This window comes from Pholis gunnellus, assembly GCF_910591455.1.
Source record: "Pholis gunnellus genome assembly, chromosome: 14".
NCBI lineage: Eukaryota > Metazoa > Chordata > Actinopteri > Perciformes > Pholidae > Pholis > Pholis gunnellus.
The window spans coordinates 15595595-15705668 of record NC_136541.1 but is presented as its reverse complement, the minus strand read 5'-3'; the positions used below and the strand labels follow the sequence as shown (position 1 = coordinate 15705668).

The 110074-nt window shown below is 43.7% G+C and overlaps 4 protein-coding genes across 6 annotated transcripts; 2 read left to right on the top strand and 2 right to left on the bottom strand.

Annotated features, from left to right (window-relative positions):
- Positions 1 to 1107: 1107 nt before the first annotated feature.
- fgf12a (fibroblast growth factor 12a) lies at positions 1108 to 26208 on the top strand (the record flags this gene model as incomplete). 3 transcript variants are annotated; one of them, XM_079172618.1, is made up of 6 exons in its annotated part: positions 6990 to 7185; positions 8482 to 8529; positions 11427 to 11537; positions 15630 to 15733; positions 24559 to 24757; positions 26093 to 26208. In XM_079172618.1, the coding sequence occupies 6 exons, from the start codon at positions 6990 to 6992 to the stop codon at positions 26206 to 26208; spliced, it is 774 nt and encodes a 257-aa protein (XP_079028744.1). The 3 variants fall into 3 exon arrangements, with proteins under 3 accessions (XP_079028746.1, XP_079028744.1, XP_079028745.1); XM_079172620.1 differs by lacking the exons at positions 6990 to 7185; positions 8482 to 8529 and adding an exon at positions 1108 to 1198; XM_079172619.1 differs by lacking the exon at positions 8482 to 8529.
- Positions 26209 to 38680: 12472 nt separating this feature from the next.
- On the bottom strand, positions 38681 to 57965 carry LOC306706091 (uncharacterized protein; the record flags this gene model as incomplete). The annotated part of the gene is made up of 46 exons (XM_079173000.1): positions 38681 to 38918; positions 39124 to 39296; positions 39379 to 39493; positions 39577 to 39754; positions 39865 to 40074; positions 40359 to 40454; positions 40655 to 40780; positions 41075 to 41149; positions 41427 to 41499; positions 41830 to 41960; positions 42265 to 42447; positions 42878 to 42925; positions 43097 to 43195; positions 43420 to 43500; positions 43605 to 43731; positions 43839 to 43978; positions 44188 to 44286; positions 44394 to 44492; positions 44681 to 44821; positions 45032 to 45118; positions 45341 to 45505; positions 45737 to 45850; positions 45997 to 46147; positions 47142 to 47236; positions 47397 to 47504; positions 47636 to 47725; positions 47813 to 47984; positions 48153 to 48341; positions 48661 to 48731; positions 48872 to 48955; positions 49209 to 49298; positions 49814 to 49990; positions 50134 to 50169; positions 50267 to 50336; positions 50536 to 50577; positions 50816 to 50857; positions 52716 to 52781; positions 54463 to 54525; positions 55597 to 55623; positions 55787 to 55840; positions 56028 to 56090; positions 56237 to 56281; positions 56559 to 56603; positions 56816 to 56905; positions 57802 to 57855; positions 57960 to 57965. 46 exons carry the CDS (start codon positions 57963 to 57965, stop codon positions 38804 to 38806), a joined length of 4605 nt encoding a protein of 1534 aa, XP_079029126.1. The 3' UTR covers positions 38681 to 38803.
- Positions 57966 to 59949: 1984 nt separating this feature from the next.
- On the top strand, positions 59950 to 79233 carry LOC306706090 (uncharacterized protein; the record flags this gene model as incomplete). The annotated part of the gene is made up of 44 exons (XM_079172999.1): positions 59950 to 59990; positions 60840 to 60882; positions 64613 to 64684; positions 65126 to 65260; positions 65456 to 65500; positions 65982 to 66098; positions 66609 to 66674; positions 67188 to 67223; positions 67372 to 67413; positions 67527 to 67610; positions 67730 to 67774; positions 67859 to 67930; positions 68006 to 68050; positions 68137 to 68190; positions 68550 to 68613; positions 69553 to 69657; positions 69818 to 69976; positions 70333 to 70422; positions 70617 to 70768; positions 70890 to 70962; positions 71260 to 71366; positions 71454 to 71637; positions 71717 to 71788; positions 72044 to 72151; positions 72345 to 72563; positions 72735 to 72899; positions 73025 to 73192; positions 73382 to 73525; positions 73857 to 73967; positions 74096 to 74274; positions 74612 to 74675; positions 74892 to 74966; positions 75162 to 75269; positions 75728 to 75835; positions 75985 to 76056; positions 76295 to 76423; positions 76715 to 76822; positions 76979 to 77134; positions 77223 to 77330; positions 77452 to 77597; positions 77746 to 77854; positions 78029 to 78217; positions 78320 to 78603; positions 78684 to 79233. The coding sequence occupies 44 exons, from the start codon at positions 59950 to 59952 to the stop codon at positions 78942 to 78944; spliced, it is 4914 nt and encodes a 1637-aa protein (XP_079029125.1). The 3' UTR covers positions 78945 to 79233.
- Positions 79234 to 81547: 2314 nt separating this feature from the next.
- Positions 81548 to 96446, bottom strand: nyap2b (neuronal tyrosine-phosphorylated phosphoinositide-3-kinase adaptor 2b; the record flags this gene model as incomplete). Its single annotated transcript, XM_079172997.1, has 7 exons — positions 81548 to 81835; positions 82165 to 82268; positions 82384 to 83466; positions 83701 to 83847; positions 86672 to 87748; positions 91298 to 91617; positions 96268 to 96446. 7 exons carry the CDS (start codon positions 96444 to 96446, stop codon positions 81548 to 81550), a joined length of 3198 nt encoding a protein of 1065 aa, XP_079029123.1.
- Positions 96447 to 110074: the final 13628 nt, after the last annotated feature.

Sequence of the window (110074 nt, the reverse complement as noted above, 5' to 3'; positions counted from 1 at the left end):
TTATACTTTAAGATAACATTTTCCCTTTTTACTTCTAGTATTTGTGTGTTACTGCTACTTTTACTAACTGTCAACAAGTGAAAACTATTTATTTGCCTTGTTCCACTGATCAACTTTATTTACTCAGATCACATGACTATACCTTTAAGTCAGTATACACGTGCACTGATGCACATTGATGCACTCAGGAGAAGCTGACATTCTAGATAAAGTTGATGTATACATTTTATTTTATTTTCCTGGTAATACCCTCATGGTGAACGCATAGCTGCCGCACTGGTCGGACACAGAGGTGACCACTGTTGGCACCGTGGGCTTTCATAACGCAGTGAGTGACTGAGCCGTACACTTTCTGGCACCGGAGTGTCATCGCATAGAGAAAACACACCTTTGTCTTTAAAGCGGCGGGCTGCAGCTGACGTAGGCTCTGCGTTGCCCGCGTGTTCCCAAAGGATCTGGGGTAAAAAAAAAAAAAAAGTAAAAAAAAACAACCTATTGGCTCCAGGGTTTCAACATCTGTGCAGCCAGCGTCGGATCGTCACCTGAACTGTCAGCTCCGCATTACCTCACTCGTGGCCGGCCTGCCACTTTACCCCTGCAGTTTAACTTTGGCGTGCATGCTCTCTCACTCTCTCTCTCTCTCTCTCTCGCTCTGCTGGTAAAGACACGAAGACAAGAGGAGGAGGAGGAGGGGTGATTGTACAATTAAGAGCACATTGTAACGTCCTTGCGTTGCCTTCCGTGGCGGAAGAGGAGTGTGCCGTGAACGCGAATGACCGCCGGTGGACGAGAAGAGAATAGACAGAGAAAGAGAGAGATAGTGCTAGAGAGAGAGAGAGAGAGAGAGAGCGAGAGAGAGAGAGAGAGAGAGAGAGAGAGAGAGAGAGAGAGAGAGAGAGAGAGAGAGAGAGCAAGGGGGGGGATCACTCAAGATGCCTCGTTTTAGCGTAATTTGTCCTGCAGACTGTGCCCTTCCGGCGTTTGGAGGGCTGCTGTGAGCCTATAGCGAGAGGCTGGCTGGCTACGCTATGCTGCCTGACCCTGCTGTGGTTGTCATAGCGTTGCCCGATTGTTTGGATTGAGGAGGGCTCCCATCAACCCAAATCAATGAGGATTCTGAGGCCATTCCTTCAGAAAGGAGCGCATATGCTGCAGTGTTTCTGTGGACAACGATCGAAGTCGACCACTATCCCCGACGGTGAGAGACAAACGTTTAGCACCATAGCTTTGCAAGCTACCGTCGCTTTGCATGCTTTCTCTCTTGAGTGATGAAAAATAGAAAAAGAGAGAGAGAGGGGGGGGGGGGGGGGGGGGGGGGGGGGGGTGAGTGGTTTCATTGGCCACTCCAGTCTTTCGAGTCTGCAGTGGAGAGAGCCTCTCCTTGTGGTCCTTGTTTGCATCTGTCCCACGCTGTGTGTGTGTGTGTGTGTGTGTGTGTGTGTGTGTGTGTGTGTGTGTGTGTATGCGGGTAGCTGCTGGCTTTCAGCATCCATGGCCAGCCGCACACACAGAGAGAGAGAGAGAGAGAGAGAGAGAGAGAGAGAGAGAGAGAGAGAGAGAGAGAGGGCTCCAGATACTTTACCAGACCGAGCTGTATTTGCAGACCAGCGTGTTCCAGTGCTGCATCTGAAGCAGTGGGGCCAAAAAATTGAACAATGCAGGGATCAAGTCATTAAACTTCAGGGGGCCTGGAGAGGCAGCTTTGTTTGAGGGCCCCCAAAACAAAGCTGCACAGTTCAGCACCACGGATAGCGCCGTGGCAGAAATACTCCAGGTGCAGGGGCTCCTAAACTTTTTATGTCGGGAGCAAAAAGATTTCTATATATCATCCAGGATACACCACGTTGATTACAGTTTGTCCCATTTAACAAGACAGAGTTAAATACGAAGTTAAAACTATAGCCAACCGTCTCTACTCTCAGGCTTCAACTACTTTAATGCATGCTGAAAACCGGGCATGGTGTAATATAGTTTCAGATGAGCTGCATTTAGCCTCACTCGGGAAATCAAACAGTACTTTTAAATGTGACTCACTTGTGCCACACATCCACTGTACAACAGAGAGTCTCAATAACACACACACACACACACACACACACACACACATGCATTTGCGGTCATACACAACCACCACTCAACAGTCTTTGGCAAAATGCCTATTATGTCTGCCACGTCCTCTATTCATGTCTCCGCAAATTCACTGCAATGCTGCTGTTGTTCACTCATAACACAACTACACCTCCGAAGTCATTAAAAAACAACAACATCCTACAGTATTTCCAGAGCAAGACAAGATGCTGTTTTACCGGGAGACAAATGCAACACCTTCTCCCGCCTCCTCCTGTCACATGCAGTTTGTAGACTCTCCAGTAGCTTCAGCTTGGAGCAGCTCTCATATTCAGGGCAGACAATTAGAAACTCCATTAAGCACAGTTGATTCCTCTGAGGAAGTTGGACCAAAAGCAGCGCGCACACTGGGATCTGTAGGGCTCAGTTATGAAGCACCATTAGTCCTTATCCGGCATATCTGCTCACTGTTAGATGAACCGCATGACCTCATTCAAAACTTTATGAGTCAGCTCACAGCTGGATGCAAATTTAAAGCTCGTTTGACATGAAGCTGTGTCGGGTGATGCTTCATTTGTAGTTTGTTGTTTTTCAACTCGCCAATTCATTAACGAGTTCAATCTTTTTTTTCTATTTGATTCTCTGTTTATTGACTTGTTGGGGTTCTTTTGCAAGAACTCCTAAAGAGGAGTTCCACTGCGTCTCTGCTGCACATCCAAAGCTCTAACGCGTTATTTCAAAATAGAGCTATGAGGACAGCATGCTTTGTGGATTTTTAAACAGTGCTCGTGGATGAATGGACTTGTCTGTGTCTATTATACGTCAGTAGAAGTGTCATCAGACAAAGAGGGATGACACACTGAGCTTAACCTCGGCTGGTAACCCGATTGCATCACTCACTAAAAAAAAAAAATCATGTAAAGCAGCAAGAGCAGAAAATGTTCCGCTCACCAGGCACTGTGCCAAAATCCCCTCCTAGGGATTTTAGGCGGAAGATGCTTCTGAGCAGGCTTAAGTGTTTGCACCTGCGCTTTCCTTTGTAGTGTCAAGTCTGCACCTGGCTTCTCTTGTGTTACAAGTTAAATACAGTAGTCGGGATTGCAGGAGACTTGTGTGGTGGGTGGGATGGAAAGAAAACCTTCTCCTCACGAGTGATACTTATTTCTTGTCTGTTTGTCAGTTTCAATGTGACTGTTCAGATCAATATAACATCAGGTTACATTCAAATAACGTTGGGAGCAAGCACGATTTGTGTTAATGACTAATTGAATTTGTCCTAATAGTCTTAATTAGCCGCTGGTTGTCCTCTCTCTGCTTGTGCTCATCTGGTTTTGTGGCTTTATGCTCACGAATAGGAACAACAGTGAGATTAGACTTAAATAGTTTTAATGTAGTATATATATATTTTTTTTATTTATCTATTCATTTATCTATTTATGTAGGATTTAACTGCACTCATTTTGGTTGTAAATAAGAATCACTTCGTTTTTGCATTTCCAGTACATACCTCTCACACTCACTATGATCAAGCAGCGAGCTGTGGTTTGTGTCGGTGGTGTAAGTGTGCTACTGAGCCACAGCATCACACTTGTTCTCTCACAGCTCTCCTCTTTGCCTCCTGGAGACTTGGCAAGACAGTTTAGCAGACATTACGAGACGAAAACTCACAGCTATTGTGAGTCAACAGATCTGTGAGGTGTCTCAAGGACAAGCTGGAGTGATGATCTTGAAGAGAATGGAACCTACTCTCGCTCTCTCTCTCTCGCTCTCTCTCGCTCTCTCTCGCTCGCTCTCTCTCTCTGGACACATGTGGTTCATCATTTCGTCCACAAGGGGGCAGCAGGTACAAAGAAATGACTGAACAACATGTTACTCCAGTGGTGGCACCTGAAGGAGGGCCACGAGGGATGCTGGGGCTTTTTTTGCTTTGTTTGTAGACATATTTAGCTCCTATGCTGCAGAGTACATTGTATGCAACATGGTTCATAATGATGAAAATCCAAGAACTAGCACCGGCTGATAAAGTGAAAACACACCAGCTGCACACTCAACATGTTTACCACAACATGTCTGCATCTTTTCCACTCATGTTCAGAATGTGGTTTCAATAAATGCTAATGACTTACTCGGTCGGTAGCACACTGAGATGTTGACATCACGCTGTTTGAATAACTAGCAAACCTTTATGGAGTCAAATCATTTTAATTGACAATTCAAATGATTGCAATGGCCCTGCAGGGCATTTCATAGCGACAGTGTTTTATTGCCCGAGGGTATTTCTCAGCTGGAATGAAGTGGACATGAATTGTCTCTGGTAGAGGGAGGAAGCCGAGCAGATCCTCATTAGGGAATACTTTATCTTTTCCTGACTAAGATATACGTCCCATGTCTCTACAGAGCTGCACATCCCCCCCCCCCCCCCCCCCCCCCCCCATTTGTGAGAAAGCTCTCTCACTCAAGATACAACAAACCACCCGCTGTGTTTTTTCTTCTACTAAGAAATGTATATCACGCTGCTGCATATCCGTTAGAATGATGAATGATATATTGATGTCGTTATTGATATTTATTTATGCTGCAATGGCATATTTATTTGTAGGCCTACTACGCCCTGGCAATAAGAATACAGAATGCAGGTTTTGATTTCGACTCATAAACTTTTCTTTTGCCACCTGTATTCCGTCTGTCTGTGAGAAAAGAATGGAGTGTATCTCTCTCTCTCTCTCTCTCTCTCTCTCTCTCTGACACACACACACACACAGGACCACAGGTACCAGTGCTTCACATTCAACACTTTCACCCATTATATCCAAATCTTACGCAAGACAGTGGTAGTCCAAAGGAAATTGTCTCTGTGAGGGCTCGGTTTGGAGAGAAAATGTCAAACCCAGTCCTAGAAAAAAGCCTTTAAATGTTTCATGCAGTTTCATCAAGGGGAGGAGAGAGGTTCGCTCTGCTGCTGAACATTCACGTGTTCTTCCTCCCACAGTGTGTGTGTGTATGTGTGTGTGCTCCCCATCTCATACAATAATAGACATGAAACCAGAAGCATGCTCACATGCACACAGGCATATTTGCAGGACATTTTCGGGGACTTTGCATTGATTTACATCTCATCCTTAACCATAATTTATAGTCATTCGCTGAATTCCAATGCAGAACAATTTAACAAATGCAGTGAAAACAATCGATTGGTTTGCATTAGTTGCCAGGAACTGATCTATGACAGAAACACAAGCAGAATACAGTATGCTCTCACACGTGCACATGTTCATGTCCCTCTTTCCTGACTCAGAGAGTGTTAAAGGGCTTTGATTGTTGCAGTATTGTCATGGTTTATGATACGGACTATTGTGCCGTTGTTTAAAATGTTATTTGTAATGTTTTTGGGGTCGCCCATGTCGTTTCCATAAATCATAAATCATGTGTTGTGTCGCTGTCTGGGTCTTCAATGTACCATTTCTGTTGGGGGTTCATACTCCTGCTGAGACCTGACGCTAATCCTTTTATCCACGTTTAATATGTTCTCTAAAGCATGTGTGGCCACAGAGTTTTAGAAAATAAAACGCGCGCTTATGTCCCCTAAGTATATAAACGTCACGTGACCTCGTTGCCCCATTCAAAAAACAAACAAAAAAAACTTCGGATTTAAACTGTAATTCAACGTAACAATTGTGAGACCACCCGCCCCCCTATTTAGATGTCCACATTATCCCAGATGACTAAAAACCCTGCGCTCGCGCGCACCCACTTACCCCTGCATAAACACCCATTCAGCATTTCGCCTTCCCTTTCCCCCGCCCGATATATTTTATATTCACGTCTTTTCTTCCTGGAGGTCATCGATCTTTCCCCGTACGAACCTCCGAGAATTCCTAATAGGAACCTCAATCACGTATGGTTGCGTTAAAAGAGTTGGAGAGGGGGGGGTGAGAGAGAGAATGGGAGAGGGAGGGAGAGAGAGAGCGAGAGAGAGAGAGAGAGAGAGAGAGAGTGAAGCGGACCGTGACCGTCCACTCTCGCTGTCGGCGATGTGACACACCGACAGCAATCGGGACGGGCTGGAAATCATCATTGCTCTGACTTCTTTATTATTTGCGCGCTACAACAACAAAAAAATCCCTCCGATGTGTGTTCGCCTCAACTAATTGTTGCTCTGCAGACGACAATCCCGCCATGCAAGCTTAAATTACACCTCTGCAGCATCCGTGCAGCGCAGCCTCTGCTGCTGATTCCCCCCCCCCCCCCCCCCCCTCCACCCCCCCGGGCTGCATTTCCGAGGTGCCGTCGACGGAACCGGGGGACTGGGGCTCACACATCTGGGTTCACCGTCCCCCTCCTGGACCGGCAGCGAACGGTCTCATTCATCGATGTGCGTGGAGAATTAAGGGGAGACAAAAAAAAAAAGTTCGGATAATTTCTCCTCCAGTCGCGCACGAGCGTCTCGTGCATGGATTTAGGTTAATGCGACTTATTTAAAAGGAAGCCCGAGGAGAGGCTGCTTGTGCAGATGAGGATTACGGAATCAGACGCGGCGCTCTTCACCTGGAATACCTGAAGCTCTCCGATGACGCGCAGCTGCATCAACTTAACAACTCTGTTGCATGTCGTTCACGGCTGACATGTCGGCCCCTGTGGCCTAGCCCCCTCGATCGATGTTTTATATTCGATCGGTCGTCGTTGAGTCGAAGTCCTGAGTGAATAAGACGCGGTACTGTCCCCCCTCACGAGGTCGCGTTGATGCCCGGGGACTCGGAGGATTTTCTGATCGGGATGACATTTGGTTGAAACGCTCGTGGACGCCAAAACACAGAAATCAACTCTCTCGGTTTCTGTTTTGTTTTTGCGCCAAGAAGCTGCACCAAAAACATCCGACCGCCGCCGAACTATAGACTCTCGGTTTTCAGACTCGGTTCGGGGAGATGGCCGCGATCGCCAGCTCCCTGATCCGGCAGAAACGCCAGGCGAGGGAGTCGAACAGCGACCGGGTCTCTACTTCGAAACGTCGCCCCAGTCCCAGCAAAGACCCCCGCTCTCTCTGCGAGAGGCATTTCTTGGGGGTCTTCAGCAAAGTCCGTTTCTGCAGCGGCAAGAAAAGACCCGTTCGGCGGCGACCAGGTCAGTGCTTTAGATTATTTTTAATTTTATTTACTGATATGTGGGCTCGTGAAAGCAGTTTTCCCCAAGCCCCCCACCCCATCCCGCCCCCCCTCCCTTTGTGGACAATTATGCTGCAGTCAAGGGCTCCAATCTGAACCGGAGGAGAAGGTATAGATTTTCTCCGCGGTGCGAAAATAAATCCACCTGTTCCATTAAGGTCTTCTTGTTGTCTGTCGACCCTACCGCGCACAACCCTCCCCTTGTAAACCGAGCAGCGTGAATGTATAGGAAATGATCTTGCATGCTGTGACGCGAGCCCCTTTATTTATTGGGGATACTGCTCAGAATAATCGATTACCCTGGACAACAAACTAACTAATGCTACTGTATCTTTGTCACAGCCTGAACAGGTTCTCTTTCAACAGCATATCTAATATATTAAAAAGCCTTCGATTTTGCACACTTAATTGTTTGCACCCCCTCCCCTTCAAAACACACATGTAACTTAAAATACACATGTAAATGCTGCTTTAAAGTCTAATTCAATATTACTGCAGATTGTGGCACAGAGGGGAGGTAAATTGCACCGCAGTGCACCAAGGCTCTTTTGAGATTAAATGTTTTAATGGTAAATGTTTATTGCCGAGAGGGAGCTTTACTGCAGTGAAGGGAGCTATAGCCTTAGTGATTAAGAGCTACTCTGGCTGTATTGATAGACATAGGCTCCGTGCCTACTACACTTCATAGTATAGCCCCCCCCCCCCCCCCTTTTTTTAATTCCCCTGGCTCTGTCCTGCTGCACAGACCACGAGCCAGCCCTCCCCGAATCCAGATAGTTCTGTCTGCGATGAACGACGGAATGAGGCAGGAGGACAGACAGAGAGACAGAGTTTCTTTAAAAGGCAGAAAGGGGGACAGACACCCAGCCAGCCAGCCAGACTCAATCAAAACCCTGTCGCCGCGCGGCTTTATCGGACAGACAAAACAATCCCAGTGCCAAAACTGTCACAAAATGCCAGAATAGAAAACATAAGCAGACAAGACAGACAACAAGCCAGTCAGGCCTCCAGACACTGTTGGGCAGGTAGGTGACTCCTTTCACATACATGGCCGAACAGAAAGCAGATGCTGTGTTTCCTCTAATTGATCATCCTTATCTTTCCACTGATGCCTTGCCATATATTTGCATATAAACAGCCGATACGCTGGAGAATTTATGAATTCTGCCTGTTTAAAAGACTGTTGTTTTTCCTTCTATTCCCCCCCCCCCCCCCCCCCCCCCTACCACCCCCCCCCTCCCCCCCACTTCGTAAGATGCACCCTCGAAACCTCCACAGGTGTCCCATAAGGGCTGCAGGCTAGGTCAGTAGCTCAGCCTCCATCCGTGTGTGCTGTGTTTCCTCTCGTCTCCACCCCATCTCGCGCCCATGTCGACTCCCCCTCGGCCAGGGAGGGGGGGGGGTAGGTGGGGAAGGGGTGGGTTGGGGAGGGACAGAGAGTGAGGGTGGGGCGGGGGGGGGGGGGACCCTCTCCCTTGCTGATCTCTTCTTTTTTTCTTTCATCCCTCCTTCTGTGTGGCTTTGTTGGATTTTGTTTTAAGCTTAATTTCGTACTTTTCTTTCCTTTCTCGTAGCTAAAGCTCTCCTATAGCCAGTCGTTTGTCGCTCCTCTGTCTCCTCTCTATCTTTGTCTTTGGCTCTGCCTCTCCTCATTTTGTCTCTGCCTCATTCTCTCCGTCAGTCAATGTCAGATCAGTCTTATCTATCCTCGCTACTTGTTCTGTGTCTGTAATGTGTCAAGTGCTGCTGTGTGTAAGTGTAGTAGAGGTTCAAATGGTGTATTTTGGTGTACATGGATATGTTGTGTTTCTCCCTGTCAAACACTATATCAGAACAGGTGATGATCATTCTGCATTTCATGGTCATGACGCCATTTGTCGACGTACATAAATGTTTTTGTCCTTCTGTATTGGTATGAAGTAAATCTATTGACGTTTTGATGGCCCATACACACAGAATGATTTGCTGTATGTTGCCACTGAAAGACTCCTCTTTTTGTAGCACAAACAGATGTTGTAAATTCTGAAGTTTGACATGAAGTCAGTTTGAACCTGCACACACACACACACACACACACACACACTTTCTGCTAAATGATTGGAACTGATGAGCCGTCAGCGATTGCTCGGGCCCACGTTGAGGTCTTAATTTATGGAAGTGTAGTTAGCACATGTGATTTACTGATGTGTACACTCCCATGTACTTGCGCGCACACACACACACACTCTCCTCACCCTGCCTGTGATGGATGATGAAGGGCCCGTCCCAGGAATTGATGGCCCCATCCCAGGGGTAGGTGAGTCGGGGACTGATGGTCAGGATGATGTACAGTTGAGGTGAACCCAGTCTAGTTGGGGGTCATCACTACTCCGCGTAGTCTTTCTATGGGCTCTCACTTGTCTTCCATAAACTATAAATGAGGGCATATGCACCAGTAATTACTGCAGTGATCAGCTTTCAAGTAAAGACTTAACATCTGCTGTTACTGTTGAAGACAGAAAAACTTTGGTTATGTTCTTCTCTCCTGATACCAAGTTAGAAATTGTTTTGCTCTTTTTTTTTGTGCCCAACTTGACTGCATGACCACCAAGTCTTGACCTTAGAGGACAGTCGGGCTCACTCATATCCCCTTCTTGCAATCACGTACATAATTTATCAGAACATGCTGTGAGCCCTGCAAAGCAAGCATTTTCAGTTGCTGAATGTGTAATAATTTAGCCAAATAAAACGAAACAGCAGCGATTCAACGGTGACAAAACGCATCATTTGTTTCTTCCGTCAGGCTGAGAATAAACGTAGCATCAGTAGCATCCAGCAACGGAGTTGATGTCTGATTTCAATGGAGTCCCAACTTACTCTCCATCTTTTCTTTTATCTGGCAAACTACCAGCTACCTCTCCAGTGTTTCCCTGTCAAAAGCCACGACCCAAGTCTTTTGTATGCTAATAGTGTCATTTGACTCTTGACTTCTGCATTTGCGTAAAATAAAAAGACCTGCCTGACATTAGATGGGCCGCGGAGACCGCACGTACATTTCCCCTCACATAAACTCTTTTTACACATCTACTTTTTTCCTGGCATTGAGGTCGGGAGCCTTTCTTTGCCCCGAGCTAATCCTCCTTTCCCCCGGCTCCCCTGAAGTGGTGAGCGCTTCGAGCTGCACCCTGACCTTGGAGGTCAGTTCAGGGTTATTGCAATGAGAAAAGAAAAAAAAAAACACACCTCTTGGGAACTTTAGGTCAGTTTCTTTTAGGTCAGGAAAAAGCGCTGGAATCCTTTTGGGTGAGCATGTTCCCTGTAAAAACTCTCTTTCATTGAATGCCGGTGATATCAACCCAAACATGCACAGTTGCTTCATACCAAATAAAGAAAACCATTGGCATGTTAGTGTACATTATGAAGTTAAACTTTAGTTTCCAAATGATGCAAAATGCCTTTTTGTTCTGTGCTAGATACGGTAAGACATTATGAGAAAGTGTCTCATTGATTTTCTGTCATGGTGTTGTCATTGTGAAGGCCTTCCCGTCAAACAGCCATTTTTGGGATTATGTAGTATAACAGATGACTCATTAGAAACTGTCCATCACAGTCTTATTGGTATTCAACAGATGGTAAGAGTTAAATGAAGGGCTGAAATGGAAAGTTCTTTTAGTTAGCAGGCAACTCATGAGGCTGGATTCTGCCACGAGAACAATACGATTTTATAAATGTTTAATTATAAGTATGTAATTATAGAGATTCACCTAATAAAGCAATTTACTTACATTTCTATTCTAATTATGCAATTCAAAACCAGTCATATAAAGGCTTTAAATAATCTGAGATGAAAACACAACAGTAAGTGTTTTTAAATGCTTTAAGAATCTAAAGAGTGAAGAGTCGGTTATTGTTCTGCTGGTACTCTCCATCTTTCACAGCCAGCTTGCCTTCTTTAATTAATCAAACGCTATATTTTGTTTTTTGTGAAACGTGTGTCGGTAAAACATTTCAGCATTTTAAAAACTGCTTGATGTGAAGAGCTGTGAGAGGGCAAATACACTTAGTTAAAAGCAAAGGTGTATCAACTCTCTTGAGTATTTCTGTCACAATGTTGAGAATGCTGTTCTGACATATTCTTGGTGGGGATGGGGCTGTGGCTTGGCCGACGGTTTGTGTGTATGCGTGTGTGTCTGTGTGTGTGTGTGTGTGTGCGTGTTTCAGAGCCGCAGCTGAAAGGCATCGTGACGCGACTGTTCAGCCAGCAGGGCTTCTACCTGCAGATGCAGCCGGATGGAACCATCGACGGCAGCAAGGACGAGAACACCGACCACAGTGAGTGGAGCTTTATGGAAGCTGCAGCTTCCAGCAGCAAACACTTAATGGCAATGAGTCACTTGGTTATATAATATATTACCACATTTAATAAGCTGTCCTTTATCCTTTTTAATTCTCACACAACTGATGCCAGGCCTAAAGCACTCCGAAATCAGTTAAAATTATTCTTATTATAAAATTCTAAAAACAATTTTAAACAGGAACCATTCACCAAATTCCACAAGGTAGAATGCCCTCTTTCCCGCTTCTTGTTATGCAATAGCATGGATAAGATGCAACTGTAGACATAAATGTGTCAAAACCTACTCCGATGGTTTATGAATCCAGTTCTCTCAAAAGCATACCTTTCACGGTAAGTAAAAGCATTATTTATGGGAGCATCTTGTATTGTAATTTCTATTCCCAAGTAAAAATGTAGTCCAATACCCCCGCCGCTGTCCCTCCAAAGTAAACCGCTTCTGCTGTGTACACTGCATGATTGTAAGTGGAACGTTGTTTTGATTGATTTGGCTCTGAAGCGCGTGTAATTAACACCGCAGAAATTCCTTCCTGGAAAAACCCATCGCCTGAAACAACTGCAGCCCCACAGCTTCACTTGTAGGGACGTAGATCCCTCCCTGAGCCGGTTCTTTGCGATATTTCACCACCCAATCGACTTTCCATAGTGGACCATCCGAGGATAAATAGTCTCCAGGGAACACACCCCTACAGATATCACACCCCCTTTTCCGCTCTCACAGAAACAGAAAAACAGGGAAAACATTTATTAAAACATACAGTATAGGCTTTTGTAACAAGTTTCCCATGGGAGGCGGCGGATCAAGGAAGAGATGTTTGTCAGCGGAGAATGGTCGTCAAAGCCGAATAATGACGGCACTCCCAGTCTGGAGTGAGGCCAGACAGGAAACCAATCATGACCTTTCTTTCTCTAAAACATCCTGCCAATCCCGAAGGCAAGCTGGAGCCAAAGCTGCTGGATCGTGGCAGTCGTGCGGTGGAGAGAAAGGTCTCTCCCTGTCACTCGTCGCTTTATATTTTATGAGATAGATAGATCTTCGTTACTTATGGTATAAAGAAAGATTACAGCCCCAAAAAAAAAGAAGAGTGAAAAAGTTCCACACAATGCATTTCCCACCGTGCACCTTTTAGCACATTGCTGTTTTTTTGGAGGCTCCATTGTGTTCTAAAGTTTTTGGCTGATGAGGTTTTTGTTGTATGTGAGGGTTTCCCCACCTCTAGGTAATCCTCTTGTTAAGCAGTCCCACTTGCCCAGGGATGGAGGAATGCGGTGAATAATTCAGCCGGAGGAAACTAAAAATACCACCTTCCCTGTTTGTACGCAATGAATAATTCTCTATATGAGATGCCTCCAGCTCAGAGACGGTCCGATGCAAGACACGGAAAGGGAGCAGGCGAGAGCCGGAGGTGCAGCGAGAGGAATGTGTTTTGAGCAGAAAGAGTAAAGAAAAAAAGTGATCCAGAGAGATGAGAACGGTGGAAGAAGATTTAGAATTCAGGTCTTGCACTGAGCTATTGATCGCCCGGCTGGATTATCAGAATGATAGATCACCCTCACCCTTGAACCACTTCCACTGTCTGACCTGCAGCATCTTCAGCAGCTGCAGATGGAACGCAGTAATGTATTTTCAGGTTGAGGTTCAGTGGAAGCGATTGGGATTGAGGAGCATGACGGTGCCTGCATACTAGGTGCGACCTGAGCCCGTTTCAATTCCACTTTTTAGTATTTGATATATTTCCGCACTGGGTGACAACAAGTGCCGAGACAAGGACACAACTCCACGGCAAATAGATTTAGCTGGAGAAATGCACAACACATGGAATTCTGCTTTCACAAAAATCCGAAGACTTGTTTGACCCAACATATTCAGTAGACTGCGAGGAGTAATGGAATAGATTTGTCACTGCGGTACGTTAAACTGCTTTAGTGGTAAGCATGACTGGCAGTGCTACGCTTAACGAACTGCGAGGGCTGTGGAACACCATTCAATTAATTAACACCCATGTTCCAATTTGAACAGTTATTCATTTTGACTGTCGTCAGTTGATCGCTTGCCTTAATTACCGGCACACGCTGCAGCTCCAGAAAGATATTGCTGGTTATGAGACACCTGCGGGCGTTGTCGGGCGTTCACACTCCATCTGACTCTGATGCTCCTGGTTGATGGATTAGATGAAACCAAGACTGTTTCTCTTAGTTGAAGACCCCGTCACTAATTTCACTGTATATAACAATATATATATAAGAACAAACACCTCACACAACTGTACTGTATAGACCAGCTCTCCCATCTTTTATTTGCATTTCTCTCTGGATTTGGAGACGTGCCCTTGGCATATGAAGTTTGGCTCAGTGTTTCTCTAAACCTGTCCTGCAGGGTTTATTTTCCCGCTGCGCCTGTATTCCTCACATCAAATGCACGTCCTTTAGCCTACCTGCAGTATTTGCTTGTAGCCGATTACCGCTCCACTGGAAGAATAGCCCGTTTCAAGGATTTCGGCTTTATCGGGTTGTTTGAACCCTTCCTTGTTTGATTCCTCAAAATCTGTCGACTCTGCACCATGCCAGTCGCTCTCTGTTCTCGCTGAGAGATACGATTGAGGTTATTAAGGAAGAGGAATAGCAATCAGGTACTCCCAACAGTAGTAATTATGAGATCCATCAACTGCAGGAGCTGCAAATAGAAGGTACATTTAGAAGGTAACTTAACAACAGCTCCTGTCTGTTGTGTTTGTCTTTGGCAGGCAAATGAGAGCAGGGACGGCAGATCATAATCATAGCAAAATGGTGGACTAGCGTGCCATATTATATGCCTCTTTTCCTCCCACTTTTCAAGCCAAGCTATTATGTGAGTCTTTCGAGGGGCCCTGTTGCAAGTATGTTTTGATCGGTGAAGGTGGTCCAGAGTGGAACACTTCTGGGCTTGAGTGATACGTGACAGAAATGTGGGCTCTGCGTCTGAGAGACACTGCCAGTCAACTGAGCGACAAAGGCAGCAGCCAGGAAAGGCAAATGGAAAGAGGAGCGGGGGAACAGACGGAGGGAAAGGAGAGAGTTATGACGGAAAAGAGAGATTGAAAAGCCTGAGAAAACAAAATTGAAGGTGCTAACGGACTCACATTCTGCCAGGGTAGGCCGATCTCAAAGATCTGGCCCCTCAAGGGTATTCAAAACTGCAAGAGTGGCCAGTGTGTATCACTTGTACCAGTGGCCTAAGGGCAGAGTTAAACCATTGGCAGGCGAAAGCAGCGCGTCGATATTTATCGAGTGAAATTGAATCTGTTCGGAGGACAGACCCGTGTTGTCACGTTTCATCTCGTCCCAGCCAGCTTTATCTGATAGTCCCCATCGCCACCTGCAGAACAATCATCCCAACAGTACAGGGAATAAAGAGTGTCCTCACACCTTCATCAAACGTACGCCCATGAAAGTCACCGTCCATTCAGTGGAACCTTTCGATAGAGAAGAGCTTTTTTCAATAGAACTTTTCCAGAGATAACAGGAAGTCGAATCAAATCAAGCTTGTTTACAGATTTAAATAAAGCCTCTTAGATGATTGACCAAAGATCTTTGAGACCACACTTGAAATGTAATGCGGGTCGTGTGCACAATGTTATTTAACATTAAAGTCCTGAAAACAAATGTTCTCAATCAGCTTATTACCGCGTTCGATGCCAACTACGCCTAATCAAACCAGAGCTTTTGGCTAGCACAGAATTTAGTCATGTGTCATTTCATCCCTTTAGTAAATATCGAATATATTTGTATTCAGCTCGGTTTATAGTATTCATCGTTGGATGCTCTGCCTTCTTTTTTTGTACGAGAAAGTTCTGGGTTTCTGCTTTAACGTTAATGCTTCACTGTCACAATGAGGTGCGTCAATGTTCCCACTGTTTATCCCCCGCACTTCACTGCTGACAGCCAAAAAAACAGAGATCAGAGAATGTCACGTCTACAAGAGTTGAGTGGAAACTCAATTGTCCTATTCTGTCCTTTCTGTCTGATGTCTCTCTGTCTCTTCGTATCTGTCCGGCTGTCCCTCCCTCGACCTCACTCTGTCTGTTCTGCAGCCCTGTTTAATCTTATTCCTGTGGGTCTGAGAGTGGTGGCCATCCAGGGATTGAAGAATGGCTTCTACATCGCCATGAATGGAGAGGGCATGCTCTACAGCTCGGTAAGATACAGCCACTTTGCTCCAGTCACGTAGGTTGTGCACGTGTGTCACCAGAATGTGTGTTTGTTCATTTACACGTGTTGTGTTTTTGTTCTGTTTGTTGCCTCTTATAATATCCCACTGCAGCAAAGACCCTTCTAAGCCCCTTTCATCTCTGCTCCATTCGAGAGCTCTTTGTGTTGCCGTGCAGCGCTTATTCCCCCCCCCCCCCCCTCTTTGTTGTTGAAGCAGCACCACGCATGTTTTACATTTAATTTGACATCAAGTTCAGTGCTCAAAAATGGCCTCTTCTTATTTTACCTGCAACTAACGGAGGTTCGTTATGCAGCAGCTGTAAACTGAATTTCCACTGAATTTCATTGTGCTTTTGATGCTGGTGTTGCTTCCTTTAAGTTTTTTTGATATACACACTGCACTTTTTAGATGAATCTGAGCTGGGAAACATTGCACTTGTTCAGTTCTTTGTTATATCAGCCAAATATACTGCATTGGAATCATCTCACCACATTGGCAGAAATACTCCTTTTGGGTTAAAACAAACCCAAAAAACTAATTTCAAGACTCAGTAGGGGAGTAAATATGAAGACGGATACTTCATCTGCAGTGTAGGATATGAGGAGCATATAGGCTGGTGTGGGTAGCAGATGCACAGGCGTTGGTGGACCCAGTCACAGATGCCAGTCGGAGAAAACATTAAGTCATGGCTAATGGCATTGAGGATGAGGGAGATGTTTCTGGAGCACGTTTGTGGAAATGAGCTGCAGTGGAAGAGAGTGTGTGTGTGTGTGTGTGTGTGTGTGTGTGTGTGTGTGTGTGTGTGTGTGTGTGTGTGTGAGAGAGAGAGAGAGTGTGCCAGAGAAGTGGGGGGGGGTGGGGGGGGGGGCATAGGCAGAGATGTAGAGACAGGAAGATATCCCTAGTTGGCATGGTTATATAACCGTCAGTCTCATGGTGCTACGAAGACAGAAGAAGATGGGAGGGCTGCGTTACCCACAAACCTCGGCTGAGGGACATTGTGGCGGACATCTGATCGCCAGACAGTTATGATGAATGTCTGTCAAGAGCTGGAATTCACAAACTGCCAATATATTTTTTTTTCTTTGTCAAAAGTACTTGTAAAAATCCGTGAAGGACACAGTGAAATCCAGTGTCTGTTATGTCTGCCGCTTTTACTGCGAGAGAGATGAGAACATTTTGAAGCGGACCACATAAACGGCGTGCATGCTGCAATTCTTTTTTTTTAAAAGCCGAATAAATTCAGCGCCACCATTTTCGGTGGAGCAAGCGTTCTCGCTCAGTATGACTTCAGCGCAACTCAGTGTCTCCACAGATCGCTCAAAAGTTCAAAGAAGGACGTACGATAAATGCGCAGGCTGTTATGACTCACCCTGATAGACGGATTCATTCATAACTAAAAGGCTCATAAACAAGTGCACAATTCACAGCCCTACTATGAGGCTTATAATAACCCTCCACCCACCTATCTACGTCAAAAGTCTTTCAATTCATTAAATAGCCCACAAGTTGGAGATGCTGTATGACCTCCCACACACACACACACACACACACCCTTGATGAAATCCTCATTTGGGTCATGATAATTATTCATTACAAGTGATTCAGGATGTCAGAGGCAGAGGCGGAGGAACATATTTTTGATGTTTCTATCCCGGGGAGAAGAGGGTGTTGGTCAGAAGGCAAAAACATGTTTGCAGTCAGAGCTGAAGGTCCATTTTAATCAAAACTATACAGCGAACGAACTCTCTGGCCATATGGAGGAGGTCCGGCTCCTCAGATGTGAAGCATGGGAAATTAGCATGCGTTTGTAGGCAGAAACGCGGGTGGCGGGCCGGATCACAGGAAGGCTCATAAGCCTTGAAGAGCCACAGAGTGCTCATAAAGAGGCTAAATTAACATGCAAAGCTCAAATAGCCTCCGTTTCTCTCTCGAACTCCCATTATTTACCAGCTTAATTTACCAACACAGATCATGTTTGTGATAAGACACTGTGCTGCAAGAGGACTGTAAAGGAGAACATTTCTGTTCTGTATTCACACTTTAGTGAGAGCCCTCATGATGCAATCGGCGCTATAAAAGAAGTCCTTCACTTTCATCATCTTATTACTTACACATTTACTTTTACTGTTATTTGTCCAGATCTTTATCTTTTCCTCCCCCTGCACCTCCCTCGCTTATTCGCTATCCTCCCTCGTCTTGAAAGATCTCCATTACACTCTTTTTTGCCTTATGAACCATAAGTATGGTCACTGCTTGTTTTGTTGTCTTATGTGGAGAAAATGCGACGAGCTTCGTCTTCTATGGGAGATGATACTGAGCGGTTGTTGTGTTGCAACTTTGGGAAGCCTTTCTGTCAGTGTGTCATCTAGGTGTCAGGTAACTGGCCCGTTACCGTTAATTAGGTGGTGAACTCACACGCTTGGTCGCTGGTTGGCTTTTCTTGCTGGGAGTGCAGAGCTCACGGTCGAGGCTGTTGCAGATGGGAAGCTGATGTAGCAACGGGTGAGCAGGGTGATAATGCTTGTGTGGAGTGTTTAGCGATGAAGTGCGTGGGGGCTGAGCATCTACAATGAAGAGCTCCCTTCCATTATTTATAGCACTTCTCAATATGACCTAGTTTACTGCACAGCAGTAACCACTGTTCTCTGCGCGAGCTATCTATCTATCTATCCATCTATCTCGAACAGGCACATCTGTCCATAGCTGCACACACAGCAGCCTCTGAACCGTTCAATCGGCTACTAATTTTACAGCTTCTTGTTTATGTCACAGAAAAAAAACTAATGTGTTGCAGTAAAACCTTCACTTAAGGCCCTGAGGGACGACTGAGAGGGAGGTGGAAGGTCAAGAAGAGATTTCAGATTTTGTTCGGGTGACAAATGATGATGGCATGTCTTGATCTTTTCTGTCTGGAACAAAAATGGTTCGGAGAAGTTAGGAGAGTCGAATTAAAACGTGAGTGAAGTCTGTGTGAGTTTTTGGGTGCATTAGGGCTGCAACTAATGATAGTTTTATTAACTTTATTGCTTAATTGTTTAGTCTAATAAATGTCATAAATGATTCGGCTGCCCCCCTCTTAGTCGATTAGTCGACTAATTGGCCTAAAGATTTCTTTAATAGATTAGTGTTTTTTTATGCTTTTTTTTCAAGCTGAATGACTTATTTCCCAAAAGACTCATGAGCACATCTCTGGTAAACACAAGATTTAAAGTGATGCTTTTGCGTGATTCTTCGTGGAGGAACTCAGTTTTACAGATCTGTCAATTAAATCAACTCGTCGATTAGTCGACAAAAGTGGAAGTCGAATAAGAATTTCTTTGGTCAAGCGCAACTAATTGTTTATCAACCTTTCGGGGGTTAATTTTCTGTCAGTTTACTGCTTTAGCTTTAGTGTACATGCACATTATTAAATTGCTTGTGTGAGATGATGGCGCTAAAGACGGTGCTCCCGAGGTGAAGAGACAAAAAAAGTAAAGTCAGTAAAGAGCATCAGGAAATTAGACATCATCAATATCCTCCCCGGAGGAAGTTAAGGGAAGGACAGAACCTTCAGTGAATGTGAATGACTTTCAGAGTACGACAAACAAAATGATAAACAGGGGGGGGGGGGGGGGGGGAGAGTTTTTCAGTTTTCAGTTTAAGTAATGTCTAGACAATCCCCGACCTGAATCTCTCTACCAGAATAATAATGAGCTTCCCGGGAGTTCCATGGCAGACTGGGATTCTCACTGAGGCTAAATCTCTCTGATACACCAGTGGCTCAGGCTCATATTTAAATGGAGCCCCCCCCCCCCCCTCTCCCATATCCCCCACTTATTCCAAAGTCAAATGGACGCCTGCCGGCAGCAGCAGCGCTCCTTAATGGAGAGCTGCGTCCCTCCTCGGATGGAGCCACTATGTGTTTGGGATTCAGGATGCGTTCAACACAGTTCTGTTGGCAACCCAGTAGCCTAGAGGCAATTCATCTCGATTTAGAGCAGAAAAGAGAGTGCGAGTGGCCACTTATCCTCACTATAAGTACATAGCCTATGCAACCTGATAAGTTAGGAGATAAACAGGTAAGGATGGTAGCTACTTTTATGCAATAAGGCATGCCTTATAGCTTTTTATCTTTAAAAGTACACATTTGCCATCAAATTGGAGAAGAAAACCTGTGTATCTAGGAATTCCACCTTTTGTTGTCGGATGTTATGCCCTAGATGTGTCTTTGAAACTGTGTAATTCAACTAACGAGTGGGCGCAGAAGCCAAAGATGTCGTCTAAATACCTTAAGTGGCGAGAGGGTAATTTGGCACACTTAGGGTTATGGTTAAATGGTGATCAACAATGTTTTGAATGATGGTAAAAGGTTTAATAGTCATCAAAATGCTTCAGTATGTTTTTCAGTGTCAAGAACATGCTGCATTTTGGTGATGAGAACCTTTTACTATTCAAAACCCCAACCAAGCTGATGGACTGGTGGGTTTTTAAGAGTCTTTAAGTCCTGCATTTAAAATGTTACTTTGTTAGCCAAAGATGTTGCTCGGGAGATTTCTTTTCTTCTTATCAGAGGCGACAGATTAATTTCAGAGTTTTATACCAACGACATAATATAGACATGTGGATTCCCGGCCTGGGCCATTTTCAGTAGTACACCTGCTGCAAGCATCTAAGCTTGCGTGTGGCGTTTTAGTCGACAAGTTTTTAATTTTTTTCGTCCATTCTCATTCGCAATGTGGGACAGGGGCGTAAATTAGGGGGGCCAACGGCTCCCTCCTTTCTCAATCAGTGCAGGAACAACTAAATGCCTTTGCTGCAACATATTTGTTTCATTTTATTATATCACCAGACGGTTAGATGACAGCTTTTCACTACTGATTTGTGTAATGTTTGTGAATAAAGTTTTCAGATTTCAGATTTGGAATTGTATTTGTTTAATTTTCAAATACGTTTTCAACATATTGAATCTAACCATAATTAGGAACATATTACATCAAACACAAGTTGAACACTACAATTTATATCTATACTTATAGTACCAAAAGAAAAGGGTACTCATAATGCAGAATGGCCAATTAGGGATCACTAAATCTGTTTAAATCTTATCTTTTATCCAGAATAATGCGTCATCTTTTATTTGTTGATTATATTTTGTTATTAATATAAATCTGCAAAGTAAATAAGTAACTAAAGGTATCAAACGTGGTGGAGTGAAAAGTAAATCAATTCTTCATCCTCTGAACTGAAGTGGAGTCGAAGTATAACGTACCATAAAATACAAATAAGTCTTTTGGTTTAAATTAATTTAAATTGTTGTGGGCTGAAACTGGTGAAGCATTTCTATTCTGTTCTCAGCTTTATGGTGTTTGTTCACTACACTCCTGTGTTTGTTTATCTTCAGCTCCCTCATGTTAGAGAGCGAGCAGTCTCACGTGCCCAGTTTCACTAACAAGTCCTTCGCCTCGCTCCTTCAGAGCACCACGGAATATAAATAAGCGCCCTTATGAATAGTTCATCATTGATGAGCACAGCACTGTTAGTGCTGAAACGTAGCACGTCTTTTGTCTTGCCGCGGTAACAACACGTTGATTACGTTTTCCTGGCAGAGGAAGCGACGGCGCGAACCCGTCGGGTGTTTTGCGTTGAGTACGTGTGCGCATGTAGCCGTTCGCCAGTGTGTATTTCTGTGCTCTTCCTTCCCTCTGTGGTTCTATGGTTCAGGCGTGTCCTTTAAGAAGATCCCATTAATCAGGAGAGAGACTCAGACCTCGTCTCTTCACCTCATATTTCCACTCTGTCATCCACAAGCAAGGTACTCTGTCAAAGACTTCAAAGTCACTTACATTCCACCCCTATCATTCCCGAGCCGCAGGGTGCTTTCTAAACTGCTCCTAGCCCTTTTCATGGACAGTAACAGAGTGTTGTCCTTGTGGATGAATTTGCGAAGTGACTGATTGTGAAGGGTAGGATTCTAGAGCGCACTTCTGTGTGGGTGTGTGTGTGTGTGTGTGTGTGTGTGTGTGTGTGTACTCGGCCTGATTTTGGCTCCAAACAGATGAAGATGGGACGACGCCTGCTGGTGTGTAATGTATCACTGTCTGCCCCCCCACCCACTCAAACACATATGTTCACACGCAAACACACAGGCAGCCAGACGGGGACGGCGTGACCCCCCAGTGCCCCCCCGACAGAGCCAGAGACGTCGGCTGTTTGACGGTGTGTCAGCGGGCCCAGATAAAGTCAGCCGCCAGCTCTCCACAGAGCTTGTCCTCCCTCCTGCCGACCAGCTAGACGTCTCCACGCACAGCCGACCATGTGACCTCACCTTCCCAGAGTCCTTTACACAGCCTGCTATTGCTGTGCTAATGCGAGTGTGCCATGCGATTGGGCGAAAGCGGCACAAATCGCACAAAGTCAAATTACTACATAATGTGAAAGGTTGATAGTGACAAACCCACGCATCACCGAACTCTGCAGATTCCCTCGTAGTCTGTCTCGCAATTTGTGACCTTATTGTTTTGATTCAAGGTTTTCATCGATGCCTTTCTAGTGATGCCCTTTCAGCAACACATCTCGGTGTGATCAGGGCTTAAGGTGGTAATATGTCAACGAGTGGCCAAAAAATCAATACGTTTAACAGGTCACACTTTAGAGTTGGTTTTCCTGCAAACAGCTTTTTAAGGGTAATTACACCTGAATAACAAAAACACATATTTCCTCACTTAACGCTAGTGGTGTCTAACTACTAACAACTATAGATCAGGTTTAATTTGCCCAGGTTTTGAGATAAACTGCTCTGAGATTTGTTCCTCCAACCCAATACAGTGGATGAATGGAATTTAGTTTGAGGTGCTGAGAGCAGAAAAATAGATATAGGAGGCCACGATTTGCTAATTCACACGCACAATATATAATCTATTAACTCAATTTAATTAGTTTGTTCCCACGTTTTGATTAATTTGTGCACAGAAGTTATAATTCATGGCTTCAATTTAATTATATTGTTCCCACATGTTGAATAATTCGTGGGCACGAATTAAATAGGCCTTCTTTTTTGCCTTGCACAAGGCCAAGTCTTTCATTCTAGCCGTCACCTGCACTTGTCCTTGGTCCCTAGACTTTTAAATGAAGCTTTACTTTAGCTTGGGGATGAGTTATCAAAACATGTTGACAACTTTCATGAACCAAACAACGGGTGTGGTTCGCACAAGCGATTCAAGACTGTCAACCGCGGCGGACGGTCCTCAGAGCATCGGGAGTACGCGGCGATGTCGGCAACCAACCCGACACGTCTTGAAACGCGGACCCCATCTCGTTCGCCACGCTTTGTGTGCATGCCCTTTTTTGCTGTGTCATCAACATTCATATCCATACAAACAATGTATTTGTGATTTAATTGTTGAATAGAGCACAACAGTGTTGAGCGCAAAGTTCTTCGGCGATCCAGCCTCTTAATTTTGACTTCATAGTTGGTTAATTGGAAGGTTCTGGAAAACGTTCTGGTTACTGGTGGATGTACGTATAGGCTTCTTGAGGCTAGTGTACTGCACTTCATGCTTCGGGCAGAAAGGATGGTCTGCTGTGTTTGCTTTATCATGTGCGCACAAATTAACCAACATGTGGGAACGATTTCATTAAATTGAGCACAAATTAAAACATTTTTACCTCGATATATTTATCTTTCTCTCGATGGCCGCTTGCGGGCTCCATACTTTTCAAAGTCAGTGTAGCTTTTACTTTGGATAATCAACAGACCTCAGTAGCTGAAAAACATTTCCGCAAAGACACTGTTTCACTGCTTTGAGCATCGAAGGCAAAATCCCTTCCACCTTCGTTGTATTGGAGTGTAAGCATGAACAAAAGTTAATAACTGCAGGGTTAGCAATAGGTACTTGTCTTATTTTTTCTAATTTGGGTGACCCACCCTTTAACCCAACTTTTCTAAGCTTCTTCCCCCTCTCTCTCTATCTCTCAAATTCAAATAGCTCTATTGGCATGATCATAATAAAATACAGTATTGCCAAAGCACTGCTTGTGATTCTCTCTCTCTCTCTCTCTCTCTCTCTCTCTCTCTCTCTCTCTCTCTCTCTCTCTCTCTCTCTCTCTCTCTCTCTCTCTCTCTCTCTCTCAAACAGTCACCTCCAGCAGGAAGCAAAATTGGGCTGTCAGTCAACTGGACAACCTTAAAAGGGCACAGAACTCCGCATGAGATATTAATGCATGAAATACATCACCGAAACCCAAACACACACACAGACAGTACGGTACAAAGTTTGCTTGAATTGAGACCACACAGAATCCACCGAGCCAGCTGTTCCACCATTATCTCCATCGCGTTCACAAATGAATGCATCTTAGATTTGTTAGGGGTAAGACAGTGGAGGGCAGGGTTTTGTCTGCTGAACTGTCTCGACCATAATCTGGCACCGCTCCTAGTCCCGACAGTGTATCAAATATCTGGCTCGTCCCCCTTTTTCGTGTCATTCCTCTCCACCTCCCGTGTGTCCCCTTGACTTTCTCCTTGACTTGCTGCTTTGATAATGAAGCAAAAAAGATAACAATCTTCCATTGTTGTTCACCATTATTCTAATAAGACTATTACTTAGATTCCAAGGATATCTGTGTGTGTGTGTGTGTGTGTGTGTGTGTGAATACAGTATGTTTACTGACCTTGGCAGTGTACACATGCTAGCGATGAGAGCCAATATTGGCAGAGTGAAACAGACACAGCTTCCTTTTTTCCCCCTGTTTTGTTGTGTCTGTATTCATGTGGATACCGTGTGCTATCTGTATCCTTCAGTCTCTCTTTTTTCTTTTTTCTTTTGCAGGAGATGTTCACACCTGAGTGCAAGTTCAAGGAGTCCGTTTTCGAGAACTACTATGTGATCTACTCGTCCACTGTGTACCGGCAGCAGGAGTCGGGCCGGGCCTGGTTCCTCGGCCTCACCAAGGAGGGACAAGTCATGAAGGGCAACCGGGTCAAGAAGACGAAGCCCTCGTCACACTTTGTGCCCAGGCCCATCGAAGGTACGAGAAAGACTTTCGTTTTGTGGTTATGCGTGTACTTCCAGATTACTATACATTGGGTGTACTATTTCAGATATTCAACCCAATTACATGACATGTGGGATGAAAACTATTACGGCCTTTATTCCAGCACAATTAACATTTTGCAGTGGTCGCAGTGGTTAAGGGTTAGGGTTAACCGAAGGCAAAACATATATGTGTATGTCTTCAATTAAAAATGTTTTGCTTTAGCAGACGACTATCTTGTTTCAGATAATATATTAGCAACAAGGAGTTTTTTTTAAATGATCTTGCTATGACATTACAGTGCATTTACTGTGATCGATTACCTTCCTAGTTTTAATTCTCTAAAAGTTCCATTATTTAAATTAGTGCTCTGAAGATAGGACAGATTTATAGTTCAGGGTTGGCAGTCATTTTAAGTGTACACATTTGAAGTTAATAGGCTTTGACATTTTGAAATAGGGTTAGAAAATTAGCTTATTCACTGTCTTGCTGAAAGTTGGATGAAATAATATCGACGCCACTCACGTCTGTCTGGTAAATATGATAAAACAACCACAGACTGTAAATAAGAAGTGGACGTAGTCACCATGACGTCAGCCATTGGTTTGTGGACTACGGTTTTTAAGTCTTGAATTGGCATTTTACTCTAAATGGGACCATGATTTACGAAATGAACACCATGCTGAAATGAAGACAACTTGAAAATATAGCGATTGAGACCATAAACTCATGTTTACAATGTGAGAAGTAGCATTATTTTCTCATAGACTTCTATTCAATCAGACTTCTTTTTGCAACCAGAGGAGTCGCCCCCTGCTGGCCATTAGAAATAATTCAAGTTGGTGGGTGGAATTCTTCACCTGTTAATGCCATGCAAGTTTCCCCCTGTCTCCAGTCTTAATGCTAAGCTAAGCATGTTGGCTGCTAGCTGCTGTAGAGAGTGGTATTGATCCTCTCATCTGACTCTCCGCAAAAAAAACTCTTTTTTTAAATCTATTGTTTTGACAGTCAGACTCAAGATTCAGTCAGTTTGTGCATTTCTTTAGCAGGTGTGGGTTTATTTTTAAATATCACCTCTAATGTTTTTCTAGTGAGAGCAGAGTTTGATGTCATTAAAACTTGTTAAGCAATCGGACAGAAAAAAAAGTGCTTACATGGCCCTAATTCCCTGCCTGGTAAAAGTGTCCCTCCAGCCTCACACTGACCTTGTCTCTATCTCCACATCCATCTCTTCAATCTGCTCTCCATTGTCTCCTTTTTGAGCTCCTCCTCTCTTTGTCCTGTCGTCTCCTTCTCCTCTCCTCTCCTCTCTTTACATCTCCACTACAGTTTGTATGTACAGGGAGCCGTCAATGCATGAGATAGAGGACAAGCACCGCTCCAGGAAGAGCTCAGGGACTCCCACCATGAATGGAGGAAAAGCTGTCAATCAGGACTCCACATAGCAGCGGGGGGAGGGGCTTCCAGCAGGGGGAGTGGCCTCATCCTGACTCGGGGGAGAAAACTCAACACCACCCCCCCAAAAAATAAATACGCACCACCATCCCCTCTGCAAAAAAACAGGGTGTTGCGACGACGAGGAGCTATTACCGTACACCCAAGACAACAAAAACAGAACTGAACTCTTGCCTGTGAAAACCTTTTAGATGAATTAATATCAAACCAGAGGATATATATATATTAAAAGAAAAAAAACATTTTCAATCAGGACTTGACCAACATTTTATGCAAAAAAAAAGAGAAAAAGCTGTGATAAACAAACAAAGGAATGGTGGTCTCTCTTCACACAAATACAAATATATATATCATTTCCAATTTATGCTGTGAAAAACAAGCTTTAATACATGTTCAATTTTCATAAATTGGTTTCTTTTCTAAATGCTATTGCACTCTCATATGCTTTATTGTGTTATTGTTGTCAGTAATAACTATAACATCCTCATCATTACTAATCTGTTGTATCTTATTCTAATTACTATCATCATTATTCTGGATTTATTTTCATTTTGAAACTAGAGAAAGTGTTGTTGTATTTTTTTCAATTGCTGTTATTTTCTCTCTCTCATAGTTTGATCTTGAATGCACTGTCGCACTAACTGCTCTTGTGTGAGGGTAAGACTGAATGTATTTGATAGTTCTCTGTGTTGGACTCCAATGGAAACAGAGTGCTTTGGGTGGGATGTAATTTACTCAGGTGTGTACTGTAAGTGTGACTAATAGGACGGATAGGGTTGTTTCACGTACTCTAACATGAACTCCCCTATACTGTTCGCCAATGACGGGACGAGACCGATTCAAGCAATATAATAGAGAGCAGTCGAGCGTGTCTCTAAATAATAGTAAAAGACAGGCTGACGGCACATCCTTGTGAATAGGTGTGTGCGTCAGTAGAGAAGACCGACAAAGAAAGTTGGAGAAGTAGGTAAAAGTCTAAGTCAAGGAAAACGGTTTTGATATCACTTCAATATACTCTTTAACATTTGCCAGGATTATTAGGTTTTAAGTAAAGAGACGTCCAAACTTGTCAAAAGGTGGTAAGGAAAGGTATTCTCACCAAAGGCCAAGAGGACGATAACGACCAGCATCAGCAATATGAGCCATGGCCAAATAAAAAAAAACGGTCACATCACAATTACACCTCAAGAAACACAGACCCCTCTCTCTGCTAAAAATATAACCATATAACAGTATTCATGCCTTTGAACTATATGGATAAAAGACTATGCTGCTCTTTCTTTCCAAGCAAGAGAAAGTTGTTTTGGCAGGCGCAGCGGTGAGGAATATGTGTTGAACTATAGTTTTTAAGACTATTTCTGTTAAGTTTTATTGTGAAAGTATTCAAGATTTCTCAAAAGTGGTGGACAGGGTGCCTGACTGTTTAATAACCCTCTGACCTGACTCGTTGATGTCTTCAATAGAAGGTCGCAATCATTAGGACCATCACAATGGAAGCAGAATGTCTCATTGAGGAACCAGTTTGTCTGGACTTAGCCAGGTTTAGGGGAGGACGTTCTACCAATGCCGGTGAGACTATCTCCCCGTTTGTTTTCTCTCACATGGCGACCCATAAAGTCTCCCCCCCCCCCCCTGGTTTTGTGACCCATGAAATGAGGCATTTGCTGCATTGTGGAGGGAAGCTTCTCTTTCATAAATCAACATGCTGACAGGGCTGTATAATCAAGGCGATTTGAATGGTACATACGCCGCGTATGCTACATAGCTCATTCCTAATCCCCAATTAGTTTGTCTAACTCAGGAAGTCCTACAATTGTTCCACGAAGGGGGCCAGACATAAAGACTGGCCGCTCGTTGTCCAACACCCGTTGCACAAATGGCCACCGGTGTGGTGTTCAAGGAGGTCAGGACGGGGTCGATGGTGTTTTTATCATTAAAAAGTAGTGTACGGGAAGTCAGGAAAAGGGGATTTCAGGAGCCGAGATGAGCATGAACATTGCATGACTGCAAGGGGTTGAAGTAAGCTTGGTTTCGATTTCGAAAGGCGAGAGCTAATAGAAGATTGTTCCAAATTCGGGGAGTATTAAGTCCAAAACATTTTTATGCAACGTTTTGATGCAAGAGAGTTTCCAATCTCTGCTATTGTCTGGCTGGAAATTGTATGCTAATTTGGTGGTATGTACAGTAAATAGCACACATTCAGTTGCACAGAGCAAAACTGCAGAGATATCATAGATCTGGTGTTCTACCATGTGCCTGGGTCCATAGCTGGTGCAAGTAACGGTAGACTAGTTCAACTTCCACAGCACCTACCTAACAGTGATGCATACAGTTTATTAGACGAGAGACTGAAAGTCAACAGGCAAGACCAGCATACGAAAGTATCTTTTTATAGAGGTTTATATTGGTGCAAATGACATACATGTGGGACTTAAAGCAATGCATGAAATTGGATGTACCCGATGTCAACTGTTGACAGCAGAATGAGAGGATTTGAGAAAGGGACGAATAAAGCAAAGAAAAAATAGCTGATGTAAGCGAAGAGAGCACTTTTCAGGAGGTTTATTGATTTATGAAAGGGCGACCAAAGGCTTTGGTTGTTTGTAATATTAAGTAGAATTTATTATTTTTATGTTTGCAGATGATTTCACTGCATTGGAACACGCCCATATATGCATTATGAATTGTGAGATGAAATTTAAAAAAAAAATATGCATTGATAATAAAAATCAGAATGAAGTTAGTGATTGTTTAAGAATAAAGACTATGTTATCAAAAACGTTCACCGACAAGCAGTGATTGATTCAATGTGTTGTTGATCGTGACTGACGGCTGTTATGTGTGTGTGTGTGTGTTTTTATTTTTCATTGTAAGAATGTCACTCTTTGCACCAACAAGAGAAGCAGCAGCATAAGCAGACTGAACCCATCATGGGGCTGTTCTGCGGTTCAAATTCAAAATCCAATCCGCTCCTTCCATCAATTCACCGGCCCTGATCTATCTTCCCACTAGCCCCTAAATCCGAAGTGTCATTTTGGGATGGCGCTCCTTCGCCCATAATTCTGCGGTTGTCATGGAAACAGACCTTTCCGTGCTGTCTGCAAGGAGAATGAGGAGGAGGATGATGAAGGCTCCCCTGACTTTCAGGACGTGGCTTGTCTTCTCTCCTGCGTGATGGCTGCAGTGAAGGGGGGGGGGGGGGGGGGGGGGGGGGCAGGACATGTTTTCTCACACGCACACTTCTTGCCATTCCCATCTTTACGACACAGTATAGTCTACTCCTCACTTCAAATAAAGCTCCCAACGCATAATTGAATACAAGTCCAAACCCATGCAAGCGGGTCTGTGAGACTTGGGCACAGCAGGGTGCTTTGAGCTAACCGCTAACACTAGCATCATGGCATCCTGCTCACAGTGACAACGTCAACATGCTGATGTTAGCACATATAATATTTAACAGGTTCACCGCCAGCGTGTAAGCATGCTAAGCAGTAGACACTAAGTACAGCTGAGACAAGGTTTTACAAGTGTTATTTTTGTACTACTAGATGACTAAAAGGAAAGAAATTCCACAGCATTTTATTGCTATGCAAGTGTGAGTAACCACCCCCCCCCCCCCCCCCCCCCCCCCCAACACTGAGTAAAAATAAGATCACGTCTTATCGCAATCAATATGCCGTCTTGTTCACTGCCTCCACTGAGGGCAGAAAAAAGTCACGGTCAGCTGTTCAGACGCCCATGGGAGTTGGCAGTCTCAACAGGGTCATCTGTTCAGACACACATACGGAGGTCAAGGGATGCAAACAGCTTGAAGGCCGCTCCGCACTCTCGTCTCAGAGCTTCAGCTCTGGCTGTTGGCTCCGTTACTTCCCTCTTTTCTCCAGTGTAAAAAAAGGGAAACCTTGGTTGTATTAAAATCTACTCAAATGTCCCTTAACCATATTATCATTGTTTTGAAGTATGGCTATATCCTTACTCACATGTATTATTTAAATGATTAACAATTGAATCAGCATAATAAAATAGTGAATCTGTTTTTCTGTTTCCTCATGGCCCATAGCAACCTTCAAATAATCTCTGTGAGGCTGAGCTTGACAATACACATTTAACATACGTTGAATACATAACTTTGATTTCAAAGACAGACATCATTTTAGCCAACAAACTGTCCAAGACCCAAAGCTTCCCACAGCGAACAGGATATACGGGATAACCCAAGAAACTAAACGTTGAGGGAACAGTTTGCTTGGAAAATGTCTTTACACAACACACACACGATTAGATATGAAATATGTTAACATCTTATAAAGCTTAAGACAATAGTTGGTGGGACTTTGATGTATTGGAACATAATCAATATTGTATTTGATAGCCCTATTTAGTGCAAATTATTCAAAGTGGCAATTTTGTATTTTGTGTGATAGTGTTCGATGTCCTCTCTTAGTAATTTAGCCGATCCGACATTGATATATTGGCCAATGTTTTTTTTAAAACATTTGCACAGTTTTTATGCTGTCACACAGTTGATATACAGGTTATAAATAAAATGTCTGCAGGGTGGTCATGTCCGTCAATTTTTCTGTCCAACACACCTTTAGGTCCAAATGGTCCCCAACATTTTGATCCATGATGTGTTATCTCAATCACTATACAAGAAGAGTCTGTAGCTGCTGCACTTAATGTTACCGACACATCTCAGCATAACAGCATGCTATAGGATTTGATAATTGGCTGCAAATGTATTACAGTGCTGAGAAAAGTAAAAAGTAGGATTGCTTAAAATGCACCATAAATAGAACTTTTAACACAAAATGTCAAACACTACAAAATAAGGTCCATTATGATGTCAAGGCACAAGGAAGAACACCACCCACACCCCAGTGTGTGCAAATCAACAACACGTTATGTTTTCTATTGATGTAGACATTTGCAGCCAAAACAACGTATTTTCAATTAGACAACCACTAAGAGGATAAACAATGACACAGAAATGTCCAAAAACAACAGCACCTACACCACTGACGTTGAAAAAAATTACTGCAGAATAAAGCATCGCCAAGTCATTCAACACAGAAACGTAGAGAGATTATAAACTCTCAACAGCAGCTGCAGCCCTCAAAGAAAAAAGAGAACGTGCACAGTTCTTCCCTTCTCTGCAAACCATGTGTGTCGTTGTGCTCACCTGTCTGAACGTCATTCTGTGACGTGCGCCCTCTCGTTCTGCTCCAGGTTGAACTTCTCTGCTCGGGCGTTCGCTCCTCAAACTCTCAGAGTTTTCAGCTGAATGCAGCTCGGCAGTAGGCAGTCAGTCACAAAAGAGATTATTGTCACAAACTGCAGAAATGCCTCACACACACACACACACACACACCTGACTGAACGTAGAAGCTCCGAGTAGCAAAATGCCACAGACGCCGCCGAAGTATCCACCGCCACTATATTAGTAGTTTAGCGCGCGCGACCCAGGAGCCAGCATGCACCTGACCAGCGTGTGTTTGATTTGGGTCACTGGGAGCGCCCGGTGGTGCATTAAATCAGTGATTAAAGTAGTTTTAATTTAATATCCAAACCATGAGACTTGTCACAACGTAACACTTAACCAGTGAACGTACACATTCAACATTAATCTTTTACACAATAACAGCTGAGTGCAGTGGGTCACCTCTCTGGACGCGGAGCTCTGCCCAGTCTCATTCATTTTGCCAGTATTTTGGCCATAAACCAAAGTATTGGGGAAATTAAAGTTTGGACGTGATGGTGATGGATCACTATTACAAGTACTCCTGAGGGCGTCATGACATTCTCAACCAGATTTCATGGCACTCCATTCATTAGTGGATCGATATATATAATGGGACTGCAGCAAAGTGGCGGACCAACTGACAGACGTAAAATGAATGTACTTAGCATCTTCAATCATTCCAGACCCCATAGGATGAATTAGACCTATTTCAACTGCTTCTTCCACCCTCGGGTCTGAATATCAGGTTTGTATTTATCCCAGCACGGTGAACACTTTGGACACCCTGTGCACCTGAAATAAATCGGTTTGATGCTTTTATCTATCTAAATTGTGCATTTAACAGACAAAAGAGTTGGTTGATTCAAACTGCAGCAAACTATTTTTTCACTTGTTAAATACCAACCGGTGTATTTTCCATATTCTCCTCCCATGGCACCCCATAATTTAATTCTCTCCTCTTTTCTCTCAAACCATCTGTGTTAACGTGCGTCAACTTCTCTGCCGGGTCTTTTATTTATGGCCTGTGCAGTTATTCATACAGACCTGTACATGACTTTGTTTGTCTTTTGCAGACTCATGGGCACACAGAGTAAAAATATTCTTGATCTTGTATCCCAGGCATCTTTCCTCGCTCCCTGTCTTACCTCTTTTCATCCTGTTGTTTTGACATGGGCCTGTGCCACTGGGACTCTGCTTGTTTCTCTTTTCTCATCCTCTCAGTGAGCGAATGAAGGAACTCCTCCTCAGAAGTGGGGCGTTCGCTTCTTCTCATTAAAAATAATTGGTCTCTGTTCAATTAAGGCTCCGTGATGCTCCTTTGATCTAGCTGGTTCTGTGTTTTTTTATTTTTTTATATCTGTCTTTCACATCCAAATCAACTGCTCGGAGTTGGCAAAAGTATTGGATAATTGGTTCTAAAGCGTTAACTTCCGGAAGATGCCTCCCATTACTCTGTGATTCATTTGCTGCCGTCGGCGTCTCCTGTTTGCAGATGAATACTGTGAGGAATACCGCAGGTGAACATGCTCACTGACACTTAAGAGACTCAAGACACATAGAAGTATACGTGCACACGGAAGCCCACACACACACACACACACACTGTAAAACTCACTGGCCCAGCCACTCACCCACACACCCCACTCACACACTTGGTATTTTGTACTCTCACACACTGCAGTATGAGCATGTTAATGTGCTGGCAGAGGTTCCTGTTACGGGAGGGGGGGGGGGTGTTCCGTTGAATCCCAGCCCAGGGACAGAAAGGATACTAAGCCAAGCTTTGACTGCAGTTATGCTCCAACACTGCTACTTTCATAATATTCTCTCTCATCCCCTCGCTCATCCTCTTTGCACCTCTCTTTCCTTCCCTTCCTCTGCTTTCTCACAGTCCTAATCTCTATTCCCTCTCCACCTCTCTATGTCCAATTTGATACATTTCTTTTTTTTTTTTTTTACTGCACACCATGTAATCCTCACCAAATTCACCTCACATTTCGACATGCGTAATACACACATGGTGGAGATCGATGCATTTTGAACAGATAGGCTTTTACGATATGCGGTGCTGCATAGCTACTTAAATGCATGCTCATCAGTGCGTTGATGTGGGATGTTTTATTAGACATATTTTATGCACACACGGGAGTGTATCAGGAGATATGCAAATACAATATATGAGTTGCACATTGACGCAGATGCATGCACAAATGCCACACACACAGCATATTTTGTCTCCGTCACATTGCATGCCAAAGGTACAGCACACTTACATAGGGGAACGGGTTTCTTCGATCATTGGCATAACAATTGAAGGAACATCAAAGACATAGAGGATGAATGGATGTCTGTAAAGCTAGGGGTTTATTGCTCTGCTGGCCTACCGTGAAGATCACTGGGAACATCAAACACACATGCAGACATTTATGACATTTTAAGTCTCTGGATTTCACAAAGAGAAGAACAGCTTCCTCTGCTGGAGTGAAAATAATGTGGCAGAGACACCTGCCAGCAAAGAGGGGGCCCATGTAAGCAGACATATACTTTGATGTGTGATGAATGAATGCATGTGAGGGATCCTGATTGATTTGAAATGTAACAGATGCCCTGTCAAATGTCAAATACGACACCCATTTCTACAGGTGAGTGGAGCACAGTTGGTCATCAAGAAAGTATAGAATAGTTGTTCAGCTCTCTGCAGGTTTTAAAAAAAAACTTTAGTTGGGTTCTGCAGGAGCTTTCCCCCAGTAACTGTTCATTTACCAAACATTAAATATTCAGTGGCCACTTCAGGACTGTCAGCTGTACTGCAAATAATACAGGCATGCAGGAGCAAGAGGGTCAAGGATTGTTCAACTAACTACAAAAAGGAGAAGTCGCTGAAGTGCTTTTAAACAGATTGAATGTTGCTGAGGCAGAAACAGACAATATGTGGAGCTACAGCACATTCAATTGTGTAAAATTGACTGAGAACGGGTGAATTAAATCATGACTGACAGAATTTTATTTCAAGTGAGCTGGCAGAATGCTGGAAAGACAGGCCAAGATTTGTGTGGAGAAGCTGTCTTTCTAATTGTTTTGGTGAAGTGGCACCAATAATGCTGGCTTTAGTGGCTGCTGTAGGTTCATTAAATGAAGTGAAAGCTGTGTATGCAGTGAACAGATACAGTCACACAATAGTGTTCCCCCGTGCTTTATAGTCACAGGCAGTTTGATTTGAGGCGGAAGCTAATTAAAGCTGCCATAATGTTATGTATTTGATAAGCTATCATCATAGAACATTCACGTGAGCGTGAAGCATATGAAGCTCGACGTAATGCAGTGGAATGGTTGTATGGGACTATCTCATTTATTCTCTAAACGTTATTAGTTATGTAATCAATGTAAGCTGGGGAAAAATATATATAATTATTTCAGAAAAGTTACAGTTAATTTGCATATTGGGTCAAATGAACACAGGCAGAGCACTTAAGGTAATCTATGTCTTCATCATGATGCAAGATGAGGGTTAATAAAGCAGCAATAAATCAAGTAGGCCTATGTCAGGAGAAAACAACATGTTAAAAAGTGTGAGTGAAGAGAAATATCCATCGGATTGTTTTGATGGAAGTTAGCAGGCAGTCCAGGATTTCCAGAAGAAGACTCTGCAACCAACTCTGCGAGACATCGTGCCCAGTCCACGCCGATTCTTCTCCTGTTGCTCCGTGTCTGTGGGTCCTTTGAGGATATTTCCATTTTCATATTTGGAGAGTTTATAAAGCCATTCCATCAAGTTCAGTTTCTTTGTCGATTCCTAGGGAGGAAAATATTAACTGAAATGATTCTGAACACTCACAGGCTTTTACATTTTTTTTCTTCACCATGTTTGTACTTCAGGGAAATGGGAATTTCTACCAAAATGTATATCGGCTTATTGAACACTACAGAACTTTTTCATTTATTGCTCACAGCCAGAAAGGGAAATGCAAACGTGTGTTAGTAATCTAATCTCTAATCTGCAATTTCATGGCGCTGCAGCTCTGAGGATAATCAAATGACAGTAATCGGACAGGTAGCTCTGGCAGCATCCACAATGACTCACATGGGGATAAAATGATCCTTTTAAAAGATCAAAATAAATCAAATGTGTGTGCACAAGTACAGACAAGTGGTATACATATAACAAATAGTAGACAGGACATCCTGATGCCTGCAGTGTGATCGTAGCTGGGACTTGCGGCCTGGTTTCAACCGTTGAGAGGAAGGATGGTGTTGTGTAGGTCTAAGCGTGAGGCACATTATGGAGAAAAATATAAACGTCTTACTTGTTTGTCTTGTAATTTGTCGAGCCACGGCAATGAGTCTGGCTGAAGTTGGAGGTCTTTAAATCCCAGCTCAGTCTCTGTATCCTCCGCAACACACAATGCAAAACACAAAAGTGCAAAGATGCACAAGATGTGGGCCATCCTTCTTTGGGATATCTTGCTTGTGTGCTTCTTGTTGAGATAATTCTTCTTGGCAAGACAACACCACATCCACCGCTGGTCTCACTGGCACAGAGAGACGTCTCCTTTTAAAGTGGTACCTAGGCCCAATAAAGGAGGAGGAGTGAGCAGGTTGTTTGCATGCGGATCAGCCTCAATTTTGTGTTTTCAGCCCCCCATCAATGCACTGAAGCGTGTACCATGTAATTTACAGTCGTCATTAGGAGTGAGACAAGAGGTCTAAATAAATGCTGCCATTGGCGTAACTTGCAAATGTGAAAGATTCCCTCTGCCTTCTAATTTAAAAGCAAATCCCTGTAAGCGAAGTGAAATGTGCACTCGCGTAAAATAAAACATTAATGACGCTGACATGGGGCAAAACAATGATTTCATTAACCCTGCTGCGTCGTAAAAGTTGAATCAACGGCCAGCGCAGAGACACTGGGATATATAGAGGCCATAAAGGTCAATTCATCATTCCTTACACCCTTGTGAGTTGGTTCTGTTCATCCCTTAATGAGATTTCTGCTCTGTTTCACTTAACAGTTCTACTGCATCTAAATTAGGGAACATTTCTCACAGGCTATGATTTTGCAATGGCACATACTGTAAATAAGCAACTGCATTTCATGGTCTGAAGATTTTACAACCCTTGCCTTTAAAGTCACCGTGTTTTTAATGTGCATCAAGTCAGTTTTCTTTTTTAAAAGATAAATGTAAACGCAAAGTAGGTCATAAGACTTTCTAAAGTTGTAAATTCCGTTTGAAACTAAATGTGATAACAAACATAGATACACACTAAAGTGGATGGACACAATCCAATCGCATCCTACCTCATGACAGCTGCAAGTGACTGGAAATGATGCGTTTTAACGGTTGTTCCTGTGTGAGGATGTTACCTAAATAAACACCTAGTAACCAGTGTGAGTGTAATGTCTCTGTAACAGACGTTCTCTGGTCCATGTGAGGCACATGTGGAGAGAAAAAAGGACGCGTGTCCTTCTCAGGAGACAACCTTGAAGCGCATCAACCTTTCAACATATCGCCATTCTAACCCAATTATAGAAGTGTAGAAGCCTAATATAGCTGCCTAAACAATTAGTAAGTGCACTGTCGTGTGCAGAATAATCCTGTTAAGAAGGCTACCGAGAGCACTTTACAGCAACCGTGTTTCTGTCCATGCTGACAGCTGTCTGCACCAGGCCATGTAACACTGATTTAATTTAAGGCGGCTTTCAAGGAGTTGCTGCTTGTTATCATTTTTTCTTTTTTGTTTTGTCAGATGTGCCGGGACTCTACTTTTAATGAGTCGTGATTCTGCTCTAAAAATGTCAAAAATAAATGTGATAGTCAGTGTGATACTTCATCACAGGTTTTTTAATTCCCTTAAGAGGGTTCAGCTCCTCTTCAGCAGCGACTTGTGTTAGCTGCCTCCCTTACATAAGCGCACAAGGCTGCTTGTTATTTCCGACTCTGAGCAATCGATGCCTTGGAATATGCGTGCCAAAAAGCAACGGCATTTTGAACACTGTTGTTTGAGGACACTGTTGTACCTTTTTTGCATTTAGCTGCATGTGGAGTTTGCATCTATTGATCCCAGTGACATATATGCATGAGTGAGCTTGAGTGACTGCTCCTTCGGGAGGTATAGCTCTGCTGATACTTGTCTGAGTGGATAATGCAGAGAAATAAGATGTTGAAGAGGAATGAAGCTATTCTGGATTGCAAATTAGCGTCTTTGTTTTTGATCACAGCTTCTTTCAAACCACTGGTCACATGTGGAATCAACAGGCAGATTAACGTACCATTAAAACAGTCATTATTTCTCTTCATTCATATTTTATTTGAATGTCTTTTCCTGCAATTGACAAAGCAAAATGAGAAAGATGGGATGTAAACAACAAAAAAAAAACATTCCACAATATATCTCTCAAGATGTGCATTTTTTTGTCTCAAAGCTACAGAGGGAGCCTTCCGACACTTCATTTAGAAATGGACTGGAGAAAGTTGCAGGCTGTATGAGTCATAAGCTTTAATCCTTTCCATGCACCATTTAACATGCCGGAACTGAAAATAAATGCTTTTAGACTGAGGGCACAAATGACTCAATATTTGCGTGTGAAAACACAACAACCCAACAATTCCAAAGCGAGAGCGTCACATTTACAACATGCCGCCTCTCCAGGTATCATAGGAACATGTGTGTCATCTGTGACCTCATTTATTTTTACAGCGCCGCATGGATAATTATTTCTCAGTGGCCATGGCTGTCGTCTGCATAAAATCATAACATTTGGTGCATGTTTGTATCCAAGGCACCTTTAGTCACATGGACATGGCAACATAGGAGAATGGCGTTGTGCTTTCATCAATGACGGCACACATGGTCAGAATTTAGGTTCGACCATGGTCAGATGGCCTGCGTTCAACGTGTCACTGACAATTAAAGTAAAACTGAATGAAAACAACACATTTCAAAGAAAAGACTAACTGAATTGGGCACAGTGGTGCTATTGCTACTAGTACAACAACTAGCAGCACCTTTATCACTGCTATTAGCTGGTATTGAGGCCCACGTGTGTCACAGGAATAATTTCACACAGGTGGCCCACCACAGCCTCGATAAGATATGACTCACTAAATGTGTCATTACTTTTAATATGCACTGTTATCAGAGCTTATATAACACCTGCAATCACAGTGATTGGCAATTTGCTTGAAATGTATTTTATTCACAGCTAAGACTCATGAACACAGATTTGTAACTCGCACCAGTGTAACAAACAGATAAACACACGCTACAAACTGCTGAGACTATTTCATCTCACATTTCTCATATTTTCAGATCTCAAATGACATCGAAAAAGAAAATAAGGAATTCTAAAAATTGTCCCCACGTCTGTCATCTGTTGGTTGCCATGGTTTCCTGCAGACCCGACAACGGCTGATGACACTTTGTAGAGAAGGTCCCTTCACTGTGTGAGGAACAGGATTACTATAGGAGAGAACAAAACACACACACACACACAAGCCCAATGTTAGAAATGTCATTAGAAATCATACGTGGGGTTTTTGGTTTTGCAGCTGTTTGTGTCATCACGAAACACCCAACCGTGTGAATAATACAATTTAAACTGCGAAAGAGAGTCATGCCCCATAGCATGCATCCACGACTGTTAACAGAGATGGGAAGAGTTTACCTGAACATGCTGTTGGGGTCCAGGGAGGCCAGCCAGTAGCTATAGGAATCAGGATAGTAGTTACAAGTTCCCCTGCCATGACACTCGATGAACGGCACTTGGCGGAAACTTTCCAGACATGAGCCGGGAGAAACCAGGGGCTGGGAGGAGCCCTCTGCTCCAGCACCCGTTTGCTAGAACGGATGAAGGTCAAGTTACATGAATAATAGCATATGAGAAGAACCAGGTTGAAAAAACAAACAGAGACTTCTTTACCATGACAAATGAGTATCCAGTCCATAGTGACTCCCAGTCTCGGGGACATTCGGGTGTCAGAGTTGTCTGGCTGTGGACGGCTATGACGTTGGAGGTGGTTTCACACACTGAGCACCTAAACCACACATGCATACAGAAATCCACATTAAAACTGCCCCAAGTAATTGATATGTCTATGTGTGCATGCTCCTGCCCCACCTGCTGATGTAGGAGGCCAGAGTATCCCCTGTGATGGAGGCCATGTTGGTAGGCATTGGAGTGTCAGTGGACAACCAGTAGGAGTAGTCGTTACGAGACGCATAGCGGCAGTTACTCTCCGTGTCACAGAACAGGAAGGGCATGGTGGAGAAACGGGGGAGACAGCTTCCCATGGTGCCTGAGAGACGGGGTCACGAAATGACCCAAGCAAACAGCAAAGACACGGGGTTTTTAAGATGCAGACTCTGCACAGTGTTTCTGTTGAGGAAGGAAGGTTTCCGTGCTTACCAAGGTCCTGACCATGAGCTCTCTCGTTTCCATTGATGAAGAGGAAGGAGTAACCAGAGAAGATGAGGCTGGTGCCACGAGGGCAGTCAGGGACACTTGTGCTCTGACTGTGTCTGGCTATCAGGAAACTGTCAACATAACCTGGACCACCTCTGCCTGGCAACCCTGGATGACCCTTGTTGCCTGAGTCTCCAGGTCTGCCTTCTGAACCTGCAGAGGATTAAAAACATTTTTGGGGGGGGTAGGGAGATGTACTTCAGTCTTAGTCACTGCTAACGCTCACTGTTGGACTGAGAAGTGTATTTTTAATATGGAACGTCACCAGGATGGTGTGACACAAGGTTCAGGTCTTCCGCTAAATCCCTCACATGCCCAGTGCAGTGGTCACATGTACTTTAGACGGGCATCACAGCAAATTCCTATAGTTATTATCACGACATAAAATCTGGTCTGCACACACAAACACACCTTTTAACCCACACACATGCACACACCTGGCAGTCCTGCTTGTCCTTTGTCTCCTTTGAGTCCAGTAAATCCAGGATGGCCATCTGGGCTGGAACCACGCTGGCCTTTGACGCCTGGCTGACCTGGGACAGAAATCAATGCCCATCAAGGGACTGGTGTTGGAAATGAGCTTCAGCCATGCACACATATATAAAACATTGCACACTGCTTCAGCAATTGTCAAGGTGTCTCTGTTCTTGTCCCTTACAAATAGAGAGAGAGAAAAAAAAATAGCTCATCTTAAAAATCAATGCATAGATTAAGCTGAAATATTATTTTGGACCTGGTTGTCCTGGTGGTCCTGATGGTCCAGTGTTCCCCGGGGCTCCTCGATTGCCAAAGGGACCAGGTGAGCCAGGAGGTCCTGGTTCATATATCACCCTGGCATATGTTGGATCACCTTTTAATCCTGTAGTGACACAGCAGGAGCATTTGCAAAGCTATTTCCCACAATACATAATGCCTGTGTGCCATGGCTGATCTAGAATGAGTTAATGCCAGTATTGCAGATGGGACAACAGTTAACGTAATCAAGTGCTAGACAGGTAATCTGACGGTGATGGGGCAGAGTATTGCATCTTTGCTGCGAGTCCTAACTGATGTCTGTTAAGATGTGGAAGTGTATTACGTCTGAAAGATAATCACAAGGCTCAGTTTTATTCCTGGTTATTTTGAACAGTAGTAAGACAAACGTTTGCCGCACCAGGTCGTCCATGAAAGCCTTTCATCCCAGGTGGACCAGGAGGGCCAGGGGTGTATCCAGGGTCTCCCTCGACACCTAAAACACACAAGTCATGAATAGATTTTAAGGGAATTGACTTGCCCATCACACCCTATTGCATAAATCCCATTTTATTGGATATCACGGAAGAAAAGTGAAATCTTCTCCGTCCGCTTTGTTTTCTGTACAATTTGTATTTCATCTCAGTTGCGTGAACATAAATGAATTGTTTTTGATGACTGTTACTCTTCTGTGGTGACAGATCTGCTGTTGTCTGGGGAAGAATTCAAAGCGAATACCTGATCTCTAGGCTATAATTGAAATGATAGATTACCAGGGAGCCCATGGACTCCAGGAGGACCAGAATCACCTACTGGTCCCGGGCCTCCAGGTCTGCCTCTTGGACCCTCAGGAGGCAAATGAAACAATGAAAGGTCAAAGATTAGACTTTTGGAAGAGCAGCAAGATTTGGAAGACTGAGCTTCAGTTGTGATACAACTGCAGATGGTGCTTAAAAGTAATCTGATCTTGGTTATTCTGTTGAAAGAAAAGGCACACCTTTTAAACAGATTCTCTAATGTTTTGTTTGTGTATTCTTGTTTGTTTCAATGTTTGTTTGAAAAGAAAATCACACCTCATTTGTTAAATATAAATATGAATGTATAAAATTGGGCTTGACTCTTAATTCTCCTTTGAAAGACTCTTTTTTTCAAAAGATAAATGTAAGGCTCACTTACCGATGGCCCTTGAGGGCCTGGATCTCCTCGTGGTCCACTATAGCCTGGGGCTCCTGTAAGACCTGGGTTCCCTCTGTCTCCTTTTAACCCCGGCACTGTGGGACCTGGAAGGCCAGGTAAGCCACGATAACCTACATATACAGCAGGGAGGAGAGATGATTTAATGATCATGAAAGTACAGATGTGACAACTGAGAACCAAGCAAAGAATATAAGGAACTAATATGTTTAAATATATTTTGGTAGTTTCTTTTGACATTTTTAACAGCATTATGAAGAAAATGGCTACCCCAGAATATCAGGTTACATCCAATATATTAAGAAGAGTTCTATCATGTATAATAACCTCTTGAGTCCTGATATTGTGCTATGATTTAGTGTCACTTCCAGAAAAAGGTATGTGAGACCCTTAAGTCCACCAGCAGTGCATCCTCACCTGGGCCACCAGGATTGCCAGGATGACCGTGGTCTCCTTTTGACCCAGGAACACAAGCCCCTTCCCTTCCTGGTTGTCCTTTCCGACCAGAGACCCCAGTTGAACCTGGAAATCCTCTGTCTCCTATTGGTCCAGGACTCCCTGAGAGAGACAAGCCAGGGGGACCAGGGTTCCCGGGGTGACCTACAGTGTAGAAACATACAGATGTGCACGAATGTCAACAACAGTACTAATCAGCAGTGAAGAATGCTGTTTTTTTTGTTGGTCTCTATCTATATAGACAACATTTTTGTAAAGATTTAAGGTATTAGATCATAATTGTATCATTGTATATTTGATCTAAACCACAATGATGCAAATAGTGATGAGCATGTGTTATATATGGGTATTTGGCATTTAACCTTAGAACATTTTAAGGTTTTTATGAAGGTGTTCGTGAGAAACATGTACACAACAGTCATCATATGGGCACTATCATTACACGTGGAGTGTAAAACCCAGGCCATAAATCTGAGGTTTTTCTCGACCAGTGTCACGCTAAGTATAAAAATATACGACTGACACAATTTTGTAAAATTCTTGAAAAGGATGACGTCATTTACCTGAGACTCACCTTGTTGACCTGTGTCACCACGTCTACCAGGTGTCCCTCCTATAATGTCTACGGAGGAGAGATGGAAGGACAGGTGAGTTTTGTCAGTAGCCATGAAAGACATCTTTTTCTGCAGGCCATACAAAAAATACAGACTATGATGTTTGTAGGTGTGTAATATACAGGATGTGCATGAGCTCATAGAGCCTTGCAAGACTTTTCATACAGGATTCCTCTTACTAGTGTCTCCTTTCTGCCCTGGTGGTCCAGGGATCCCATCCCGGCCCTGATCGCCTTTAGCACCTGGATAACTACCGACACCCGGCAGGCCTGGGTCACCTGAGGCACGAAAAAAAGGAAGGCTGAGGTCAAGCTTCAAAGAAAATACAAATGAAATAGAACAGTGAACAATACCGATACAAGTTCCTTGCCTTTTAAACATGATGAGAGTAAAGATTAGACTGTAGGCAGCACAGGCATGTGTTGTTCATTGATTCAGTAAAATATAAGGGTTCCTTCTTTAATATAATATTTAAAATCAAGTACTTCTAAAGAGGCTTTACCTGCCGGTCCATTGGGTCCTGTCCGTCCTTTGTTTCCTGGAGGTCCATCTGAACCTTTAAGCCCTTGATAGCCTGATGGACCTGGAAGAGCAGGGTGAGGGTCAGGAGAGAGGTGAGAGGTTAACCGATTATGAGCAAAACATTCAAAAATCATAAATTGCCTTATTTTCATGACCAGTAGTAACCATTTAGTCCATCTGGCCCTGGGTTTCCTTTGGCTCCACGGTTTCCTGGTAAACCTAGAGGTCCAAAAGAACCAGGTTCCCCTTTCTGACCCTTCATCACATAAGGATTGGTTGATCCTGGTTCACCCTGAGGACAAGAAGAGCGACAAAGAGGAGAAGAGAGAGAAATCATCATTATTTTCTTATTTTACGACATTGTACTCTACAAAGACTTTCTACACCAGTGATTTGTACCTTTTGTCCTATTGGTCCAGGCCATCCATACCCATTGTAATTTGGCTCTCCATTAATGCCTTTGTTACCAGTTGGACCTGGTGCACCATCTGGACCTGGCCCCCCAAAGATTCCTTGATCTCCTTTTATTCCCCTTGGGCCTGTGAAGGTTAAAACAAAAAAGATATTTTTGGTAAGATACATTGAAAGAGACCTTGATATCTACAGCTGCAGTTGTGTACTACTAGATTGTTAAAAATATACATTTTACACCTATGTTGTGACCCTTTAATGGTAATCTAAATCTGCAAATGTAGAGCTATTTAGTAGTATTACTATACTTTCATTTGTGAGCCCGTTTAGGGCTTACCTGGAGGCCCTTTGACTCCTGGGTCTCCTGGAGCTCCAGCAGGTCCTCGACTTCCTCCTGAGAGAACTAGTCCATCAACACCTGGATCACCTGGAGGACCTGGACAGAGAAAGGCACACAGCACAAATTAAGTCTCAAAACTTGATGATTTAGTGAACCAAAATACTCACAATTATATAGTTACAAATGTGAAACTAAATTCAAACCTCTTTGTCCAGGACCCCCTGGTGCTCCAGCTGTCCCTCTCCGCCCTTTTGGTCCAATACTTCCAGTATCTCCATTGGCACCAGATAGACCCGGGTAACCTGACAAAGTACAGATAGAGTTATAGGCTACACTAAACAATATCACAGTACGACTCACAAAGACTGCATTTATGACTTCACATGTCCTGAGGTACCAAAATCTGAGTTAAAAAAAGATCTCAAAAAACATTTGAGTTATAATGGTTTGTGGAATGATATTTTAATGGGAAAAGTTTACTAAAGCTTACCTGGATTGCCAGGGTCCCCTGGGGGCCCAACAGCGTCTATTGGTTGTGGTGATGCAAGGCCTGGAGGACCTCTGGGACCTGGTTCACCATTCATACCTGGAGGGCCCCAGGAACCCCTGGCTCCATCTGGGCCGGGGCCACCTGGAAACAATCATGGGGGCGTTGACTCCATCATACTGTAACTGTACACCTCACATAAAATTACAGCGAATCAACCATTGTTTCAGTTCTGACGCAAGACTTTTTAACTTTCTTAATCTATCTATCTATGTTAAAACATGTGTAGTTGATATATGGTACAGTGATCCATTTGTATGTGAAGGTGTGTGTGTGTTTGCATTTGTGCTTTACCTATTTGGCCTGGTGGTCCTATAGTTCCAGGCAACCCATCTGGTCCATATCCTGGTAACCCATCTGGTCCAGGGTCTCCTCTCAGTCCTGAGGAAATGCAAATGAAAACAAGCTGTAAGTCTACAAATACATACAATATTCTACAATATAATGGATATAATGTTTGCTGATATATCATAATATGGTTAAGGCAGGGAATACCAACAAATAATTCAAAAGTTGACCACCTTCACTTCATATCTGTCATGTATTAAAGAATCAAACATACTCAAACGCCTTTTAGCCTGTCAGAGAAACAATGCCGTATACCTGGTTGACCGGGCAGGCCGTTTTGTCCCTCGATCCCTTTCTGTCCAGTGAGCCCACGTGAACCTGGCACTGATGGCCCAAGAACACCAGGTTCACCGGGGACGCCAGGACGACCAAACCCTGGCAAACCTGGGTTCCCCTTCTCACCGGGGGAGCCATTGGGTCCTGGAAGAGGAGAGACAGGGGGACAGAACAAAATAGAGGTGGGGAGCAGAGGACAATAGGGAGGTAAGGGGATGATGAAAAAGTCTTTATTCTGTCTAAATTTGTTGGACAGCGTTGAATTATGGGGAAGACATTTCCACAATTTGTCCTTTTTTATCTTTCACCTTCTGCATTCTTTGTCCCTCTGGAGCTGTCAGATAAGTACATCACATGACTTCAATATGCACTGACCTGGATGTCCTGGATACCCATCTGGTCCTTGTGGTCCCCTTGGCCCAGGTACACCACCTTTACATGAATCTTTGTTACCAGGTAGTCCTGGGGGGCCTACAGAACCTTTACTTCCTGTACGTAACATAGAATCAAGCACTTAATAGATGTCTTTGTATGAATATGTATGATTGAATGCACATGTGTCTGTGTTTGAACCATACAAGTATTGCTGTCTCTCTGCAGGCTGCAGATTTATATATGATTCATGAGTACTGTACCCTTTTCTCCTGGAAAACCTAGATTTCCATGTACTCCTGGGTTACCAGGTTGGCCAAGGATCCCAGGATCTCCTACGGGCCCCTGAGCTCCGTCTTCTCCTGGAGGCCCAGGGCGTCCTGGGGGGCCACGGTGTCCAGGCCCACCGTCACCCTGAGTATTTATTTATTCATATTGACACATGTGCTTGCAGTATGCCATTGTTCTAGTGCTGTGCAATTTGTCTATCATGACTTTTCACTTTACTGTCAAACACAGAGAAACTATTATCTGCATAGAAGTCAGAGGGAGCTGTCTGTGGTACTGAAACAGCTGTCTGTTCCTGTTGAAGAGTCCTTAACAGGGGTGAACTTTTATTATACTCTATACATCATTTATGGCAGCAAAAGGTGCTACAGAGACACAAAATCAATTTTAAAAAAAACAAATGAAATACTACCGAACGTCTTGGATGTCCTGCAAATCTGTTACTTCCTTACAAAAGGTGGGTCTTTAGCGATGATTTTAATCTGCCCTAGTAAATATAACGTACAACCAATAAAGTCATGACACTTTTTTAAAAAAATCTCACTTTTCTGCTTGTTCTCTTAATTAAACCAAACTGATATTCTCTCCATAACAGACGTAACACTTAACACACAACATCTCCATAACACTTACCATTCTAATGTCCGTATAACATAAATTGAACCACAGCCACGAGCCGGTTAGCTTAGCACAAACACTACCGGTAAAATAATACGCATAATACTGGTAGTCAGATTTTGTTGCCTTTGGACAGAGCCAGGCTAGTTGTTTACTGATTTCAAGTCTCTAAACTATACGACTACAGACTTTAGCTTCCTATTCACTGTTTCGAGATCTTCTCATCAAGCTCTCTGTCTAATCTCCCACAACAGAAATGACATCATATTCAGACAGATATCATTACAAGGGACCTTTGAGATAACATATCTTCTGTTTTACATCTGCATATGCATTACAGTGTAAACCCTGGAGTCAGGTGTTAAAACAGTAAACCTTTAGTTTTACTTTTTACTTTGCTTTCACATAAATGGCCAATACGGTACTATATATATATTTAATGCAGATGTATACTACTACATAGTAGACAAAATACATGGCAGATTTTGTTTGTGTCTCTGACCTTCAGTCCTGCAGCGCCAGGAAGGCCTTGTGACCCTGGCCGACCGGGCAAGCCCCTCCCTGGAAAGCCTAGGAGACCTGGTTGCCCCTTGTCGCCTGACCAACACACACACACACACACACACACACACACACACACACACACACACACACACACACACACACAAATACATTGTATAGAATAGAAGAACTGAGAATCTTGAATTTGTTATCTGCTTGTCTTTTTTTGGCTTGAGCTCCAAAGCACATGGATTACCTTTCTGTCCAGGGATCCCCGGCCTTCCAGGAAATGACACCTCACCACGTTCTCCTTTCTGTCCTCGAAAACCTGGTACTCCTGGGGTACCTGGTGCTCCGTGACGACCTGGATGTTTGTTGGTAAGTATGAGACACGCTCTATTGATATATTGTATGGTAACTTAAAGACCATCCACCCATTCATCCTTACATTTATATATCCACCCGTTAATCAATCAGTCATACAGCTATGCTTACCTGGGCTTCCAAGTGAACCAGGCAGACCTTTAAATCCAGGCGGTCCAGGAAGTCCTATGGTGTGGCTGTGGCTAGGTTCGCCTTTCTGGCCTACCAATAAAGGAGTGAGAGAAGAAAGGATTCTATCTTGTGTGTTTATGTATAAGTGTCTGTACATTGGTCAATGTGTTTCTTTACCGGGAATCCCAGGTTGTCCTAGCAGGCCAGGTACCCCAACATCTCCTGTACTTCCCGGCAGTCCAGCAGGTCCATATCCCACTGGCCCGGGGTAGCCGACTGGGCCTGGTCTGCCTAAAGGCCCAGGTGGTCCTGGGAAACCACGGTCTCCCTCTGCACCATGGAAAGGATACTAGAGACAAAATGGAGAACTTATTCCAACAGCCACTAAAAGTACATAATCTGTTGGATTGGATTGTGCACATGTCTGAGAATTTAAGACATTTTAAACATAAACATGTGACACAAAATGGCAAAAATATATGGCACATCAAGCCGAAGTCTGTCAAAACCTTCTCACCGAATCCCCTGGAGGTCCTTGATCGCCCTTCCGACCAGGTAGTCCAGGAAACCCAGGGAGGGCATCTGCACCAGGTCTGCCAGGCTGTCCCGGGTCTCCTTCCTCTCCCTTTATCCCAGGACTATTGTAGGAATATGAGTCACCCTTTTGTCCTGGTGGGCCTTGAAATCCCATTTGACCAATAGGACCCTTCAGAAAAGAACTATTGTTTACAAGTGTTTGTAAAAAAAAAACAAAGCAAAACAACAACAAACTACAGTGGAAACCGCTTATGAGGAACATGGTTACAGTGACCAACCGTTTATATGGATTAAAAAGCTCGGGACAGAATCATTCCTATAAATGCTCTTTAAATAATGTGCTTATAGTAATCAAGTAGTCCACTTACAGAGTTAATTTAGGGTCTTTTCATACATTTCTTTAAACTTTACTCCCATGATACTTTGCCTCGCAGTAACCCGTCAGCGTCCGATTTACACTATACATTTTGTAGGACATGCTTTCTTACTGGTCTTCCAGGTAAGCCACTAGGTCCTGGGAAGCCTGGATCACCTTTAGCACCTGGTCCTTGATTATATCCTGAGCGACAGAAAGATATAGAATGTCTGCTCCAGTTTCAAACATTTCATACTCTCCAGTATTTCCAGTAAAACTTAAAAAGAGGAAGAAGAAGGACGGATTTGGTAGAATCGGTGTTTTCTTGAAGTGAACGTATTTACCAGGGATGCCAGGTGGGCCTCGTGGACCCGGTGGTCCTGGGAATCCTGATCCGATACACTCATAACAGGGCTCCCCCTTCACTCCTGAACAAAGAATAACCATAGGAACATTTTTAGTGAGTCCCATTCATGTTACACAATATTATGTTTGCGGAACGTTTTCTTTTTTTTACTCTCTCTAGTCCATCAAAGGGCTGCATGAACTGCTGTGTAGCAACAACTGCACATTGTAGCCTCCAAGCATAGCTTATTACCAAGACGGAATTAGCAGGTCAGAAGACATCTAACAAATTAAATGGTAGCAATTCATTTCGGAATGATGCTTATAGTTTCCCACCTTTCATTCCAAAAGTCCCATCATATCCCATGGGTCCAGGCATACCTCGTGTTCCCTTCATTCCTGGGAGACCTTTGGTAATCCTGTTAGCTACAAGCAAACATCAACAACACTCATCAGTCTACTAGTTAGGATGTCCCAGAGTTGCCACATTTATTCCAAAAAGTGCTTTTCTTTTTAACATGTAGTGTCAGATACATGTTGGCTTATTTGTTCAACACAAAGCCTGACACTTTTTTCCATGAAATAAAGGTAAAATGTTTTTGTGGATTACTGTAAAAAGAACTGCGGATGTTTTATCTTTTACATAAAAGAAAAAAAAGATGTCAAATGATCCCATGTAGACATATTTGTCTGGTAACTGTCCTCAGTCACAGCGTAGAAGCCTATAGAATAGAAGATTTAAAAAATGAAAGCTTTACTAAACAGAAAACATACAGTACTATCACACATGCAAGAAGTGTGTTGAGTTAATCAAGATATTTGAAATAACTACCGGTATTACTGAAAGTGGGAGAAATACCAGAAGTAGTATTATCAGTGGTAGTAGAAGTAATAGTAGTTTAGATTAAATCACTTTTTAGAAGGAAGACATTTACACATACTTCTGTCTTCAGGAGGTCCAGGTGGGCCCTGATCCCCGGGAGGCCCTTGATCCCCATCATCCCCATCTGTACCTAGGAGTCCCGGATAAATATCCCCTGGCTCCCCAGGGTCCCCTTTGGGGCCTGGAAACCCATTGGGACCACTAGGGCCTGGCACATAAATCCCAGATGAATGGCCTGTGTATTGTAAATTCAGAGACTGTCAGCAACATATTTAGGGAAACCAAAAGTCATAGCTGGTTATACTGCACCTTTTAAATACAGTACAGAGTGATAGGGAGATAGAGAGATAGGATGAGAATAGCCTCTTCGCTACACACCTGGAGGTCCATCAGGTCCAGGGAATCCTTCAACACCTGAGAAAAGCATGGTAACTCGTGTTATTTCTGTATTAGAGTCACTGTACTGATCATTTTAATGGGCTAATTATTACACAGCATTATGTTCATCTACCTTGACGACCAGGGAGCCCAGGTGAGCCCGGGAAACCCGGATCTCCGCGGTACCCTTTGAGTGGCTCAGTCAAAGGGCCAAATATCTATCAACAAAAACCACAGGGGGCACATAGTGAAATCCTGAATCATCAAGAACAGTGGGATTTAATTGTGATGTAGAACACACTTTTACTGAATATTAATTCTTAAAACACAGCATTGGAAACGGGCTTAAAAATACCATAAAGTTCAGGAGTACTCAGTAGAAAATCATCAAAATGAACTCACATCTCCAGGTGGACCATGGGGACCCCTATCTCCCTTTTCACCCTAAATATTGGAGTAAACAATCAAAGGATGATGACACAAAGCACACCAACCCATTAAAAGCTTGTTTCTGGCACTAACAGATCACTGACCGTCCCTCCTGGTGTCCCCGGATATCCTGGTTCACCTGTGGGGCCAGGCCATCCCTAAAGAAAATGATGTTGTATTCAAAAGCCACACACATAATAACATAATGACTCTGCATACATATACACATTCATATGATTGTAGAACAGTGTACCCTAGATGATCGTCCGGGATCGCCATCCTTCCCTGGCTTTCCCTGCAAGGACAATTGAGGACAGCAGTGAGGAACAGACAGGTTCTGCTTTCTGTAAAGAAATAGTTTACGAAGGTCCTCGGGCATCCTTTAATTCATTTCACTATCAAAAGTGTTGTTTTGGTTGGCATCACATGGCAGCAGTCATGAAAGCAGTAGTCATGGATTGGGGGGGGGCGGCCCCTCTTTCATTACATATGGAGCGATGTGATTAGCAGGGGCCCCTCTCTTAAAAGCAGTGCTTCAGTTCAGGTGCATGCCACGAGCTTTCAAAATAAAGAAATAAAATAATTTCTAAAAAAATGACAGTTTTGAATCTGCAGCTGAGACGTCCTTGCTGTCTTCATGTTAAATGAAAAAGAGAAAAATGTGGCGATACCATGTTGGCCCCTTTAGGAACGCTGTCAATGTATTTGCAGGGCTTGGCAAAGCTGTACCCTTCTCTCTTCTGTCCCAATAGTTCAACCCTCTCCCTTCTTTCAGAGCAGCCTTCACTGTAGCTGGGTGGGCCTAGGGTGTAGTGGTGAAACTGTGCACTGTAACTTGGACTGAAGCTGTATTTTTAACAAAATAAATGTAGAAATGGTTTAAGGCCATTAACTTGATATAAAGTTTGCAGGTGATACTACCATCATTGGCCCGGATTACGAACAATGGAATCAATAACCTTGCATAGTGTTGCTCAGACAACAACCTACTGCTAAAGGTCAGTAAAACCAAGAAGCTGATTGTTGAATTTAGAGAAAAGAAGGCAAGGACTCACAAACAACCTGACATGGTCACCACACATCTCCATCCTGGTGAAGAAAGCTCATAAACGTCTGTATTTCTTAAGGAAACTTAAAGAGGGCCAAATTCCCGTGCCAAGTTCTTGTTAACTTTCACGGAGGAAGCATCCTGACTGGGATGTGCATGGCCCAGAACAGGAGTGCTCTACAGCGGGTGATTAAACCGGCTCAGTACATAATTGGCGCCTATATCTACTGAGCATCAGTGATATTGGTGACCTGAAACACCTCGGAGGTGTCCACGCTTCTCGAGCGATCTCGTGACATTGTGCGAATCCAGCTGCCGTGCGAGGTGCAAGGTAACCCGTGAAGAGCCCAAAGGATATTTAAAGTCAATACCCACCTCAGCAACAGCCTGTCCGCCCTGCTGCCATCTGGCAAGCGTTACAAAAGCATCAGCAGCAGCTCATTTCCTCAGGCTATGAGACTAATAAATTCATCCTCCAACCTCCACTGATAACATAAAGTGTTACAGTGTTTTTCTTACGTAGCAAAATGGGTCGTTGCATAACCCTATTGTACAATAACAGTCAAATAACCTTGTATTCTTGATCACACCTGCGCACACTAAAATTAGCTTTAAATTATTCACGAAGCCATTCACTTGGCGACATAAATCACAAGTAAACACGCGTATCACTTTACATGCTATCAAGCAAACCCCCGGTTGGCTGAGTGCCTCCCAACACTACTGTCTATCCTCCAGGTGTTGCTCATTACTACATTTAACTGACAGAGGAACAATGAATAAGGGTCTGGTTTCTTATTTGTTGTTATCCCCTTTCTTGTGTTGCAAAGGGGCAAATCACGTTGAGTTTAATGCTGCATTACTGCCCTCTGCTGGCTGGTCATCCTTTTTCTCAGGCTGTTCCCAAAGTGTTAACTGGTGGCCCTTCAATGCAAAGAGATGCGGTGAATCATCTCATCTTTGTGGGGAGAAAGATATGGTGCAACAGTCGAATAGCAAAGCAAATGATTGTTTTTGGACACCACTACATTTCATACGTAGGCACAATCAGACAGGGAGGCTTAAATGCGAGGTGGAATGGAATAAATAGTATGTAGTATCTTACTTCTGGACCCTCCAGTCCTTTGTCTCCCTTTGCTCCTTTGTTGTAATGGCCATAACCTGGGTCTCCCTGAGAACAGATTGAAAGGAGAACAGGGATCCGAGAGATAAATACACAGCACCAACAAGGCAGAACAAACATCTGAAAGGAGATCTAAAAAAATCAAAGATCCCAAAATGGCATTCATTGAGTATAAACTTACTGATTCACCCTTGCATCCTTTTATTCCTATGTCTCCTTTGCCTCCTTTTGCACCCTGAATAAGACATAAACCTCAGGTTATGGTTCAGTAGTTGCAAAGACGTCAGTCGCCTTCCAGTCCGTCCAACATTTTGATCCCGAATAGACATTAGATATTTTAATAACTATAATTAAAACATGACAATGAAATTTACTGAGCACATTGATGCTGCTGCGAGAATGAGTCTTTCCATTTTGGACACACTGGAGCTTTTTCTCTTACACCACAATCAGGTCACCACATCAGCAGACTCCTTATCAGATCTTTTTTCCCTTTTCTTCCTTTTATTTCTTCCATTTTCATGAAAGAGAAATTAGCCCGTCTGGCCAGTATTGTGAACCTTGACTAAATACGAGTTTAACAGCCTGCTGTTCTCACAGCCCCTGCAAAATGTGGAAACTGCTCCAGCTTGTGAAGTGTGACACCATTAGGCTTAGTGGCTATGTCTCAAATGGACTTTATAGGCACATTCAGGACAGTGCAAGGTTGCTGCAATACTATATTGGAAAACCACACCCTGGAATATATAATATATAAATGCTGCTGCTGATTTCACCTCAGTCTTGTACTCTACCTTTAACAAGAGACTCTCAGTGAAAAACTCCTTGATCCGACCCCGCGGCCCCGGTGGGCCTTGTGGTCCTGGTCTCCCCTATATTAAGCAAATTGAGATCATCCGTAAACATAAATAAGATATAATGCGCACGTTATGATGAAAATGTTATCATTGTGTTATTGAAATGGTGAGAGATAAATAAATACGATGCTACATCCTCTCCTCTTTAAGTGAATGAACCCTTGATACTGTAACAGTGTTTCTAAAAGATAAATTACCTGTGGTCCACGAGGTCCTGGGGTAGCACCTATGCCTTCTTGACCCTGTAGGATGGGAAAGCCGTTGTAACTTGTTTATATAACTAACCTGTTCTCTCAGTCTTTCTCAGAAACTCACATTTTTCTCTCAGTTTGGTTTTGGTCGGGCTCCCACGTTTACCGTCTTTGTTGATACAGAATCGCACGGATGGGTTTAGACTGCCCCTCATCTAATACACTACGTCTTATCACCACCGTTTTCACTGTGTGAAAAGAGTCGTATCACATGTAGATGTTCACACTACATTCCAAAATACTGCCCTGCCAAGTAACAAGCACTGTGTTCCAAACAGCAGTAATCACTAAAACAACAGAAATGTGTTCCACTGTCCCGGGTAGTGTGAACACTGCTTACTATGATAATTGAAGACAAAACAAAGAAGCCCAGCTGCGGTTTTTACTGTGACCCCCAGTAAATACTTAGACTCATTATCACAAGTATAAGCTGTCAAACACGTACATACATATCTAAAGTATTCATCCATATATCTTTAAGCATTACCTTTGATCCTGGATACCCAGAACGACCAGGAAACCCCTGTTCATAAAGAATGCAGTTATGCCAAACATCACACAATAAATATTCCAGGGTGCCATATGTACTCTGTGCAAGACAACCCAAAAAACGTTACTCACGTCAGAGCCCCGTGGTCCAGAGTCCCCTGGTAGTCCATCCTCTCCAAGGAAACCTGGATTTCCCTAAAATACACATAAATATAGAAAGAAAATCAAATCTAATACTACTTTTTATATCTCTACTTTTTGGGAAATGTCTTTAACTGTGATGGAAAATATTATAGAAACAGAACGCCATTAGTATTAATGTAATTTCAAATAGTTACCCGCCCTCCGTCCCTCCCTGGTGGCCCAGGTGGCCCAGGTGGCCCTGGTATTGCATTCACTGATACCCGTGATTCACCCTGTGAAGTAAAGGAAGTCAGTTTATTTAATATGTTGTTGTAAAAAGTCCTGAATGTAGTGTTACAATACTTGATGATTACAGGTATGTAGTAGTACTGCATGGAATATGTAATAATTCTTCATAGTTGTAGTTCACAGTTGGGCTCTGCAGGATTGATCTTTATGTATCTGGGCACTTGACATGAACGCATGGGTTCAGAATTAGAACGAGGGGCTGCCTCTGTCGGAGATGACTCTGTCTCATCATGCATACTGTCATTGAGGTGTCTGTGAACACTTTCTTCCCAGAAGTGTTTATTTTGCCATGGACTTGTCCAACAGTAGTTACGGTATAGTACTGTTTGTGATGCCATAGGTGAAATGAAAGCACTTTTGATCCAGTTCATAGTGCAAAATCAAATTTAACACACACGGTAAAATTACAGCCTATTTATGGATCACAATGCTCTCAAGCAAAACGTACTTTCTGATGTAGTACGCCTATAATGTACACTCTAGTAACACTACATGAAAAGTATTTGTCCTGGAAATTAGATTTGAGAATGAACACATTTATTGCTGTAAATAAAAGTGGAAGGATGGACTTGATAGAAGTAACAAAACAAAGAAAAATCTTTAAACAAGTTATTGGTCTCACGTGAACTACGGACTAAATGAGCTCTGGGAGCTTGGGGAGGCCGAGAGGGCGCCTGCTAGTGCAGCATCATGTTTTTCTTGGTGCATCAGGATCCTGCTAATAAACTCCTTGAAAGGCAGTAATTGCTGAGCCATTCTGCAGTTCCGCTCTTCTCCAAATACAAAAAAGTACTAAACAGCTGACCGTGGGTGGCGCAGCATACATTTTATTACCTTAGGTCCAGGCAGGCCAGGTGGACCCTGTAAAGTAAAGATAAAGCTGAGGGAACAAACAGTTCTCATATTCCTTGATGGTTCATTTTAAGTACAGCACTAAGCAAAACACTAAAGTTGTTAAGAGCAGTAACAAATCACAACACTGTATCTGATTACGAAATAATTAAACATAACATAAAGAACTTACTGCACTTCCATCGCTGCCATAGACGCCGGGAATACCAGGAGGTCCCTCTTCTCCCTAAAAGTATAATGTGTTCAAAGTATGCAAAAACTGGTTCAAACTGGGGCAAAAACTGGTTCATGGTTGTGTAAGAAGAAAGTGTAATTGAAAAGCCCTCGACTCAAAGCTCCGCAGTGCGAGCGTCTGACAAATGAGCTGAAACTATCACATGAAAGACATACTGAAATATGAAATATTTTCTCACATCAGTTCCATTGCAGCCGTGGACCCCTGCGGGTCCTGGAGGCCCTTGTAGACCTGGGATACCCTGTAAGAGCATAATCAGCGGAAGTTAAAAAAAAAAAAAGTAACAAGCATCTTTAAACATATTATACGGGGACATGCACTTACACAATACAGAAATCAGATGATGAACAGAGTGAAACTGATGGATGAGAGAGTAAGATAGCTCACCGGTAAACCATGAGACCCAGCAAACCCTTCTTTGCCCTCGGGTCCCTGTAATGACAGTAACAAAACCAGTACACATTGTAAAAGGCACTCAGGAGCTATGCTTGCACTTTGTCTGTACACATACCAGGGTTCCCACACATTTTTATGGACATAATTTCAAACGTTTCTCACAACTTTTCCAGGTTTTCAAAGAAGGCGGGAACCCTGTTATACATGTTATACACAAGCCATGTTAAACATGAATTTAGTTATGTCTACACACTGAGACCAGATCATATATACACAGAAAAAGACACAAGCTTGGATAGCACAGTTATGTTACCGGATCGCCTTTTGGCCCCTCCCGTCCATCAGGCCCAGTGTTGCCCTGTCAAAGACAGAAACCTGTAATTAATCTTTGTGATCTGGAAAGATGTAGTACAAGCACAACTAAAAGTGATGTGTGGTAAACAAGGATAAAGTGTAATTCAGCACAGTCGATACGCAATTTGAGTCAAGGTTGCCCTCTGACAACAGCGTTGGATTGGATGATATACATATTATACAGACGGAGCTACAAGAGCCCGGCTGAAATTCTACCTTTGGTCCCGAAGGCCCAGGATGACCATCTGATCCACGACGGCCCTCTGTCCCCAAGGGACCTGGAACTCCTGGAAAACCTTTGTCTCCCTGTGAGTATATGTGAAAGAAAGAGAGAGAGAGAGAGAGAGAGAGAGAGAGAGAATCACAGGTTTCTGTGTTTTTTAGCTGATCATGGTTGAAAATATAAGCTTTTTTACTACTAAGATATTGCTACTGGAAACAAACATATAACAGCTAACAGTAATAGTTGAAATTGTTCGTATTGAAAGACCTGTTAAACACTTTGTGGGTGATGCTTTTGACAGTGATTTTCAACAAAGTGATAATGAAAACAATCCCCATTGAAGGTCAATAAACACATTTTGTAAATATTACAAATACGTAGTCTTGAGTTGTTTAGCTGGACACATGGAAATAGACGCATTGTATGTTTATTTTCTCTTTGCCATGAATTTCAAATATACAGATTTTACAGTCAAATTAATTTTTGCAGTCCATTACTGAGGGAGAGCTGCATTAGACTAAAGAGGTTTCATGTGTTCTGCTCTCTCTGCTTTCAGCTAACTGCAGGTTGATTAAAAATGAAACAGCTGGTCTCTCTTGAAAAGGCTAAAATACTTATAAAGATTGTTGACACACTAAAAAAAAGCTGTGAATGCAACTAAGATCTATCAAGATCTGACTAGTGTAGCACCGGGCAGCTGCACCTGAGGCGTTTTGATTGTGATAAATTGCTGTACAGCGTGGTGTTTTTAGGTTTGACAGTCGCGCTGTAAATCTGTCAGATCTGCTTCACCGATGATAAATGAATCATAGTATCTAAGTGGTAGTAGCAACAAATACAAGTGGCCTTTTCCCACAAAAGACATTTTGCCATGTCAGTAGGAAATGCAAAGTAAAAAGTCACATCAAATATGAATAGTAAACCCCAGTGTTGATGAATTCTACGTGTGTGTTACACAGACAACAGATGATCCACTCACCCTGCTGCCTTTCACTCCATCACAGCGGCACCTTGATGTCCCATTGCACACACACTAAAAAAAGAAAAAATTGTAACAGTGTTCAATATGTATTGTGTAAGTGCCCAATTAATTCAAATTTGTATCCATTTAGAAAGCAGTGGTTCCCAAATGTTTACGGTCATGCCCCCTTTCTTGGAAGAAAACCATGCTTCCCCATACCGCTGTAAACCAGTTTCATTTATATCAACCATATTGTGGAAACTGGAAACAAAAGGAGTCACGTTTAATGGCTCTATATCCCAGAGGAGGGTCCACCCCACAGGTGTGTTGCACAATCAACCGCAACTTTTACAAACACTGTGTCGATCGAGAATGTGTTATTTGTTATTTTGCGCAGTGAAGGGAGTTTACTTTGGGAGGATTTGTGGAGGATTCATGGAAGCAATTTTCCAAAGCATTCATAAATTCTCCTCTGTTAAACCTCCTTACAGTGGAATTTAAAGGCTGTAAACATTTCTGCTTATCAGCAGAGGAAAAGGCTCAGAGAGGCTAATGGACAAAAAATCTAGAGCTACAGTAATAGTTAAATGAATGTCTCTGCTAACTTTTCTGACGCTGTGAGGCCTGTTTTGCTTATTTTCCCACTACCATATCCTGTCCCCTTTTTCCATGACCTTCCATAAAAAGGCCCACCAACATAGCACAGTGGAGTGAATACTGTACACAATGAAGTTAATGCACAAACAAGACTGCAAAAAAAAAAAACCTGCTTCTCTTCAGGACAAGAGATGTTTGAAGTTAAGCACAGACATTTCAGTTACAAACAGATCACAGCCTTGTATACGTGAGTTGAGGCTGTGTATATGGCGCTCGCATTGTACACAACAGGAAACATACTGTTACAGAATGATGCTGCTCTCCTATAAACAGTGATTCTGTGGATTTTTGTGTGGGACCTTGGGGAGCTTCAGAAAGAGAAAGGTAAAGTTATCTTAAACAGCATTAAATATACAAGAAGAAAATTCATTTGTGCGATGCATTGCTTAAAAGGGCAAGTTGAAACAGTTATGATAAAAGCTGAGTGGTGAACACACTGCTAGGTTTTTCTTGAACAAAGCTCACAGATAAACCATTGTAGCTCAGCAGCTAATCAAATCTCTGCAGTCTAATATGGAAATGGATTACAGGAAGGTGTCTCCAGTGTGTACAGCGTGAAATAGAAGCACTACTGCAAAAAAAGACAGTACAATTCAGTGTTTGCATTGCAATATCCAGATAGGAGTCTGTGATGTTCGCTAAATCAAATCAGCTCTCTTGACAATTTTGTGTCAGTAAGAAAAAAGGTAAATCTCTTACATTTTTGGCCCCAGTGCCCATCAGCATCACAGCAAGCAGGATGAGAGGAACTCCCAACATTGGCCTCCCCATCGCTCTGTTCTTGCTCCAGTTACCGCAGACACCGCGGCGGTGTTGAAATGTCTTTTTTCAGCGTCTTCCTCAGCAACCACCCTTCACATTACACTCATCCCCGGCTGTACTGTGGGTGATGTTAGGTCATGGCTTCAGTTAAATTGAAGTTCTCCGTCTGGGGTTGAAGCGCCCTGATGGACGGGACAGCCCAGAAGAACTTGTTTAGCTTGGTCCTGAGGAGGGGGGTGGTCTAAGCTCACTGATGCGGTCAATCCCATCATCCTTCTCCTCGTCTCATCCCCAGAACTTACAAACAGTGGCAGTTGCTCTGTTTGCTTTTCACTGATACGGAGGCAGGAGATTAGCCTGAATCTTGTCGGAGCTTATCCTGCCTAGGATGCACTGAAGTGTTCATGAAGATTCATTTGAGCTCCTGAATTTGGGTGAGTAATGAATGTTGCTTTATGTGCACGATGGACTGCTAGCTGTAGACTACATGGGGTGTTAACTTTGATGCCTAAAGGATATAACCTGGGTGGGAGGACCTACTACTTTCTTTATCAGTAGAATATTTAGATTTTAGAATAATTGCATGGACTACATTTGACCTCAAAGGAAGTTAGACTTAACCATCACATAATATCAACTCTCCCAACGCTCACAGGTGTCTTTGGTGTTTCATGCTTCCTTTTATCCACCACAGGGGGCAGCACTGAGGCCAATACTCGCCTGTTTAGCAGACCAATGAGATGAGAGATGGGATCCTCAGCTACTGTTGTAACTCTGTGCCCGCTCAGGTGAGTCTCACCGTAACAATATTAATAAGAATTATTAGCAATAAGAGCAATGTTACATGCATATTATCTTTTTGTTATCCGTAACAGCACCCATATCCATACAAATGTAGAAGACCTGATGTCGAAAGACACACTGCTAATATCACAACGAATACATTTAAATCTTTAAACAATACCTTCATCTGCAGTGAATATATATATATATATATATATATATATATATATATATATATATATATATATATGTCATGAACCCTAGTAGTGTAAACACAAGGAGATATATCTCATTAGGTTTGATGGCATTCACATCCCCTACTTTGTAAACCTTTTCACCTGAAGACAAACACTCTTATTGCTTGTTTACTCAGATATTCAACACATCTGCATACTTGCATTCCAGTTTGTAGACGCTGTGTAGAAACTGACCTCCACTACACTGAGACACACACACACACACACGCACACACACGCACACACACACACAAACAGGCACACACTTGCACTCTGTGGTGTCACCTGCAGTGTGATGAGTTTGCATAGAAAACATTATTTTCACTTTCTGTCTCTACGGGTGGAGTTTTAGTCGTCCTGCACACAAGAGCAGCACATTGTAAGCTAATGTGCAACAATTCAGCAAGTGGACTTTTTTCTTAAATTTTTTGAATAAAATTGTGAATTCTGTGAGGTTTGTAATGTGTTGGCAGCAGGCCAGCCAGCATTACCGCTTTCACCGTGCAAACAATCCTGTCTCGTTTTGTCACACTGTTTATGAAGCAGTTATTCAAGGGAATTCATTAGCTGCGGCTAAATGAGACCACAGCTAATCTATTACCACTGTTACATTCACAGGTGGATCCTTGTCCTGGTCGTCTTTGTGCAGCAGCTCAATGCAGTAAGACTTTCCTTTATAAGTCTTCATTACAACACACACATTTAGATACATAATATCACTAATATGACAACATTCAAATCTATCATGCTGAGAACAACCATTATGCATTATGTGCATTCCTCTCAAACTCAGACATCCGACACATTGTAAGACACAGCGGACATTTGCTGTAATTCAAAATGCAGCAACATATGCGTTTGATCAAGAACAAGACCAATGAAGAGGAGGAGCACCTTTTCCCTCGAAGAGATTTCAAGACTGTGTTTAAATTATCAAGGGAACGAGCGCCTCAATAGATAAAACAAAAAAAAAAAAAAAGTACACTGGCTGAAACACGTGCACGTGCTAAGCTGTGAAATAGCCCTGACATAAACATAATTTAAAAAAAGATTAGTTTTTGTTGTGATGACTTTGTGAGGAAGTTGTACTGGACGGAAGCGCATTGAAATACATCATTTTTGTAAACACTGCTGCTACTGCGGTAGCCTGGAATGTAGTTTAGGCCTGTCAAAAATAACAAACCACCAACGCAATGCAAACATTTTCCTGAACCTGATGATATATATATATATATGTATATATATACATATATATATATGTATATATATATATGTATATATATACATATATATATATACATATATATATGTATATATATATATGTATATATATACATATATATATATATGTGTATACACTGCCTGGCCAAAAAAAAAGTCACCACCATAAAAAAAAGGTCACACACTAATATTTCGTTGGACCGCCTTTAGCTTTGATTACGGCACGCATTCGCTGTGGCATTGTTTCGATAAGCTTCTGCAATGTCACAAGATTTATTTCCATCCAGTGTTGCATTAATTTCTCACCAAGATCTTGTATTGATGATGGTAAAGTCTGCCCGCTGCGCAAAGCCTTCTCGAGCACATCCCAAAGATTCTCAATGGGGTTAAGGTCTGGACTCTGAGTGGAAGGCTCAGGGTAGCACTGAAGAGGTGAGTTTTCATCCTGATGAAAGATGGGCAGCGACTCTGCTGTCCTGACGTCAGTGGGGAGTTCATTCCACCATTGTGGGGCCAGGACAGAAATTCCTGATTAGTTTACTCCAGATGTTGAGGCAGTGTGGTTCACATTCTTCTTTATTAAACATCTCAAATTATCCAATAGGAGGCTCGTACCTATTTGCTTAGTTAAATCCAGGTGGCGACTTTTTTTTTGGCCAGGCAGTGTATATACACTTTTTTTTATTTTTCCTCCCAAACCCAATGCGAATGCCACAAGCAGAGAAAGCAGAGTTAGTGCTGGTTAATGGTTTTCCAGAAAGAAGATCCTTGATGTACTTGATGCACCTGGAAACTGTTGCGTGTTGCTTCCTATCTGTTTATAGTATTTGTCCCCAAGTAACTTCCATTTCCCTGCGTTGAGCAGGACTGCTTCTGGTTCTTTTTGTAAACAAAGACTATACAGTACAGCTAGACCGATGAACTGGCACGGCAGATATATTGGCCAAGTTGGCTTATTGCATATACCTGTATTGTTTTATATGTCAGCTTGTAAGTAACAAAAAAAAACACAGTATAGAAATGTCCAAAATGATGTATGTTTAAGATAATCTAGAGACAGTCTCATTATTTCATAGTTTGTCCACTAGAGAGCAAGGACACATTTTTTGAAAGAAAAATGTCCCATTCAGTGAATATCAGGGTAAAATTCTTTAAAACAAACACAAATTTAAGGGAATAATAATCTGAAATGTTTTTTTAATGTTAGGCACAACAATTAATATAATATTAAAATTGATATTGGCATTGGATTTTAGAAATATTATCTAGATGCAGATACATGCATTAGCTGGAGACACATGTCCCCAGATAGCAAGCCAGAATTGTGTTGGAGCACCATTGATTTTACTACAAATCGCATTTACAACCAGTGGTGACGGGTCATGTGGGAAAAGTGATGCAAAGTCACACCTGCTGGCAACAGGTGTGCTTTTATCATACTGAGTAACTTTGGCATTAATATAATCATGCATTAATGCTCAACATCGGTTGACTCCGTCTGCAATATTCTACAGTGTTAAGGTCAGTGTCTACATAATAGCTTTAAAATTGTGTTTTAAATGGATTGGCTGAGACGCCACTATCAAGTGCTCCAAGCGTGGGAAAACAATACGCATGCCCACATTCTTTGGCTTTGGCAATGGTGGAAACATACAGCAACATTAGATAGCTACACACGGTGAATTGAGCAGCATAACGACAAACTGAGGAGACTGCATGTAACGTTAACGTTATGTGCCCCGGTCAGGTTATCACCTGTTGAAAACTGTAGGAAATGTGAAATAGCCGTTACTGTTATTTAAAATGGTTTAATTTTCAGGTTTCACATCTGTCCAAAGTAACGTTAGTTGTTGCTCCACCATTTATTTCCACCCAAAACGCAACTGTAACGTTACACAACAAAACAACTCCTACCTCTGCGCCACTTGGGGAAGACTTAAACATAACATTTGCTAAGAAACCAACATTCACTAATATTAATAGCGATGTTAACCAGAGAAGCATCAAGGTAGATCAAGGCTGCAGAAGTAACCTAGTTTTGCAAAATGAGCAAGAACGACAATGCCAACCCAATTTGTTCCTCTCAATGGACATTCAGGGCCTAGCTTGACGCTACCACGCTAACGTTACTAGCTAACATGACAGCAATAGCATTGCTTCCTACAGTCTATGGTTGCTTTCCCAGGCCAGGCATTTAAATTGTTTATGGTAGCGTTATTTTATGTTTTAACATTGTGTCACTAGATATACCTGTTTAGAAAATACTTTCACTTTTAAACATTAAACATGTGCTTAATTTTTTTAACTTCACATTCTCAGAAAAGAGCTCTGTCGCTTACTGTTGTGTCACGTGTTTTAATATGCTAATGATAACAAGGTGACATTTACATGCACTTGGTATTTCATTTATTAGCTAGTTGGAAGCTGGTCTGGACGTAGCTTAACACTAATTGTTGTTTAGCTGCTATGTCATGTGGCAGTGGAGACATCCCAGTGTTTTTTACTTCTCACTATGTGTTCCAAATTTGGCTCATGCTCCGAATCTCAATGGCCTGTCCAAGACTCAGCCAACGGTTGTATGTTTTTTGGGACTGATGCAGGAGATACCCATGAATGTTTGGACTGAAAGCGAAAGTGGGACAGCAGATGTGCGACTGAACTAAATCGCACCAGCATAACTTATCCAAATATTTAGTAAGCTTTGAGAAAACACTACTAAATGTTTGTGAGACAGACACTGTAAAACTCCCCACACACAGCGGTGGGAATACTTGGCATCTGGAGGTGTGGGCTAGTTTTTCAGCAAGATGTTAGTGCATTATGAGAGCCGTGAAGCGCTGTGTGGGCTTTCTTTCTCATCAAGGTCAGAGTGCTCATTATTTACCCAAGTCTACGTGAGACCATTGATTTGTTTAAAGCTTTCTAATCAGGACTGTCCAGTCTCTGCAGGGAAATGTGTTAATTCTCAAGGCTTATTCTCAAAGGTGTGAAATATTTTGGAATGTCAGAAATGCCCATAACATAACCTTATCTGATGTCTGCTCTGACCCCTTACTGTCTTCTGCTCTGCTTAGACACACATGCAGCCTCAGCCAGTCTCAGTCTCTTTCTCTTAAATGTAGTAATGATCAAACTCTTATAGGCCTATGGTTTGTGTCTGTTTGTTTCAGGGGGAAATTGAAGGCCCATGTCAAGGCAGAAACTGCTCTGTATGTCAGTGTCTTCCTGCCAAAGGTGCACGGGTATGAATTAACTTTTTCTTCTCATGCATTGGCACGTGATCCTTAATTACTCTCACAGTAAGGTTAATATTTTGAATTGTAGTTTATTTTCCTAATTAGAAAGATATGAAACTACTGGAAATAGTCACATTCATTTCTCCAAAATTACCTTGAATGTTCAATGTCTCTATTATAAATTAATTGACGAGCAGAAAAAAAAATTTAGTAATTTAGTAACCAGAAATGATTAGTTTCCATGATTTGACAAATATTGGTCCGCAGACTTAAGTCAAAGTTGTAAATGACAACCCTAAATCCGTGGTTGCAGGTAGAGATGTAAATACAAACCACAGATAACTCATTGATCCTTAAGTGGGCAAAAAAAATCTTAATCCTAAAAATGACACTCACAACAACAGAAGTTAGAAGTAAAAGTTTTATACACATGACTTTTCTCTTTAGGGAGCTCCAGGGAAGCCAGGCCAACAAGGCAACCGGGGACCAATGGGACCACGGGCACGTGAGGGGTCACCTGGAGAGAAGGGCAGAAGGGGAGCAGAGGGATCACATGGCCCAGAGGGGCGCAAAGGAGACCGCGTTAGTGTGCATGTTCATGTTGTGTGTGTGTGCGTGTGTGTATAATAAGTCTACATTATTAGACATATACAAAATGTGTGTACATGTAAATATGTATGTGATAAAAAAGAAAGGTGGAGTTGGGAGTGAATAAGGCAATATAGCCCTGTAATATATGAATGGAGCCCATATTCTTTCTTTTTTTTTACATTTTAGGGCAAGACTGGTGTTCCTGGTTTTCCTGGTAATGATGGTTCACCAGTAAGTAAACCAATGTTGAAGAAAATGTCATCTATGAATCAGAAATAGACACATGCAGCTCAAAAATGACTATAATAATCCCGTAGAGGTGTGCAAACCTCTGGAGGGTTGCACCAACTACCCAAAACCTGCACAGCTCAAATGTACCACTGTAAATGGTGCAGTGATATGAAGCGTGTGTCTGGTGTGCCCTCTAGTGGCCACATCATGGCTCACTGTAGATTAGCCTGGTTTTACTTTGTGCCTAATGCAGCTGCCTCTTCACTACTCAAGTGTTTGCGTTTCATAAAAACTCAAGTTCTTCACCGTATCCAGTATATAATTATGAAATATTAAAGATAAACTAAAGGCCTGAAGCCATGAATGCTGTAGTAGGGCATGCTTTCTTTATCATTCTCAACTAGAGTCAGAGAGGTCGTAATTGTAGCCTCTAATATATTGCAATTACACGTCGCCACAATAACTGTACTAAACTCTTCAGGGCCACCCTGGAGCAGGCGGTGAGCCTGGTTTCCCAGGGTTGGACGGCTGTAATGGGACAAGGGGTCGACCAGGAGTCTCTGGTATTCCTGGTTTGGATGGCCTCCATGGGCCGCCGGTGAGTAGAGCTCCTGCTCTGATGTTTCTGTTCGCCGTTATTCAGTCAGAAGTGACACCTGCAAATGTCCCTCTCTAGCCTTTCGACAAAACTTATGTAGCAATGTAAAGCACATGAGATTTATCATTTTTTGATTAGTTCTGCAGTACAAGATTCACGTCCAATGCCAGCATTCAGATCTAGTGGCAAATCGGTAAAGTAGTGTGACATTCAAATAGTACAAAGATAATTAAGTTTGTGGAGGTCTGGGTTGGACATGTAGACCTGAGGCATGAGTTTTTGGCCGGTCTCCAAACAGCAGTTAGCTTTTTAAAATGTGTAAATAAAATCGTGGCGATCTTCCCCTAAATAGCTCTAGTTGCATAATTCATCAGATGCAACAAGCAGATATCGTAGGACTAACCGACTGAATAATAAACATCGGTACTAGATGTTCAACATTCTTATTGAACATTATTCAAAGTTCAAAGTTAATGTCTCATGTAAAGATGTATTGTGTCTTCTCATCAGGGATCACAAGGACCTAAAGGTATTAAAGGAGAACCTTTGTATGGTGCTTCCCTTCCAGGGCTTACGGTAAGAGATAAAGATGGACTGGGCTTCACCAATGTCAAACCCCATGTCTGTTTGAGCAGTTTCATGCTTATTTGCAATTTAAAGTGTTCTCATCTTTGATTCATTTCATCTGACAGGGGGATCGTGGTAGAGATGGAGAGCGTGGTCTACCTGTACGTTCTCTTTTCTTATTCTGACAGTAAAGCAGTATTCCTCAGCAATATTAAGCTAAAAGATGAAGCAAGGATTAAATATTTTAAATCATACGCCGTGCTATTAGTTAAGTCGACTCAATTTAAGTTTCTTTTTCTTCTTTTTTTTACTCAGGGAAGACAAGGAGGCACTGGGACAAAAGGCCACACTGGCCCTTCTGGCCCTCTTGGACTTCAGGTGAAAAGTCCTAATTTTTCTATTATATAACTGTACGTGCCCAGTTTTACAGCAATATATTGGACCACAATTATTCATGATCTACATTACAAGACGAAATGCTGCATTTGCATATGTTGAACATGGATGTATGTTCCCATTTAGGGCTTGGAAGGACCTAAAGGTGTGAGAGGACTACCAGTGAGTCAGCTGTTTCACAATCTTTGCCAGTGCTGAAATAAAATCCTTGCGTGCACACACACACACACACACACACACACACACACACACACACACACACACATCCACTCAAACATAAAACCTTACTACTCTTTTGGTTGTTGTGCAGGGCGACCCCGGAGGATCACTGGCAGGAGCTAAAGGTGACGATGTAAGAAACCACTTTGGCCTTTGACAGCCATGCACTGAGGTTTTTGTGTGTGTGTGTGTCTGTGTGAACGTTACAACCGATCCAGCAAACACCCATTTAATTCCATATTGCAGGGTGAGCAAGGCCCACCTGGCCTACAAGGACCAGAAGAAGTTAAAGAATTTCCTCCAGACTTCCTTCCACCCAAAGGCTACAAGGTGAAGGCAAAGCTCTCATGTTATTTGTACAAGACTGCTTATTTTTTTATCTACTGCATTGAACTGTATAAAGTAAAATATATGTCTTATTTTTCTTGATTGTCTTTCTTGCTTCTCAGGGAGACCAAGGTCTTACTGGACCATGTGGACCAAAGGGCATAAGCGTGAGTTTAATCCTGTATGTAAGCATACGGGGTGCGTCTGAGAGAAAGAGAAAGGTATTTTATTTGCATTTTCTTCCTTATCAGGGTGGTAGAGGAGACACATATATCCAACAAATAAAAGGAGAGCAAGGAATCCTTGGTTTCCCTGGAGTTAGGGTAGGTAAATTAACTCAAACTGCAACATGCTTTCAGACAGACATACGGTATTCACTCCATTGTTTCCATCTCTAGGGTCTTCCAGGATTTCCTGGTAGAGATGGATCTCCAGGCTACGAGGTACACGTGTGACATGAGGCGTTAGCCCCCTGTATGTTACTATACATCAGCAATTTTTAAGGCTCAATGCATTGATATATTTTCAGGGTTTGCGTGGAGAGAAAGGATATCCAGGTCTCATTGGAATAAATGGACCAAAGGTGAGCTTTACACAAACATCCAATGAATGTGCATCACAGTTTGAACAGAGCTTGTATCAGTTGCAAACAGAAGCCACTTGTCTGTAAAAAATGACCATTGTATGTGCAAAGCGCTGCTGGGAGGGAAACTAAAAGGACTTAGTGATTGATGACTTGGATCTATACTCTCCTGCAGGACAGATGGTTGCCAGCATCTTTGTGATATGTTGTCTGCTGCCCTCTGGTGGTTGCTCAATGGGATAATTACAGTTACTGGACGAGACCTGCCATTTCTGATCGCTCTTCTCATCTTTAGAAAGCATCAACTGTCATTTTCTATTCATGACCAAAGTTTCTGTCTCTGTGTTTGCATCCAACAGGGTTACCCAGGAGAACCAGGTCTTCCCGGACCCCTGAACCTTCACAATGGAAGTGATGCCAGAGGTGAGACCACAGCAGTAGCTGCACCGGCTTATTTCTTGATTTACAGTTTACAACCTTAGACTGAAGGTTTTGGCCAATGTTACTACAGAACATGTAGAATGTTACGATGAGAACAAAGCAATGTCGTCAACACAGTAGAGACTTTAGACATGCGCTCCATTGGAAATAGCTTTACAGTCCAGTGGGGTGTTTAAAGGGGACATATCATTCAAAACTTCAGGGCTTCTGCACACACATTTGGGTATCTGGAGTGCAAACCAACCCACAAACTGTGAAATAAGACAACCCAGTCAGTTTTTTGTGGGCTGCCCAGATCTGAAAACTTTATTCAACAAGCCATTCAGATTTGACTCCCCTTCCTATGTCACATGCAGCTCATTAGAACATACCGCCTCTCATCAGAGTATCTCCACCCATGGCTTGAGAACTGCCTTCGCAATGGTGCACAGTATTTATCTTGCAAGCTAATCAGAGCAAACTGGGGTTTTTTTGAGTGGGGCTGAAAGAAACTGGAGCTGAAAGGGATCGTTTGCAGACAGACAGTATGACAGAATAATATTTTTTTTTAACATTATCACATGTAAACATGTTTGAGTAGAAACCTAACACACAAATATGGACCTGAAAATGAGCATATGTCCCTTTTAAAGTATACTCCATGCAGAAACTATGTTTTGAGAATCAAACACTCACTGGAGCGTTGAAATGTTTAAAGCTGTGGTCAACTTGAACTGTTAGTCACAAAAAGTATCAACTATAGAACCTTCTCATTCATTTTTTTCATTTTTTTCACCATTTTTTTCACCAAAATATTGCTAAATAACCAACTCATTGTAGAATATCACTTGGAATTAAATTGATAGCTAAAATCCTAAATTACTGTATGAAAATAATCAAGCATTACTGACTTTTTCATGCTCCTGTGTCTGTGTGGGTCAGGTGTTAAAGGTGACAGAGGGTATCCTGGAACGTCTGGACCCCGTGGTGACCCTGGGTTCATGGGCATGCATGGACCTCCTGGCCCCCCAGGGTTAACAATACCAGGTCAGAGTTTGTCATCTTCAACTTTCAGGTTATGCCTGGCTTTATGTATTACATATCTCTGAGTATATCACTCACTCTGTTCAGGATTTCACCCTAGAAACCCAGTCAGTCTTGATCCTACCTGGCTTGAATTTTCATTTCGTCTCTCACACCTTCCTAGAAGAGTCGGGTCTGCCTGGTCCACGAGGTTTCCTTGGTCTGAAGGGCTACAAGGGAGAGCCAGGGAGGTATAACAACTTTGAAAATCCGTTTCCGGGACTAAAGGGAACCAGAGGACTCCTTGGACCTAAAGGTGTCACAGGCCCCCCAGGTCCTCCAGGTAGATTATTACATCCTTCATATTAGACGCAAAGGAGTTTCCTATATGTGTTAGTTAATCTCACAAATGTGATTTCATTGTTTGTAAGCTTGTCATGTTTTTGTGCATGTTCATTTTAATGTTTACCTACCTTCTTGTGTGTGTGTGTGTGTGTGTGTGTGTGTGTGTGTGTGTGTGTGTGTGTGTGTGTGTGTGTGTGTGTGTATGTGTCTTTATATGTGGCGTTCTTGGTCAGGATGTGGAGGTGAGTTCTCAAATACTTCTGATGAAGCGAGTCCACTAATTCATGCATTACAACTACAAGCCGAGTTTTTTTAACTTATGTCGCTCAATATTTGTTGCTGGTTGATCCACAGATTACTACTGTGAGCCTGGTTACCCGGGAGACCATGGTGACATAGGATCCAAGGGATATCCTGGAAACCAAGGGCTTAAGGGACTTAAAGGTGATCTGTGATGGTTCATATGCATTAGTTAATCCCACAAGCAGATATTGTGTTCCTCTCTGTAGCATCCTCTAGAAACCTCCTGTAGGAATTCACTGGAACAGATTTAGTTGATATACAGTGTGTATAGTTGTACAGTATACGAATATGCTGCTTCATAGCCATACATTGTTATCATCTTGTGTGTCCTACAGGTTGTCCAGGCGAATGCGACTGTAGGTCTGCTGGGGGAACGGAAGGCCCCCCTGGTCCAGTTGGTTATCCAGGACCTCCAGGGTTACCTGGAACTCAAGGATTTAAAGGAGACCCAGGACTGAATGGATACGAGGGTCCAAGAGGACCACATGTAAAGACCGCAGGACTCTAACTAACTAATAGTTAACCGCAATTTTCTTAAACATGTATCAAAATTAGCAGCAGTGACTTTTTTTAAATTTATTTTTATCTGACTTTGTGTTTTCTTTCAGGGCTTTCTTGGAATTATTGGTATAAAAGGACAAAAGGGTCAAAAAGGTCACTCCTTTGTGGTAGATGTTGACGGTGAGCACCTGTTAACATCAAACCTGTACCATACACAGTATTATTATACAAGCAAAGAGAATAGATGTTTTAAATGCTTGGATAATGGTAGAATGGTAGAACACTACAGTAAGGCAATCACAGTGCACTGTATTCAGCACAGTCTGCAGTAGCTTGAAACAAAAAGTAAGTTTATCTGTTGGTAACTTTGTGCTTTTTGTCAAATTTGAAAACAAAGATCCGTTTTATACATGCCTATACTAAGGGTTATTAAACATTGATAGCCTAATATCTTCAGTTTACTTTTGTTTTTGAAAGGTGCCAAGGGTAACCAAGGAGTCCCCGGACATTCTGGTCCTCCTGGAGCAGAAGGTCAGCCAGGACTGGATGGCCCCCCTGGGCATTCAGGGGACCATGGAACACCGGTGAGAGTTTACATTTTAAGTACTGTAAATGTCATTTATGGAACTTTTTTGGTTTTGCAGTTATTGTATCAGGTAATGTTTTTGCAGGGTGCTGGATATGCAGGATTACCTGGTCACAAAGGTTACCCTGGTGTTGCTGGACCAAAAGGGTTTCCAGGCCTTATAGGCCCCCCAGGTCCTGGTGTTCCAGGCCCTAAGGGGCAATCTGGACCTAAAGGTTATCAGGGACTTCCTGGCCCCTCAGGAATTCCTGGACGACTCGGCCCTCCAGGTCAGAGACTGGCTTAAATTGAGATTCACACAACAAGCCAGTGTCATGGGCTAAAAGTATGTTGTATTTGTCCCTCCAGGTGAAACTGAGGAATGCTGTCATGAAAATGAGATTGGATCACCTGGTCTGAAGGGAGAGCCAGGCTCACCGGGTACGTTTTACAGCTGTTACACACACAGTAATATCTTTAGAAAACATCATCACTGCATCCAGGCACTGTGAAAAAAAAGGTTTGATCACCAGTCCAAGTGTCGTGTCCATTAATCTGACTTTTCTAAAGTTCTGAGAAAAGTTGCTCAGAAGTTGATGACATAATTGTTTGGACTTACCGTACTAAGCCACATGTCATGAAATAAACCTGATTTCGATCCATGTTGCAAGTCAAGTTTTCTTTGGCCGCTTGTAGGGATTCCAGGTGAGCCAGGAAGAGACGGTGCTCAGGGAACTGTGGGATTCCCAGGCCCGAAAGGCATGAAAGGAGATGACAGTGAAACTAGAGGGATTGGACCGCTAGGTAACAACTCTCTGAAATATTGTCAAATAAAAATTATAAACATATTTTTAGATATCATCTTTTTTCACTGGTGGTCAAGATTCAAGGATCATCAAGCATCCACACCGCAAGGAATTTGTCCGTTAATCATCAATTATACAGTCAGGAGTGCTGTTTGAACACCTAAACTATAAATCTCTCTTATTTGTAAAAGGTCCTCAAGGTTTAAATGGTGATCCAGGTGACCCTGGTCCCAGTGGAATTGGCCTGGATGGCCCTTCAGGCCTTCCTGGGTTACCAGGACTTCCAGGCAGGAAGGGTGACCCAGGAGATGTCCTCTCTGCCAGGCCAGGTGATGCTGGCCCACCCGGCCGCCCTGGGGCTCGGGGCGCAAGCGGACTCCGCGGAATTCCTGGAAACCTAGGACCTCAAGGTAAGTTTCATTCATATTTAAGTGAACACAAACAAACCACTCAGCAACTTAGGCGTTAGCGAATGTGGCCTATAACACTGACAAAATCCCAGATTTACTCAAGTTGCAGTGTGCCTCCCGTTCCTTCCTGTACGTTGGAATTGGTTGACCATCGCTGCCTTGTAATAACAGGCGTACAAGGCCAACCTGGACGACCTGGTTGGAAAGGAGAGCCAGGAGACAATGGTGACCCTGGATTCACTGGTCCCCCAGGCCCACCCTGCACTGTGTGTGACGTGAGTGGACATCCAGGCCCTTCAGGCCCTCCAGGAACCCCAGGACAGAGGGGAGTACCAGGTAAACCCACAGCAGCAGCAAGCAAAACTACGTCTCTTAAACACATCAAGATTCATTTCAGATTACATTCATGAATTTGTAACCATTAACATATTTCTCTCATTGAACTATATAATGTTGAATAGGCTACTCTGGTCAGAAGGGTTTTAAGGGAGACACAGGTCCACCTGGTCATGGACACAGGGGTCCACAAGGTTTCCCCGGCCCTCCCGGTTTGCCAGGCTCAGCAGCACCAAGAGGTCCCGCTGGTCCCTCAGGAGATCTTGGGACCGATGGCTGGCCAGGACAGAAAGGTGAACCACTGGTCTGTCATGTGAAATCATGTGAAATGATAGTTTAAAACTACGCAGTAGCATCACACTCCCAAGAAAAATCTTCCTAAAAAAAGTCTTCACTGAAACCTGGTCTACATTTTATCAACAATATATCTGTAAAGTAGTCCGACCTGATTGAAATTAGGCTTTTCCTTTCAATTCATGTAGGTGAACGTGGGTACCTAGGCAGGGCTGGGGCCAGAGGTTTACCAGGTCGTCCTGGACCTGCGGGACCCAGAGGTAAACAAGGAGAGAGAGGCTTTAATGGTCGCCCAGGTGACACTGGACCCTCAGGACAGCCCGGTAATAAAGGTAAGTCTCTGTATGCATACCAAGACTACGACAGCTATACTCAGTCTTGCCAGGCGCCATGGCATAATGTTTTTTTGGATAATTGTAAATATTTACCAAGCAGGAAATTACCAAAATATAAAAAATGTGTCTGTGCCTTTGGATGTGTTGTAATACACAGAAACATATATTTAGAATATTTGAATGCCTAAAGATATAGCATGAATAAGATACTTGATCTTGACAAGGCCTCTATACAGCTACAGTAGTGGATTTAATAGATAAAGATGAATGAGGATGATGTTTAATTTAGGCTAATGAGCATTTCATCTCAACTCTCTGGTCCATCCAGGTGTACGCGGTCCACCAGGATTAAGAGGACCATCAGGGATCGTGAATGTAACAAAAGGCCCATCAGGACTTCCAGGAAGGAAGGGGCAATCAGGACAACAAGGACCTGCAGGCAATGAAGCTGTCCCTTAACTTACATATCTTATATAATATCTTTAATACCAAGGGACTTAACTACACATACTTAGTATAGATGTGATGTATAGTACAGGAATATCTTATTTGTTTTGCCACCTACAGGCTTAAAGGGCCCAAGGGGAGTGTCAGGTGATTCGGGGCCTGATGGATGGCCTGGTTCGCCAGGGTTTAAAGGCAGCACTGGTGCTCCAGGCAGGGCAGGAATACCTGGACCTTCTGGGTACCCAGGGATCAAAGGCTTCCCTGGTCCAAGGGGATACCCTGGACATGATGGAGATCTGGTACACAATTGATCTAATTTATTGTCTTCATAACTTTAGAGACAGCTTGTCTGTCTCTGTCCAGTAGACACCCAAATATACTGAAAAATGGCCGCCATTTGTGTGTGCATGTTGTACCACCAGCAAATCATTTCTGATAATCCCAACTGCAATGCACAGCCATTATGCGCCATTATGCGCCATTATTGTCATCTTCTGTGAGGACAACGGCATGGATTAGGTTTAAGGCTCGTCATAGACTGCTTATGTAATATATGTGAGACAAGAAACATGATCAATTGTATGTCAGTTTCAAAAGTGATGTTAGATAGTTTGAATGTGTTGATGTCTGTTAAAGGGAGATCAAGGGCCAAGGGGACAATCCGGTATCCCAGGGTCACCAGGATTTCCAGGAGCCAAGGGTGAGAGAGAGATAATGATTACATGGTTGAAGACAAAGAGAAAACGTTGATACAACAGGATGTGAATCCACAGCAGATTGGATCATTTATAATTGTGTTGGGTTCATCAAACACAGTATGCTATATTGTTCTAATAAATGAAGCTGAAGTAAAATCTCTCAGGATGTTATACCCATGTCATTCAGTTGGACTGAAAGCTGTCCAAATCTGTTCCAGGTGAGCCAGGACAGTCTTATGGAACACCTGGTCCACCTGGACCCAAAGGACTGTCAGGGGAGGATGGACCCAGTGGTGAGTTAAGAAAATGCCACACTTGAACAGTAGACCTTAGGAGTTAGAAATGACTTCAACTGATGAGGAGGGACTCCAGTTCATTTTTAGTTCAACTTGTCTTGAGGACGTCTGTCAGTTTCCAAGACTACATGCAATACTGTAAGTGGATGTAAAACTGGAAATTAATTTCCATCCACAAATATTTCCCTCGAGCACCCAGAGGGAGTCCAGGAGATCCGGGGGACCCAGGACTCCAGGGAAGGTCAGGACAGCCTGGACAACGAGGGATTGTCGGTGACCCAGGACGACAAGGAGGACCAGGTGATTTCCAGCGAAGACTTAGAAAGACAACCTATGTACTGCAGCAATAATTAGAAAATGAAGGAATGCTTCAGTTGTTTACCTTTGAACTTAGGAATTATAGCTTTCAGTCAGATTCAGGAGAAGAAGAAGAACTTGCACCCCGTTGTGAGATGTCACACAGTTGTATATCATCAGAGAGAGAAAAATGAATAAATAGAGTAAAAGAACATTGTGAGAGTAACCAAGATTATTTGTTCTCACTTAATATAAAGCTAACTTACATTTAGATATAAAAGAACATTCAATGGCAGTAAATGACAGCTCCAGTTTCTAGCAATTCTCATTTTGTCCTTCAGCCATTAAAACAATATGAGCCAGATCTTAAATGTTACATCAATGTTTATCAAGCACTTTGAATCTTGTGCCTATCGGCACGTTGTTGGTTTGAGCTCTTTTTTGTGTGCATCTCTATACAGGCTTCCTTGGACCTCGTGGCCCATCGGGTCGTCCAGGTGTTCCAGGTTTTCCGGGCGATTTTGGAGGTCTGGGACCCCCGGGCCCACCGGGTCCATATGGGCCCACAGGTACTAACATAATGTCAGGGTACAGGCATTGTAGGTCTCTATTAGTTTATTTGTATTGGCTTGATTTATGTGTCAAAAGGGGCCCTAAGAAGTGACTGATCATAACCTAACAAGATTATCCTTATGTTGTACTACGGATTTATGTTTAGGCCTCCCTGGACCACCGGGCCTGGATGGACTGGATGGGCTTAGAGGTCCAAAAGGGATAAAAGGAACAAGTGGTAAGAAGAGTGTTTTATCATAATTTTTCATATCTTAGTTAAGCAATCATTTATTTGCATATCTTTTATGGTTTGTCTGATGGTGTACATTTCTTGTTCATGTATATATTTATATGGTCAGCTGCACTCTAATCTGACAAAAAAGTGTAAGAATTTCACTTAGTCAATACTCATAAAAGCATAATATATTATGATATTTTACTATTGACACTTAAATGTACTCATTTATTACTTCAAGGCACAGGTATACCTGGCCCTCCAGGACCAGATGGTTATCCTGGAGTCAAAGGTCTCAAGGGTCAGCACGGGCCTCCAGGAGCCAATTTTCCAGGGCCCAAGGGCCAGAGGGGCCCACTTGGTGCCACAGGTATCATATTTATTATCACCAATAGTGCATCTACTGCATCTGTCTATAATGACGGGGGAGAAAGGAACTGTTGAAGACAACACTTTTAAGTAACTCCAATTGGAATAATACAGTGATGATTACTTAACATGCATTATTCTGTTATGGTCACTCAAATTGTGTTATGTTTTGTTATCTTTTTATTCAATCTATTTGTTTTTCACTCCCTTTGAATGTGGTTACTGTTTTATTCCTCTATGCAGTATATTTTCTGACATAAGGTGTTTAACTCTCCCGTATTTCTTGCCCCAGGTCTTCCAGGCTTTCCAGGTGAAGCTGGTAACCCCGGAAAAGAATGCTACAAGCCTTCGCCAGGACCCAACGGAGACCAAGGATATGAAGGCCCTCCAGGACCCCCAGGTGCGTGTGTATGTGTGTGTGTATATGTGGCTATTTACGTTCATTAGTTTGTCTATGTTCGTCTCAGTATTTGTGGTGGTCCCATTTAGGAATGAACATTGTGGGGATTTTTTAAATCTATTTGTCCACAACTGGAATTTTGCTTTGGGTTTTAAGGTCCTCCTGGGGAGCCAGGCCCTCCAGGCAGCAGCATTTTAAACAAAGGAGACCCAGGCCCAAATGGCCTCCCAGGGTTACCAGGTCGTAAGGGAGATGGGGGCCTCCCAGGGCCTCCTGGGTCTCAGAGCTACCCAGGCTTCACAGGACCAACAGGTACATTACAGTGCCAGACTGCTACCAGCAGTATTTACAGTGTTGCCATCCACTTGCATGCACTCTAAATGTTGCTGCACTTTGACAGGTGAGAGAGGTCCTGCTGGTTCCAGAGGTTTCCAGGGACCCAAAGGTCATATCGGGGTCCCTGGGCCTTGGGGCCGAAAGGGAGTAACGGGCCCAGCTGGAGACACAGGTGAGTGAGATAGAAAATGTCTTAAGATTCTTTGCATTGATTCTCAATTATTCAACACTACTGAGTGTTGTGTAATGTTATGACGGTACATCTGGTAATCAAAGTATTGTTTTTTTTCCAGGTGCAAAAGGTGCTCCTGGTGAATATTTCCATGGAACGACAGAGATGGCTCCCCCTGGACTCCCAGGACCACGTGGTCAGCCAGGATCTGTGGGATTCCCTGGTGATAGGGGTCCTCCTGGAACTCCAGGACGTAAAGGCAAGAGAGTTTTACATATTCTCTGCATATGTATATGTATTCCCATGTCTGTGTCTGAATATATCTGCGTTGTGTGTTTTCATCCTCAGTTGTCTGTATGTGTATGTGTGTGTGTTTGTCCTCGTTTGTTTGTGTGTGTGTGTTCCAGGACAGAAGGGCCCCATAGGGTTTGTGGGCCTCCCTGGCAAACCTGGTCCTGCTGGTCGTAATGGTCCTGTTGGAGACCCAGGATATGCTGGTCAGCTTGGATTTGCTGGACCTCAAGGTAAACAATCAGACGCAGTCATGTAACAAGCCCAAACTCACAGGACTGATAACTGCCAGTCTCCTGAAAAAAGACACGGTTTTTTTGTAGAAAGCTCTTGATAAAATGCTTTGCTCTTTAGGCAATAGATCCTAGACCCATGTCACCCACTTGTTCAACCCCTCCATCCTCCAGGTATCCCAGGTCCACCCGGGGATCCAGGTAACCCAGGCCGAAGGGAGGCGTTAAGGTCAGGCTTCCTTTTGGTAATCCACAGCCAGTCAGTTCAGGTTCCGCTGTGCCCTGAAGGCAGCAGTCGGCTCTGGGTGGGCTACAGTCTGGTCTACTTGGAGGGACAAGAGAAGGCTCACACTCAAGATCTGGGTAAGGGTTGTTGGATTTGAGTTCATACATAAGTCCATAAGTTTATAGGGTGTCTTCCTCTTTTACTCTCTCTCTCTCTTCTTTTACCTCCTCTACCTGTAGGCCAGGCTGGCTCCTGCCTCCCTGTTTTCTCCACCATGCCGTTCTCCTACTGCAACAAAGGCGCCTGTCACTACTCTAGTCGCAACGACAAGTCCTATTGGCTCTCCACCACTGCTCCCATACCCATGATGCCCCTCTTTGGCCTGGAGATTAGCGCCCACATCAGCCGCTGTGCGGTGTGCGAGACGGCTTCGCCTGCAGTGGCATTTCACAGCCAGGATCCCACACTCCCCGCATGCCCGCCTCGCTGGAAGAGTCTGTGGACGGGGTACTCTTTCCTCCTGGTGGGTGTGATAGAAAGCGTTAGTGTGCGTATTAAATAAGCATGCTGTCTCATTAATGAATGTGCACTTCTTCTCTTCAGCACACAGGGGCAGGCGATGAGGGTGGTGGCCAGTCTCTGGCTTCTTCTGGAAGCTGCCTCAAGGATTTCCGAGCTCACCCGTTCATAGAGTGCCAGGGTGCGCGCGGCTCTTGTCACTACTTTGCCAACCTCTACAGTTTTTGGCTGACCACCGTCAGTCAGACAGAGCAGTTTGTCACCCAGAGTCCCGGCACCCTCAAGGCAGCCGACCAACAGCGACGCAAGGCCAGTCAGTGTCATGTCTGCCTCAGAGAACAATAAAGCACCTCATGTCACTTTTAGTTCATGATTTTTTTTAGGTCATTCTGATTTCAGAATCTAAATCTGATGACCTCTTTGAGTTATAGATAGATTATATTTGATATACGACCAAAAATATGTCTTTGCATTCACATGTTGTTACCTTTATCTGATACGATGTTATCCCTTCTCTGTCATTATTTACAATGAGGTGCTATTTCTAAAGAAAATGTTTCATGGTTGATCCTCTTGCTGCTGTACCTGAAGATTTAGTAATAATCCATTTTCAGACTAGTCATTTAGGATAAATATTTTGAAGACCTTTCATTCTTTCATCTAAGCTGTGCTCCTCAAAATAAAATGTTTGAAAAAGTTTCAACACTACGAGTCATTCAGAGTTCAATAGCTTCCCCGGTTTGGAAAAACAACAGCCGACATGCCAAAATCCCAAGATGGGAGTGAACGAATAATTTCAACAGGATACAGTTTTCCATAGCGGGTTTCAAGTTCATATTTATTTATTTCTCTCAACAGAACCCAAGTGACAATCAGAATACAGTACTTTTTTTCCTCAAACATTGTTTTTTCCTTTTCTTTTTTTATTACGCAAAACAAGAGGACACTCAGTGCAATAAGACAGAGGACTCTGACGGTGCGGTGCTCTCTCTACCTTTTCACAGTGCACGTTTTATACACACAAGAAGATTGTACATCATCATTATTACATTTCCAACCTCCACCCACCAACATCATGGATAGGGCAAAGTGAATGTCTTAAAACAATCATTTTTAAAGATTCAACTTGCATACAGTGTATCTTGGCACACAGACACAAACACACACACACACACACACCATCACACACACACACACACAGCTCTCTCCCTCACACACACATACAGGTACAACACAGAGGGACCTCTGTAGCACTGATTCTCACCAGTGAGGGGGTACTGCACTCGCACTCTGAGGGCTAGCTCATTTTGTCAAACCCACACTATTTTGGCAATGTCGACATTGCATTTTAATGTGCTGAAGAGAACACATTTAGATGATGTAAGAAGGAGGTTGAGGTAGAGGGAGAGAGTGGGGGGGGGAGAGGGACATGTATGTAATCAGTCTGATTCAATGTGATGGAATATGATGGGTAGTGCAGATTCTTTCCTTTTTTTTTTTTTACAAAGCCTCAAAGACTTGCAGGCCGTTGTGCAACCCCTGTCTGCTTGACTGGGTAGAGCTGTTGCCATGTTATAGGTCCTTAAACGTTTTGATCTCGAAAATGGTTGCCAGCCAATTGAATTGGGAATATTGTGTGAGACAACCAATTCGCGGATGACTGCGTGTCGCACACAGCCAGCCTCCTGAGGCTTTACCTCCCCGCCAATAAATTAAAAACTTGCATGGCACAGCTGTCCTTTTTTTTTTTTTTTTTTAAACATTTTCAAAAATATATATATAAGCATAATCTTGAAAGTTTATTTCTTAAGCAAGTGCATATGGCTATTATAATCTGCGGTAAAATCAAGAAATGTTCTAAAAGCTCAGGTGTTGATTGTACGGGCCGGTCGTTGGCGTCAAGTATTTACACTGTGTCGTGGTGCTCGCAGTGTGCCTGGCAAAGTAAGGGCGCTAGCACTCGCCAGCTATTGCCACCAACCCTGTTTCAAATAACCAACCGTCCAAAGTGCAACCACTCCCTTATCTCGCTTTAACAGGCTTCGGCTGGTTTTGGAAATTATACTGTTAATAATGTATGATCTAATTTACTACCTCACCCAACCCACCCTCATAGTGTATCCTAGAAAACAGCGTTACACACTTTCTCTTGTCTGCAACGTGCCGGCCAGCAGGTTTTCCTATAAAACAATTTGACCGCTTCAAAAAGGCTTCGACGTAGTGACTGCACCGCTTCTTACTGTAATATACAAACTGAAGCACACAAATGTTTCCTGTTTTCTGTTCTAGGACCAACTGTTGTACATTCTAGAACATACTGTACTGGACCAGGCATGGAGGGCGCTGGGATCTAAAGCATGTAGACGTTAAACCCCTCAACTCACATTACAACAGTGAAAATGTAAAGTATATATAGACAGAATTGAATAGTCCGTTCAGTTTCGTGCTTTTGCGCACAAAAAAACAAAACAGTTGGGCATAAGAAAATTATGCTACTACAGTACAAGTATTGATAGATTATGCTTTCAAATGTAAAATAACCGAAAACAAAACCGAAATAAAAAAACAACATTAGATTGCATCTACATCTACTATACATAATTTAAGCTGCTTTTTAATCCCCATCTCATTTAGAAAATATCTATTCATGAAATATCTATACTACTAATTATATTACAAGAATCCAGTCACAGGAAATAGAAAAATATCAAATATCACCAGTGATGATAAGAAAACATGACAACCTGAACGAGCAGAAATATTGCTATGGTAACCACCATTGTCCTTTGACATCAGCGAGTATCATCCCCCTGGTGCTCTTATTGGCTGTCCTGATGCCCCTGGTGTCGCTGGGAAGAATCAGCACAGCTCAGAGGAAAGAGGGAGTGGATAACTGGGGATGGGGGGGAGAGGTTGCGTGGCAGGGAGGTGCAAGTGTGTGGTTACTCTCAGATGGCCGTGTCCCAGAATACGGTCTTCTGTGTCGGGTAAGGGGGAGGACGGATCTTTTTGGCCCCGCTGCTTTTCCCCCAGCCCGGGAGGACAGGTGCACCTTCTTGCTTGCACTGACTCCGCTCCTGGTGCCTCTCCTCGTTCCTGTCCGGAGGAGGAGGCCTCTCCAGGGATCTCTGCAGGTGCGGATGTTGCCTGGAGCGGATCTCCATGCAGAGGGTGCGTTTCCTCTCGATCTGGTCCAGCATGGTGGTGTCTCCACAGATCCACGGCATCTGGGGCATCTGAGGGGCAGAGTCCAAGTTAGCTGTGCACGTTAAAGCCCCTAAAACATGTATTTCTCTCTAACATGAAATATTTATTCATGACTAAATAAGCAAAGTGAAAAAAAAAAACATAGATATTATTTATTGAGAGTTTAACACTTCAAAACGGCTTCATCGAGGCTCTGTGGGTGTAGTTTGATCAGATCTGATTGACAGTAAATGTCTGGTGGAATTGAGAACTGTTCTACACGGTACCTCGGAGTACGAAACTGACTGAGGAAGTATGTTTTCAGGGGCCGTAACGGGTTAAACATACAAGTGAAGAAAAACAATCAAAATCTGCATACCTGACTGTGATGCGTCTCTGCTGCTTTCCTTTGTGGAGTTCCAATAGGGGAGGGGTTAGCGGGCATAGAAGGTGAGCGGCCATACTTAGGTGCTACTTTCAGATCTGCAAAGGGGAGGAGAAACCACACATCTGACACACAATACGTTTTGCCCCACATATAAAGAACATAATGATCAATTCTAGATTCTTCCTATGAATGTGATGTTTTAACCCTCACCATTTCCCGGTCCCGTGGTCATTGGCGGGCTACCTGATGATCTCCCGTGGTGAGTGGGCGTCGTGGTGGATGAATGCTGCCCGGACACTGTGCTGCCGTTCCTCTCTTGTGCTTTTGATTGGTCCGTGCTGTGATTTGCTCTGTTATCTCGTCTGGGCGTGCCATCTGATCTGTGTCCTCGTTCTTTACTGTCACACCTGTACTCCATCGCAGAGGGGCTCTTGGTGGCTTTGGCATCATAATGATGCTGCTCCGAGCCATTCAGACTTCGGTCTTTGCTGTCCCGTCTCACCTCGAGTCCAGTTCTCCTCAGGTCTTTGCTGTCCTGTCTGGGCAGAGGAGGAGGAGGGAGATCTCCACCGTTGTGGCAGCTCCGATCTCTCCCTTCATGCTTGGACTCAGAGCCGTAGCCAACCCTGTCCTTGCTGTTGCTGTTTCTGGATGTTTCTTGTCGGGGAATGATCTCAGGTGGCTGGTCTATTCTACCTTCGTGTCTATGCTCGGCGTCATTTCTTGCTCTCTCTTTGACATCCTGTTGGGGTAACAGATCAGGACGATGGTCTTTGCTGTCGTGCCTAAATTCTGCTCCGGTTCTAGCTCTGTCTTTGCCCTCTGATCGGGGGAGAAGCTCAGGTGGCCTGTCTCTGCTTTCGTGCTTTGAGTCCACGCCGTTCCGGGCTCTCTCTTTGCTATCCTGTCGCGGTAGGAGCTCAGGTGGCGGATCCAGCAGTCTCTCTCTGCTTTCGTGTCGACCGTCTACACCGTTTCTTGCCCTTTCCTTGCTGTCTTGTCTTTGTAACAGCTCAGGTGGCTGATCTAGCAGTCTGTCTTTGCTGTCCAGTCTCACCAACGGTTCCATTCCTTGTCCCCCGCCGCGATCTTTGCTATCTCTCCTTAGCATCAGATCACCATTGCTAATCCCTCTGTCCTTGGAGTCTCTTCTTATCAATGGGATGGGCTCTACACTGCTGCAGCCCTGGTCCCTGCTATCCCTGCAAACAGGTGGCACATCTGCACCGCTATAAGTACGGTCTTTACTGTTGCGTCTGTTGGGAAGGGGCTCTACATTGCTGCTCCCTCTTTCTTTATCTTTGTCTCTGTCTTTGTCTCTGTCTTTTACTCTGTCTTTGTCTCTGTCTTTGTCTCTGTCTTTTACTCTGTCTTTTACTCTATCTTTGTCTCTGTCTTTTACTCTGTCTTTGTCTTTGCCTTTGTCTTTGTCTTTGTCTTTGCCTTTGTCTTTGTCTTTGTCTTTGCCTTTGTCTTTGTCTTTGTCTTTGCCTTTGTCTTTGTCTTTGTCTTTGCCTTTGTCTTTGTCTTTGTCTTTGTCTTTGTCTCTCCGGTGGGAAGACTCTTTGCTGTGGCGCTCCTTGGAGTCTCGCTTGGACTCCTTGCTGTGACCGTGGCTGTGGCGCTCCTTGCCCTCACGCTTGGACTCGCTGTGAGACTTGCTTTTGGACTCGGCTGTAAAGAAAACACAAAACAAAACATGATATATATATATATATATATATATACACATGATTGTACCATCCAAGCTTATTCTGCTGCAATTGATAACGCACTGGAAATACATTTTTTAAATGCATGTGTCAATTACATATTTTGGGGGAAATTTCAAGTTTCTGCACTACCATCATATATCCTCTAGGTGTCGCTCACTACTCACTGCTCTGAGGCAGTTGCAGAAATGATGGCGTTAGATGAGTCAATATGTGGGCTGACAGGCATTAGAGTTGCATTCGTCTTGGTATATTTTAATGAACACTATTATTATCTATTCTATATTTTCTTTCAGTTCAATCGATTAAAATTAATTTTTTTAATACATTTTTTTATTTTATTTAATTGATTGTATTTTTTCATTGTATTTTTCTCTCACCCACAAAATCTACAAAATAATAACAGTACCATAAATTAACCATGGTTACCAATATGAAACATATTTTAAAGCATTAACCACCACCATTGGATGTCTCTGTGTTTAACTTTGTTGCACAAACCAGATTGTTTGCGCTGACTCTTCTTTAGCATACACATAATATTTCAGTATGTGTGGATTAAAAATGCTAATGTGTGTCACCGATTCAAGCCTCAATAAAGGCATTATAGATCATCACTGCACAAATAAAAACATATGTGCATGATTGATTTCCATGTGGGCTGTGCCTCTATATGCTTTCTATATGGGCTTTAACAGGGGCTTTAACATACAGTACCATGCACAATTCTCCCTTATCACGCCCATCCCTTGTCATGTTATGCGCGTCATACACGGCTTTTTAGTGTGTGTATGAGAGGGAGTGTGGCGATTAACCAGTTGGGAAGTGGGTCAGACTGTTGCTGCGTCTTTTGCCTCAGTAAGGAAGAGAAAAAAAAAATAAATCAGCCTCCATTCATTGTTCTAGGTTTGTATGCTCATTACACCGTGTGAGCTCGCAGCCAGTCACAGAGCAACACAAACAACCTGTCAGTCCTGTAGCCCCATGTGTTGGTTGAACACAGGTGTCGGGATTAAGAAGTGTAAAATGTAAAAGACCTGCGAGCACGGCCCACCCTTGATGTATAGAAAGCATATGCAAACTGTTTACCAACCACATGGGGCTCGAGAACCAAATACTGTCAAAGTGCTCATTGGTTGGACATTACTGGGACTCGAATGCACTCATTTACAATCTAGCCATCACTTCGACAGATACAGTATAATCAAGGCATTGCACGGGAAGCACAGGATTAAACATCAAATCCGCACTAATTGGCACATGCACACCAACTGGAAGAAGTCAGAATAGCAAGGCATCATAAATTGCCTCAGCTTCCACCGTCCCCATCTGCACAGCTGCCACAGCTCCCTGATTGGCTCAATCGTGACTAGAGTGTGTGCTGATTGGACAGAAAAGAGAATGTGAAATCCTCTGATCAGGTGCAGATTTGAGTTCAGAGCCGTAGCGATCCCATTGCTTATTGCTCGGTTGTGGACCGGCGTGGCCTGAGCTGCGATTGGCTGCATTACCCATGAGGAGGGAATCTGCAAATAAGAAACGGGGATTTCTCCTCCTTCCACTGTTGCTATGTTGTAGTTGCTAAGAGCGTTGAGTGAAGATGGATGTGTGGACTCTTTGTAGTTCTTTTATGATTTATGTTCAAAATGCGCTTTAATACATACACAATACAGCATTTGATTTTTAAAATTCTTTCACATTGTATAGCTCAGCTCTGAAGAGTTATATGTCAACTATAGGGTTACATTTCATGTTAAACCTCACTCTAAAGCGTTACATGCTCTATATAAATGTATTTATTATCAAATATACTATATGTGAACTGCACTATACTTCATGCATTATGGAAACACCCTCTTGCTTATTTTGTTTTGTTTAATGCCTAAAGTCATATACCTTTTTTTAATATACATTCATTTTCAAAATATTTAACATGGTTATATTAACAAAAAAATAAATAACAGTTGCATTATGAATGAGAACGTTAATTTGCGACTGATCATGTGATAAAGTTAGCTTGAGTGGGTTTCTACATCTTTTTGTCAACTTTTAGCAACTTGTGCATTTATGTCATAACGAGCAAATAATGTTCGCCTCGCATTCATTTTGGCGTAGTTTTGAGTGTGCCATGGCTATCTGTATTTAAACATGTTGTTTACCTATTTAAAAGTAATGCTGCCTGATGGCCTAATGCCATGAGTAGGTTTGAGGGACCTGCTGTCCGCTTTAGTCCCTAATCCCCTTAGATTAAATCATACGATCTGTATCAGACTTGGCTAGCTGGGCCTAGATTAATGGAGGGCTGCACAGAGTGGCATGGACGTCATGCGTGGTATACTGTATGAGTGGTGCATTCTCTGCACAGCCTCCTAATTTGGCAGGGTTAAACATGTGAATGCAAAAACAGGGATGTATTACACTGATTAGGGAACTGAAGACTACTTATTTTTTGCTCGCTCCAGAGTTTACTGCAGCCAAAGCATTTAGACACTGACACCTTCCATGTCGTCCATAAACATTTTACTCCTGCTCTCCCGATTGCTATTCGGAGACTTTGCAGCTCCTCTCTAATGTTGCTGGGGTTGTTTTCTCATCAACTCTCTTAACTAGGACCTCTTACGAAACATACAGGCCAGGGTAAGATTCGTAAAAAGGAGATGCGGTTATAAGCTGTCAACACGCTTCCAGGTTCAAAGAGACACAAATAAACATGGGCACATGTTTTTGTGCCCTTTGTCTGAGCTACGTTCCAAAAAATGAGGAGACAAATGTGTGAAATGACTCACTCTCTCCAGGCTCTTTAGACTTCCTGCCGCTGGCATTTTTCTTCAGCATGTTCCTGCCTGTCGTGAACAGGTTGGTGAGTTCGTCCAGCGGACTGGTGGGTGTCCGTGATCGCCCCGTCGACACGTTCTGCATGGAGCCGTGGAGTCGGCCCACGCCGTCTTGAGGTGGCGAGCCTTTGCCGTGAGGGGTGGCGGAGGCACTCCGCGGCAGACCGCCGGGGAATGGCATGGGAGCGTCGAAGGGAGGCGTGCGCATGAGGCTGAGAGGGGTGAGACAGCGGCCCATGCTGACTGGCGACGGGCAAGCGGAATGGCTGCGCTGATAGGAGGATGAGGAGGAGGATTTGTAGAGGGTACAGGGCAGAGGTGGCGCAGAGGAGCGGCCGGAGATGGTGAGGGTCGGGGTGGCAGTCAGCTCCCTGCGGATGTGTGCAGAGGAAGGTAGCTCACTGGAGGATGTTGGAGATTTGCTGTAGGACTGGTTCTCCAGCATGGGCAGTTTGGTTACATCGAGAGGGGTAAGGGGAGACTCGTCGGAGTTCGGCGAGCACTGGGCCGGCGACGGTGGGAACACCAGCAGCGGAGGCCGATGGGTGAGTAAATTGGGGAAGGGTGCAGGAATGTCACAGAGCGGAATGTTTCGTGGGGTGGAGCAGCGGCTGAGCGGTTCAGGGTCGTAGGGTGCCGGGGTGGGGCACGCGGAGCGACACCCCACGGGGTCGGTGCGGTACTCCATATCGTCCAGAGCTGGGTACTTCATCTCCTCGTACACGGACTCTCCCGGCTCCTCGTCCTCACTCTTCGAGGGTTCCCGCGGGCCGACGTCGATCCCGCCCATCTCGATGTAGACGGGTTCGTCCTCACAGTCGTCCGTCGGGCTCTCGTCACTCTGCGGAGGCGAGGCGTTGCTCTCGCAGGGGGAGGTGACGTGGTGGAGGGGTCTGGAGGGGCAAACCCCGTTGCCCGCGTGGGTCTTGATGTAGGACTCATCGAAGGAGACGCTCAGCTGTGTGTTGGGGTTCCTCTTAGGTTTGGGTGGCGGCACCCTCCTGCAGTCCTCACTGCATCCTTGAGCTCCTGAAGGACAGAGAGAGAAGCTCAAAACACAAATCCATTGGAAAGACTCACATTCACAAGCACTACTTGACAACAGAGAAGTACACTGTGCGGGCGACTGTGGCTAAGTGGAGAGCAGGGTCGTACCTTCAATCAGAGGATCGGTGGTTCGATCCCCGACTCTGCTAGTCGCTGGTCGATGTGTTCTTGAGCACTTAATATCAAAATTGCATCCCGTAGCTGTGCCTACGGTGTATGAATGTGATAGAATCTGATAGGCAGGTGTCACTTAGACCCCACCATCAGTGGGTGAATGATGACAAGTAGTGTGAAAGCGCTTTGAGTGGTCAGAAAGACTAGAAAAGCGCTCTACAAGTACAGTGCAGTAAGATTTTTTTGGGGGCTTTCTCTAGTATAGAACAGCCGAAGGTAGCCGGGAGGGAGCTGCAGTAAGGCTTTATAGTACAAGGGGAGCCCGGTCCACCAGGTGAGGTGCTGTGGCACCTTATCATCATTCTGACTAATATTCCGTTCAGCAATGAGACATGACAACATAATGTTGCCACATTACTCTTCCGTTGCTAACTTTCTGCACAGCTATCGCACACGAGTGAATCCTTATCATTAACATAAAGCCTGCTGCAGATTTGTGGGTCGGATGTGGGTCAACGTGTATAGCTGAGAGCAATATCTTGAGTCAGATATGTGGGAATAGTTGAGGCATATGCACGTTTCTAGGTCACATATACGGCAGTGGAGCAGTATGCGAGCATAGTATTTGGGTCACACACACACTGTGGAACTTCTCTCTGATAGTGGTGACGTAACATTGCGGAGTGAATCTCTTTAGATGTGGTGCAGTGAGGCCCGACGGTACAGTGTTCACGTCGACGTGATAGTACAGTGCGGTCCTAATGCTAGTTTACTCACAGCAGGCAGCGCGCTTTACAACCGAGTTGCTAACGGTGTATTTCTAGGTCAGACGCCGTGATGTTTGGATAGGAGCGTCCCTTTCTCCGATAGGCAGGGAGAGATAAGTGTGGTTAACAGCCGGACCATGTCGGAAAATCTTAAAACTGCAGATTTTACACTTTCAATAATTCAGATGCCAGATGGCCCAGGCACACGCATACTTCCTGTAAGTGTATGACTCACCACCATCCCTACATGAACGCACGCACGCGCCGCACATGCCTACACATTCAGAGCGGGAAATTAGGACAGGCATGTACACATTTCAACGCACTAACTAAAGTCAATCCTTCCAGAAAATGTGAGTCTAACTGTAGGTGTCTGTTTTCTGTTGCGTGTGAATGTATAGCTTTGCAGGACATGCTGCAGGGAATTAGATGGAGAGAAATAAAAAGGTAGATTAGAGTCTGTTATTTAAATTGAGAATAGAACTAAAGAGAAAACAATGGAAGATGTCAAGAAAATCCAGAAGGTGAAACAAAAACTTTGTAACGTATCCAGGTTGATGTTGATGATGCCAAATTTGAACTGAGGATGACAAACGGGCCTTCTGGTTTGCGTTGCGCCCTCATTACCATTAATACGGTGTTAATAGAACATTTTGGTTTGGTTAAATTTGACTGACATCCTCACATTCTTGTGTACTCTCTCCCTTTCTCTCTGTGTGCATGTGCATCAATCGGTGTGCGCGCACAGCAGTGTTCACACAGCAGTGAAGCATTGACACTTTTGATTCACCAAATGCATTATTACACTAACAGGCTGGATCTCGAGATCTGTTTCAGCACCGACGATGAATCCAAACATCTCCTACTCCCTGTCCCTTCTCCTCTCCATCTCTCTATTGCTCCCTCTTCTCTTCTCCCCCTCCCCCCCTGCAGCGGATGTGTTTACCCGCAAACCCCCCTCCCCCTCCCTCTCCTCCTGGGGAAAAAAAAAACGAATCTAGGTCAATCGCTCCTCCTGAATGAATTCTACTCTGACAAGCTCCTCCCCTTCCCGCTACAGCGCCAGCTACCGAGCACGCAACCCTCCCCTCAGCCAGGGACACCCCCACACTCTCACTCTGATTGGCTCGGCAGCCTCACACTTCAGCATCTCCGGAGCCCCATTGGCTCGAGCTGCTCAGCGATTGTGTGATTGGCTGAGCTGCAGGGGGTCTTGTTTCTGTGGGATGGTTGCCGTGGTGCCCAGGAAGATCTGTGTGCACATAGAGAGATCCCCACCAATCTGAGCCAGGCTGGGCGGACTCCCTGAGCATCACATTGGCAGCGAAGCATCCAAAATGAAATGGAGTCAAAGGTTCCTGCAACTTCTGAATCAGAGTCACCTGCCTCCAAGACTATTATTATATTCTAAATGTCAGTTTGATTTTGCAATGCTTGTGAGTTTTTCTCAGTGCTCAGCACATGTCCTGTCTTCAATAAAACGGTTGAGCTGTGTGCGTTTGCTGCAGCAGTGATTGCATCTGTGGCTCGTTGAGGGAAACATTACTTTTGCTCAATTAATTCCGGTCCTATTCATTAAAGCTTTTACACTGAGCTGACGTACTATAATTATGCCCTCTGTGTCATCCATGGCCAAACGGGCGTGTTGTGTTTGTTTATTTTGCTTCACAAAACTGACTTCAGAAATGGCTGCAAGCTGATTCTTCTGGATATTTGATCAAGGCATCTCTAAATGTTGGCCTCGGCAGTTTGAACCGGAGGGGAAATTCTTTGGCCTTTATTGGTAATAATTCGCCTTGAAGATATACATAAGTAAGTAAGTCCGTTTTAAATGAGGTCAAAGAACTGTCAAGACACTTCTGCCTTCTTTATGTGCAATGAGAACAGCTTGGACAACTGACCGTGTGACCAGCACCAACTTCTTGAATGAAGTTACTAAGAGCTTTGACTTAATACGCAGAAGGTGTTACTACATTAATGATAATCAGGACATTCCTCTCAGAGAAGAGAAACTGACAGTATTAAAAAAGCCTGGGAAACCTACTGAGTGAAAGATATATAGCACCTGATGATTACATACTATCTGATTTATCTGTGGGACGAAGGAAAATATGTCTTGTTTGTGTCTTTGTTTATCTGACAGTAACAGGAAGTAAAAGAGCACTATGAAAAGTCCAATAAAGTTACAAATTAACCGTGATCTTCCAACATTTCTTTATGGAATCGCATCCACAATTGCTCTAGCTTGTGTATTTAATTATTCTGGAATATGTGTAGATTGGCCCACTGTCATTCAAAAACACTAAGGCAGGATTTGTCCTTGCACAATAGGCAAACCGTGTCCAGACAAGTCAGAGTGGTGCAGCACAAATCTTGTCAGACTCTTTCAATATAGCTCATTGCACCGCAGGTTATCACATTTTTCTTATTGTTGTGTAGTGCGCACACAAAAGTGTCGACTTTGGTTTAACTCCATTGTACTCGAGAGCTCCTTTTTAACATCGATTTGCCTACAGTGGTACTCAGAGTGAAGTATGCAGTGAATAGCTAGATGTCATGTCACTGTAGGAGGAGCAGTGTTGAGGAGGGCACTGCAGAGAGCAGCTATATATAGCGCAGCAGTTTGGTGTGAAGTGCCACCGCCGCTCACCGTCACATCTCTCCCCGCGGCAGGTGGACGTGGGACTGTGGTCCACCGCCTCAGACGACATGCTCAGCTTGGTGGCCGGGTCCCTCCTGGGCTTGGGTGGGGGCTGCTTCCTAGAGGTCGGGCTTCCTACCTCCTCCTCTCCTCCGCCGCCCCCACTGCTCCCACCGCCGACAGAGTGGAGGGACTGGGAGCGCACGGAGAAGCCCTGCCCACAGGCGAGGGCATGCGGGTGGGGCATGGGCATGCGTTCCTGGGGGTCCGGCATCGTAATGGAGCCCATGCGTAAGTGCTTGCCTTCGGTCGCAATGTCCTCACCTGTCCTAAAAACACGAAGCAAGGAAGCGACAGAGAGAGAGAGAGAGAGAGAGGACAGAGACAGGGTCAAGGGAACAGAAATATATTTGTAAATATGAATAATAAACACAAAAAAGTTGCAAACAATGAAACAATCTAAATTTGACTAAATATGACGTTTTTTGAGGCTAAAATAAAAGAGACAACAATCTTGAAACATCATCCCCTGGAAGCTGTTCTTGTCAGAAGACAGCAAAAACAACACATGCCATACACCCTGACACACAGACTTATCATGGCACGTCTCCATTTGTGTGTGTATGTGCATTTCATTCCGTGCTCGTGGCTCAAACGATGTGAGCGCTGACTTAACAACATCCTGGCATGTCAGTGCCACTGAAAAACAGGGTCTCTTTCAGGGCAAAGCATTGATTTGAGTTTAACCCTGGATGTGACCGACGCTGCTCACACAACAATACACATCATGACACCATGGAAGCCCCCCCCCCCGGCCAGTACACGATCAATCCCTATAAATGGATGATTGGCCCGAATGGAGCGTTAATGATGTCTGAGTGTCGTGTGGTAATGGGGGGAAAGGAGGGCAGTGTGTGTATGAGTGTATGAGTGTGTTTGTGTGTCACAGAGTAAATGAGCTCAAGATCTGACTTTGTTTGTGTGCGATCTACACCCACTTCATATCTGCAGTTGATGTGTTTCGTTATTGTAACATCAGAGCCCCAACTGAGCTCAATGTCAAAGGGATTTAAATGTTTAAACAAATGGCATGAATTTGCATGTGTGGCTTCACAAATCCCTGTCCTGTGTGAGTGTGTGCACGCACGTGGGAGTGTATGCATGCGTGTCTTTGTGACCCCCTCAGTGTGTGACTTTGCTGACTCTGACTCCCTCCCGGCCAGCTGCTGAACAGAAGGTGCTTGGTGGGGTGGGTTCATTGGTCAGGGGCTTAACTTTGCCTAGCAACAGTTGTACCCATAGAAACCAGACACAAAACCAACTACCGGCACACATAAATAATAATAAAGCCAAGCTGCGCATCATGTGCACATCTTCCCACATCACAATTTGTTTGAATACACACGAGAAAGGTGGCTGCTGCAACACGTAGAGCTCTGTTTGCCAGTGTTATTGGGAAGAAAGCAGGTGGGGAAAAATTCAAGATAAAATCCCATGTTTAGTGTATTCATTGATACCATGTATAAAACTATTAGTTTTACTATATATTTGGGCTCATTTAGAGGTGGTATGAGTACTGCTGCATAGCTGAGACCTGTTTATTGAAGGTACAATATCCAATTCAAAATGTGATTGGAGATAAACGAGTATACAAGCAACTAAAAATGAATATGAATTCAATGACAGCACACTCGTTAGGTTTGTGGTTTAAATGTTATGACAGATACAAATATATCAAAATGGGTAGCTAACAATAGTATATCAAACCAGATCAATATGACCATGATATGATTTAAGCAATGGGCAGCAAAAGGAATAGCAGTTTGGTGTGTTTTGGAAAAAGAAGGAGAACTTCAGTTTCAAAATCTGATCTAAACCTAAAATGAAAAATAAGCAGTTGCACAGACATTACCAATGTTTCGGTAAATTGTATGAAAAGTGCTTCAACAAATACTGGGCTATAAGATCCTTATTTAGTGCTTTATCTCTGTAATAGAGTAATAAGTAATAGATATCTGGTTAAAATATTGCTACTCGTAAGCAAAAAAGCTATTACCAGGAATTGGGGAAAGGTGGCATCACGGACAAAGACATTTTCCCCACATTCAATTTGTGGGAAAATCTGACACATCTTGGGACTGTGAGAAGCAGATTGGAACAACAATGGGGAAAATGGACAATATAGAAGACACAAAATGTCAAAAAAGATTGTTTGTCATGTTTTAATGTTATTAATGTCATTTTTTACCGCAGCAAATGTTTTTGTCCAATTAAGATCTAAGTAAAAAAAAAAAGTAGAAAATCTTCCAGGGCATTCAGCCACAGGTGTCAACAATCGCTTCCTCTCATGCGTTTTTTGGTGTGTGCATCTGCTGTGACAGCGTGCATGCACATCCCCAATCCATGGATTGTGTGTGTTGGTGGGTGGGTGTGATTGGATTATTTATAGGATATTTGCCCAGTGATTGGCTAGAGGACAGACCACAGGTGCACTTGGACCAGTCGGAGTTGAGGTGTCGTCGGGCAGCTCTTTCTCTCTCTCTCTCTCACGGTGACACCATGCGACAGGACGGAGAAACAAACAAACACTAAAGGAGATCTCGAGGGTGGAGAAAAAAAGCTAAAAAAAAAAAGAAGAGATGTCTATCTGTGAATACGCCCATGTGTGGACAAAGAGAAAGCAGTCGTTTAGAATTTGCAAGCATATGTAAATATAAGTAAATTTAGGTGTGTGGTTCGTGTCTGTGTGTGCATATGTTCAGGAATACGCTTGCACGTTTAAGCAAATTTGTGGACGTTTGTGTGTGTGTGTGTGTGTGTGTGTGTGTGTGTGTGTGCATGACTGTGTGAGTAACTTCTGCTGATGAAATACAATAACAGAAAACCCAGAGTGAGAAAGCAGCAGGCAGGAAGGCCCGCCTCACTCAAACCTAACGTGCAGATCTGATTGGCCTATGGCTGTTCCAGCTGTCACCAGGCAGAACACATCTCCTGTAACTGAGCTCACATTTAATCTCTCTCTAACAGGTTTTTTTTTCTAAACCCCCCCCCCCCCCCCCCCCCCCCCCCCCCCCGCCCCCCTCACACTCTTAAACACATTTGCTCTAACAAGCTCTTTCACCCTCACACAATCACAGAGGCCATTTCTTCTACCCCCTCTCACAAACTAATACATGATATTTTCACGTGTCCGTGCACGCACATGCACACATGAATCCTCGCACACTCTCTCACTCCCAGTCAGTTACTGTAAAAATGGGTCGTCTCATTGACCTACTTATAGGCCTCATGAAAAATCCAGTTATTTTTTTTAGACTTTTTCCTCCAGTGACTGTGTATTAATATTTTAGCTTTTGGCAACAGCTGAGAGACAGTGGAAGCAGGACAGTAGATGCCACTTTCCTCAGGCGTCTCCCTGTCCAGTTTACCAATTGCAGGCCTGCATTAGACTGCTAATAACAACGGGAGCGGGGACATTTTGCTGGCAAGTGATAAAAGAAAGTCCAGGATCGATTTTGGAGTGTTTTTTTTACTCTAACTCAGCTGTCTATCTCATTCCTGAGGGATACAGTTGACTTCTAACTCAGCTTTGAGTGATATACAGTACGTATGCTCCACAATGCCTACGGACGGAAACTCAGGGTGGCAGCAGAGAAACCGCTCTTTTTTTTAATCATGAAACCCCATTGACAGAAATGTGACAGGGTTCAAAGTGTTCCTGAATAAACCAGTGAGGAAGAACCACAATGCACAGCCCTCAAAACCACATCAGTGTAATCAGCTGCTGAAACACTTTGTACCGCGTCTGACAGAACGGAGATGATGTTTTAGATTCCATGACAACACTGGACAGCATTTCCCATAAGCCTTTCCACTGCACGCTGATCAGCATTAGATTCATTATTCGTTCACAAAGCGGTGAACAAGTGTTTCTATACTACTTCATGGGCGTTCGCTCAGATAAAATATGCATCCACTGGATTAATGTCTTCTGTAAATTCCTAAAAATTCTACCTGTTCATATGTCATCGGTCCTAAAGTGTAATTAAAAGGGCTATTATTCCATGTTAGAGCAGATTAAGAACTCACGTTCATTGCTCTGGAAGCAAAGCTCAACTCACTGTTATCTGAACATTTTTAAAACAAAACAATATTTAAAAAGAATTAGCCATTAGAGTGATTTGTGGTGTGATTTCATACTGCTCACAAGTTTTTGGCGAGCAAAGCAACACGGATGTCCACGTCCTTCCCACAAGCACACTCCAAGCCCCTTCTGCGATGTCCCGCTAGCCTCCCAGTGACTCTGTGACTCAGTGCTCGTTACTCTACCCCACAACACAAGCACACCGAGTCCACATGCTAGTCACGTTGCGAGTGTGTGCCATTTATTTGCACAAGTTTCGGCATGCCACACACACACACACACACACGCACAGCGGTGTTGCTGCGCACAGCTGTGACTGCTTGCTCATCACAACATGTGAAACAGGGTGCATCGGGCACACGCGTCTAATTTCCTCAAACTGTATGAGGTGTTACAGCAACAACAACGACGATAGAACTTAAACCACACGGTCGGAAAAGACGTTCTTCCTAAAACAGGATAGTTAGGTTTACTTAAATCGCAGCAGCATAACCAGAAGTAACGTCACATGTCGTGGTCCCATCCTAACACACTTTTATATCCCAGCCCATCCCAGCCCTTTCTCAAAAATGGAGCAGCGACAACCTCCATCCAAGGACAAGTCTAAAAGTGAAAAATTAATTATCCTCTAAAGATCATGGGGTGCGCCGGTCCACACTGGCAACCCCTTAAAATATAGCAACCTGCCATTGCCACAGGGACCCTCTGGCCACTTGTCCCAATTCCTCCTGAAGTGAACCCAGTGACGTTACTGCGTTTACAGACCGTGATCCCACTGGTATATCTGACACAACCTTTGTCAAGGAGCACTTTTATCAGTTTGTTTTCTTCCTACCTGCGTATGGCTTCCTCCTGTTTTCTCTTCTTGTCGTTTTTCTCCTGCAGGAATGTCCTATTTCTCTCATTCCTGGCGTGGTCCAAGTTCTGAGCTACCAGGCCGTTGTAGGCTCTCAGCCCATTCTCCTCAACATACTGGAAAAAACGGAGCGTTTCCTCCTCTTTGGAGCTCATCATTCTTCAAGTGTTGCCACAGCATTCTAATAAAGACATTCATTGAAAATGTTAGCGATAGTTGTTTGCCTTAAAGTAGATATACACAGAAAATATTACTTGGAATATGGACTGCTATAGGGCATCATACATGAGTATGGTCTGAATGTAAAAACAGGCATGCTGTTATGTCAGCAATCACTCTCTTAACCTTCCTTTCTCAAAGTCAGCCTTCGCGAGATGAAAACCGACAGAGCAGGATTGCATCAGCACTACGCTAACGTCACACAAGTGAGTTTGTGTGATGTTGCTGTTGTTTTTAATGCCCCCTGACTGTTGCCGTGGAGTTCATCGCCTATGAAAGATTCATTCTTGTGTCCGCGAGAGAGAAAAAAATGTTTTCCCGGGAGGGTTTTTGCAACAGCTTTCTCGATTGTTTATTGTGCACATACATATGCATACTTTCACACACAAAATGTAAATATGCAAGCAGTCAAAAGGACTCACTATCCGGCTACAGCTACTCATAACCTTCAGATCCAGCCTTCTTATTGGCCGTGGATCGGTAGCGGCTGTTCATTTTCTCAGTTGTCTTTGCACGTTTTTCTGGCTGAAATCACTGGCTTCAACCAAGTGAGCGTCTGAATGAAACTGAAAAAGGGGGCTTTCATCCTCTGCTGTTGCAGCTGTGTGCTGGGCTCAGATGTGAAAATCTAGCACTCCTGGGACCAACCGCACAGATTAAACAAACCACTCTCACTAGACTGTGATGAGTATGCGGACATCATCGTCAGTCCTATGTTTTAAGATCTAAAATTAGTCCCTGCTGCCTTTTGATTCCGTAAAAAGACTGTTACTGACGGCATCATTGTCATAAGGGAGGGTGTGGATGTTTCTGTGAGGAAAAAGCCTCTCCAATCACACACTGGTGCGATCATGAGCCACTCTTTCGTAAATGTGAAGAATGTGTCTGCAGCCAAGTTAAGATCCGAACAGAGCGTGGAGCATGCCAAACATGCATGTACATTAATACGCATTTTGCCGGAAAACCTGCGCAGCTGCTTGCAACGCGGCATGTGCAGTGTGTGCAACAGTCGGATGTGAATTTTGGAGAGGCCAGCGGTGCGAGGGAAGAAGACGCTGCATGCTTTCATGTAGGTCAATGTTTTTCAGATCAGCCTAAGACTCATGCTTGTTTACGTGTGAGAGGAGCACTGAGCGTGCGTGGGGAGGGGGAGGGGGAGGGGGCTTGCAAAAACTGGATATATGTTTGTGTGTAGAGAGGCAAGGGCAACGAAGGGGGTGTGTGTGGGGGGGGGGGGGGCTTGCCAGATGGAGATTGCAGGGCCAACAGAGTGACTGGCCATTGTCTGGCCATCTAACTTGTGTCTGTCTGTCAATGAGTCCAGCATGGCGCCTAGGTCACCGGGTTTATCTTCCACTCCCTGCAGCGCGTTCTCGACACTTTGTATACAGGCACGAGTTAGAGGACTCATAAGAGCCGGCAGGACAGATGGAATCAACCATCTTGGAGCAGAGTTCAAACGAGGGCACGGTTTCCTGGTGTCGAGAATGATCTTTTATTTTTTTTCTTATCTCTGATGCACAGGCCCAGCTGGAGATCTGAAGCTGCACAAAGGAAATAAATCTTTGGTTTTTCCGAAGAGAAAACAGGTGCAACCGGTTAGATGTGTTCAGGGTGCAGCAATAGGAAAGCACAGTTCAAACAGTGTTTGAGCTGAATTAAGCCTGCCCGCCTAATCCCTGTAAGCCTGCAGCAGCACTCTGCACTAGAATCAGCTTGTTTATCACACTGTTTTTACCAACCGAGCCTTTCACATTGGATTGTCCTCCAATAACTCATCGATGTAAAATGCCGTTCATTCGCTAATCTCTCTGAAGCCTGTCAACCGAGCAACCCATTTTTCTCAACAAAGCTTTTTATTTGGTTTCCCTCTCCATTCTCACTTTCCCCCTTCACTTCATGCACTTGTAGGCATCTCACCTCTTCTCTCTCCCTTTGCCCCCCCCACCAAGCTGACATAGGCGGCTGCAACCGCTGTAACATCGAGGTGCACTTTGCTATAAGTGAATGTGGCACACCGTTTCTGTTTCCAGGCAACCGTGTCATAGGAGAAGGGCAGCATGGATATCCTAGAGACACAATGTCAAAAAAATTGCAAGGCCAATAGTCTGGTGACAACATGCGTGGGCGCTCGTGCACACACACAAAAACACACGCACACACACACCTAATGCTGTACAGTGGGACCAAGTAAAGGCAGACACACACACACAGGTTGCAACACTTGGCATTGTGGAGCGTTTGGGAATTTTACGTGGATGTGAGTAAAGAAAGCGCCCCTTTTGCATGCATTGTGATGTGTATAGCGTGAGCATTTGCTGGCACACATCTTGATGGGTTTACGGGTCGTTGTTGTGTCAAAGCGAGCGTTGCGATGCATACTCACAATGGGGCTGCCTTCCTGCTGATTTGTGGACCGACGTGTCTTCTGTGTTCCCCTGATGAGTCCGGTGCACGCTAGTGAACTCTGACCTATGCTGGAGCACCCATGCACTATTCCACTTAAATCCACATACACTTGCATCCATTGTATGGTCCACCTGATTGACTTGGCTAGAAGGAGTCACTGTGACCCGAGATAAGGCTGTGGGCTAGAGGGGAGCTGGGCCATCGGGTGCCCCGGCCCAACGCTCCCTCCCCTGGGCAGAAAAGGGAGACGCGAGCCCTCCAGTCCAGATGGTGATGAACTCCTTGCCAGGTGCCAGCTTCACCGCTCCACGCATCTGCACATGCTAGAGACAGAAGGAAGATGCGGCGCAGCAACAGACCGCACCCGCAAGCATGACACAAATTCACACTCTCGAAACAGTCAAAACTCCTCTTGCAGCTGCAGACCAGGCGCTCACAGTCTTTCCGGTGCTTCTTTCCCAGAATGTCTCTCCTCCTGCTTTTGATATGTCCGAACGCACAAAAATGTCTCGCACAGGTGGAAGGAATCCCGCTCCACAGTGCCCTGGAGGTTGAGACCGATGTGACGCAGAGCGCTGTGTGTATGGCATTCCCTGCCGGCTCCCTCTGCCCTGTTCGTCCACACAGGTCTGTACAGTCGGTCTGTGCTTAAGCAGGATGACACCGGGCTTCCCAGCTATAGATCACAACAACAAGAACACGCCCACTGCCTACTGTAGCCACCTTCTACCAGAGCGTCATCCTCTCTCCCTCTCTCTCCTTCCTTTGCCCACACTCCTATTTATCTTCCTGTGTGCCTTTTAACTCGTCTGCATACGCACTCGTGCCCTAGTTCATTTCTCCAGTTGGTCGTTTTTTCTGTTGTTGTTTTTCTATCTCATGTGTCCCGCCAGCCTTCCCTTTCGCAGCTGCACTGTCAGTGGAGCCTGAATGTGTTTTTCTGCTTTCAGCACCACGGAGAGCTCTCTCCCTCTATCTCTCTCTCTCTCTCTCTGTCAGAGGGTGAAGGGGGGTGGGGGGGGGGGGGGGTTGAGTGGGTGGGTACACTCAGAGGGGGCCAAGTGGAGAGATGGTAGAGGTGGTAGTGGTTTGGGGGGGGGGGCTGAGTGGGAGGAGTCATTGGGTTGCCAGGGCGTGACCTCATTAGACACAAACTCTTCTTCCCCTGGCAACCACTGCGCTCCCCCCTCCCCGACACCCCGCTCCTCCCTCCCCTCGCTCTCCTACAGCTCGTAAACAAGACCACGACACAAAAAAAACACTTGCAGCGAACACACCGTGTTGCTCTCAAGTGCATTGCATGTACAGTAGCCAAAACAAAGAGGAGCAAACGCATGAAAGCAAAACACACACACACAAAAGGGAAAACAATACTTTGCAATTGCACACAAACACACACACACACACACACACACACACACACACACACACACACACACACACACACACACACACACACACACACACACACACACACACAGACATTAACATGCTGATGCAAGATTAAAAAAAATGTGTTTGCATAGACAAACAAAGCAAGCAATGCAGAATAGAGACTTGTTCCCAGTGGCCACAAAGATGAACAGGATGAAAGCAGGGACAGAGTTGAGCCTGAGTAGCGGGGTGGGGTGGGGGGGCTACTGCGGCTGTCGTGTACTTCTGCTTGACTGTCTGGGGGGGGCGAGTATTGGTTTCAGTCGCGCTGTCGGTTGTTTATGTGACGGGAGCGCCTGGTGTATGGTGCTGAAGCACGGCTGAGGGAGGGTGAGTGAGCGGGTCGGGCGGGGTGGGGGGCTGGGTTGGATTAACACCGTCGACACAAAAGGATTAGGGAGCAGAGATCTGTTGTTTTCATCAAACCTTCCCTCCATTTCTCTTAACCCCGCCCCCCCTCCCTCTATGCGCCCGGCTCTGGCTCACATTTAGCACGGTTGGGTGGGGAGGGGGTACTGGCGTAAGAGGTCGGAGGCACCAAAAACACTTTTCACAAACACGTAATGGTCAGTTTAGAGTAGAGATGGGGATAAAGGGGGGTGTTTAAAAACAAAGAAAAAAAGAAGGGGGGGGGGGGGGAGAGCAACAATGCACTGGGGGTTCGGCGGGGTTAGAAATGCACCACTGTGCTGGATTGCATATGATTATCTGAAGCTGAACGGAAAAGGTAAATAATGGTGACACTAAACCACGTTTCTCTGCCCCCAGTTCAAACAGCCCTCTCATGACAGCACGCCGCATGCCACTAACAGACAACTGCTATGATCTCACTGAGATAAAATGCTCTGTCAAAAGGTCGTCACCCCCTTTTTTTCTGCCTATTGTGAGGGATGTGGCCGACTGGTCACGCACAAAGCAAGTCACTCTATCCAAACCCAACTCGGCACACTCACCCATGCACATGCACATACACAAGGGCCCCGGTCTGACCCCGGCGCACGGGCCCGTGTGCACGATCTCAAAGGAGGTGTTTAGAGCCCATCCGAGTTCAATGAACACAGACAGTGAGGAAATCCCAGGGGTGAATGGGTTAAACACATTTTTCCACCTATGTGCACAACAGTACTTTGTTTGGTGAACAGCGGAGGACGCTCCCTCGGGGAGAGAGTGGAGGGTGAAATAAGACGCAATGGCAGTAACTTTCCGGTTCACCCACGCTTACACACACACAAAGACGTGCATACAAAGAGAAAGGCATCCAAACTGCCTGAATACATTATTAAAAGCATGTTTTATTTCATTCTAATTCATTTGTAGCTGGAGGAATGAAATGATTGTTTTTCTATTGTATATGTCAAGCAAATGAAACATATTGTGTGATGATACTACTCAATTTAGGACATTTAGAGTGAGTATATGGCCTGCAATTGATATTATTATTATTTGGTAGCTCATTCTGACCGGGGGGGGGGGGGGGGGTGATCACAATAAATCTGTGTCTGTCAATTTTGTGGGTAGATGATATAGCTTTACTAACAAGTCAATAACATGCACTCAGCAAATGAGTCTCATCAGTCTCAGTTATCGGCAAAGTAACATAATCTTGCCAGTGCAAGTATGTGGTGGGCCATCGTGACATTGATGACTGTTTACCAAACCAATGTGCCCTGGAGCGGATGCCTGGTGCTTAGTTCAATCATGCATGCGATAATGTCGTATTGATCCCCTGCTGTAACAGGCTAATGAAGAGTCTATGAAAACCATTAAAGCGATCGATGAAATGCCGCCGAGGATACAGGCTCATCATAAATAGAGCAAGGACTCCAGGACGGGGTTTTATTAAGTGTGATTTCTCGCTGGCAGGGATCGGCACCTGAACCTGGCGCTACTGTGAATGCTATCTGCTTTTTAAGGAGGGTGTGCGGTGACATTCAGATTCTTGAAAGTGTCCGTGAGGTTTCGTGGCATTTCTATTTTCTGCCCGACCCTGGGGGTGCCATGCAGGTGAGGACGGAGACGGCACTGGCGGGACTGATAGTGGCACTGAAAGATGGCAGAGTCTCATTAAAGATGCAGCACGGCTTACTTCCACTCCTCACATCTCCACCCGGGAGAAATGGAGCGTAAGGTTCTTGCTCTGACCGGTGCTGTGCAGACATTTGACCACTCCACGTTTCATGTATGCATGCACGTACACTGCAACGTATTCCTTTTCCTGCTCAATCTACAAGCTACCGCATTTAGGGGTTTCTGAATTACTTGGAGATACGTTTTGCCAAAATTGTACACACAAGTTCCTTAGAATTCAGCTGCCCAGCATGTGGCAATGTTCTACTTAATCGAGCTTCACCGAAGTCATTTATCATCACTTCCTCCCTCCTGAGATGTCAAGCTGAGGCATGTCTCTCTCTCTCTCTCTAATGACCACCCTCCACACTTCCCGCTGTTCCACCAAAACAGAGAGGTGAAAATGGGAGACTGAAGAGCGTAATCTCTCAAACGGGCGGTTGAGGGCTCCAATCTTGGGGGTTTAACCCCCCGTAAGCCCCTTAAATACCCGGTTTAGAGGGCCAGAACTGATGGGCTAAAGCCTCCAGAGATTGTCTAACCACTGGACTCGGACACAGCATGAGGACACAGAATGAAGGATCCCTTGTCATGACTACAGCAGCCACTTCATCCGTCCGCAGTCAAAGGATTGGACGGGGCTTAATTGGCATCGGAAGTGCCACAGTTATGTTCATAATCGTATGATCATATGGTTACATGAAGGATGCTAGGGGTGACTGATGACCTACTACCAAGCTCTAACTAGGCATACAGGAGATTATATTAGTTCAAATGAGGTCTGGTTTTGAAATAAGGTTTGACTGGAGAGACAATGGCAACATCCGGTCACCTCAGACACGTAACACGTGACAGAAAACACGTTGTCCTTGTCACCTCCTATTGACCTGGCTTTGAACTATGTTAATGGTACCGCTACAGCAGGGGTGTCCAAACTTTTTTCAAAGAGGGCCAGATTTGATAATGTGAAGATGCCCAAGGGCCAACAGTCCCTGCTGACATTATTTTAAACAATACAAGTTGCCTATACATACACTATTATTTAATAATTATGTTTTCAATGACACAGCAGGGATAATTTTATTTTAAATATGATCTTTAAAATGTAGCATTCTGGTGTACTCTGAGAAGAAAATTAAGTGATAAGACATTTACTTTAAGCAAAAAACTAATTTATTATTCAGTTATTAATCAGTATTTCAGCTCTGGTTGAACAGCTGGATAGTTTTTTTTAATCTATTATTATTATTAACCTTTTATGTAGACAAAATCCATTGAGAACGAGGTCTCATTTTCAAAAGTTTGTCATTTAAAAACAAAGATAGCAAGAGTAGCGAGAACCATCGCCTGTACAAATAAAGTGATTAGTTTTCATTGAACCCCATTAGTGTATTAACTTCCACTGTTACTGTAAAGCTGTTAGAATTGTGGCCTATCTTCTATTTGCAAATAATATGCATTCCAGTTCAATTATTTAAATTAGAATGAAGAGTAAAGTAATAGCTGTGATCTATACACACCTCTGCATTAGCAACCTGCTGAAATGAAGATACAGGCACCACGAAATCATCCTCATTCTACTTTGAGTTAAAAAAAACAACCTGCCAGCAGATCCGCCGGTGTTCCGGTTTAACGTTAACGAGTGACCGCGTGAACTGAACCGGGCATGTTTCATCGCGTTACGTTTTTTTTCCTCCTAAATCGCGATAATGACGAATGTTAACAAACAAACTTCCGCATGCAGTGGACGTTATCCTTAACCGAGCAAGTCTGAACTGTAACGGAGGGAAAGACGGTGTAGACATCTTAACGCTGATTGGCCAAGACTCGACACATCAAAGATGTTTTATTACGAAGATCACGTCATCACCTTTTTTCCTCGTCTCAATCCAATCTGAGAAACGCTGGCTGGCCAGATGACCCCCCCCCCTAAAGAGAAAACATCTACGGATCACGTGGATGATATATTTTCATTCAAAACGGCTAATTTCGCTGAAAAGCAACAAGTTTGCAGGTATGCATTTGACTCGTGGGCCCGCGAAAAAGACCGCTGCTGTGTGGCCAAGTTATCTTGGATTTGCTTCGCTTTTCTAGCACGGTCGCTCTCTGATAGCTTGTTGAAGTATTAGCATGTTTTTTCTCGTAGTGTCTCTTTACATTATATCACTTAAACAAGGCAACAGTCTCATGACAAACTAGGCAGACACAGTTGTTTCGGTTTTCGGTGAAAAAATATGAAAGCAGCGGCCCTCGGTATCGACTTTCCTTATTTTACTTGCCGTAGCCATGACAGTTGAAGGGTCAGAGACAATTAAAAAAAGCCAGACAGTTACAGAGTGGTGCTGCCACCATGAGGTGAAAAGAGGAATTGCATGTTGAATTTGTATGATTTATTCATTCCGTTTTGACTGTGCTGGCGGGCCATAAATAATGCATTTTAAGACAGAAGGCGCGGGCCGTATAAAATCTGACCTCGGGCCGTGATTGGCCCGCGGGCCGGACTTTGGACATGCCTGGTCTAGAGGGACTGCCAAAATCAACACAAAATGGAAGTTGCGCCACAGTAGCTTTAACGGAGTGTCACTCTCAGTCGAGAAATCAAATGAAGAAACAAGACTTTTGGGGTATTGGTCTCTTTTCAAGGCAGGCATTTTGAGTTGTCAAAGCAAGAAAGGCACAAGTGTAAATAAGTGTACCAGTATGTCAGTGGTCGGTGAGTGAGTATGCGCAATTCTGAAACTGGATCACCTAAATGCAGTGGTGGGCAGTCAGGGCCTGCAATAATAATTTATAATTTATAAAAATAGTTTTCCGATTATCTTATTTTGTCATTGAGCAGCTACTGTCTTCCTCAGTTGCTCTTCCAACTTGCTGACTTTCTCGCTGGGTCCGTAACATTTTCCGTTTACTTTTATTTATCAAAAATAGCGTCTTTCACAAATTCTAATCAAATACCAACATAACATGAAACAAATACTATATAAATAAATCTCTAAACCAAGTGTGCAATTTATCATTTAACGGAAAATAAATTACTTTAACGTAATCCAAAATACCCATATTCAAGAAAACAGAATTTAACTACAAAATCACAGAATAAAAAGACAATAACCACTATTGTGGTTTCAGATTACAACCAACTGAATACCCTTCTGCTAACGTTACCTTAGACAAGCAGGACCGCTAGCTTGTCAGCTACGAACATCATGTAACTTAACCGATCATTTTAACAGACGTGATGTTATAAGGTCCCTTGTTTTTTGTTTTAACTTTTGTATCTGTGATATTCCAGTGAGTTGAAACCCAATAATGAAATTTAAAAGTGATTAAAATAAAATCTTCATCGGCACGCAATGCATCTTGGGATATGGTGGGCCGCGACGGATCCATCAATTGTGTCTTCCGAATCTGGGAGCAGAAGGCTGCATTTGAAGGAGTCTTCATAATGGGACGGCCTCGTCGCAGCCGCTGTGACGTAACCGGTCTACAAATGCAGCCTCCGAAGGATGCAGCCGCAGGATTGGGACACAGCTAATGTGTGAAGTTTATGCTTTCGTTATAAATGTCACATTATATTATATATTCAGGGAAATCCGAATCAAACTAAAATGAATACATAAAAAATGTTTTTTCGGACAATGTGATCTAATTGATATGTCAAGCCTGAAATGGGGTTTCCAGTAATAGGGGTTTTGCCATACGTTCAACTGTGTGGTATGAATGACAGGGAGACGAGGCTTCCTGGCTACAGTTTTATCATTATTACTATATACTATATATATATTTACTTAATCTCTCTCTCTCTCTCTCTCAATTTCGTTTCCAATACAGATTTGTTGTATTCAGTGGCGGGCTGTCAGGGCCTTCAAAGCCTTCTCTGCTGGCCTAAACAGAATCACAAAGTTATAGCTATTTTATAATTTAATATTTTTTCTTAAATACACTACATGTATTATAATTTATAAAAATATTTTTCCCATTATCTTATTTTCTCATTGCACAGCTACTGTCTTCCTCAGTTGCTCTGCTTCCAGTGCAGCTTGTCCAGAAACTGGAAAGAGCCCACATAAGCCCTTGTTCACAGAACGGCTCAAACTCATGACAGAGACAGCTGCATTTGAAAATATGATTGCCAGGGTACAGAACATTCCAAGTAGAAAAGACCAAGCATGGGGGCATCTGATGACTTATATTACTATACTATAACTAGTCTAGTATGTCAAAAAAACTTCATTAAAATGCCATGGTATAGGATGTCGAAAAATGGATTTAAAAAAGTGATAATATATTAAGTCTATAAAAGTCACAGTATAGTGTCTGAAAAAGTGATAATATAGTACTATAAAATATAACTAAAATACTGTATATTCAATTTAAAAAAGGCATTAACAGGCATAGTATGTCACAAAACTTCAATTAAATGCCTGAATCTTACGTTAAAAAAAGTCATAATAATATCTGTTAGTTAATGTTAGTTCCTCTTAGGCTCTGTTAGGCACTGTTAGGCAATCTTAGTTCCTCTTAGGCACTTGTATGCACTGTTAGGCACTGTTAGTTCCCCTTGGGCTCTGTTAGGCACTGTTAGGCAATCTTAGTTCCTCTTAGGTACTCGTATGCACTGTTAGGCACTGTTAGATCCTCTTAGGCTCTGTTAGGCACTGTTAGTTCCTCTTGGGCACTGTTAGGCACTGTTAGTTCCTCTTGGGCACTGTTAGGCACTGTCAGACACTATTAGGCTCTGTTAGGCACTGTTAGGCAATCTTAGTTCCTCTTAGGCACTTGTATGCACTGTTAGGCACTGTTAGTTCCCCTTGGGCTCTGTTAGGCACTGTTAGTTCCTCTTGGGCACTGTTAGGCACTGTCAGACACTATTAGGCTCTGTTAGGCACTGTTAGGCAATCTTAGTTCCTCTGAGGCACTTGTATGCACTGTTAGGCACTGTTAGTTCCCCTTGGGAACTGTTAGGCACTGTCAGACACTATTAGGCTCTGTTAGGCACTGTTAGGCAATCTTAGTTCCTCTTAGGCACTTGTATGCACTGTTAGGCACTGTTAGATCCTCTTAGGCTCTGTTAGGCACTGTTAGTTCCTCTTGGGCACTGTTAGGCACTGTCAGACACTATTAGGCTCTGTTAGGCACTGTTAGGCAATCTTAGTTCCTCTTAGGCACTTGTATGCACTGTTAGGCACTGTTAGTTCCCCTTGGGCTCTGTTAGGCACTTTTAGTTCCTCTTGGGCTCTGTTAGGCACTGTTAGGCACTCTTAGTTCCTCTTAGGTACTCGTATGCACTGTTAGGCACTGTTAGATCCTCTTAGGCTCTGTTAGGCACTGTTAGTTCCTCTTGGGCACTGTTAGGCACTGTCAGACACTATTAGGCTCTGTTAGGCACTGTTAGGCAATCTTAGTTCCTCTTAGGCACTTGTATGCACTGTTAGGCACTGTTAGTTCCCCTTGGGCTCTGTTAGGCACTGTTAGTTCCTCTTGAGCTCTGTTAGGCACTGTTAGACAGTCTTAGTTCCTCTTAAGTACTCGTATGCACTGTTAGGCACTGTTAGATCCTCTTAGGCTCTGTTAGGCACTGTTAGTTCCCCTTGGGCTCTGTTAGGCACTGTTAGGCACTCTTAGTTCCTCTTAGGAACTCGTATGCACTGTTAGGCACTGTTAGTTCCCCTTGGGCACTGTTAGGCACTGTTAGGCAATCTTAGTTCCTCTTAGGTACTCGTATGCACTGTTAGGCACTGTTAGATCCTCTTAGGCTCTGTTAGGCACTGTTAGTTCCTCTTGGGCACTGTTAGGCACTGTCAGACACTATTAGGCTCTGTTAGGCACTGTTAGGCAATCTTAGTTCCTCTGAGGCACTTGTATGCACTGTTAGGCACTGTTAGTTCCCCTTGGGCTCTGTTAGGCACTGTTAGTTCCCCTTGGGAACTGTTAGGCACTGTCAGACACTATTAGGCTCTGTTAGGCACTGTTAGGTAATCTTAGTTCCTCTTAGGCACTTGTATGCACTGTTAGGCACTGTTAGATCCTCTTAGGCTCTGTTAGGCACTGTTTGTTCCTCTTGGGCACTGTTACGCACTGTCAGACACTATTAGGCTCTGTTAGGCACTGTTAGGCAATCTTAGTTCCTCTTAGGCACTTGTATGCACTGTTAGGCACTGTTAGTTCCCCTTGGGCTCTGTTAGGCACTGTTAGGCACTCTTAGTTCCTCTTAGGAACTCGTATGCACTGTTAGGCACTGTTAGTTCCCCTTGGGCACTGTTAGGCACTGTTAGGCAATCTTAGTTCCTCTTAGGTACTCGTATGCACTGTTAGGCACTGTTAGATCCTCTTAGGCTCTGTTAGGCACTGTTAGTTCCTCTTGGGCACTGTTAGGCACTGTCAGACACTATTAGGCTCTGTTAGGCACTGTTAGGCAATCTTAGTTCCTCTTAGGCACTTGTATGCACTGTTAGGCACTGTTAGTTCCCCTTGGGCTCTGTTAGGCACTGTTAGGCAATCTTAGTTCCTCTTAGGCACTTGTATGCACTGTTAGGCACTGTTAGTTCCCCTTGGGCTCTGTTAGGCACTGTTAGTTCCTCTTGGGCTCTGTTAGGCACTGTTAGGCACTCTTAGTTCCTCTTAGGAACTCGTATGCACTGTTAGGCACTCTTAGTTCCTCTTAGACACTCCTTGGCACTGATAGTTCCTCTTGGGCACTGCTGGGCACTGTTAGGCACTGTTAGTTGCTCTTATGCACTCTTAGGCACTCTTAGGCTCTGTTAGGCACTGTTAGTTTCTCTTAGGCACTCTGACCAATTACACTGCACATTAATGCTGAGCTGCACGTTAATGTTGACAACTTCACAGAGTAGTAACGCTACTGCAGATGTAAAAAAACAAAAGCAGTTCACTTACCAAGTCCGTTTCTCCTCCTCTTTCAGCCATTGAGTGTTAAAAAAACAAAGCTAGGTAAAAAAAAATTGAATCTGAACCAAGCAAAACGATAAAAATGTAGCCCACTGACCAATTACGTTAATGCTGAGCTGCATGTTAATGCTGACATACTTGCCTAGTCCACCCAGGGGCGTGGAGGTCCTCTTTGTCTGCGAATGGTGGGTCTGAGTGTGGGTGGCGTTGTCAAAAACCAATACCCTAAAAATGGGTAGATGCTCTGTGAAGCCACTGTCATTTATGATATCAAAGGCAACATTCCGTGATGTCACTGATGATGTCATTAATGATATCCAAGACAACATTCCGTTATGTCACTGATGATGTAATTTACAATATCAAAGTCAACATTCCGTGATGTCACAATGACGATGTCCACCTCTTATAAACAGACTATATATATATATATATAAATAAACAAAACTATTTGAAACCGAAAGATATGAGACCTCAAATATCTAAATATATATGAAAGTGAAAAATTAAAAATAAATATGTAGGAGTGATGCCATTTTGGAAGGTGGTCCTGAAGAAGCTAGAAGGGTGGCTGAAACAGCCTTTACCAGAATCCCCAAAATTATGTTTACTCTGAGACAAATCGATAATACCACCAGGCCTTACCAAAACAGAGCTCGGGCTGTCATTAACTGGTTTTAATGGGGCTAGCGTGACATGTTGGGCGGTGACAATCCCAGTATCTGCTGCCTCTGTGGAGCAGACGTTT